At 46.2% G+C, this 143,298-nt stretch overlaps 2 protein-coding genes across 2 annotated transcripts; both read left to right on the top strand.

Moving 5' to 3' along the window:
• The first annotated feature begins 68,643 nt into the window (after positions 1–68,643).
• On the top strand, positions 68,644–77,955 carry Arpin (actin related protein 2/3 complex inhibitor). The gene is made up of 6 exons (XM_036188851.1): positions 68,644–68,878; positions 71,333–71,408; positions 74,328–74,460; positions 75,539–75,745; positions 76,357–76,520; positions 77,339–77,955. The coding sequence occupies exons 1-6, from the start codon at positions 68,787–68,789 to the stop codon at positions 77,345–77,347; spliced, it is 681 nt and encodes a 226-aa protein (XP_036044744.1). The 5' UTR covers positions 68,644–68,786; the 3' UTR covers positions 77,348–77,955.
• Positions 77,956–84,352: 6,397 nt separating this feature from the next.
• LOC118584563 (AP-3 complex subunit sigma-2) lies at positions 84,353–131,979 on the top strand. Its single transcript, XM_036188858.1, has 6 exons — positions 84,353–84,513; positions 89,759–89,850; positions 90,509–90,620; positions 96,853–96,924; positions 129,312–129,419; positions 130,900–131,979. The coding sequence occupies exons 1-6, from the start codon at positions 84,445–84,447 to the stop codon at positions 131,026–131,028; spliced, it is 582 nt and encodes a 193-aa protein (XP_036044751.1). The 5' UTR covers positions 84,353–84,444; the 3' UTR covers positions 131,029–131,979.
• The last annotated feature ends 11,319 nt before the right edge of the window (positions 131,980–143,298 follow it).

Here is a 143,298-nt window from a genome sequence, read left to right as displayed (position 1 = left end):
TCGAATGCATATGTGTGGTTTGTGCACCTGTTCATGTGGGTGAGTTTGAGGTAAGGGCCTGGGCCTGTGAAGGCCAGATGTCAACATGAGTGTCTTCCTCAATTATCTTCCACATTATTTCTGGGGAGACAGAGTCTCTCACTGCACTTGGAGACTGCTAATTGGCTAGTCTGGCTGGACCACCAGTCCTAGGAATCCTCTGGCCTGCCTCCCTAGAGCTGAGATTGCAGGTGAAGGCTGCTGTGGCTGAGCTTTTCCCATGTTGTTGGCTCACGAAGGCCCTCCCCATGCTCCTGCAGCAAACACTTCCTAGTGGAGAGCCTTTGCCCAGCTTTTCCAGAGGGTTAACATTTGGGATCTGGAGAAGTTTTCGGGAAGCTGTTCTCTGTAAGTCTCCCTGAGATCCAGAGACTCCAGCATTTGAGAATGTGTGTGTGCTATGTAATCCCAGCTACATAGGAGGCTGACAAGTTCAAGATCTGCAGAGTGTGTTCTAGGCCATCCTAGGTGATACAGAGAGACTGTCTCAAATAGTATTGCTGTGTGGTGACTCACACATACAATCCCAGCACTTGGGAGGCAGAGGCAGGAGGATTTACCACAAGTTCTGGGGCAGCTAGGGAGGTACATCTAGACTCTGTCTCGATAAGAAACAAACAAATATCATAAACACAGAGTTGAGGAGCTGGAGATGGCTCAGTGGTTAAGAGCACTTACTTCTCCTGTAGAGAATCCAAGTTCAACTCCTCACGCCCACATCAGGCAGCTCACAGCCAAGTGTATCATATGGCCTCTTATAGTTTCTTCAGGCACCAGCACGGAGGTGGCACACCCCCCACATACATACACATGAATGAAAGTAACAAAATAAGGCTGGAGACACGCTCAGTGTCTCAAAGCATCCACTGCTCCTGCAGAGAGCCTGGGTTCAGTCCCCAGCACCCGTGTCAGGCAGCTCACAACAGCCTATTACTCCAACTCCAGTGTGGTGGTTTGTAAGAAAATAGCCCTCAAAGGGAGTGGCACTATTAGGAGATGTGAAATTGTTGGAGGAAGTATGTCACTGTGGGGGCAGGCTCTCTCTCTGTCTCTCTCTTTTGGTTTTTTGAGACAAGGTTTCTCTGGAATCTGTCCTGGCACTCCCTTTATAGACCAGGCTGGCCTCGAACCACCACCTGCCTTGCTTTGTGATCTCTTAAGCTTCACTCAGTGTGACAGTCAGGAAACTCCCTGCTACCTCTGAGTCAAGGTAGGGGTCTCAGTTCCAGCACTACACCTGCCTGCACGCCACCGCCATGCTCCCCATCCTGATGAAAATGGACTGAATCTCTGAAACAGTAAGTGAGTGGTCCCCGGCACCCTCGCCCCCCCACAATTAAATGTTTCTTTATAAGAGTTGGTCATGGTGTCTCTTCACAGCAATAAAAACCCTAACTAAGCCGGGCGGTGGTGGCGCACGCCTGTAATCCCAGCACTGGGGAGGCAGAGGCGGGTGGATCTCTGTGAGTTTGAGACCAGCCTGGTCTACAAAGCTAGTCCAGGACAGGCTCCAAAGCTACAGAGAAACCCTGTCTCAAAAAAACCAAAAAAAAAAAAAAAGGAGTGAAAAAAAAAAAAAAAACAACCACACAAAAAAACCTCTAACTAAGACACAGCTTTATCCCACGAGGCCCCTACATATTTATATTTTGGAGGGCCAGAGGCATGAACTTGGTTCCAGGTCTCATGAAACATTAAAATGGGTCTGCGTCCACACTGAAGCGACACCTAATAGCCATCCACAAAAGAGTCCTTGTGACATTGGCTGCTGGGCACAAGGCTTTCATTTGTTTTCTAGACAGGGTCTCGTGTAGCCTAGGGTGACCTCAAACTCACTTTGTAGCACAGGATGGCCTTGAATTTCTAATCCTCTTGCGTCTACCTCCCTAGTGCTGGGATTACTGACAGGGGCCACAAGCCCAGTTTATGAGACGCTGAGAACCGAACCCAGGACTTCATGCTTGCTAGGCAAGCGCTCAACCCATTTAACTGCACCCCAAGTCCCATCTGTTGTAGTTGTTTTGAGACAAGGCTTAGGGTGGCCTTGAATTCACTATGCAGGCCATGCTGGTCTGTCATGACCGCCTCGACCAGCAAGGAAGACGCAACACCGAGCTCTTCTTTCTGCAGTTTACTCAGGAACCTTGAACAATCTTCTGACGCTGGGGGAAGGCCCGCCCATGACCTAAATAGCCCCTGGGTGGCCAACCCCAGCCTGCCTCGTGGGCACTGCGGATAGGTCCAGGTTCACGGAAGCAAGCCAGATCCTAGGACCAAGCCAAATATGGAGTTGTTTACTCCCGAGAGCACTCACCATCGGGAAGGAAGGGGCGGAAGCAGGTGCCATCTTATGGGTGCGGCTGTGCACAGCTCTCTACACTGGTCTGGAACAACACATGTTATATTATGCAAATAGTAGACTATATATTAGTTGTGATTAAATCATTTTAATAAAAATATTTTTGGAGTCAATCTTTTGCTTTTTGGCTTTTTTTTGGGGGGGGGGGGGGGGGGATGGTTTCAGTCTGTAGCCCAGACTGTCTTCAAACCTTGTGACCTTCCTGCCTCCTCCACCTCCCAAGTTCTAGGTCTAGAGGAATACAGATTATGTACTACTGTGCCCTTCTTGGAGTCAATCTTCTTGTTGGGGCTTGAACTGGGGGCCTGCACAGGCCTGAGTATGCTAGGTGAATGATCTACTGATAAAGTACATCCTCAGCCCTCTTCTTTTTTCTTTTTCTTTTTTTAAGATTTGTTTTTCCATGTATTTTATGTTCATGAGTGCTCTGTCTTCAAGCATACCAGAAGGAATCTGATTCCATTACAGATGGTTGTGAGCCACCATGTGGGTACTGGGAATTGAACTTAGTACCTCTGGAAGAGCAGTCAGGTGCTCTTAACCGCTGAGCCATCTCTCCAGCCCCCTCAGCCCTCTTCTTACTAGTTATTTTGAGACAGGGTCTCACTAAGTTGCCCAGGCTAGACTTACACTCATTCGGTAACCCAATCAGATCTTGAACTTGCAAACCTCCTGCCTCTGCTTCCTATGGAGTCAATCTATTTTGGTTCCTGATGCCTATTTATTTTTCTAATTTTAATATAATTTTATTTTATGTGCATTGGTGTTTTGCCTGCATGCATATCTGTGTGAGGATGTCAGGTCCCCTGGAACTGGAGTTATGGACAGTTGTGAGCTGCCATGTGGGTGCTGGGAATTGAACCCAAGTCATCTGGAAGAGCAGCCAATGCTCTTAACCTCTGAGCCATCTCTCCAGCCCCCTGTTGTCTATTTTTTAGGTTGCCAGTATTTTGCATGGCACGGCACTGTGGCACAGTGCCTGGTGGGTGAAGCAGCTTGAGGCGTGCCAGGGGCATTGGGTGACAGTTCTAGGAGCCTCTGACTCAGCAGGCAGCTTTCTGAGGTCATCATTGTCTCCATCTAAGAGCTTCCTGCTTCTGGGAGCATCATATTTCAGGCTAGCTACCATCTATGGAGCACCTCATCCCTGCCAGGTATCATTCATCATCAGGAACACTGCAAGAGCAGCTGGAAAGATGACTCCATGCTTAAGAGCACTGCTATTGTTCCAGATCATCAAGTTCAATTCCCAGCGCCTGTACCAGGTGGCTCACAACCGACTGATGGGCACAGTAGTATATGGCCTGAACTCTTCTAGTTCTAGTACCTGGGTGGTAGAGGAGGCAGGAGGATCACAACTTTGGACACCACCCCCCCAATAGAAATAAATTTTTAAAAAGGTCCTCCGCGAGGATATACTATCCTTAACAGGAACTAGGAGGACATGCTTCCAGGTAATTTGATGATTTTACTGACAGTGAAATTGTCTAGCATCGTCTAGCAGCTGCCACTCAAAGTGTGATTCCTGGACCAGGAGCAGCTGGGAGGGGATGCTAGTTAGAAAGTCTGGTCTTGCGTCTCACTAGACCTACTGGATTGGAATCTACATTTCCTAAGATTGCCAACAGTCATGTGCACGTGACCATTTGAGAAACACAACCCTCGTCCCCAAATACCATGATGATCTAACTGGTACTGGGCTGAAAGCCGGTATACGCATCAGGGCTTATTTTTAATTAAAATATTTTCCACATTTATTTACTTATATGTGGGCATGTGCCATGCAGTGGTCAAAGGACAGCCTCTGGGAGCTGGTTCTCTTATGTAGGTTCTGTGTAGGTCCCAGGGATCCAACTCTGGCCAGCAGGCTTGGCAGCAAGTGTCTGCACTGGCTAAGTCATCTTGCCGCCTCTATTTGTCACTTAAGGGTGAACATCCTCTTGGGCCTCAAATAGCACAGTAGTCTCATTGGATGCTCCTTAGTCTGGGGATGTGCTGGGGGCACACTGTCAGGCATAGGATGCCCCCTGTTTCCCACAGACTCTCTGGCCTCCCGCACAAGCCTTCCTGGTTGTCATGGGACCATCAGGTGGCAGCTTGCGACAGTAGAGAGTTTGTCTTCACGGAAGGGCAGAGCGGCTGGCTTGGGAGCACCAGCACAGCTGGAATTCCGAGTTTCTGTGCCACAGCTGTGGTCAAGGAGCCGTTTGCCGTCACTTCCCTGGGCGACTGGCTGACTCCTTTGTGCCAGGCATTTTGAGAACGTGTGATTAGTTTGTGCAATGGTAGCTCTACTCAGTGAGGTGGAAGCTAAGGCTTGGTGGTGAGCGCCCCCCCCCCCCCTGCCTCCCAGGGGTCTGGACTGAAGGTCTGAACTGAGAATGCCCCGGTTACAGATCTGATAAGGGCTTCAGCCTGTGACAGCCCACCTCTGGACTCTTGAAGGATGCCCTGGTCCTCAGTCAGGGTCGCTCTCCTGTAAGCCCTGGGTAAGGGCTCACCGTGTGTCTGCTTCCTCTGGGGTTTTTCGAGTGCTTTAGTCACTCTGACAAAATACCAGGCAAGAGCAGCTTGAGGAAGGAAGGGTTTCATTCGGCTCCCGGTGGGAGGGTTTGGCTCATCATGGGAGGGGAGGCATGGTGGCAGAAGCTTAAAGTGAAGGTCACATGACATCCACAGTCAGGAAGCAGCTCACTTTCTTGTCTTTATTGAGGCAGCCCAGAGTGTAGGGAATGGGCTGGAAATGATGCCACCCACATTTAGGGTGGTCTTCCAACCTCACAGAACCCAGTCTAGAAAATCCTGCGCAGACAGGTCCAGAGGCGTGTCTCCTAGGTGACTCCGTCAAGCTGACAAGCCATATTAACACAGACTGTTGACTTTTAGTGCCTGAGTTTGTATTTTTGTAGTAGAGTGTATCATTCTAATTCACATCTTTTCAGCGTTTCCTTTCTAAATGGCTTCATTTTTATCCCTCATTTATCCTTTCAAACCGTCTAAGCCTTCTGATTTTCATTCATTCTTTTCTCTTTGGATCCAGGACCCCCAGCCATGGAGTAGTGTTACCCACATTTAGGGTGGGGATTCTCACCTCAGTTAACCCAATTTAGAAACTCCCTCATTGACATGTCCAGGGGTTTGTTTCCATGGTGATTCTTGATCCTGTCAAGCTGACAGTCAGTGTTACCCATCACACGGGATCTCACCATGTAGCCTGGCTAGCTTCATAGTTGTGATCTCCTCAGGCAGCCTCCTGGGGGCTGGACTCATAGGAATATGCCACCAAGTCTAGCTTCACTCAGGCTTTTGATGATAATTATATCAGACCCACTTTTGTGTGTGTGTGTGTGTGTGTGTGTGTGTGTGTGTGTGTGTGTGTGTTTCAAGACAGGGTTTCTCTGTGTAGCTTTGCGCCTTTACTGGATCTCACTCTGTAGACCAGGCTGGTCTCGACCTCACAAAGATCCGCCTGCCTCTGCCTCCCAAGTGCTGGGATTACAGTCATGCGCCACCACCGCCTGGCAATATCAGACCCATTTCTGTGTTTTGTTTTTCTGCTTAACACCACATGATAAGCATCTTCTAGCACCCGCCCTCAGCATGGCTTCCTTCCAAGCCCAACTACCTTAAAATTGACCCCTAGGACCTACATGGTGAAAAGAGAGAACCAACCATCTCCAAAAAGCTTTCCTCTGACCTCCATGTGCATGCCATAGCAGACTCCCTCCCCCCCATCTCTAAATACATAAATGTAAAAATAGAACAAAATCCTCTTGACTGCTAGGCTGTACCAATTTCCTATCAATTTTATTTTATGTACTTTATAGAGGCGAGGTCTTTCAACATAGCCCTGACTTGTCTATTACACGCGGTGTAGCCCAGGCTGACTAAAACTTACAGCAATTCTTTTGCCTCCAACCCCTCATCCCCCTGGGAGCTGGTGTAACAGGCATGACCCACCAGGCCTGGCTTCTAGTTTCTGATCACATATCACCACAGCTGTGCACAACTTCTGGTTTCGATGTCCGTATCATCAAAACCGAGAGCATCTCCAGGCACAGGACCATTCATGTCTCCATATTGCTGGCATATCTTCTGTAGTTGAATGACAAGTTAAATGATCCCCTGTGCAGTGACACTATAGCCATGTGAGCCGCAGCCTGCTGCATGGCTGGGGTAAGGATGGTGTGACCCTGCCAGTCTGCCACTGTCTCAGTCAGGATGCTGGGATGGAGACTGGGGGAGGGTGGCAGTGCCAGGAGTCTGGCCAGCCCTAGGGAAGGGACCTGGCAGCTGGTCAGCAGATCCAGGTGGGATAGCAAAGGTGATGGCCTCCCTTGTCGGATAGCAGCCTGTAATCTTCTAGAACCAAGGCTTACAGGGAGGGGAGAGGCAAGGAAGATGAAATAATTCTTGCACAGTGTGTGTCCAACACCGAGTTCCCAGCTCAATGGAGCACAAACTTCCACTCCCAGAGTGAGTCTGGGAGACAAGGGCTTAGACCCTGCCTGTAGGCAGGAATGTGGGTTTTGCTAGCAGATGCTCCCAAACCAGGAAGATTAATCTACTCCAGTAGTTCTCAACCTGTGGGTTGCAACCTCTTGGGGAGTGTCAAATGACCCTTTCATAGGGGTTTCATATCAGATATCCTGCATATCAGATATTTACATTACAGTCCATAATAGTAGCAAAATTACAGTTATGAAGTAGCAATGAAAATAACTTTATGGTTGGGGGTCAGCACAACATGAGGAACTGTATTAAAGGGTGGCAGTGTTAGGAAGGGTGAGAACCACTGCTCTGCTCATTAACATTTAGGGCTTTGGGGTCTAGGCAGATAGTTCAGCGATTAAGAGCTCTTATTGCTTTTTCTGGGAACCTGAGTTCAATTCCCAGAACCTATATCGGGCAGAACCCATATTGGGCAGCTCACAAAGCCTGTAACTCCAGTTCCAAAGGAACTGGCCTCCGTTGGCACCTGCAACATATACCATACACAAACTCATGCAGGCACACACACATACACATAAATCAAGATAAAGATTTTAAGAAAAAGTCTTAAAACACGTACCCTTCCGTCTCTTTGTGTTTATCATTAAGAAAAAAATCCGAAGTATTAGGTGTTAGCATTTTTTTCTTTTTCTTTTTTCTTTTCTTTCTTTCTTTTTTTTGATTTTTATTGAGACAGGGTTTCTCTGTGGAGTTTTGTGCCTTTCCCGAAATTTACTTTGTAGACCAGGCTGGCCTCTAACTCACAGAGATCCGCTTGGCTCTGCCTCCCAAGTGCTGGGATTAAAGGCGTGCGCCACCACTGCCCGACAGGTGTTAGCATTTTGAAACGGCCCTTGGGGCCTCCACATGGACATGTGTCTGCATGGTGTGAGTAACTTTCCACGGCTCCACACAGCAGCCTGCCATACCGCGTCTGCATAGCCTGTCTCCCTCACCCACTGGGCCCCTTGGCCCAATCCACCAATGCCTCCGCACACCATTTCATAACATTAGGGATGGGACTCAGGACCTTAGATATGGAAGACAACAGCTCTACTACTAAGCAATGTCCTTAGCACACTTTTATTTTGAGCAGGGTCTCAATAAGTTACCTAGGCAGGCCTTGAACTTATGACCCTCCTTTCCCAGCCTCCTGGGTGTTGAAATTACAAGGGTTGGCTTTGTTTTATTTTGTTGAGGCTGAGTCTCTCTCTCTATATATCCCAGGCTAGCCTTGAACTTGCTGTGTAGCCAAGGCTGGCCTTAAACTCCTGATCCTCCTGCCTCCACTTTCCACATGCTGCGATTACAGAGGGGAACCACCACACTTACCTGCGTTCCATTTTTTTTTTTTGACAAGATGGGACCTTGGCCGGCCTAGAACTCACTATTAGACCAGGCTGGCCTGGGACTTGCACCAGCCCTCCTTCTGGGATTACAGACTTTCACCACCTTACTCAGTCGCTCTTTTAAATCTAAACAAAGCTGCAGCGAGCATGTCCCATCGCCCCCACCTAATGCATCACCTCAGACCTCCTTCCTGTTCTCCGGTGATGTTTTAGGGTTTCCTCTAGCACGTAGGCTTTCTGCGGCTCCTATGTAACGTGTCCCTTCATAGTATTGTGAACCTCTCTGTTTACATACGGACTCAAGTCCGGGGGCACGGCACGTTTACACTGTTCTATCTGCAGGGCTGTCGACCTTTCCCTTCGTCGTCGTTGCCATTTTGGAATAGGCTTCTCAAGGACTCTGCTCCAAGATTGTGGAACTATTTACTCCTATTTTCTCCTAAAATGTTTGTACTTTAAAAAGTAAGCTGTAATTTTTTGTGTGTGTTTATTTAGCATCTGGGATGAGGAAGGGCTCAACTTCGTCTTCTGGTTTCGTTAGCGGCAGAGCCAACGAAATGCATCGAACTGCCCATCTTTTCCCCATTGATTCAAAATCCCACCTTTATCACACATCAAATTCTTATACCTATTGAATCTCTTTCTCAGCTTTCTATTCTGTTTTATCGATCTGTTGGTTTATTCCCTGGTCAATACCACAAAATGACTTTATTTCTTATTAGAAAAGCAATAAAGACTTATTACAGAAAGATCAGAAAATACACAGACACACACAAAACCAAGCACAAACCACTTGTGATTGCATCCCAGAGATAACTACCGTTTCATTGTGGTGTATATCACTCCAGACCCTCTACCTTATATCAAAGTGCATAGATAAGTATGTATTCATAAAGCAAAATCAAAACCACACAACATGTATACTTTGGCAAACTTTTTCCATTTCATGATACTTCAAGCACACATCTCCTTGTCAATCAATAGTTTTCTTTTTTTGTTATATTGTCTTTGTTTTTACTGTTATTTTTGCAGGGCTGGAAGTGGAGTTCGGGGCATTATGTATGCTAGGCAAGTGCTCCTTCCCTGAACTATAGGTCCTTTTTGAGGCTTTTAAGTGACAAAATACAAGATATATTCTTAAATCTATATTTATCTATATAGAGAAAGACACAAAGCAGCACATTTGCTTCCACATTTGTTAGAAGTGATTCCTGTGTAGTGGATAATTCACTTTTGACCCCCACCTTGTCATAGGTTCACACTGACTCGCTACCTCCTCCCTCACAGAGGTAAATTCTTGTTTTTCTTTCAGAGTTTTACTACCTAAGCTTTTGTTTTTATTTTTATTTATTTTTTATTAAGAAAAATTTTATTCATTCTACATACCAACCACAGATTCCTCCATTTATCTATCTATCTATCTATCTATCTATCTATCTATCTATCTATTTAGTTTTTCCAAGTCAGAGTTTCTTTGTGTAGCCCTGGACGTCCCAGAACTCGTTCTGTAGATTAGACTGGCCTGGAACTCAGAGATCTGCCTGCCTGTGCCTCATAAGTACTGGGATTAAAGGCATGCACTACCACCTCCTGGCCAAGCTTTTTTTTTTTTTTTTAAATTAATTAATTAATTTGTTTTACACCCCTATCCCAGTCTTCCCTCCCTCCTTTCTTCCTATTCCCTCCCCCCAAGCTTTTATTTTTAAACAATAGCTTGGTCTCTCTTTGTTTGTTAGTTTGCTTTTAATTCTTTTAAAACATTTTTATATATGTGGGTGTTTTTTCTGTATATATCCCTGTGCTCCACTTGTGTGCACCACTTGTGTGCTCGGAGCCCACAGAGGCAGAGAACTGGAGTTATACGTGGTTGTGGGCAGCTGTTTGCCGCTGGCGGTAAGAGAGGCAGGTGCTCTTAACTGCTGAGCCATCTCTCAGGACCATTTCTTCCAGACAAAGTTTCATATAGCCGAGGAGGTTCCATCTTGCAAGTACTGTGATTGTAGGCACAGTATTTTCTCTCCATTTCCTTTCTTTCCCCCGCCCCCTGTTTTTCTTTTAAATTCGGTTGTTTTTTTTTTGTTGTTGTTGTTGTTGTTTTTTTTTTTTTTTTTTTTTTTTGTTTTTTGTTTTTTGTTTTTTGTTTTGGCCAGAGCTGAGGATGGAACCCAGGGCCTTGCGCTGGCTAGGCAAGCGCTCTACCACTGACCTAAATCCCCAACCTCATGTTTTTAGGGCTGGAGAGATGGCTCAGAGGTTAAGAGCACTGACTGCTCTTCCAGAGGTCCTGAGTTCAATTCCCAGTCAATCACATGGTGGTTCACAACCATCTGTAATGAGATCTGGTGCCTTCTTCTGAAATAAATAAATCTTTTTTTTTTAAAGGTCTTTAAAACATTGTTATCAGATGCCACAGGTGGTGGCACACACCTTTTATCTCAGCACTGGGGAGGGAGGCAGAGGCAAGCAAATTTCTGAGTTCTAGGCCACCCTGGTCTACCGAGGTGCTCAGGAGGGAACCCAGGGTTTCACGCATGATAAGTAAACAGTCTGCCATCTTGGCTCCATTTCAGCCCTAACCTGTACTTTCTGTTGACATGTGGCTTGTGTTCAGCGGGGAGCCGACATGGGTTTGGCCTCTTCTCCTGTAAGTGTATATGTTTGCTGTTTCTGCATCATCCAAAGAGATGGATGCACCTTCTGAAGGAACACCTTCAGAAACAGCTTAAGGGAGAATGTGTGGTAGGTTTTTGTTGTTGTTGTTGTTGTTGTTGTTGTTATTTTGTTTTGTTTTGTTTCTTCTGTTTTCAAGACAGGGTTTCTCTGTGTAGCTTTGCGCCTGTCCTGGATCTTGCTCTGTAGACCAGGCTGGCCTCGAACTCACAGAGATCCTCCTGGCTCTGCCTCTCAAGTGCTGGGATTAAAGGCATGCGCTACCACCACCAGGCTCATTTTACATTCTTTTAAAAAATTGTTTCTTTTTATTTAGTGTGCATTGATGTTTTGCCTCCCTGTGTGTCTGTGTGACGGTGTCAGATCCCCTGGAACTGGAGTTAGAGACAGTTGTGAGCTGCCATGTGGGTGCTGGGAATTGAACCCTGAGTCCACTGGAAGAGCAGCCAGTGCTGTTAACCTCTGAGTCATCTCTCCAGCGCTAGTTTCATCTTGACTCAGAGATTCAGAGAGATTTCTGTCTGTCATAGTAGGACACACAAGGTGGTGTAAATAGCTTTCTCTTCGGCAGTGGAGAGTTCCCGTCATGGGGGACCAGGTAGCTTGAAAGACAGACTCCAATCTAGGTGTGCCTATGACCTTGAAGAGCCCACCCCTGATGACCCACTTCCATCAGCCAGATCCCACCACTTGAAGGTACCACTTAGAGGCTCTGCTGCCCCACAAACCAGCACACCAGGAGGAACAAGTCCTTCATCCATCCGTGAACCTGTGGGAGATGTTTCAGATTCAAACTGAAATCCTCTTGGAAGGTGTGGACAAAGACCAGGGGTTCATAGGCATCCTCAACATCACAGTGAATTTTGAGGCCGGCTTAGTCTACAAGAGACACTGGTTCAAAAGAGGCAAAATAAAAAATAAAACAATTTACCCATTGTGCTGTAGTCCTTGATACAGCCCCTGCTACTCACAGCAAGGAAGGAAGACTCTCATAAATAAAAGTCCGAGGGAAAGAAGCCTGACACGAAAGAATTCATAAATCAAATATTCCACCTGTCCAGTATTAAAAAGTTAGGCAGTAGCCGGACGGTGGTGGCGCACACCTTTAATCCCAGCACTCAGGAGGCAGAGCCAGGTGGATTTCTGTGAGTTCGAGGCCAGCCTGGTCTACCAAGTGAGTTCCAGGACAGGCGCAAAGCTACACAGAGAAACCCTGTCTCAAAAAACTAAAAAAAAAAAAAAAAGAGAGAGAGAGAGAGAGAGAGAGAGAGAGAAAGAAGGAAAGAAAAGTTAGGCAGTATTAGTGCGGTGACACATGCCTGCAATCTTAGAGCACTCAGAAAGGCTGAGGCAAGAGAAAGATGGAGAGTTTGAGGCCAACCGGGGTTACTGGCAACAATGGCTTTTATTTCGTTTTGCTTTATTGTTATTGTTTTGTTGTTATTGTTGTTATTTGAGACAAGGTTTCTCGCAGCCCTGGCTGTCCTGCAATTCACTCCTCCTCCAGGCAGGAGGATGCGAGACTCTATCTCAAATTCTCACAAAGGACAAGTTACACAGTTCAGTGTAATGGGCCACGCACACAAAAGGAGGTGGAGGCATGAACACCAGGAGTTCAACACCATTTTCATCTACATGGGAAGTCTGATGCTGGCTTCAGCTATATATCACACAAAAAGCAAAAACTAAAACCCCAACAGTAACAACCCACATTCAAACCATAACAGTGTACACTGGTGTGTATTTTTATGGGTCACGTGCCCAGGAGAGGAAGAGACATGTAGGTTTTGCATGTGTGCAGCTACCATGGATACCAAAATAGCTTCCCAAAATGATTGTAACATCCCACCGGCGATGTATGAATTCTAGGTATGTCAAACTTTATATACAGTCTGCATATGGAGGCTGGAGAGATGGCTCAGCCATCAGCAGCACTGACTGCTCCTACAGAGGATCCACACAGTGGCTTACAACAGTCGATAACTCCAGTTCTTCCTGCCTCTGTGGACACCAGGCACACAGGTGGCACCCAGGCACTCATGGATTTTTTTTCACTATTTTTATTTGTGTGTGGATAGCTCACCTACATGTACATTTTTCCAACACCTGCGTGTCTGGTGCCTTTGGAAACCAGAATAAGACATTAGAACCCCTGGAACTCACTCTATAGACCCCCGAACTCACTCTATAGACCCTGGGACTCATTATATAGTACCAGGCTGGCCTTGAACTCATAGTGAGTGAACTGCCTGTTTCTGCCTTCCAGCTGCAGGGATTAAAGGTAGGTGTCATGGACCCTTATTTTCACAGATTCCCTGGTCAGTAGTGTTCAGTTAGAGAAACAGCCTGAGACAGCAGTGGCATCTGACTGTGGTTTTAGACACGTTTGCTCCATATCAACAGATGTTCAGCATTTTTCATATCTTACAGATCATTCAGGTGCTTTTCTATTTTCAAGTCTTTGCTTTTTGTCTCCTATTGTGTTGTCTTTATTTCTTATTGACTTTTGATGTTCTTTGTGTTTTCTGAATATGAGTTCTATTTTGATTATAGGTGTCATAAATATCTTCTACCATGTGGTTTGCCTTTGTACATTTAAGAAAAACTGGTTTTATAGCTTCACGCCAAATAGCTTACCCATTTAGAAGTGTGCAATTCAGTGGCTTTTAGTATATCTGTAGTCCTGTACTCAACACTACCTCAATTTTAGAACATTTTTATCACTCAAAAAAAATGACCCCCATCTCCATTAGCTGTCATTCCTCAGTTCACCCATTATTCCTAGTCCTAGGCAACCGCTGGTTGACTTCCTGTTTCTATAGATTTGCCTGTTCTAGACATCGTGTATAGAGAGCATCTTAGTTTGGGTTTTTATTGCCATGACCACAGCAACTCTTATTAAGGAAACATTAAATTTTTTATTAAATTGGCTCACTCAGTTTCAGAGGTTCAGTCTATTATCATCATGGTGGGGAGTATGGGGACATGCAGGCAGACACAGTGCTGGAGTCGAGAGTCCTACCTCTTAACTCAGGCAACAGGAAGCTGACTGACTGTCACACTGGGGGAAGCTTGAGAAAAAGAGACCTCAAAGCCCGCCCCCACAGTGACATACTTCCTCTAACAAGGCCACACCTCCTAATAGTGTCACTCCCTTTGGGGGTCATTTTCTTTCAAACCACCACAGAGAGGGGAATGGATAACATAGTCCTGTGTGACTGACTGCTTTCATTTAGCAAGATCTCCCAGTGTAAATTTTCTTTATATTGCCAAATATCATTGCATCTTATGCATATGCCACGTTTGTCTATCCACGTGTCATAAGATGGACAGGAAACTGGTCTAATTTTTGGCTATTAAGAATAATGCTGCTAGGGGTTGGAGAGATGGCTCAGCAGTTAGGTGCATTGGCTGCTCTTCTAGAGGTCCAGGGTTCAATCCCCAGCACCCACTCAATTGCTCACAACTGTAACTCCAGTCTCAGGGGATTCACTGCCCTCTTCTGGCCTCTGAAGGCACAGCACACACATGGTACACAGACACACATGCAGACAAACACACCCATACACATAAAGTAAGACAATAATGCTGCTATAAACACTTACATACAATTTTGCATGTAGGGATACATTTCCATGTCTCTCAGGTATATACCTGGGAGTGGAATTTCTGTTTCTCTTTCTTTCTTTCTTTCTTTCTTTCTTTCTTTCTTTCTTTCTTTCTTTTTTTTTCTGAGATAGGGTTTTGGTGCCTGTCTTGGATCTCGAGCTGTAGACCAGGCTGGCCTTGAACTCACAGAGATCTGCCTGCCTCTTCCTCCCAAGGGCTGGGACTAAAGGCATGTGCCACCACCACCCAGCTGGGAGTGGAATTTCTAAGTAATTGTAACTAAAATGTTTAAGCATTAGAGGAACTGACAGCTTCCCAATGTGGCTGCACTATCTTATATTCCGGGTACCTCCAGATTATTAAAAATTTTTTATTATTACTTATTTATTTGGTCAAGAAGAGTGCATGTGAGTCACTGTGCATATGGTGTGTATGTGTGCAGTATATGTGCATGTGTGTGTGTGTGTGTGTGTGTGTGTGTGTGTGTATGTGTGCATATGTGGTGTGTGTGTGTGTGTGTGTGTGTGTGTGTGTGTGTAGACAATTTGCAGGAGTCAGTGCTCTCTTATGACCATGTGGGTTCTGAGGATTAAGTCACATCATCAGGTTTGGTGCCTTTATGTGCTGAGCGCTCTCTACTTTCTTTCTTTTTCTTTTTCCTTCCTTTCTTCTTTCCTTCCTTCCTTCCTTCCTTCCTTCCTTCCTTCCTTCCTTCCTTCCTTCCTTCCTTCCTTCCTTCTTTCTTTCTTTCTTTCTTTCTTTCTTTCTTTCTTTCTTTCTTTCTTTTTCCCCGAGTTTCTCTGTGTAGTTTTGGTGCCTGTCCTGGATCTCGATCTGTAGACCAGGCTGGCCTTGGACTCACAGAGATCCTCCTGGCTCTGCCTCCCAAGTACTGGGATTAAAGGCATGTCCCACCACTGCCCTGCTCTCTCTCCTTTCAATACAGGGTCTCACTATGTAGCTCTGGAACTGGCCATCCTGGAACTCACTATGTACTTGAGGCTCATCTTGAGTTCACAGAGATCTGCCTGTCTCTAAGTGCTGGGGTCAAAGGTATGTGCCTATGCACAGCTAAATGCAATTAAAATTTTTGTTTTGGGTGTTTTCTTTTCTTTCTTTTCCTTCCTTCCTTCTTTCCTTCCTTCCTTTCTTTCTTTCTCTTTTCTTTCTTTCTTTCTTTCTTTCTTTCTTTCTTTCTTTCTTTCTTTCTTTCTTTCTTTCTTTCTTTTTTTTTTTTTGGGACAGGGTTTCTCTATGTAGCCCTGGCTGTCCTGGAACTCACTCTATAGACCAGGTTGGCCTGGAACACAGAGATCCACCTAGCTCTGTCCCAGAGTGCTAGGATTAAAGGCAAGTGCCACCATGACTAGCCTCCATCTCAAGATCCTTGCCAATATATTTTTTTTAAGATTTATTTATTTATTATGCATACAGTGTTCTGCCTGCATGTGTCCTTGCAGGCCAGAAGAGGGCACCAGATCTCATTATAGATGGTTGAGAGCCACCATGTAGTTGCTGGGAATTGAACTCAGGACCTCTGGAAGAACAGCCAGGGCTCTTAACTGCTGAGCCATCTCTCCAGCCCCCCCCCCCCCCCCCCGCCAATATTTTTGTTGTTTGTCTTTTGATATAGCTGTGCATGTTGGTTGTATCTTGTCCTAGCTAATGGTATTCAGCATCTTTCCATGGGCTTGCTGGCTGTGTGTTTGAATGAGAATGGCCCCCATAGGCGCATGTATTTGATTGCTTGGTCCTGGTTGGTGGACCATTTAGGAAGGATTAGGAGGCCTGGCCTTGTTGGAGGAAGTGTGTTACTGAGGGTGGGATTTGAGGTTTCAAAAGCACACACCATTCCCAGGTAGCTCTCTCTCTGCTCTGTGCCTGCTCTTAGCTGCTGCTCGAGCCATGCCTGCCTGCTGCTGCCGTGCTCCCCACCATGATGGTTATGGACTCTAACCCTCTGAAACTGTGAGCCTAATAAACTCTCCCTTCTGTAACTTGCTTTGGTCATTGTGTCTTAGCACAGCAATAGAAAAGTAATTAAGGCCAGGTGGCGGTACACCTTTGATCCCAGCACTCGAGAGACAGAGGCAGACAGATCTCTGTGAGTTCAAGGCCAGTTTAATCTATGGATTGTGTTACTGGACTGCTAGGGCTACACAAAGAAAACCCTGTCTTAAAAAAAACAAAAACAAACAAAAAAAGAAACAAAACAAAAAGGAATTAAGACACCAGGTTTCTCTATAACCCTGGCTGGTTTAGAACTCCTTATATAGAGCTGGAACTTACGGCTGTTCACTTGCTTCTGCTTGGGTTCTGGGGCACTGAATTACTTGTCTTTTTTAGACAGGGTCCCACTGCACATCCTTAACTGTGGTGGAACTTCCTGTGTAGACCAGGCTGTAGTTAGAGTTTTCCTGCCTGGCCCAGTCAGGACAAATCTCTCTTACCCTCCAGTCCCACAGTCGCTCAGACCCAAACAAGTAAACACACAGAAACTTATATTGCTTACAAACTGTATGGCCGTGGCAGGCTGCTTGTTATCTACTTCTTCTATCTTAAATTAACCCATTTCTGTTAGTCTATACTTTGCCACATGGCTTGTGGCTTACCAGTATCTTACATCTTGTCACGGCGGCGGCTGGCCGTGTCTTTTTCCACCCAGCCTTCCACCTCCCAGAATTCTCTTCTCTCTTGTCCCGCCTATACTTCCTGCCTGGCCACTGGCCAATCAGAACTTTATTTACACAGAGCGATATCCACAGCACCAGGCTGACCTAGAACTCAGAGTTCCACTTACCTCTGCCTCTCAAGTACCGGGATTAAAGGCGAGTGCTCCTTACCCTGGCCACTCGTCTATCATTATTGTACTGGTTCTTAATGTGCTGGGGGAACCGGGATAGCGTACTTATACTGGAATCTGAACCCTACCTGGTGACCCTTGACAACACCACGTGGAAATAGAATCGTGGCCTCTGCTCAAGTTCCTGATCCGCAGGGAGGCGACAGTCCAAGGGCTTTGTGTTTGTTTGAGGCAGGGTCTTGGGGCTGTGTAGCTCAGACTGGCCTCGAACTCTTGACCCTCTTGCTTTAGTCTCTAAAGTACTGGGATCACAGGTGTGCGGCACAGTACACCCGGAGTACTATTTTCCTCCAGGAGCTGGGATTGACGCCTCTGTTTTAAAAGCTACTAAGTGTTAGGTTGGCTTTTCAAGGAAACACTAGCCAATGGGAAGGAGATTATTATGTACCCAGCACTCTCGTTGTATTCATTTGCCTGCCTGTTGGTTTTACCTTGGGTGCACAAGATTGAGACTTACCTCCTCAGTTGGTACGTGAAGTGTATTTCATTTATTTATTGTTTGGGGGCTGGGATCTAAGCCAGGGCCCTGTTCTCCACCGAAAAATAACCCTGGGCCCTGAGCTGTCTTGCCTGTTTTATTCTTCTGTGCTTGTTTATGTGGGGACCTCCTCTAGTGTATGGAATACAGCCCTGCTTCTGATCCACCTCTGTGTTTTTGTTAATATATATTAATTCTTAAAAATTTATGAACTTCTATTTTTGGTGTATACTTTTAAAATTATGGAATAGATGCTGTAGTGAGAATCACTGGGCAACTCTGAATGTCTGAACACTCTTAAAACCCACATTGAGTTGGGCAGTGGTGGTGCACGCCTTTAATCCCAGCACTCGGGAGGCAGAGGCAGGCGGATCTCTGTGAGTTCGAGGCCAACCTGGGCTAGAGAGAGAGATCCAAGACAGGCACCAAAACTACACAGAGAAACCCTGTCTCGGAAAAACAAACAAACAAACAAACAAACAAACAAGCAACCCCCCCAAAGAAAACCCCACAGTGAAATTAATTTATTTATTCACTTACTGTTTTTATTGAAGAAGGGGCTCATGTAGCCCAGGCTAGCCTTGGATTCCTGAGCCTCTGCTTCCCCTCCCAAGTGCCTGAACTACCAGATTTGTTGTTGTTGTTTCCATATTTGTTTGCAGATGCATTTATTTATTTATTTACTTCATGTGTGTATGTTTGGCCTGCACGCATGGATGTACTCCAGTGCATGCTTGGTAACCATGGAGGCCAGAAGAGGGAACTGGATACTGCAGAACTAGAGTTACAGGGGTTTGTGAGCCCTTGGACATGGGTGCTGTGAACTGAGCCTGGATCCTCTGGAAGAGTAACCAGTGCTCTTGACTGGTGAGCCGCCTCTCCATCCCCAGCGCTCAGCCTTGTTTGTTTCCTTGAGACAAGGCGTCGCTCTGCGTCCCTGGGTGGCAGGGTTGTTGGATTTTTTTGCTTTGTTAACTGTTTATTTTTATTTTACTGTTGAGTCAGGGCTTTGTCTAGTCCAGGCTGACTAGAGTGTGGTGGAGCATACCTGTAAACCCGACTCTGGAGAAGAGGAAGCAAGGGATGCAGAAGTTCAAGGTCATCCTCTACTATGGAGCAGGTTTGAGGACGGCGTGGTTTACCTGAGACCAGGCTCAGAAAAAAGGATGGGGTGGGCCGGGTCCTGGTTTTGCTTGGTCGAGGCAGACGGTCTCCAGTGTTCTAGCTCTGTCTATTTCTAGCTTTGCACACATGTTCCCAGCTGTCACTTCTCCGCTCACATTGCCACTCACTTTGTCAAAGGTGGTAAGCTATGGAACTGAATTTGTTTTGGTTTTTTGAGACAGGGTTTCTCTGTGTAGGTTTCTTTGCGCCTTTCCTGGAACTCACTTTGTAGACCAGGCTGGCCTCGAACTAACAGAGATCCACCTACCTCTGCCTCCCAAGCGCCGGGATTAAAGGTGTGCACCAGCACTGCTGGGCTGAACTGAAATCTTTAAATGGTCAACTCCGTTGGGTTTTTGGTTTTGATCCTATCCTGCTCACTCCAAGGGAAGGAGGCTCCATGTTCTCCAACTGTCCCTGAAGCTTCTGTGTCTCCTGGAATCAGGTGCAGCAGTGTGTTCTCTGCCTTGTCTGGGGTGGAGCTGGAGTGCACACATAGGCAAGTCCACTCTTCTGAGCTAGACTTCAGTCTCAGATTTCAGAGACAAGGTCTCATTGTGTATGCCAGGCTGGCCTCCAACTTGTGACCCTTACATCTGCCTCTTCTGAGTGCTGGGTGATCAGTGTCACTGCCCCTGGCCATCTTCACACCTTTGCTCTGGGAGATGCTCAGCCTTCCCTGGGAATGCTGCTTTTGCATAGTAACTGTCCTGTCACAGTGACAAATGGGCTTAAGCTGGGTCTGGTGGCTCATGCTTGTCGTCCAGTACTTAGGAGGCTGAGACAAGAGGATTGGTTTGAATTTTAGGCCAGCTTAGGCAACAGAATAAGGTCCTACATTAAAAAATCAGGCCTCTGGGCAGTGGTGGTGCATGCCTTTAATCCCAGCACTTGGGAGGCAGTGGCAGAAGGATCTCTGTGAGTTCAAGGCCAGCCTGGTCTGTAGAGCGAGATCCAGGACAGGCACCAAAACTACACAGAGAAACCCTGTCTGGGAAAACAAAACAAAGCAAACAAACAAACAAAAAAATCAGGCCTCTCCCTCTCCCTGCAAAGAGGAATATTTGTGTTAGCTCACAGCTACAGAGGGTTCAATCCGTAGTCACGTGACCACATTGTCTGAGGGCCACAGTGAGGTAGTTCCTCACTAAAGTGTGTGATAGAGGAAGTGCTTACCTCACACTCACCAAGCAATGACAGAGGAAGAACAGAGGTGGGCCTCAGTATCCCTTCGAGGACCTGCCTCCAGATCTCACTTCCTTCCATGAAGACACATCTCCTAAAGGTTCCAGCACCTCCAAGCGACATCACAGGCTCGCTCCCAGCCTTCTACACAGAGCCTTTAGGGAACACTAAACCACAAGATTGCCTTTTCTGTCAATCTCTTGAATCCATGACTACCAAAGAAACTGTATGAATCTCCTGAGGTGAATGAGAGAAAGGTGTCTTGTGTAACAGAGGTGGTGAGGACTGCTGGCCAGGACTGCTGGCCAGGACTGCTGGGCAGGATTCTGCCTCCTCCTGGCTCTCTCTGAGCACTTGTGCAGGGCGCTGGGCTGGGGTGCAGGCAATGGTGGGCCACTTGCTGGGCATGGGCGGGGCACTGGGCTCTATCTTCTGCACTGAAGAAAAAAATAGAATTAATTCTCCAGCATTGTATTCCTTAACTACCTTATTTTAAGAATAGTGTATGTGTTCATTCATTCTTTTATTTTTATCTTGTGCATGGATGCATGCAGGCATGCACTTGCCACGGCACACGTGGAGGTCAGAGGACAATCTGCAGGATTTGTTTTCAGTGTCTTCCCCTCCTGAGCCACCTGCTGGCTCCCCACTCTTACTCATTGTTGCTACTGTTGGGGTTTGTTTTTGGTTTTTGCCTTGTTTTAGATTTTTTTAAATTTATTTTTTCACGTGTGTAAGTGTTTTGTCCTCATGTCTGTATGTGTACACACGCAAGCTTGATGCCCAGGAAGGCCAGAAGATGGGGCAGATCTCCGGAGTTACAGGTGATTGTGAGCCACCGTGTGACTCAGAGTCCTCTGAAAGAACAAGTGCTCTTACCCACCGAACTGTTTCTCCAGCCTCTGGTTTTGTTTTTGAAACACACTCTCACTGTTCTGTAGCCCAGGCCACCCTGGAACACACTACGCAGATCAAGCTGGCCTTACAGCCTTGGCAATCTTTCTGTCTCATCCTTCTGAGGTAGGGGTGTGAGCCACCATGCCCCTTTTCCTGCTTTTTAGAGATAAGGTCTCAGTGTATAGCCTAGACACCTTGGTGATTTCCTGCCTCCTGAGTGCTGGGACACTCACTCAACTCCCCTCCTTTTTTTGTTGTTGCCAGAGCTGAGGACCGAACCCAGGGCCTTGTGCTTGCTAGGCAAGCGCTCTACCACTGAGCTACATCCCCAGCCCCACCCCCTCCTTCTTTATGTATAGCTCACTGCTGCTGTCCCATCAGTGTTTGTTCTCAGTTGGACTTTATATCACCATGACAATTAACCAAGGTGCTGAACATCAACGATCACTCCAACTCTTCTTGCTTTTAATTCAGGACCAAACATCACCAAGTCTTTATTGACCATTCCTTCTGTTTTCCTACCTGATGTCAGATGACTCACTCCATTATTTACTTTAGGTCCCTGCTCTAATCACCGCTCTAGAAATTCTTTCCTCAGTCACTCTGTGAAACTCTGCTCCCTATAGGACCCCCACCCCCGTTACTTTCCTGTAGAGTGCATCACCTCCCCTAATATGATGTATTGTTATGTGTCTGACCGCTCACTTGAGTGCAAGTTCAGTAGCTTCCATTCCGTTATATTCAGTCCCTCAAACTGTCATGTCACACAAGAAGCAGACCTGGTCTTGCTACAGAGCCTCAACTACTCACGAATTCTTGCTTGCTTTCTTAGAGATTAATTTTGCAAGTGTGCATGTGTATATACATATGTCTGTGTGTGGGGTGCATGCGTGTATGTGTTTGTGGGTGCTCATGCCTGTGTGCTCTTGGAATATCCCCTTAGATCACTCCTGGCCTCATTCCTTTCAGGCAGGGTCTCTCCCTGAATCCGGAACTTGTGTTTTTCAGCTAGGCTCATAGCCAGTGAGTCCTAGTGATCTTCCTGTCTCCATTCTCCTAAGTGTTGGTGTTACAGGTGTGTGCAGGTTCATCCCCAGATTATTACGTGTGCTGAGAGCTGAACTCAAGGCCTCATGCTTTTGTGTAGCCAGTACATTTATCCATTGAGCCAACCCCATCAACTCTTGATCCTTCTGCTGGGCTTTCTGAGCAGTGGGGAAATGTTGTGTACATAGACAGTGGAGCACCACTCAGCCACAAAGAATGCAATCACATCTAGGAAATGGATGGAACTGGGGATAATCATGCCACAAGATAAGCCAGACTCAAACAAACAAGGAGGACAAGTCTCCTCTCATATGTGGACTCTGAAATCCCACCTTCTACACTGTGCGTTGTTATACCCATTTGGCCTGAGTTTCCACCAGTGAAAATGGAAGCCGTAACGCCTGATTGGAGGGGCAGAACCTATCCTGAGATGACCTTTACCAACTCCTTGTGTGTCCATGCTCTTCTGAGACCTGGCAGGTCCCATGACTGTGGAAGAGGACACTGGGACTCCTCGGCAAAGATGGGGTCAGAGAAGGCAGCACTCCAGGATGATGTCAATTGTTAAATGTTCATTTTGTTTTGAAATGGAATCTCATTCTGAGGCCCCTGGAATGCATACCAAGCCTCCTGCCTCAGCCTCCCAAGTTCTGAGACTGTAGGAGTGAACTCCAGTTTGATGTCACCAATTTGTGACACACATCTTTAATCCCAGCACCATAGGGATAAAGGAAAATATATCTTTGGCCAGCCAGGGCTACACAGTGAGACCCTGTTTCAAAACCACCACCACCACCACCACCACCACCACCACCACCACCACCACCACCACCACCAAAGGGGAAGGGGAGTGAGGGAGCTGTGAATCACCAGGCCCTGCCAAAATGTATTTTTAAAATGGCTGAAGAGTCTCTGGAGAGATGGCTCAGCAGGTAAGAGCACTGGATGCTCTTCCAGAGGTCACGGGTTCAATTCCCAGCATGCACATGGCTGCTCACAGCTGTGTGCAATTCCAGTTCCAAGCCATCTAATGCCCTCTTCTGGCCTCTGAGGGCACCAGGTGCACAAGTGGTGCACAGACATACATACAGGCAAAGCACCTATAATAAAATAAAATAAAAATAAAAATTTAAAACTGTAGAAAAAGCAATATTAGCTGGGTGTGGTGGTATACACCCATTATTCCTGCATTTCAGCTGTGGAGGCAGATAGATGGAGCCCAGACTGGGCTATGTGAAATATTATCTCTAAAAACTAAGGGGAAAATGAAGCAAAACATAAAAACAAACAATTATAATAAAAAAACAAAACAATTCACTGCCTGACATATTTGAAGTATCTAGGCAGCTTGGGAGTTGGGTGTTAGTGATGAGGGCATAGAAACTGAGTGAATTTAAAAATAAAGCAAGAATTCATTTGAAGAACAAAAGCCATTCCCAGAAAATCAACCAAATTATGGAACTCTGCGTGAACTGTAAGCTTTAAGGAAAGACCTCCCCAGAGAGAGTGAGCCTGACTGTGTGACTGTTGAGGGTGGGGAGAGGCAGCGGCAGGGATGCCCCCAACTGCTTTGCAGCTACTCTCATTGCTTACAGTGGCAAGTCATCTGGTCAGGTCCTAAGCTGAGAAATCAGACAGTTGCCCATGTTTGCTCTTAGAAGCAAAGGCAAGATCAGGAGGGAAAATTAAAGATGTTAAGATGGTCGATGCTTAGCAGTAAGACTGTGATATAGAAAAGTATGATATAGAAATGATAGGATAAAGGGGTAGATTATTGAATCTACTCTGAAAAGAAAAAAGGAAAATATGGATATGATAAGATAAAAAGGTAGATTATTGAATCTACTTTTAAAAAGTAACTACTAGTTCTAAATTGGATTGGATTTTTGTATATTGTATACAAATTTTGTATATTGATAAAAAGTTGAGGTTAATTTTGTTAGAAAATACTGTATGGGGCTGGAGAAATGTCTCAGAGGTTAAGAGCACTGGCTGCTCTTCCAAAGGTCCTGAGTTCAATTCCCAGAACCCACATGGTGGCTCACAACCATCTGTAATGAGATCTGGCGCCCTCTTCTGGTGTGCAGGAATATGTGCAAGCAGAACACTGTAAACATAATAAATAAACAACATAATAAATAAATATTTAAAAAATATTGTACATACACTTCTAATTGTGTTCAAGGTATTGTACCTATACAGTTCATTTAACAATGTAATGCAAATTGCTAGTCCCTGAAAGTTATTATTACTAACTAATTAGGATACAAACAAATGAAAGATAGTAGTTAGTTATTATAATCGAACTTGTAGTCATATTAGGTATGTTTTCAAGGTCAAATAGATATATTTTAGATAGACAGGTCATCTTCAAACACTTCAGAGATCTATAAAATGTGGCATTTAAGATGTTTTAATAACATAGATTAATTAATTTATTTATTTTTAATGACAATGAGACATGTCTGCTCCTGGCAGCACCAATCTACTTCAGAGAAGATGATAGACACTGAAGAAACTCCATATGGAGTTTACTTTCTTTGTGGCAAAAGTTAGCCACTAGACAAGAAAGTGCCCTTACCTTGACTGCTGACAATATGCTGTCCAAATGGGACAAGCAGGGCACAAAAGAAAGGACTGCAGAACCTTGCCAAGACAAGGTAGGAAGGCCCTTTAGAAAATCCTGTTTCAGGCTGGAGAGATTGCTCAGTGGTTAAGTGCACCAGCTGCTCATCCAGAGGTCCTGAGTTCAATTCCCAGCAACCACATGGTGGCTCACAACCACTCGTAATGAGATCTGGCGCCTTCTTCTGCTCTGCAGGAACACATGCAGGCAGAATACTGTATACATAATAAATAAAAAAAAATCTTAAAAAAAAAAAAAAAGGAAATCCTGTTTCACAGATAAGTCTGTCAGATATGCTAGACCTATAGGCTGAAGATGGATACCCCAGCATTGCAGAGGAACCTTGGGTGACTATCTATCTAGGCAGCCAGGTGTTTTTGTCATTTCTCATATTTTTTTGGAAGTCACTTATTTGTACTTCCTGCTTACTCAGTAAATATTATTTCCTTCTCAGGTGTCTGAGGGAGTTGTAGATTAGATAGTTATAGTTATAGTTTCCATTGTTAACAAATTCAGAAAAGAGTCTCCCTAAAGAGGTGTAAAGTATGTAAGTTTGAAAGACATCAAAAGATAGTTTTTAGTTGGTAATAAAAGTTAGGATAGGCTGGGCGGTGGTGGCGCATGCCTTTAATCCCAGCACTTGGGAGACAGGGGCAGGCAGATCTTTGTGAGTTTAAGGCCAGTCTGGTCTACAGAGTAAGATCCAGGAAAGGCACAAAGCTACACAGAGAAACCCTGTCTCCAAAAACAAAACAAAACAAAACAAAAGTTAGGATAGAAGGTGAATTAGCTACAACATTTTGGACTCACAAAAATAGGATAAATAATAGAGTATTTTTTCTGAATCTGTCAAATGATTATGGACTGGGCATTGTTATTGTAATCCCCCCCCCCCCCAGAGACAGGGTTTCTCTGTGTAGCTTTGCGCCTTTCCTAGAACTCGCTCTGTAGACCAGGCTGGCCTTGAATTCACAGAGATCTGCCTGTCTCTGCCTCCCAAGTGCTGGGATCAAATGCTACAACTGCCCAACTTTTTTTTTTTTTTTTTTTTTAAGAGATTTATTTATTTATTATGTATACAGAAGAGGGCGCCAGATCTCATTACAGATGGTTGTGAGCCACCATGTGGTTGCTGGGAATTGAACTCAGGACCTCTGGAAGAGGAGTCAGTGCTCTTAACCTCTGAGCCATCTCTCCAGCCTGTTATTGTAATTCTTTTTTTTTTTGGAGTTGAGGATTGAACCCAGGGCCTTGCGCTTGCTAGGCAATTGCTCTACCACTGAGCTAAATCCCCAACCCCTCCATTATTGTAATTCTTGACTGTACATATTGTATATATTTATTGTATATAGTTTTTCTTATTTAGTTATAACTTTCTTTTATTATTTTAGACAAAAAAAAGGGGGGAAATGTGGTGATCTATTGTGATCTATTGTGTACGCTAATAGACTTTGTTTGAAGATCAGAGGACAGAACAAGCCACTAGATTAAACCTAGATGCCAGGCTGTGGTGGCACACACCTTTAATCCTAGCACTCGGGAGGCAGAGATCTGTCTGGATCTCTGAGTTCAAGCCACCCTGGACTATATGAGATTGACACAGTCTAGGAGAGAAGCAAGAGCCAGGGAGTGATGGCACACACCTTTAATCCTAGCACTCGGGAGTCACCCACCTTTAATCCCAGCACTAAGAAGGAAGTGATATGCTGGGCAGAGAAAGGTTTGTAAGGCATGAGGAGACGGGAACTAAAGCCTTTTCAGGCTGAGGAGTCCTAGAGCTAAGATGTGGCAGTGGCTGGTTCTGTTCTCTGATCTTCAGGGACATTTTATTAGGGTACACAATACATCACCACAGGACTGAGTGGCAGGGAGGGAATGTGAACCTATTTACTTTAAAAAATTATTGTTTTCCCAGCTGCTGGTGGTACATGCCTTTGATCCCAGCACTCAGGAAGCAGAGACAGGAAGATCTCTGTGAGTTCAAGGCCAGCCTGGTCTACAGAAAGAGGTCCAGGACAGCCAGGGCTACACAGAGAAACCTTGTCTCAGAAAATAAAATGGAACACCCACCCGGAAATATATATAGTTTTTTTTTTTTTTTTATTAAGAATCTTAACTAGAAAAGGAGGTAAGGAGATAGAGAGATGGCTCAGTGGGTCAGAGTGTTTGTCTTGCAAAGGACCTGGCTTTGGTTCCCAGCACCCATACCTGGTAACTCCAATACTAAAGAACCCAATATTCCATTGGTACCTGTACACATGTGGTGCACAGACAGACAGATAAACACATTTACATTTGTGAAAGTGTATGTACATAGGTGTGGAGGGCAGAGATTGATGTAGGCACCAATCACAGGCACGCAATGTTCAAATATTTAAAAAAAGATTGATTTATGTGTATATGTGTGAGCCAGCATCAATATATTCATACCATGTGCCTGGAGGAGAATGAGGAGGTCAGAAGAGGGTGTTAGGTCCTCAGGGACTGGAGTTACATGCAGTTGCGAGCTACCATGTGAGTGCCTGGAACTGAACCCAGTAGTCACCTTTAACCCCTGAGCCCTGTCATATTCAAATCTTAAGTAGCTCTGAAAATATCAATCATTTCCTTTTTGATAAAGCCGTTCAAAATCTTTTCTTTTAGTTGGGCCTGGTAGTATAGGACTATAACCTCAGCTACTCTGGAGGCTGAGGCAGGAGCATTACAAGCCTGTACCTGGGCTGTTGTAGGACTTCCAGGATAGCCTGGGTGACTTACCCACATTCTGTCTCAATCAATGGATCAGTGAATCAATGGATGAATGAATCGGTCAATCAATTGGTCAGGTCTGCAAACACCCTAGCTTCCAAGCCCAGAACTGCAAAAAAGAGTCCTTCCCTTAGCTTTTTGGAGTCCTCAGTACATTATCACTGTTATCTGTGATCACTGCACCATGCAGCAGACCCCACAGCTTCTGGCTTTTGTCAGCAGCAGCTCAGGACTTTGGGAAATTCTCAAATTCTCAAATTCTCAAATATAGATACTTCTAACCAGGGAGAGTCTGGTCCATGCTCTTACAAGCTACTATTGCCCAGGATAATCCATGTTTCCTGTTTCCCATCAATCTCATGAAGTAAATGTGTAAAGGAGTATTGGTGAAATTATTAAGGCCACTCCATGTAGTTAAAAGGGAGGTTTATTTTGTGGGGTAACTTACAAATGAAGGGATAGGTTGCAGGGTCTGGGAAAGGGATGGCACAGTTCCGGCGATGTTCTCTGGAGAACTCTGCTCGGTCTACCTCCAGCGTCCAGGGTCCAGGAACCAAGAGAGACCTCTCCTCTAGATTCTGGGTCTTCTGCTTCCTCTCTCAGCCCCGCCATGTGGGCGTGACCATGACCGAAGCCTCAATGGGGGTTGGAACTTCCAGGCCAAGGTTGGGATGGCTACCCACTACAAAGGAGATTGCTTCAAATGTTTTCTTTCTTTTCTTTTTCATATTTAAAGTTATTTATGGCAATGATAATGTGTGTGTGTGTGTGTGTGTGTGTGTGCGCGTGTGTGCAAGCTCGCACGTGTGCTAGTTCATGTGGAGGTCAGAGGACAGCTTGTACAGTTCTCTCCTTCCTTTATTTTTTTTTTTTCTTCCCAGACAGGGTTTCTCTGTGTAGCCCAGGCTGGCCTGGAACTGAAAGATCCTGCCTCTGCCTCCCGAGTGCTGGGATTAAAGGCGTGCGCCACCATGACCGGCTTCTCCTTCCACTTTTATGTGGGTTGGGGGGTTGAACACAGATCATCAGGCTTGCATGGTGAGAGCTTTTACCCACTGAGTCATTGTGCTGGCCCTAGGAGATTTCTTCTCACATAAATAAACACATTTTAAAAAACAAGGCCTAGTGGCTGCAATCCTCTGTCAAATATAAGTTATTTGTAGAGCACTATTACCTTCAAATTGAAAAGAAATCCAAGCAACTGGATCAAGCCAGGCAAGTGTTTACACAACCACAGCAGAATCAGGAATCATTACAAATGCCTGTCACTAGATACAGAAGTCACCACATGACAGCTGGAGGCAACAATGGCATCAACTTAATTAAATGTTCTTTTTAATTTTTAAACAATGACTGTCTTATTTTTATTTTATATGCACTGATGTTTTCCCTGCCTGTGTATCTGTGTGAGGGTGTTGGATCCCCTGGAACTACAGACAGTTGTGAACTGCCATGTGGGTGCTGGGAACTGAACTTGGGTCCTCTGGAAGTGCTCTTAACCACTGAGCCATCTCCCCAGCCCTAGTTAAATGTGTTTACCTGTGTTGTAGTGGTTTGAATGAGCCCCCACGCACCCAGCAGGCTCATGTTTGCACGCTTAATCCCCTGCTGTGGAACTGTTCAGGAAGGATTAGGAGGCGTGGCCTTGTTGGAGTGGGTGTGGCCTTGTTGGAGTGGGTGTGGCCTTGTTGGCATTGGTATGTCCCCGGGAGTGGGCTTTAAGGTTTCAAAAGTCCATACCAGGCAGGGCACTGATAGTACACACCTTCAATCTTGGCACTCAGGAGGCAGAGGCAGGCGGATCTCTGAGTTCAAGACTAGCCTGGTCTACATGGCAAGACAGCCTGGGCCACACAGAGAAACCCTGTCTCGAAAAACAAACAAAAAACAACAAGTCCACTCAGGCCCAGTTGCTCTGCCTGCTGCCTCTGGGTCAGGATATAAAGTTCTGAGCTCTGTGCTGTGGCTCCAGTACCATGCCTGTCTGCCACCATGATGCTGGAGCCACCAGCCCAACATAGTGATGAAGGACTAACCCTGTGAGACTGTAAGCAAGCCCCCAGTTAAGTGCTTTCTTTTATGAGTTGCCATGCCCAGCACTTGGGAGGCAGAGGCAGGCGGATCTCTGTGAGTTCAAGGCCAGCCTGGTCTACAGAGTGAGTTCCAGGACAGCCAGGGCTACACAGAGAAACCCTGTCTTGAAAAACCAAAAAGAAGAATTGCCATGTCATGGTATCTCTTCACAACAACAGAACAGTCGTGAAGACACCATTCCAGCTGTTACACTTTGTGAAGATAAAACAAATGACTATATTATATTTATTTGTGATGTTGGGGATTGAACCCGGGGCTTTGAGCATATGAAGAATATGCTCTACCAGAGAGCTCCACTCCCAGTCTGTAACCATAGGTTTTTGTTTTGTTTTGTATTGTTTGTCTTTTTTTTTTTTTTTTTCAGAGCGAGGACCGAACCCAGGGCCTTGAGCTTGCTAGGCAAGCTCGCTACCACTGAGCTAAATCCCCAACCCCTGTAACCATAGTTTTAATGAAGATTTTTCTAGTAAACAATTTAATGTAGATATTTGCTCTTTTTTTTTTTTTAAAGATTTATTTATTATTATGTATACAGCATTCTGTCTGCGTGTATATCTGCAGGCCAGAAGAGGGCACCAGATCTCATTACAGATGGTTGTGAGTCACCATGTGGTTACTGGGATCAAACTCAGGACCTCTGGAAGAGCAGTCAGTGCTCTTAACCTCTGAGCCATCTCTCCAGCCCCCAGATATTCGCTCTTACCTGGAGCCTTCCCTCCTGGAGGAAGGAGAGGCCCTGTAGACTCAGGGAGCTGATGGAACTCACAGACATAGAGTGTATTGCTGTGGAGCAATCTTTGTATACTGTAAATACGTATTACTCTCATTGGTTAATACAGAACTGACTAGCCGATAACTGGGCAGGGAGAGACTAGGCAGAGGAGCAGACTGGGAGAACACAGGGAAGAAGAAGGGTGGAGTCTGAGAAGTGGAGAGCCAGACACAGGAAGCAGAACATGTAGAAAACGAGGGAACAAGCCATGAGCCATGTGGTATTACAATCAATCCATGTGAGCCTATTAAATGGTAACAGAATTTATTAAAATATAAATTGAGGAAATACACTCACGATTACAGAACGGAGTAGACAGCAGTTGTCCTCTGATATGATCTGGAGCAAATCCATCTCGCAGGCAGGCGCAGGGAGAAGGGCATGTGATCCTTAGAAGTCATATACAACGGCAGGAAGCACCGCCTCCTTTGGGTCATGTAGGCCAGGGTCATGGGTGGAGCAAATACCACTACAGTGTGGTAGAACTTAGATGAGAAATATGGGTTGAGTTGAAAGAGCTAGTTAGTAACAAGCCTAAGTTATAATTTATAATTAATATTAAGTCTCTGTGTGGTTATTTGGGAGCTGGCCAGTGGTGCTTACAGTGTGTGTGTGTGTGTGTGTGTGTGTGTGTGTGCGCATGTGTGTACATGTGTATGTGTGTGTGTGTATATGTGTACATGTGTATGTGTGTGCATGTGTGTGCGCGTGTGTGCACATGTGTGTGCATGTGTGTACATGTGTATGTGTGTGCATGTGTGTATGTGTGTGTGCATGTGTGTGCACGTGTGTGAGTGTGTGTGTGTGCACGTGTGTGTGTGTGTGTGTGTGTGTGTGTGTGTGTGTGTGCGCGCATGCTGGGAAGGGGAGACTCTGGTGGAGCAAATGCAAGTTGGGCAGAGAGCTCTGGGGATGCTGCTGTCATTGTTATCACCTGTGTTGGGGGCTGGTCAGTAACGGGGTTGATTTGTCTATCTCCTATAAGTGACCTCAGTGAACACCTTGGTTCCCCAAGCTGGTAGCATTGTTTTCTCTGATCTGTTGTCTGCTTTTCTGTTGTCTGGGGGTACCACCCCAGGAAAAGCTGTAGAATGCTTCCTAAATCCAAGGGGGTCACAGAAGTAGACAAGAGTTCGTCATCGGTGAAGATGCATCTGTCCTTTGGTCACAAGAGACGCTGGCCACATGACAAATGGAGTCTCCATCAAGCAGATCTTTGGGATCTAAAACAAGATACTGAGAAATAGACTGGGCAGCTAATTTGGATGGCCCATTTTGCAGAGTCAGGGCCCTTTAGGAATTCTTTGTGATATTTATTGATCATGACTGCATTCCCTGATCTATTGAGCACACACTGGCATCTATTTTTGAACCAGAGTAAGAAGTTTGTATTTGAATATATTGATTATATTTAAGGGTATCACAGAAATCCCAGTGTGTGTGGGCTTTTTGTTTTTGTTTCTGAGGCCAGGTCTAATGGTGTAGCTCAGGCTGGCCCACAGCTCTTGGCAAGCTGATTGTATGGGCCTGTATAAGCTTTTGCCAAGTGCTGACAGTACAGGCCTGTTTCACCAAGACCCACAACTATATCACAAAAATCTTAAGCCTTTCCCAACAGTCCTGTGTGAGAGATGTATCAGCCCTTAAAACAACTGTGCAAATACACTCCCTACTCACTCATTTGTTTAAAAATATTATTATTAAATGTGTGCATGTGTGCTTGTGTGTGTGTGCACGTCTTTGTATGTGCGCCCCTGCGATCTGGGGGTCATGCAGGTGGAGGCCAGAGGACAACCTTGCAGTCATTTCTCTGCTTCCACCTTTATTTGGGCTCCAAGGATTGAACTCAGGTCACCAGAGTGTGTGGCGAGAGCGTTTATCCACTGAGCCCTCTCATCAGCCCCATTTATGCACATTCTCGTGCTAACAGTGGAAGGAGAAAGCACAAACAGCCAAATAAAAACACAGGAGATGGGGGGGGGGGCGCTGGGGTAGGCGCTAGGCTTTTTGAGACAGCTGGTTTTTGTAGCTTTAACTCTGGAATCACGTGAGTGTTCAGCCTATGAGGAAAGCTAACTCCAATCAACACGTATCAATAATTTGCGGCTTCCTTTTGCTTCTCTTGATCAGTCTATCTAGAGGTTTATCAATGCCATTGATTTTGCCAGAGAAGCAGCTTTCAGGTACATTGATTTTCCCCTAATGCATGTCTGTTTTCTATCCCATCGATTTTTCCTCTTATTTCCTTTACTTACTTGGAGTTTAATTTGCTCTTTTTCCTCTAATGACTTAGAAAGTTGATTTTCAAACTTTCTTCATTTTTAAGGCAATAATCCTTCATATGTGTGTGTGAAGACTTTATTTTTTGCTTAGCCTGGTCTTTTTTTTTTTTGTTGTTGTTGTTCTTGAGACAGGGTTTCTCTCTGTAGCCCTGGCAGTCCTGGCACTCGCTCTGTAGACCAGGCTGGCCTCGAACTCACAGAGATCTGCCTGCCTCTGCCTCCCGAGTGCTGGGGTCAGAGGCGTGCAGCACCTCTGTTTGGTGTTTAGGCTACTCTTAAACGCACTATGTAGCCTAGACTGGCCTCATATGTACCACAAGGCTTCTTCCTCCATCTCCCAAGTGGCTAGGATCATGTGGTTGAAAATTTTCTTTGAAGCTGGGTGTGGTGGCTCACGCCTTTAATCCCAGCTCCCACGAGGCAGAAAAAGGCAGATTCCTGAGTCTGGGGCCAGCCTGTGAGTCCCAGAACAGGCAGGGCTCCACAGAGAAAACCTGTTTCGAAAACAAAACCATTTTTTTTTCTTTTGAGATAGTGTCCGGTGTTGAAGGATAACACTGAACTTCTAGTTCCTCTATCCCCATTTCCCTGAGGTCACAGGCTAGAGCCACTGTTAGTGCTGGGGACAGGACTAAGCGCTTTGCTTGTACTGCCAACTAAGTTACAGCCGCAGGTTTGTTCTGAATACACATTCAGTTTCGTTCAAAGAAACACAGATCCTCAGACTGCCTGTTTCATGCTTTTTATTTTTATTTATGGCTTTTTGAGACAGGGTTTCTCCAGGCAACAGCCATGGCTGTCCTGGAACTCCCTCCGTAGACCAGGTTGGCCCTGAACTCAGAGATCCACCTGCCTCTGCCTCCCAAGCATTGTATGCACAGGAATGAGCCATGACACCCAGCCCCATTCTTTCTGCAACAAGTTCTCACTATGTGGTACTAATTGGCCTGGAGCTCACTGTGTAGACAAGGCTAGCCTCAGACTCACACAGTTCCTCCTGCCTCAGTCTTTCAAATGCTGGGATTAAAGGTGTGCGCTACTGTGTTCTCTCCATTAAGGACTTCTTTAATCTATGTGTTGATTAGTTTCTTGTCGACTTGAACAAGCTAAAGTCATCTGAGAAGAAGCCTCAATTAAGAAAATGTCAGTGTTGTTTGCTTTTGGGCTCCTTTGGGGGGCCTGCCACCCAGCTCCCAAATAAATCGCACACGGAGGCTTACTCTTTTTTTCTTTTTTAAATGTTTAGTCATATTCTATAGTACCATTCCAACTGTTCTGTATTTTTTCTTTTTTTTTTTTTATATTTTATATAAGAGGTTTTCTAGTCGTGTTACATATCAGCCAGATTCCCCCATCCTCCCTCCTCCCACCTCCCAGCCTTCCCCTCCAATCCAACCCCCATTCCCACCTCCTCCAAGTCAAGGTCTCTCCTGGGGAGTCAGCAGAGCCTAGTACATTCAGTTGAGGCAGGTCCAATCCCCGCCTCCCTGCACCAAGGCTGAGCAAAGTGTCTCAGCATAGGTCCTAGGCTCCAAAAAGCTGGCTCACCCACCAAGGACAGTTCCCGGTCCCACTGCCTGGAGGCCCCGTAAACAGTTCAAACTAAACAACTGTCTCACTTATCCAGAGGGCCTGGTCCAGCTCCATGGGGGCTCCTTATTGGTGAAATTATTAAGGCCACTCCACGTAGTTAAAAGGGAGGTTTATTTTGTGGGGTAACTTACAAATGAAGGGATAGGTTGCAGGGTCTGGGAAAGGTATGGCGAGAACTCTGCTCGGTCTACCTCCAGCATCCAGGGTCCCCGGAACCAAGAGAGACCTCTCCTCTCGATCCTGGGTCTTTCGCTTCCTCCCTCAGCCCCGCCTTGTGGGCGTGACCATTACCGAAGCCTCAATGGGGGCTGGAACTTCCAGGCCAAGGCTGGGATGCCTATCCACTACAGCTCCTCAGCTATTGGTTCACAGTCCATGTGTTGGAGGCATAAGCCCCGTCTTAGCTTGGCTTAGTTTCTAGCCAGCTTTCCTTAATTTAAATTATCCAATCTTCCTTGCCTCTGGGCTTTTCCCGTTCTCTTACTTCTGTAAATCTTACTCTTACTCTGCGGCTTGCTGTGTAGCCGTGTGCTGGCCTCTGGAGTCCTCCTTCTCTGGCTCCTTCCTCTCTCCTCCCAGATCTCTCCTTCTATATATCCTCTCTGCCTGTCAGCCCCGCCTATCCTTTCTCCTGCTGTGCTATTGGCCAGTTCTTTATTAGACCATCAGGTGTTTACCCAGGCACAGTAACACAGCTTCACAGAGTTAAACAAATGCCACATAAACCAAAGTAGCACACCTTGAAATAACATTCTCCACCATGTCAGACTGGTTTGAAGACAAACCTGTGGGGCATTTTCTTGATTGATGACAAAGGACCCAGCCCAGTGTTGGACAGTGCCATCCCTAGGCTGGTGGTTCTGGACGTATAAGAAAGTAAACAGAGGAAGCCAGAAGCAAGTCAGTAAGCCACACACCTCCATAGTCTCTGCTTCAGTTCCTGCCTTGGCTGCCTTTCATGATGGACTGGAAACTGTGGGTGAGATAAACCCTTTTCTCCCCAGGTTCCTTTTGCTCATGGTGTTCATCCTGGCATTAGAATGAGAACTAAGAGGGATTTAAGTTAAAAAAAGGGGGGGGGGCTGGAGAGATGGCTCAGCGGTTAAGAGCACCGACTGCTCTTCCAGAGGTTCTGAGTTCAATTCCCAGCAACCACAAGGTGGCTCACAGCCATCTGTAGTGAGATGTGGCGCCCTCTTCTGGCCTGCAGACATATGTGCAGGCAGAACACTACATGATAAATAAATAAACCTTAAAAAAAAAAAAAAAAAAAGATAGCCCCTGAGTTGTTTTAAGTTGTTTTACAGACTGTTATAGATAGAGTTTTCTCAGATGTAGATATTCGAACCTTTGGTTTTGGTGACCATATATTAATTGCACACATTAATAGGGTTTGTTGTGATATTTCAGTACATGTTAGCATGAACCAGTCAAGTCCAGCTTCCCTTATACCCACTCCTCCACTCCTTCCCAACCTCTAGAAATCACATTTGGGATGGATTTTAAATTTCTACTTTTTTAAATTAACTTTTAACTTTACTGTGCCTTGTTCAGACAGAGTGACTGATTTAATTCCTGTGCACTGAAAATGGGTTGTGGCCTGGGCTGTGGTGGCGCACGCCTTTAACCCCAGCACTCGGGAGGCAGAGCCAGGCGGGTCTCTGTGAGTTCGAGGCCAGCCTGGGCTACAGAGCGAGATTCAGGAAAGGCACAAAGCTACACAGAGAAACCCTGTCTCGAAAAACCAAAAACAAACAAACAAAAAAAAAAAAAAAAAAAAAGAAAGAAAAAGAAAAAAGAAAAGAAAGAAAGACAATGGGCTGTGGTTTCCTTCATTTTTGTTAGTGTTTTGTGTGTGAACGAGAGAAAACAATTGTTCCTCCCACTGTTGACCAGAGCTCTCTCTCTTTCTCTTCATTAGGCCGAACTTGCTAATGCTGTTGTCCAGATCTGTTTCGCAGTTTTTCTGCCGTTCGGCTCACTTAAGAGCAATTCGATGAAATCTCCCACTCTGAGTGAGATACATTAGGCATTGCTCCTCGTGGCTCTATCAATTTTTTGCTTCATATACTTTATTAGGTGCACACAAGTTTAAAATTGCTACCACTTCTTGGAGAATGATGTCATTCATCATAATAGAGTGAGTTTGCTCATTTGTAACAATGTTCTGTGGCTAAAAGACCATTGTATCTAATATGAATATGATTATTATGATTATATACCTTTACATCTCTTTGTTTGGTGTTTGAGTTTATGAAGTCTGGACTACCCTCTAACTTGCTATGTAGCCAAAGGTGTCCTTGAACTCCAGATCCTTCTGCCTCTACCTCCCTGGTGCTGGGATTACAGGCATGTGCTACCATGTTTATACTTGCTTGACAAGACTTTTTCCATGTTTGTCTGTCTCTGTCAACCAAGCATTGGGAATAAAAGCACGTGACGTAATGCCTGGCTCCATTATTTTTTTTTTACTCTTATTTTTAAAATTCTTTTTATCTGTAAAGTCACATGCATGCAGTGTCCATAGAGGCCAGAAGAGGGCGACAGATTCCCCTTGAATAGAAGCAGCTGATGGTAGGGCAGCTTTCTCCGTGCTGGGAATCCGACATGGAGCCTCTGGAAGAGCAGCCAGTGCTCTTAACCACCAAGCCATCTCTCCAGCCCTGACTCCATCCTTTTTATTCCAACAGCCAAGTATCCTTATAATTTAGGTAGATTGTATATAAAAAGCGCATTGCTGGGAATTTTGGAAATCCAATAGGCACTTGATTGTCTTTGTGTGTGTGTTAGGGACTGAATGGGAGCCTCACACACACTAAGTGATATTCCACTATGGAGCGCCCTCCAAGCCCAACTCACTGTCTCACCGGGTCTACAGCTAGTGCTACCTTACCAGGCCTAACTCGCTGTCATTTGGGGTTTTGCTTTAACTGTGTGTGTGTGTGTGTGTGTGTGTGTGTGTGTGTGTGTGCACATGCAGAGTCCACAGGAGGACACTAGGCATCCTGTTATTCTTCATCTCAATCCCTTGAGACAGGGACTCTCGTGGGGACCCAAAGCTTTATGTTGTGGCTAGGATGGCTGGCCAGTGAGCTCCCAGAATCCACCTGTCTGTGTCCAGAAACCCTGGGTTACAATCATCCGCAGCCATGCTCAGCTTTCTGTGTGGGTGCTGGGAATTTGAATTCAGGTCCTCATGCTCTGACCCACTGACTCTCTTTCTTTTGAAGGACTTTGGAGCTTTTAAATTCATTTATGTTATTAATATAATTGGAAGGTTTATTTATTTATTTGTTTGTTTGTTTATTTGTTTGTTTGTTTATGAAAGGTTTTTACTTGTTGCCAAGGCCTTCTAAATAGCTGGGACTATAGGTGTACACTTAGTACCTGGCAGTTCCTTCTTTACTTAAATCTTTTTCTTTTCTGTTTTTGTTTTTGCTTTTTGAGACAGGGTTTCTCTGTGTAGCCTTGGCTGTCCTGGAACTCACTCTGTAGACCAGGAACTCACAGGGATCCGCCTGCCTCTGCCTCCTGAGTGCTGGGATTAAAAGCATGCACCACCACCAACTGTTTCTTTTTTGTTTGTTTTGTTTTTTAAGAATTGAGATCTTGAGGCCAGTGAGATGGCTTAGCTGGTAAAGGTGACTCTGCCAAGTCTGGTAATCTGAGCTCCATCCCCAAGTTCCACACACTAGAAGGAGAGAAACGGTTTTTGAAAGTTGTTCACTGATCTCCACATGCCCCTATGACATGCATGCACCACCCCCGTGCAAATAAATAAAATCAATAAATCTAAAACAGTAAGACATTTCCAGATGTACAAGCTTGCAGTCCCTGCACTTGGAAGGAGGCAGGAGGGTTGCTGCAAGTTCCAGGTCAGCCCTGTGTATGTGGCAAGTTTGAGGCCAGCCAGGGCTAAGTTGCAAGACTATGTGTTTCAAAACAAAATCATAAACAAAACCCTGTGTGTATTTTTTTTTTTTTTTTTTTGGTGTTTTGAGACAGGGTTTCTCTGTGTAGCTTTGCGCCTTTCCTTTCCTGGAACCCACTTTGTAGCCCAGGCTGGCCTCGAGCTCACAGAGATCTGCCTGGCTCTGCCTCCTGAGTGCTGGGATTAAAGGTATGCACCATCCCTGCCTGGCACCCTGTGTGTATCTTTCCTTTAAGAAGAATGTAACTTGCCTGTTGGTGGACCTCTGTAGTCCGACTTTTATGTCAGCATCATTTGCTCCCCATAATGACATGGAGACTTATTATTAATTACAAAAGATCAGCCAATAGCTTAGGCTTGTTTCTAACTAGCTCCTATAACTAATCCATTTCTATTTAATTTACTTTCTGCCCCATGGCTTTATTACCTCATCTCCATAATACCTATCCTGCTTGCTCTACATCTCCTGGCATTTCTGCTCTCCTCTTCCCAGCATCCTCTCTGCCAAGAAGTCCTGCCTAGGTATTGGCCATTCAGATTTTTGTTAAATGAATCAGAGTGATACATCTTCACAGTATACAAAAAGATTATTTCACAACAGAGTTCGAGGCCAGCCTGGTCTACAGAGTGAGTTCCAGGACAGCCAGGACTACACAGAGAAACCCTGTCTGGAAAAAAATAAAATAAAATAAAAAGAAGCAACAGGGCTGGAGAGTTGTGGGGCGACGGCTCAGGGGTTGAGTGCTTGCTGTTCATTCACGAGGACTGTAGTTCACCTTCCTGAGCCCATGACCCCACAGTGCCTGCAATCACAGCTCTGAGGGACCTGTTGCCCTTTTCAGGCCTCTGCAAACTCATAGATTTGGGCACTGGAACAGACAGACAGTTAGACAGACAGACACATAAATAGAATAAACCTTTAAAACAAGGAATGATATTTAAAACATCATATTGATATGAGAATGTTTATCCTTAATAACTTTCTTTTAGTGTGTGAGTCTGTGTGTGTGTGTGTGTGTGTGTGTGTGTGTGTGTGTGTGTGTGTGTGGTGCTGGGGGTCAAACCCAGGACCCCTCTTGCTATGGATTTGTTCTATCATTGACCTACAATCCCAGCCCCCACCTTAGACTTTTAAAAAGACAAAAGTGAGCCCGGTGGTGGTGGTGGTACAGGCCTTTAATCCCAGCACTCAGGAGGCAGAGTCAGGCAGATCTCTGTGAGTTCCAGGCCAGGAAAAAGGCGCAAAGCTACACAGAGAAACCCTGTCTCGCAAAAGCCAAAAGAAAAAAAAAAAAAGACAGAAGTGGTCATTTTAACTTGCTTTATTCTTCTTGAGTTGACCACATTTCTCTCTCCTATTTAGTCAAAACTAGGTCAGTGTGAGTCTCTGTGTGGCAGGCCTTTGCAGGCTCTCTATGCAGGATGGGATTTTTTTAAGTCATGGTCTCACAGTTGAATGAAAGTTCAACTGGATGTAAAATTCTAGGTTTTAAAAGTCTTTCTTGTTGGGCTAGAGAGCCAGCTCAGTGGTTAAGAGCACTGGCTGCTCTTTCAGAGGTCTTGAGTTCAATTCCCAGCACCCACATGGTGGCTCCCAACCAAAATCTGGTGTCCTCTTCTGGCATGCAGGCAGAACACTATATACATAATAAATGAATCTTTTTTTTTTTTTTTGAGCTGTGGATCGAACCCAGGGCCTTGCACTTACTAGGCACTGAGCTAAATCTCCAACCCCTCCATTGTCTTTCTAATCTCCATTACTACAATTGAAGAATTGACAGAAATACAATCTTTGTTCCTCCGTTCACTCTGTTCTTTATTTGTAGGGCTGATGACTGACAATCTATTGTTTTATTTTGGTTGTGTGTGTGTATGTATTTGTGCACGTGTGTAAATATGTGCATGCACCTAAGCATGTATACGTGGAAGCTGTCATCTTTGGCTTCTTTGTTTTTTGAGACAGGGTCTCTCAGTGAACATAAAGATCGCCATTTCAGCTCCCCTGTCTGGCCAGTGAGCTCCAGGGATCCATCTGTCTCCAATCCCTCAGCACATGGATGTTCGGGATCTCAACTGAGCTCTTCATGTTTACACAGAAAATAAATACTTCACCCCTGAGCCATCTCCCGAGCCATCTCCCAAGCCCAAATCTTTTTGTTGTTTGTTTTTTTTGAGACAGGGTTTCCTTGTGTAGCTCTGGCTGTCCTGGAACTACTCTGAGACCAGGCTGGCCTCAAACTCACAGAGATCCACCTGCCTCTGCCTCTCCAGTGCTGGGATTAAAGGCGTGCACCACTGCCTGATGCTGATGTTCTTGTTTTGTTTGTTTGTTTGTTTGTTTGTTTTTAAATAAGTGTAGGGAGCTGGAAAGATGGTTCAAGTGTTAAGAGCACTGGCTGCTCTTCCACATGACCTGGGTTCAATTCCCAGCACCCACATGGCACCTCACAACTGTCTGTAACTCCAGTTTCAGGGGACCTGAAACTTCCCATGGCAAAATACTAATGTACATTTTTTAAAAATGTATTTATGTGTTACCAGGCGTGGCACCTTTAATCCCAGCACTTGGGAGGCAGAGGCAGGTGGATCTCTGTGAGTTTGAGGCCAGCCTGGGCTACAGAGTGAGTTCCAGAATAGCCAGGGCTATGTAGAGAGACCGTTTCAAAAAAATGTATTTATGTGTATGTGTTTGTCTGCATGTGCACTATGTGTGTGCAGGTACCCAAGCAGGCCAGGAGATGGCACTAGAGGCCCTGAAACTGGAGTTACAGGCAGTTACGGGCTATGAGATGTGAGTGCTCAGAGGCAAATCCAGGTCCTCTGTAACGGTGACAAGTGTTCTCAGCCACTGAGGCATTTCTCCAGCTCCTGCTACTGATATTCTTAAATTGCACTGTTATTTGTAGGCAAGGTGACGGTGCCTACAATCCTAGCTCCTCGGGAAGCTGAGGCAGGGGGATCACTTGGGGCTAGAGGTTCAAAACCACCGTTGGCAATACAATGAATCAGTTTCAGCCATGGCAGTCTCTCTGTATCTCTTTCTGTCTTTCTCTGTCTCTGACTCTGTCTCCCTCTCTGTTTTTGTCTGTTTGCTTTTTATGGACAAGGTCTTATATATCCTAGACTGGCCTCAACCCTCAAACTCAAATGTCGCAGAGGATGAGCTTGAGCTGACCTTCCTGTCTCCACTTCCCAAGTGCTGGGATTACAGGCATGTGCCTTCATGCCTGATTAAACCCGTCTCTTTAAAAAAAAAAAAAATCCCCACTGTTATTTCTCTAAGTGACAGTTTTCTTCGGCTTCTGTGGCCCATGTCCATCTGAAATCTGCCATCTCTATTCAATTTTGGTAAATTTATCTCAGATTGTTTTTTCACTCACCCCCAACCCCAATTTCAGGAGCTCCAAAGGTTACTTTTTCCCTTTGGCTATGTTTTCTAATAGTAATTTAAAAACAAACAAACAAACAAACAAACCAGAAGCTATAAGGATATCCGCCCGAAGACCCACATCCTGTGCTGGGTCCTGTGAATACTATATTTTACATGCAAAGAGGAATTCAGGTTCTGGTCAGCTGACCCTACAGAAGAGGATCCAGAATTCTGCTGGAAACAATTCAGTAGTGAGACCTTTAAATGTTTAAGAGGAAGTAGGTACCCACAGGGTGGTATTCACCTCTGATCCCAGTCAGGAGTTCAAGGTCATCCTTGGCTACAAAGAAAGTGTGAAGCCACTTTGGGTTACAAGAGACCCTGTCTCAAAATAAACACACAGGGGACAAGAGAGATGCCCCAGAGGTTGGGAGCACTTGTCTTGCAGAGAGGCCTCAACCTCAATTCCTAGCATCTGCATGGTGGTTCACAGCCCTCTGTTACTCCAGATCCAGGGCATCCGATGGCCCCTGTGACCTCTGAGGACACCAAACATGAGTGTGGGGCACACACATGCATGCAGGCCAAACACTCACACATAAAGTAAAATTAATAAATTGTATTTAAAAAATGCAGACAAAGGGCAGGCAAGACGGCTCAGCAGGTAAAGACATCTGCCACCAAAGGTAACAACCGGAGTTCAACTCCCTGGACCGGCGTGATGGCAGGAGAGAACTGACTCTCACCCATCCTCTGACCTCCACCTTCCCACTAGGCACAACAGAGGCCCGCATGCACAGCTGCATGTAATAAATAAGTAAATACACGTAATTTTGAAACAAAACAGAAAGAAAGAGTGAATGAACAAAAGAAAGAAAGAAGGGAAGGAAGTGGGGGAGGCACAGGAGCTGGGATGGTGGGTGTGATAGCTTGTGCTAACCTGTGCCAACAAAAATAGTTGAAGAAATAAAGGTTCTGGTTTTTCCAATTATTTTTTTCTTGTAATCTGTGTTTTCTTTTGCTTTCTGTCATGTGCTGACTAGACCGTGTTTTCTTTGTCCCATCTGCCTTCCTTCACTAATGGTTTACAAGCCACAAGCGCCTGTGTCTGCCGCTTTCACCTCTCCTCAATGATCACCTGCACCTGGGACAGGAGTGGACCTCTCTGCAGGAGTCTCCTTGGCGTGACAGCAGTCTCTGCTGACTCCCACCACTTCCTGGAAACCACATCCACCCTTGATTCTTCTCATGTTTACACATCTACCTCTAGATCTGTATGGATGCTACTTGTTAATTTCTGGGTTTTTGTTTTTTGTTTTTGTTTTTTGTTTTTTTTTGTTTTGTTTTGTTTTGTTTTTTTGTTTTGTTTTTTTTTTTTTGTTTTGTTTTTGACAGGGGTTCTCTGTGTAATGGTCCTAGCTATTCTGGAACTCTCTTTGTGGACCAGGCTGGCCTCAAACTCACAGAGATCCACCTGCCTCTGCCTCCCGAGTGCTGGGATTAAAGGCGTGTGCCACCACTGCCCAGCTGGATGCTACTTCTTAAAGTTTTCATCTGTAATGCATCATCTGTTGGTTTCCACTGTAGAAGACAAAGATTGAGCTCTTCCTCTCTCTCTCTCTCTCTCTCTCTCTCTCTCTCTCTCTCACACACACACACACACACACACACACACACACACACACTCACACACACACACACTCACACACACACACTCACACACACACACTCACACACACACACTCACACACACACACTCACACACACACACACACACACCACACACACACACACACACACACACACACACACACACACACACACACGGCTTCCCAGTTCTCCCAAGCTGTTAGAATAAACGGGAAAGTTGGCATGTTTGCATGCTGGGATGTTATGAAGCTTTGACGAGGCATCGAGAACCAAACATCGACAGCCAGGACAATAATGGGAACGAAAAGAGAACATTGGACATGGACACGGCTTGATTTTGTCAGTTTGACAGAATTAGGATTAAAGGAGGAAGAGAGGGTGCGGGGATGCGCTCAGTCAGTAGAGTGCTTGCCTAGCATGCACGAGGTCCTGGGTTTGAGCCCCATTACCCCATAAACTGAGCATGGTGGTGTTATCTTGGCACTGTGGAGGGGAAGGCAGGATGGAGCGGGGGGCGGGGGGTTTCAGAAATTCAAGGCCCACTTCAGTGACATAGAAGCTTGGAAGGGAGGGAAGGAGGGAGGGGAAGAGGAAAGAAAAGAAAAATAGAATCACCTCAGGTTACAAACCTCTGGGCATGTCCGTGAGGATGTCTCCAAGCTCAAGTGAGGCTGGAAAGGCCACCTGGATGTGAACAGCACCACCCATGGCTGGGGTCTGGAACTGAAGAAAAAGGTGGAGGGATCCAGCAAGCTGCATTCAGCACCCCTGCTGGGGGCCTTTGCAGCCAATCCTAAGCTGCTTTTTGTCAGGAATTTCACCCCCACATCAAGAAAAGGAACCTTATACAAAGTACTCTTTTTTGTAAGATTCTAAACCAAGGAGAAGAAAAGAACATACTGTCCAGGCACTCACTCATAAACATGTTAAAACTCTTCCTCCTCCTCCTCCTCCTCCTCCTCCTCCTCCTCCTCCTCCTCCTCCTCCTCCCCTTCTTCTTCTTCTTCTTCTTCTTCTTCTTCTTCTTCTTCTTCTTCTTCTTCTTCTTCTTCTTCTTCTTCTTTTCAAAGTAAAGGAATGATAAATACAAAACCGAGGCTGGTTGGTTACCTTTAGTTGGGGGAATCCCAAAGAGAGAGAGAGAGGCAGTCAGGTCCTAGATATCTGACAACCATAACCATGCTGTGGCATGCATGTGCGTGCACGCACAAGTGGGTGTGCATGCCAAGAAGTTTGGCCTCCTTTGGGTCCTTGCCTTGTGGGTCTCTTCATGGCCCGCTTACAGCCTATCAACTGGCTTCTTCTACACACACAGGAGAAAATCCTCTAGGAAAGTGGAAGCCAGGAGTCTTGCTAGAATTCCAGTGCTGGCAGCAAATCACAGGTCCGACTTATACTCACGGGCGAGCGTCCAAGGGAGTGAGCACCGGAGACAGGGTCTGCTGTAGTATCTACCTCAGATTCCTATTTTTCCCCATTACAATCCAATAACTTTCATATGGCTCTTGAATGGTGTCTTGGTTACTTTTTCAGTTGTAATAAACTACTCTGACAAAAATCACGTAAGGCAGCAAAGTCTTATCTTGGCTCACAGTTTGAAGGCACAGTCCGTCGATGTGAAGTCAAATTGACAGGAGATTGAAGTGGCTGGCCACACTGCATCCTCAGGAGAAGGCAGAGAATCATGACCACGTGTGCTCACTTCTCTTTCTCCTTCTTCTACAGTCCAGGATTCCCAGCCCAGGGAATGGTGCCACCCACAGTGGGCAGATCTTCCCATCTCAACGAACCTAATTCAGGTAATCCCCGACAGGCCTACCCAGAGGCCCATCTCCCAGATGGTCATAGCTCTCATCAGGTTGTAATGGAGAGTAACCATCGCAGGTGGTAAGACAGTTTAGTGCCCAAAGGTCTGAAAGTGACTTGTTTTGCCCTCCCAGGTGACATTGCAGATGGGGATAAAATTCTGGGCTTATGAAGTTCTTTCTTCTACCTCAGAATTTCACCATTACCATCTAGTATCCCATGTTGAAAAAAAAAAAAAAAAAAAAAGCTGGCAATGTAGTTCAGTGATGGTGTGCTGCCCAGCACACATAAGATCCCCAGAATGACACCCAGTACCAGAGGAGGTGGTCAAAGCTGGTGTTAGCAGCTGAGTGTGATGATGCACGCCTGTAATCCCAGCACTCTGGGAGTAAGGCAGAAAGATAAGGAGTACAAGATCATCCTGAGGTACATAGGGGTACTTGAGACCTTGTTTCAGCAACCAAACCAAAACCAAATCAAACCAAACCAAATCAAACCAAACCAAACCAAACCAATCAACAAAAGAACAAAAGGCTAAATTCAATGAGGTCAATCTAATACTTGTCCCTTTATAGGCATTCTGTCCTTCCTTTTTTTGGGGTGTGGGTGTCAGGGTTTCTGTGTAGCTCTGGCTGTCCTAGACTCACTATGTAGAGCAGGCTGGCCTCGAACTCACAGAGATCCACCTGCCTCTGCCTCCCAAGTGCTGGGATTAAAGGCGTGCACTACCATCACCTGGCTGTTTTTCCTTTTTAAAAGACTTCTTGCGTGCGCACACACAGGCATACTATCGCATGTTTATGGTGTTCAGATTTCTAAGAACTGCTTGCTTCTCCCTCCCTGGGATTCCCCAACTGAAGATTATTACCATCCTCAGTTTTGTGTTTAACACACACACACACACACACACACACACACACACACACATGGTGGCACCTTGGCACATGTATAGAGGTCAGAGAACAACATTAGGGGCCAATTCTCTGCTTCCATCTAGGTGGGTGGGTCCGGGGACCAGACTCATGTTTTCAGGCTTAGTAGCAGGTCCCTTCAACCACTGAGCCATTTCCATGATCCAGATTTCTATTTTGGGTATGAAATATCACCACACAGTAATTAAATGTAGACTGTTTGTTTTTCTTCTTTCGGTTCATAATTGACAAGTAAAAGTTGTACATATTTATGGTGATCAACCTGATTTTTAGACATATGTTTGTATCTCTGAGTGGCTGAATCAAGCTAATTAGCGGGTTTGTGAGCATACTAGAACCCACCCTCAGCCGTTTGCAAGCGCACAGCACCCAGTTATGGACATAGTCACCATGTTGCTCTCTCCACTTCTTGAATTCCTTCCTCCATCTCTCTGATATTTTGTATCTTGTGGCCACTATCTCCCGAGTCCATCCCACCCCTCGCCATTCCAGCCCCTGGTTACCGCCATTTTACTCTGTGTTTCTTTGAGTTAGACACTTTTACTATGCATAAGTGAGCTCATGCAACATTGTCTTACTACGACTGGCTCATTTCACTTAAGGCAATGTCCTCCAAGTTCACCCAGGTTCCTGCAAGGGTAGAATCTCTTTCTCTTCCCCTTTTTTCTTTTCTTTTCTTTTCTTTTTTTTTTAAACAAGGGTTTCACATTGCCCAGCCTGGCCTCAAACTTCCCAAGTAACGAATGATGACCGAAAATTTCTGATCCTTCTGCCTCTCTTCATAAGTACGAGGGATCCCACCTAGAGGTCTGTGCATATGAAGCAAGCATAGTCCTAAATGAGCTAAATACCCATCCCTAGTTGGTTTTATTTGTTTAATTTTGGTATTTTGAGACAGAGTTTCTCTGTGTAGCCCTGGCTGTCCTGGAACAAGACCTGTAGACCAGGCTGACCTCAAACTCAGAGATCTGCTTGCCTTTGCCTCCTGAATACTGAGATTAAAAGTGTGAGCCTCCATGCCTGGCTTCCTAGTTGTGTTGTTTTGTTTGTTTGTTTGTTTTTGGTTTTTGGTTTTTCCGAGACAGGGTTTCTCTGTAGCTTTGGAGTCTGTCCTGGACTAGCTCTGTAGACCAGGCTGGCCTCGAACTCACAGAGATCCACCTGCCTCTGCCTCCCGAGTGCTGGGATTACAGGTGTGCGCCACCACTGCCCGGCTTTGTTTTTTTATTAGTTGATTTAAAAAAATGTGTTTGGTCGGGCGATGGTGGTACACGCCTATAATCCCAGCACTCGGGAGGCAGAGGCAGGTGGATCTCTGTGAGTTCCAGGCCAGCCTGGTCTACATACAGAGCTAGTCCAGGACAGGCTCCAAAGCTACAGAGAAACCCTGTCTTGGAAAAACCAAAAAAAAAAAAAAAAAAAAAAAAGTATTTGTATACCTGTTGGGGAATATTATTTTAAGGTGTGTTGCTTTTGTTTATGTTGCATTTGTTTAACTCTGTGAAGCTGTTGTTACTGTGCCTGTCTAAAACATTCAATGGTTTAATAAAGAACCGAACAGCCAAAAGCAAGGCAGGAAAGAGAAATAGGCAGGGCTGGCAGGCAGAGAGAATAAATAGAAGGAGAAATCTGGGAGGAGAAAAGAGAGGGAGGAGCACTCCAGGGGCCAGCCATGCAGCCACCAGCTACACAGCAAGCCCTGGAGTGAGAGTAAGATTTAAAGAAGGAAGAGAATGGGAAAAGCCCGAGGCAAAGGATAGATAAGATAAGTTAAGAAAAGCTGGCAGGAAACAAGCCAAGCTAAGGTCAGGTTTTCATAATTAAGAAAAAGCCTCTGTGATTTATTTGGGAGCTGGGTGTCGGCCCCCACAAAAGAGTAAAAACCTCCAAGAACAACATATAATTTCATGGGTATACGTGAATGTGTGTAGGCAAGAGGTTGCTGTGGGGCATTCTCTTCCATTGATCTTTTTTTTCTTCTTTTTTTTAAAGTGTGTGTTTGTGTTTGTGAGTGTGTGTGTGTGTGTGTGTGTGTGTGTGTGTGTGTATGCTTATGTGCCATGACACACCTGAAGAAGTCAGAGGACAACTTACAGAGGTCAGCTCTCTCCTTCGATCATATGGATCCTAGGTACTGAACTCTGGTCACTGGGTTTGCTCCAAGCACCTTTACCAGCAGAGCCATCTTGTGGGCCCCTCCATCTTATATTTTGAGACCAAACTTTTTTTATGTGTGTTCTGAGGATCTGAACTCAGGTCCTCATGCTTGTGAGGCAAGCATTTCACCAACCGTCTCCCCAGACCTCCTAGTATTCATTTCTGAACATAATCTTTTGTTTATCTTGGGGTATCAGATGGAATCAATCTAATAACATCTTGCTTCCTTTGCAAGGAGAGTTTGGTATCATTGTTTCCAGGTGGTTCTTTTCCTCAAACATGTTTTGGTTTCTGGATGTGACTGTCTTCGAAGCTGAGTGTTCTGGCAAGCTTTCATACAAGACTCTGACAGCAGGCTAATGATACACCCCCCATCCCCAGCTGTTCTGGAACTCCCTCTGTAGACCAAGCTGGCCTCAAGCTCACAGAGATCCACATGCCTGTCTCCCTCATTATTTCTCATTTCTTTTTTCCTAACAGAACCCACAAGAGAGCCAAGGTTGTAGATCAGGGATGGAGTGTCTGCCCAGTGTGCATGAAGCCCTACTTTCTGTCCTCAGTACTGTGGCGGGGGTGGGGGTGGGGTGGGGGTGTGGGGGTGTGTGTATCAAAACAAAAAAACCCGCCCAGCCAAATGAGGTAATAATCCACGAGGCAGCTCTAGCTTCAGGATAGCAGAGAGGAAAGGCAGGAAACCTGCCTTCTGAATATCCCCAACAAAACCCAGAGGCCACCTACCCCTAGACATCTTTTGAAATGATCCAGCTCGATGTCTTTTCTATTTGAGCCGCTCTTGGTCCAATGTATTACTTGCTGAACTTGTTAACATGCCCAGTGTGTGAATCCTGCTAACTCTTCCCTGTGCCTGTTACCATGGAGGAAGGACACGGTACCCGGGCAAGTGAAAGCCACACCTTCCTGTCTTCAGCTCCTCTTTGCTCCTGCCTGTTGGTGGTCTTCTACGGAAACACCCCACCTTCTGAGCTCTGGTATCTTCACTACCCTCCTGGCAGCAGGCAAGGCAGGGTAGGAAAGCAGAGGGTAAGTCTCCCGCTCCCTCCACACCATCTCCACTGTACCTTCCAACTTCCTCAAATTCTCCTGCCTCCAAGCTCAGAGACCCAGAGGAGCATTTGGCCACAAGGGCAGTGTGCTCTTGCCTTTGGTCCACTCCGGTGTTTCTGCCTTCCATCTAGCCTCTGCTCCTGACTCAAAGGGGCGTTTGGTCGTGTTTTGTGGGTTTTTATTTAAAGACTCCCCCCCCCCGCCCCGTCTTTCAGCATATGTGTGTGCGTGCACATGAGCGCACATGCGCACCTACCTCATATCCACTTCAATAACTATAATTTGTGTCCACAAAAAGCATAGTCAGCCTCAGTTTTAAGTATCTAAGCCTTCTTTAAGGATTTTCTCTAGAGAAATGGCAGAATTGCAGCCAAAGTTTTATGTTTAAAGGTTCCTTTTCAGCCAGATAGAGTGGTGCTAGGTGTAATCCCAGCACTTGGGAGGCTGTGGCCGGAGAACAAGGCAGACCTATGTTGTGTAGTGAGACCCTATCAAAAACAAGCAAACTCAAGGATTGGGGTCAAGGATGGAGCTCAGTTGGTGGGATCCTGGCCTAGCTTGCATGAAGCCCTGGGTTTAATCCACAGCACCTTGGAAAACCAGATTTTGTGGTGCCCACTTATAATCCTAGCATTCCGAGGAGTAAGGAGGGTCAGAAGTTCGAGGTCATCGCCAGTGAGTACTAAACCAGCCTGGGAAACTTGAGACTCTGGTGGGTTTTTGTTTTGTTTGTTTTGCTTTTTGTTTTGTTTTGTGTTGTTGTTGGTTTGTTTTGTTTTGTTTTTTGTTTTTTTAGATTGGTATTATTAGTTGGACCTTGTAGCATTTCTCTGCCATGATCATGGCCCCAAGTCCCACCTTCCAGCACTTAAGAAAAGCAAACAAACAGACAAAACCAAAAATGTTCTAGGTGGCTTAGGGTTCCTATTACCATGAATAGACACCATGATCATGGCAACTCGTACAAAGGAAAGCATTTAATCTGGGCTGGCTTACAGTTTAGAGGTTTAGTCCATTGGCATCATGGTGGGAAGCATGGTGGTACGCAGGTAGACATGGTGCTAGAGAGGAAGCCAAAAGCTTTACATTCATATCTAGATTGGCAGGCAGCAGGAAGAGAGAGTGACATTGGGCTTAGCTTGAGCATCTGAAATCTCAAAGCCTGCACCCAGTGACATACTTCCTCCAACAAGGCCACACCTCCTAATAACGCCACTCCCTATGAGCCTATTGGTGGCCATTTACATCCAGACCACCACACCAGGGGCTAGAGAGATGGCTCCTTTGCTAAGAACGCTGCCTGCTCTTCTGAGGACTTAAGTTTGGTTACCAGCTCCCATGTCCAGTGGTTCACAGCTGCCAATGAGTCCAGTTTCATGAGATTCAACATTTTTTTCTGGTCTCTGTGTGTATCTACACACTTGAGGTGTACAATTACACAGACACATAAAAATGAAAATAAATTAAGAAATTTACAAAAATAAATCTTTTTAGCTATAGTAATGTAGTAAGATTTATATATCAGAAAGTATCAGAGTCTCTCTAAACACATGACCTCTCAAGGTAACTTGAAGTACCACCTGCCCAGAGGCAGCTGTGGAGGTGTGTGAAGGAGAAATCTTAATATTCACTCATATCCATCATTTCCAAGCTGTACATTTCTTTGGAATTGGCATGTATCCTACAGTCAATACTGCTGACTCTAACTGTTGGTTCGACAGCTGCTGTGATAGGTAGCTACTGTCTGCACATAGGCAAACTGGGTCTGGACACATTCTATCAATGCCTTCCATTAGATTAAAAAAAAATCATGGATTGGTGAGGTCAGTGAGATGGCTCCTCGTGTAAATGGTTCTTATGCAAGCCTGATGCCCTAAGTTCAATCCCCAGAGCTCAGAGCTCTCTGTGGAAAGTGAGAACTGATTCCTGAAAGTTGTTCTCTGACCTTCACACACACGTGGTGTGTGTGAGCCACAGCCCTGGCCCCTCTGTCTCACACACAAATATACACAGATAGTGGCAATAAACTAAATACAATCTTCTAAGGTTATGAGGTATTCAGTATAATAGCTTACAGAGTGCGCATCGACGGCCTGCAAGAAACTTCCGGCAGCAGTGGCGGAGCACTGGGTTGACTTCCTGTGTCAACAACGCTTGGAAGGCACAGGCACTCACAATGTCGAGGAAGAGCGGTCATGACCAACTCTGAGTTGAAAAGGAATCCAGAAATAAATCAGCCCCCGCACCAGACCGTTCTATAAGGAAGTTTTAGTAATAGCTGCCAATTGACTTCCCTTTTTACCTATGCACAAGAATGATGGATGATAAAAATACGTGCTTAAGTAAGTCTAAAAAAGAGCCTTTCAGGAAATTTTAACCACAACCCTAAATAAGAACTCATTGTTCCTGGCTTCACTGGCAGCTTGGTTTTCGTCCTTAGGAGGACTTAAAATAGGGGCTCAGCACACAGATGATGGAAGCGGCTTGGGTGAAGTGGGAGGAGAGAAACCTGGCGTCAACATCCAAAACAGAGTTATGAAGCAGGACACGAGCCTTGCAAAAGGTCTGCTGGTCCTGAGAGATCTATCTCCCCACTGCAGCAGTCCAACCATCCGCTCGCGGGTGGGGGCTGGTTCAGGGGTCATCCCTTGGGTGGAGAAGGTCCGTGGGGTAGAGCCGGGAGAAGTGGGAGATGGAAGCCAGAGAGTGAGTCAGGAGGAAATGCCACTGTGGAGAGGAGGTTGGGTTTCTTCCTACTTGCATCCCCTGGAGGAGGCTGCCTCCAAGAACTCCTTGTCTCAATCTGGGGTGCTCTCTCTCAGGCTGACTTTAGGCAGATGAAGGAAGGCCTTACCTGTGGAAACTCCTGAAACTCTGTGGTGCTGGTGGAGATGGAGCAGATGCTGACGTTGTGGGCTGTGACGTTTCCTTGGATCCGCGAGTAAACTCACCTCCCTGCCCCTGGAATTCCAGAAGCTACATGCCGCTGGGATGATAGCAAATGTTCTTCACTGCTGATCTCTCGAGCCACAATTAATTATATTATAATTGTAGTTTTTGAAACATAGTCCCAGGTAGCCTAGGCTGGTTGTCCAGCCAGGGATGAATTCCTGATTGATCTGTCTCTACCTTCCAAATGCTGGGGTGATAGACATGCACCATCACTCACAGTTATTTTTGATTTTAAAATAAGGGAATCCCACCCCACAACAACAAAAGAAACCTGAAATAGAGCTGGCAAAGGCTCAGCGAATAGAACACTCAGAGCCATGCCTGGTAACCTGAGTTCAATTCTCAGAGTCCACGTGGTCCAGAGAGAGAATTGATTTTCTGCAAGCTGTCCTCTGACCTGCATGTGTACACACACACACACACACACACACACACACACACACACTCATAAATAATAAATAATAAAATTAAAAATGAAAATAATTTAAAATCAATTAAAATTTTAAAGTAAAATAAAATTTATTTATTTTTGGTTTTGGTTTTTCGAGACAAGGCTTCTCTGTGTAGCTTTGTGCCTTTGCTGGATCTCTCTCTGTAGACCAGGCTGGCCTCGAACTCACAGAGATCCACCTGCCTCTGCCTCCTGAGTGCTTGGATTAAAGGCATGTGCCACCACCACCCAACTATAGAATGAACTTTAGAATAAAAAATATTTAAATTTAGAATTGCATTTTAATTGTACAATAAGTAGAAATAAATATGGTTGCACTAGATGGTTCCATTTATATATTAAAAACAGATTCTAGAAAATTCATCAAATATAAACAACCATTATTTTGAATGGAATATGTGCACGGAAACTTTTCATTCTTTTAAAATTTGTTTTATTTATTTATTTTTTTTGGCAGTGGTGGCACACGCCTTTAATCCCAGCACTCAGGAGGTAGAGCTAGGTGGACCTCTATGAGTTTGAGGCCAGCCTGGTCTACAGAGCAAATTATAGGACAGGCACCAAACTACACAGAGAACCCTGTCTCGAAAAACCAAAATAAACAAACAAACAAACAAATAAATAAATTGTGGGTTTTTTTGTATGTGTTTTTTCTCCTGCTTCCCAATATCTATCTAGTCCATGTATGGACCCTGGTAGGGCATCCTCACCAGGCTAACCCTCTAGCAGTGGTCTTCAAAGCAGAAGCAGGACAATGATTTTACAGGGCAGCTAAGCAGGCCCTGTTGCTTTATGAACATGTCAGTGAGGAATTCTCCACTGAGATCAGCATCCATGCTGGCAGCTCCGAGAAAACCTGCTCCTGACATTCTAACCCTCAGGGGTCATCTGCTTCTCCATGGGGTATACACGACAAAGAGATCCATGTGTGACCAGCAGACAATAGCTACCCCAGGGCAGAGCAGGGAAACCGCTTGGGGGGCTCCTGAGCTAAGCCCAGGATTCACACTGGTCACACACTGCTCTACCACTGCTCTGTGGAAGGGGTTCCCCCACAGGAAGACACACTATGAGGACAATTGGGCTCTACACTCAGCACCTAGCAGGCATCTTCAGGGATCTCTGCTTGAGGAGTTAGGTGTCTCAGGCACCCCTGGAAGGAACCCAGTTGCCCTTGACTGAACTGCACCAAGCAGGCAGGCAGGCTTCTGTTTCAAGAAGAAAGAAGTTTAAGCCTTTTCTGGAAGTAGAGATTCTTTTTTTGGGTCTCTGGGGAAATTGTGTACATGGGGCGAGCAGCAGGAATCACCGAGGGAAGGGGCACTGCTAAATATAACACGGAAAGGGGACCCGACAACTGTGGGACACCGTTAGGGATGCCTTGCTAAAATGGCTAACAAGCTACTGTCCCTTCCTCTCTGCCCCCAGCAGTGGGGAACCGGCATATGATGTCCTAGGTCCCAAAGGTCCCAGTTGTCAATCCAAGGGCTCTGACTAGGCCAGAACAGATGCCCTTGGAAAAGCCAGTGCAGGGAGAGACCTCAGGACCAAACGGACAAGTACAGGGAACTTATGCTGTCGGTTACTGGAATATTACTGAGCAACGAAAATGAAGAGTGTGGTGCTGCTGCTTTAGACAGTGGGTCAGAATGAAAACTTAGGAATGAACTGTGGAGATGGAAGAAAGACACTTGCCACCGAGGCTGGTGGTCCGAGTCTACGGTTTCTCCTTTGGGGAAATTCAGAGGCATGTAGTGATTGAAGCAAGGAGATGAAAGAAAAGTCTTTGATATCAAAACGGGCAAATGATCTTTCAGCAAGCGTTACCACTGCTCATTACCATGAATTAAATATGCAGGGTGTGGAGGAGTGCACCCCCCCCCCCATCTTCATCAACGACGAGATTTATGAGTTTTTAAATCCTTCCAAAAAACCTGTTTCTCTGATGTTTTAATTTCCATTTCTCTGATTATAACCAAGATGGTATATTAAAATGTTTTCAGAGTTTAAAAAATTAACTAGTTTTTAATTGAAAAAGCAATTCATACACGTGGCAAAAAAAATCAAACAGCATAAAAAAGTCTGTTCTATGAAACACAAGTCTTCTTCCTGCCCTGGAGCCCAAGGTCCCCCTGGGGCATCCACCGTCTACAGTATCTTGCTTCTGCTTCCAGAACCATTATGTATACAACAATCACACACCAAGGAAATGCATGCATGTTTGTGTGTGTCCACAGGTGCACATGTGTGCATGTGTGTGGAGGCCAAAGGCCGACTTCAAGCGTCATTCTCAGGAACACTGCCCACTGCCAAATGGACGGACTTCAGTGCTATGGAATATTTGTTTAGCTATGCAAAGATGTGTTGCATTTGTTTATGTTGTGGAATATTTGTTTAACTATGTAAATATGTATTGCATTTGTTTAATTATGTTAAAATGTGTTGCTGTTTTACCTTGCCTGCCTAAGGCACCCGATTGGTCTAATGAAAGGCTAAAAGGCCAATAGCAAGGGAGGAGGTGTAGGTGGAACTTCTAGGCAGGGAGAGTAAATAGGAGGAGGAATTTGGGCTGGAGGGAGAAAGAAAAAGAGAGGATAGGGAGACACCAGGGACCAGACAGACAGACATGGAGGAAGCAGGACAGTAGGACATACAGAAGGAAAGAAAGGTGAAAAGCCCTGAGTTAAAACATGGATGAATAGAAACAGGTTAAATAAAGTTAAAAGAGCTAGTGGGACAAGCCTGAGCTAAGGCTGAGCATTAGTAATTAATAATAAGTCTCAGTGTCTTTATTTGGGAGCTGGTTGGTGACCCAAAGAAAATTCCAACTCCACTTCAGGCTCAGAAAGAGACTCTCAGAAAGGTGGAAAGTGAGGAAAAACACCCAGCATCAACCTCTGGCTTTGGGTTTGTTTGTTTTGTTTTTTCCTTGATCACACTATGTAGACCAGGCTGGCCTTGAATTGACAGAGATGTGCTTGCTTCTGTCTCCCGAGTGCTGGGATTAAAGATGTTCTCCATTCATCTTGGTTTAACCTCTGGCTTCTGCACACATGTACACACCCACACTGACAACCATACAGGATACACACACCCAACACACCCCCCCACACATCAATTTTATTTAAAGATATCTCTCTCTCTCTCTCTCTCTCTCTCTCTCTGTGTGTGTGTGTGTGTGTGTGTGTGTGTGTGTGTGTGTGTGACAATTGTGAGTGCAAGTGCCCAAGGTGGTTAAAAGAGAGTATCACTTCCCTGGAGCTGGAGTTACAGGCAGTTGTGAGCTGCTTGACACGGGAAATGGAAACCAAACAAGTTCTCTGCAAGAGCCAACAGACTCTAAATCTCTGAACCATCTCTCCAGCCCTGCCCACCTGCCCCAGTTTTTGAAGAGCGTTCTGTGCCTGCCTCTTGCCCATATCTGATCTGCCTTCCTCACCAGCCCCCACTTCTCCACTGTACCTCTTCCAGTCCAAGAAGGAGTTTGTGGGACCCTGAACTCTGATGTCACTTTCTGGGGAAGTCTTTCCTTTTCTCTTGAAATAAAGCATCCCACCTTACCCCACCCATCATCGTGGGGTCTCAGTCCTTGCTTGAGTTTCCTCTGTAACACTTACTGCTGCCTGAAAAGAGCTCATTGCCCATTTCCTGTGCTGGGGGAATGTCTTTCTGTGCACTGTGAATGTATGTTGTTCCCATTGGTTAATAAATAAGCTGCTTTGGCCTATGGCAAGGCAGCTTAGAGGCAGGTGGGAAATCCAAGGAGAGAGACAGGAAGGAGAAAGGCAGAGTCTAGAGAGATGCCAGCTGCCACCAGGAGAAGCAAGATGTGAAAGTACTGGTAAGCCATGGCCATGTGGCAATGCATAGATTAATAGAAATGGGCCGAGTTAAGTTGTGAGAGCTAGCTAGCAAGAAGCCTGCCATAGGCCATATAGTTTGTAAATAATATAAGCCTCTGTATGTTTACTTGGGTCTGAGTGGCTGCAGGACCATGGGTGAGAGAGATTTGTCTAGACTGCCGGGAGCCGGGTGGACCCGAGACCATCCCCCTCCTGCTACACTCCTGTACCTGGCTGTCAGTTTTTTGGTTTTTAAAGATTTATTTATTTATTATGTATACAGCATGTATGCCTGTAGGCCAGAAGGGGGCACCAGGTCTCATTACAGATAGTTGTGAGCCACCATGTGGTTGCTGGGAATGGAACTCAGGACCTCTGGAAGAGCAGTCAGTGCTCTTAACCTCTGAGCCATCTCTCTAGCCCATGGCTGTCAGTTTTATGACTGCATGGGTATAACCCGTTTGGGTCACCTCTATACCCCCAGCACCCAGGACAGTTCCCAACAGAGCTGATGGGCCCCCCATACCAATAACTGAATGAATGAGTGAACCCTGGGTCCACTGTCTTGTTTTTTTTTTTTTTTTTCTGTTTTCATTTAACACATGAAATACTTTACTAGTGTGAATACATTTATCACATTTGTACCTGTGTCTTTTTTTTTTTTTTTTTTTTTTGTGGTTTTTCGAGACAGGGTTTCTCTGTAGCTTTGGAGGCTGTCCTGGAACTCGCTTTGTAGACCAGGCTGGCCTTGAACTCACAGAGATCCACCTGCCTCTGCCTCCCGAGTGCTGGGATTACAGGCGTGCACCACCACCGCCCGGCTCTGAGTCATTCTTTTAAGTGGATCTGTGAGTATTTCTCCTCTCCCATCTTATTTCCTTCTCTTTCCTCTCTCCTCTTTTCTTTTCTTTCATTTTTTGACACAGGATAATTTTTGTTTTTGTTTTTTGAGACAGGGTTTCTCTGTGTAGCTTTGGAGCCTGTCCTGGAACTCATTCTGTAGCCCAGGCTGACCTTGAACTCACAGAGATCTGCCTGGCTCTGGCTCCCAGGTGCCGGGGTTAAAGGCGTGTGCCACCAACCACCTGGCCAACACAGGATATTTTTTATTGTTATTTTATTTTATGTGTATGGGTGTTTTCCCAGAATGTATGCCCACAGAGGGCAGAAGAGGGCATTGGATCCCCCAGAACAGGACTTTGAGATGGTTGTGAGCTGCCATGTGGATGATGTGAATTGAACCTAGGTTCCTCTGGGAGAATCGTCACTGTTCTTAATTACTGGGCCATCTCTCCAGCCTCTTGACACTGAATCATGATATGCAGCTCAGTATGGACTGAAACTCACTTTGTAGCCCAGGTTGACTTTGAACATGTGATCTTCTTGCCTCAGCCTCCCAATTGCTAGGATTACAGGCATGCACCACCAGGCCCAGGTATCTCTATGTAGCCTGGGCTTCCCTGGCACTCACTATGTGGACCGAGCTGGCATTGAACTCACAGTCATCTTTTTTTCCCAGCTGAGATTACAGGCATATGTCACGAGGCCTGGCTCTACAGGATTTCTTTTAATTGTTATTTTGTAATATGGTTAGCCAGTCTCTGGTGGACGGGCACCAAGATTTTTTTTTTTTTTTAGCATTTTGCTATTTCACATGATGCTCACATACATATCATCTCCTACACAACTGTTTCTGTCCCTGGAAATGAAAGAGTTGCTGAGTCAAATGGCATATGTGTTTACATTTTGGCAAACATTACTGAGTATCCCTTCAAAAATTCAGACCAATTTAAACGTGCATTTTCACCTAGAAAGGTCCAGGAGTGACTGTTTATTTTTGCTGTAACCAAATCTGTATTAGGACAGGGTTTCTCTGTAGCTTTGGAGCCTGTCCTGGAACTTGCTCTGTAGACCAGGCTGGCCTCGAACTCAGAGAGATCCACCTGCCTCTGCCTCCCGAGTGCTGGGATTACAGGCGTGCGCCACCACCGCCCGGCAAGTCATTTGACTTTTACCAAACTGGGAGAGAAATTAGTGAAAGCTAAAATCTGAGTTCACATTGAAGAGCAAATATAAATGGTTTACAAAACATGTTAAGAGATGCTCAGTCCAACTGGGTGTGGTGCTCACCTGCTATCCTAGTATCCAGAGGGCTGAAAAAGAAGGATACTGAGTTCAAGGGCAATTTGGATTTCATAAAAGCAAATGACTGGGGGCTGGAGAGATGGCTCAGTGGTGAAGAGCACTGGCTGCTCTTCCAGAGGACTTGGGTTCAATTCCCACCACCCACATGATAGCTCAGAACTATCTGTAACTCCAGTTCCCAGGGGATCTGACTCCTTCACACCAGTGCACATAAAATAAATAATTAAAGAAATTATTAAAAAAAAAAAAAGACTGGGGGCTGGAGAGATGCTCAATGCACACACACACATACACACACACACATAATTAAAATATTTTTGAAAGAATTGTTTTATTTATGTGTATGTGTCTGTGAGTGAGTGTGGGTGAAGGCTGTATGTGTGCAGGCACCATCAGAGGCCAGAATTAGGTATCAGATCCTTTGGAGCAAGAGTTACAGACAGCTGTGAGCCGCCCCACATGGGTGCTGAGAACTAAGCTCTGGTCCTCTAGAATAAGCTGTCTGCCAGCCCCATGACTTCTTTTTTTTTTTTTTTTTTTTTTTTGGTTTTTCGAGACAGGGTTTCTCTGTGTAGTTTTGGTGCCTGTCCTGGATCTCACTCACTCTGTAGACCAGGCTAGCTTCGAACTCACAGAGATCTGCCTGGCTCTGCCTCCTGAGTGCTGGCATTAAAGGCATGTGCCACCACTGCCCAGAATGACTTCTTGTTTTAGCGACGTCAGCCTTTTTCCCCCCTCCTTATTTATTTATTTATTTATTTATTTACTCATTCATTCATTTATTTATTCATTTATTTATTTAAAATTACACTCATGATATTAATTACACTTGTGGTATTCATTGATTACATTCCCAGTATTCATTCAATAACTATATTTATGATGTTCATTAATTACATTAATTGTACTGATTTATTGCATTCATGATATTATGTCCTGAAACTACTGTCCGTTTGTGGGGCTTTTCCATCTCATAAAACAGAGATTCTGTACTTGGGAAATCATTGCTCTATATTCCTTTCTTCTCCATCTTGAGATAACGTCTAATCTTTCTGTCTCTATGAATTTGTGTATTCTATATATTTCATGTAATACAATTCTATAGTATTTGTCCTTTTTTGAATGTAAAAACATTTTATGTACAACTGCAGGAGAAATAATACATAGATAGCTTGGACATAAAAACAGGTTATAATTTAAAAGTCCAGGGTTATTTGAAAGAGGAAAATATTTTCTTTGTAGAAAATAGTAGAAATGATAACATTTCCCAATAGCAGCATCGGTCTTTTACTCCCTTGGCTATAAAGATTTTGGTTGTTTTGATTTTTTTTTTTTTTTTTTTGATGTGTAGTATCTCATGTATCCCAGGCAGGCTTTGAACTCACTATGTAGCCGAGGATGACTTTTAACACTTGATCCTCTTGCCTTTGCTTCCCAAGTGCTGGGATCATAGGAGTTCACTACCTTGCATGGCTCTGTTTAAAACAAAAATAAAAACAAAAAAACAGGGTCTCACTGTGTGGCCCTGGCTGGCCTGGAACTGGCTATGTAGACCAGGCTGGCCTCAAACTCATAGAGATCTACCTGCCTCTGCCTCCCAAGGGCTGAGATTTAAAGTGTGTGTGTGTGTGTGTGTGTGTGTGTGTGTGCGCGCGCGCGCGCACAAGGAACAATTTTGGACACTTTTACCCCACCCTTCCACTTTGTGGGTTCCAGGGATTGAACTCAGGTGGTCAGGCTTAGTGGCAAGAACTTTTACCCAATGAGCCATCTTGCTAGCCCTTTTGGCTTTTTTGAAAGAGAGTCTCACTCTGTAGCCTAGTAGGCTAACATTAAACTGCCTAAGTAGTAAGAGCTGGTCTTGAACTCCCCATCTTTCTGCTTCACCTCCTGAGTGCTGAGATTGCAAACGTATACCACCATGTTCCACAGTAGATTTAAACACACACACACACACACACACACACACACACACACACACACATACACACACCCAAATCCAACCTCACTCTCCTGGAATTCCACCCATCTTCCCTCTGCTATAAGCATAAAGCTTGCCAATGTACTTAACTGCTTCTATCCTTACAGCCACTATCAGCAATTCCATCTACCTAGCCTAGCAAATAAAGGCCCAACAGGGCTTGGCATCCTGGTCCAGATACCTTATTCCAGGACAGCAAATACTCTCATCAGTCTCAAAGGGTATCTCATAGATATTGGACCTATCTATGGCCTCTGGACCGTCCTGAACAAGGCAGGTAGGGTAGACACCTCAGCTCTGATGGAGTAAATCCACTGTAGCATCCCTCTGCTGGGGCCTCCTAGCCCCTTCCTCAAGACGGCATAGAGAGGCTTTGAAAGTTCACACTGCAGTCTTCATGTGCAAGGATTTGGGGCTTGGCCACCCAATGCCCCCAGCCCAGGGCTCACCCTTCACCACACTCTCAAGTGTGACCCAGCAAGGCCTGCTCCTTCAGCAGTTTTGTGGCCCTTCCGACCGGATGCTGACCTGACGCTCATCATGGCTACCAGACTCCCAGCATTGGCTGTTAGTTATCCTGAGAAAGACATTTTCTTCTCCCCGCTCCCAAGGTTCAGTGTTGGTAATAGATGTTATTTACATCTCATGAGCTGTAGATGTAACTCAGGTGATTGAGTGTGTGTAGAGCATGTACCAAGCCCTGGGTTTCATCCTCAGCATCACGTAATTCAGGAGTTCAGGCCTAAATCCCAGAACTAGTGGGTGGAAGCTTCAAAAGTTCATGGTCATCCTCAGCTTCACTTAGTTTGAAACCAGCATGGGCTACTCGAGAGACCCCGAATCAGAAAACTAAACAGAACAGAAAGCTGGCTTCCTCTGTCATTTCCTCCCAATGATCACTGTCTCATGCCAATCAAATGGCATGGTACCTGTTTCCCAGCCCGATTTTACCTTCCACTTGAGCCTTGCACCAATGAATAGGTGAAAACCTTGACACGTTTTCATTTTATTTTTTGTTTTAAGATGTATCCCTGGCTGCCGTGGTACTTGTCATTATTGAAGGCTGATCTTGAACTCAGGGCCATCATTCTGCCTCAGTCTCCTAAGTGCTAGGATTATGGGAGGGGGTGGGGGAGTGGAGTAGCACACTTGACCTTTAGTTGTTATTATTTTAGAGACAGTATTGTGAAGCTATTTCCTCTGAGTTTAAACATTCCCCCTGGAGTAAGGCTTCTAACATTCAAGAAGCTAATGAAATTGATAAGGTTCGGGAAGCCGGGAACGTTACAGGTTTCCCAAGGCTTCTTTGCAAGCTTCTATCAGCAGTACAGCAGTTGTTAAGGGAGAGGAGACTCTCTGGTGAGGCTGACTGCAGACTGGGCAGGGCACCCCAGGGGGGTATCATTACTCATACTGGAGTGGGCTTTTCAGAGCTGTAACTATTTTGAGTCATCCGTGCTCCTACAAGTAACCCCTCACCCACCCTCCTGTACGTAATTCCAATAAACCCACTGATTCACCAAGCCAGTGGAATTGGTCTGACCTTGGTGTCTCGGCAGGAAAGTCACACAGTACAGGGTCTCAGCATGTTGCCCAGATTCACGTTAAGCTCCTGGGCTCAACAAATCCTTCTGCCTGTCCTAGTCAAGGTTCCATGGCTGTGAAGAGACACCATGACCATGGCACTCTTACAAAAGAAAGCTTTTGTCGGGGGCTGGCTTACAGTTCAGAAGTTTAGTCCATTGTCAACACGGTGGGGAGCATGGTGGCACACAGGTAGACATGGTAGCTCAGGGGTCTATATCTGGAGCTGCAGGCAGCAGGAAGAAAGTGAGGCACTGGGCGTGGCTTGAGCTTCTGAAACCTCAAAGCCCACCCCCAGGGACACACTTCCCCCAATAAGGCCACACCTACACCAACAAGGCCACGTGTCCTCATCCATTCGAATAATGCTCCTTTCTGTGAATTAGTGGGGGCCATTTTCATTCAGATTGTCACACTGCCTAAGCCCTCCCGAGCAGCTGGGGTGCACACCTTCGTGGCCAGCTAAATGATGCTACTCCATGCTGAGGGCTATCACCGCCCACTCAGCACTAGGAATAGTGTCCCCGATACCATCAGAACAAGAAGGAATCCAGTTTTACAATCCTCTTCTGAGAGTTTTCTTTCCAGGGACTCTCTTGGAACAACTCTCTCAAGGGAAAAGCGGGGTGCAACGGCCATACATTGAGATGGATGGTGTTGTTTCTTTATGAAGTCAGTCGGTCATTGAGGAGAGTAGGAAGGGCCTGGAGGAGGGTGAGGCTGAGAGACATCGAGGTGACACGAGGCGATGCCTGATGCAAAGGCGTGTCATAGATTTTCTTTCCAAAGCAGGCTTCCTCCATTTGCATTTATCGATGGGCGGTTGATGGATGGGTCTGGCCCTCCTCCTGGCATCCCATTTCATGCTATGGACGCTTCCTCTCTGGAGCCCTTCCTTTGTTTTCTCCCTTCTGCTCCGTGGTGTGCATGTGTGTTCTCTCCGGGCTCGTTCCCTGCATCGGGGGCAATGTGGCGTGCTCTTTCTTCTGGAACCACCAGACTTCCATCAGTACAGGATGTATCAGATATGCTAAGTTGTGATTTCATGCATGAATGCACTCCTGTGTGTTTTACTGTTTGGCTCCAAACAGGGATCTTGACGAAGTCTGTTTTCTTCAGGGGATGGGGGAGAGATTGGTGTGTTTGTAATTACATGCATTCCTTTAGAAAAGACATCCCTGAAAAAATTTCGATTTTTGACTAGGGTTAATGATAAACAAATCTTTCATTTACAATTTTATCTGCCTACTGACTGGAAGAAATTTCTGCACACTAGCCTCTGGGTCCTTTTTTTTTTTTTAACTTAAAAAAAAAAAAGATTTCCTTCCTTCCTTCCTTCCTTTCTTTTCTTCCTTCCTTCCTTCCTTCCTTCCTTCCTTCCTTCCTTCCTTTCTTTCTTTCTTTCTTTCTTTCTTTCTTTCTTTCTTTCTTCAGTTTTTTGAGACAGGGTTTCTTTGTATAACAGCCCCGACTGTCTTGGAACTTACTCTGTAGACCAGATTGGCTGGAACTCACAGAGATCTACCTGCCTCTGCCTCCCAATTGCTGGGATTAAAGGTGTGTGCCACCACCGCTCAGCCAGAAAAAGATTTATTTATTTATTTATTTGTATGTGTATGAGTATTTGCTTACATGTCTGTCTGTGCCATGTGCATGCCTGGTACCCACAGAGACCAGAAGAGGGTGTCAGATCCCCTGAAATTGAAATTAGAGACAGTTGTGAGCTTCCACATGGGTGCTGGGAACAAAACCTGGGTGCTCTGGATGAACAGCCAGTGCTCTTAATCACGAAGCCATCTCCTCGGTTCCTGTTGTTGTTTCTTAAAATAGGTTCTCATACTGTAGCCCAGGCTATCCAGAAACTCATGTAGTCCAGGCTGCCTTTGAAACTGTAGTAACACACACGCCTGTCTCAGCCTCTTAAGTCTGGATCAGGCATGGGTCACCACACCCTGCTCACCTCTGGCTTCTTGTTTCTTACATTGTTCTTTGTCAGTTACCCACAGGGTCTCAGTCCCAGCGCTGGAGGACATTTCTCTACTGTGATCTTTCTCTGCTCCTGTGACCTCTCCTTTGCTCCTTGGTGGCATTTGCTTTGTGTCCTGCACCAGGTAGATGGGCGCACAGTGCAGGAGGGTATCCCTGTCCAAGATGGCCAATGACAACTCTATTAGAAGAAGAAGAAGAAGAAGAGACAGACCACGTGAGTCAGTCCCACTAACCCTCACATCATTTTGTCTCATCTGCTTTCACTCTCTCATCATCTGACAGGACCAAAGGAGAGTCCCTGGTTAAAAAAAATAGTGGTCTTCACTGATTGAAGCAAAATTGCCTCATTTATGACAGTTTTTACTAAACCATATGCCAAGGCTAGGTCTGTAGCTCATTTGGTAGATGGCTTGCCTAGCATGCTCAAAGCATCACACACTACACACATGTAGCACACACCTGTAACCCTACCATTCAGGAGGCAGTAGCAGAAGACCCAAAGTTCCAGGTCATCCTTGGCTATACAGGAAGTTCAAGGTTAGTTTAGAATATGTGAGAGCCTTTTGTTTTGTTTTGTTTTGTTTTTCAAGACAGGATTTCTCTGTGTAGCTTTGGTGCCTGTCCTGGATCTCGCTCTGTAGACAAGGCTGGCCTCGAACTCACAGAGATCCACCTGGCTCTGCCTTCCCAGTGCTGGGATTAAAGGTGTGCACCATCGCTGCCTGGCAAGAGCCTATCTTAAAACCAAAAGCCTATCTTAAGACAATAATAACAACAGAAGCAAAAGAGCAGACCAACCCCCCCACACACACACACACACATACAAAAGGTTCTTCTGCCTCTGTGGTTGGTGGTCTGCAGGTTATGCTGAAGGCTCGAAGTTGTAGAGTCTGGAGATGTGGGATTAGAGCATTTACCTCCAATGTGAGTTCCTAGGGTCCATACCCAATCCAGGGGAAATGAAAGCGCTACTGTATGCATGCGTTCTGAAGTGGTAGGCTCTACCCACAACCAGCCGTTGCACGAGGTACCTAGGAAAGCACTTGCTGCACACCCCTGACCCCCTGAGTTAAGCCCTGAAGCCTGTGTGAAGGTGTAGGATGAGAACTGAGTGCACAGAGCGGTCCTCTGACCCCACTCTTGTTCTTCTGTGGCACACACAGACTCCACCCCCTTATTATATACACACATTGGTAATTCTTTTCTTTATGATTCATTTTTATTCTTTTTTTAAAAAAAATGGTTTATTATTTCTTTTTATTTTGTGTGCATTGGTGTTTTGCCTGCATGTATGTCTGTGTGAGGGTGTCAGGACCCCTGGAACTGGAGTTACAGACAGTTGCTTGTGGCTGGAGTTTTCCTGTGTCCATCTGGCTCCTGCAGCTGCTCAGACCTAAGTAAACACACAGAGACTTATAGTACTCATAAACTGTATGGTCGTGGCAGGCTTCTTGCCGTCTAGTTCTTATATCTTAAATTAACCCATTTCTATTAATCTATAAGTTGCCACGTGGCTTGTGGCATACTAGTACTTTTACATCTCTCTTCTTCTGTGTCTGGCTGGTGACTCCTGACTCAGCCTTCCTGTTCCCAGAATTCTCCTCTCTCTTTGTCCCGCCTACTTCCTGCCTGGCTACTGGCCAATCAGCACTTTATTTATTAACCAATCAGAACAACACATTCACAGCATCCAGAGCAATATCCACAGCACTTGTGAGCTGTCATGTGGGTGCTGGGAATCAAACTTAAGAGCTCCAGAAAAGCAGTGAACATGGTCTTAACTGATCTTTCCAGTCACAATAATAGTTAAAAAAAATTTTTTTTAAAAATGTGACTAACTGCCTGGCATAGTGGCACACATCTTTAATCCCAGCACTCAGGAGATAGAGGCAGGAGGATCTCTGTGAGTTACAGGATGAGGCTACATAGTGAGACCCTGTCTTAAAACAAAAACAAAAAAGAAAAAAACAAAAACAAAAATAAAACAGAAACCACCACCAACAAAAACGAACAAACATCCCTCCCCCAAATATATGACTAGTGGCCAAGGAAGTGAATTTAAGTGTGCAGACTTAGTTTTTAAATTTCTTCTTATTATTTTGGGGGTTTTGAGACAGTGCCTCATAGTGTAGTCCTGCTAGCCTGGTACCCACAGTGTGCCCAAGGCTGGCCTAAGCAAGTCCCTCTGTCTCCCAGGGATTGGGATCACAGGTATAAACCACTATGCTTAGCAAAGGTGATGCCACTTAGATTTTAATAATTATGATTTAGGCTGGTGTGTGGCTCAGTGGTTGAACACTTATCCAGCATGCACAAATACCCTGGGTTCTATTTCCAGCACTGTTGAAATAAAATTTAAATAGCTACATGTAGTAGCTGCCACAGAGGGCAGTGCCAATTTAGAACTACTGTGAAGGGCCAATGACCCAGGAGGGGGAAGATAGAGGAGGCAGGCCCATCTGGTGCCTATGAGCTGCCCAGAACTTTTGAGGGGAAACAGAAGGTCAGTTCTGCCCAGAGGATCTTTGTCTTTCTTTTTGGGAAATACTTGGAGTTGCCTGACAGGCTAGACATGGGCTGGGGCTGCCCGATCACAGGCACTATGCCTAGGGCCCATTATATTTTTAGTGATCCTCAAAACTCTGGAGCTGGGGATGTAGCTTAGTTGGGAAGACTGCCTAATGTGCATGAAGTCCCAGATCTTTCAGTACCAAATAATCCTGGTGTTCTGATGGTTCACACCTGTAACCCTAGCAATTGGGAGGTAGTGTAGGGAGAAAAGAGTCTGAAGTCATCCTAGGCTACATCAAAAGTTTGAGGCCAGCCTGGAATATATAAAACAGTGTCTTCTTAAAAAAAAAAAAAAAAAAAAAAAAAAAAAAAAAAACTGATTTATATTTTGTTAAAGAGAAACAGCCCTGAAAAACCAAGTGGCTGGTTTTTTCCTGCTCCAAGCTGGAGCCTCCCTGGCTGTATATAATAGATAACTGAGGCCTCCACTATTCAGCAAGGAAACTTCTCTTTGCAACAGATGGAGACCACTACAGAAAACCACAGCCAATCAAAATAGAGAGTTGTGGAGCCCAGTCCCAGTGGATAAATCTACAAAACTCTCCTGCATCTGAGGCTCAGGGAACACAGGGAGAAGGAGCAGAAAAATGGTAAGATCCCTACCGGATCAGGGAGTTTGGTGTAAAACTGTGTCTCCTAGTAATGTCAGAAGCTATGCCCGTTAGTTCTCACTAACAGGCTGCATAAACATGAGCTGAACATGGACCACACCAGCAGACAAGCCAGAGTGGATGACACCTCAGCCCTATACAAGGAACTACAGGAAACTGAGGCATGCTGGGAATGGGAGAAACAGTCTTCCCCAGGGAAGAGCACACCAACTGGTTATCCAATACCAACTGGTCAGCCCTGAAAACATACATAAGAGTAACATTATACATATTGAGCGGGTTATATTTGGGAATATATATGTATATACACTTATATGCATACAGTAATAGTTAATTTAAAAATAGGTCATGAATTTGAAAGAGCAAGGAAGGGTATTTAGGAGCGTTTGAAGGGAAGGAAAGGAAGGGAGAAATGTAATTATAATCTCAAAAAAGTAAAACTTCTTTTCTTTTTAAGAATCACTTTTTCTAATAAAATGTGTTGAACACACACACACACACACACACACACACACACACACACACACACACACTGGCTGAGATCACTGTATGGTCATTCATATAGTATGGGAGAGAGAGCTTCTTCCAACACCGATATCTCGCCCTGGACTCTAGGGTATCAGCCAGGCCACTTCTCCATTGTTCCCCCGGCAGGGGCACACCTGGCATCCCAGAGTGCGGCCTCCTGCGCCAGGGTTTGGCACAAATGAGCCAATGAAACAAGCCGACTTCCCAGTGATTTCCAGGTCAGAGAAGACTCCTGGGTGCGAGTGTTGAATAAAAGACTTGCAGACACCGGTGAGCGGAGGGCACTGTGGGGCTAGAGAAGCGATTGATCAGAATCTGTGAGGCGTGGGAGGTAAAGTCGAGGAGAGGGCGAGTTCCAGCGGACTCAGAAAGGTTGAGGAACTTGCCGCGCTCACCCGGCAGAGATTCAGGTTTCCTTTGCAGCAGCTCTGACACCCACCCCTACTCCTTCACGCATCCCTGGAACTCCCATAGGTCGCTGCAGGACCACGGGAAGGGCAGAAAGGGCAGCGTCTGTGCAGACCTCTCTGTGGTTCCTCATGGCTGTTCCCTTCTCTCCCTTCCTTCTCCCTGGGAAAATATCCTCTAGAACCTATCCTAAGAAAGATCCGCAATTCCTGAGCCTCAACTGTCGCTTTGTATATTGATGGATTTTGAGACAGGGTCCCTGTATAGTACAAATGGGTCTCGAACCCTCGATCTTTCTTAGATTACAAGGACACGAAGGACAGTAGTTATTCGGAAAGCCCGGCGCCTCTGCACGCTGCCTGGCGGTCAGGAATGTGGCTCTGCCCCTTTAAGTGCAGCCTGGGAACGCCCCGGGCAGGCAGCGCGGTTCCGGGATCTGCGGGCTGGAAAAGCCTTTGCTGCAGCGACCTCCCGGCTCCTGTCCCCGAGGTGCCCCGCCCCGCGCGCCCGCTGCTTCCTGGAGCTGCTGGGCCTCGGCGTGGGAAAGATGAGCCGCATCTACCACGACAGCGTCCTCCGCAACAAGGCGGTGCAGAGCGCGCGAGTGCGCGGGGCCTGGGACCCCGCCGCCCACCAGGGGTAGGCTGTGTTTCATCCACCCGGCTGCTGGCCAGGGTTGGGGTAGTGCTGTGTCCACCCAGCTGCTGGCCAGGGCTGGGTTGCACTTTCTTCTGCTGCTGATCAGGGATGGGCTGTGCTTCCCCTCACTGCTAGCCACGGGTGGACTGGGCATGGGAACTGTGGGCATGGGAACTGCCGGGTATGTCGGGTCCCTGGGGCCCTGGTCCCTGCTGTTGGCTAATGAGTGGCCGGGCAGCATCCCTGGCGCCTAGGCGCCAGGTCTCAGAAGAACTCAGAATTTGAGTCCTGCTCAGAGATTGATCCGGGGAGGAGGGGGCGTTGGAGGTGAGAGAGAAAAACTGGCATAGTCAAAGCCACCTCTCCACCTGGAAGGCAGATATTCTTGAAATTCCCGCCTACAGGCAGATCCACCCGAGGGACACTAGACTCCCAAGTGGAACTCCCTGAGGCCGTGCTTCCGTTCCCACCGACCTCGGTCCTTTCCCCAACCCCAGGGCTCTGAACTTTAGTAATTTGTCATGATGCACCACCGGTGACCAGCGCGTGGTGTGGCCAAAACAACAGAGGGAGGTACAGGCCTTGTCTCGGGAAATAAGCAGGGTGGACAATCCATTTACAGCCAGAAACACCAAAGAATTCTGATATGTTAAAGAAGCCAGTCCCAGAAAGTCAAATACCATGTCGTCTAGGGGGTGGACTCTAAGTCTAACTCCTAAGGCTGTCAGTGAAGCAGTTTTGGTTCAAAGGAGGAGTAGGTTCTGAGGATCTAGGGTGTACATAAATCTGATTGTGTGAATCATTACACGATGTGTATATATATGCCTTTAGTATATACTGTCTTGGTAAGTTAAATATTTTTAGAAAGAATTTGAGAGGCCTCTTCCATTATCTTTTTGTTTGTTTGCTTCTCTGTGTGGCCTTGCGCCTTTCCTGGAACTCACTCTGTAGACCAGGCTGGCCTCGAACTCACAGAGATTCTCCTGGCTCTGCCTCTCGAGTGCTGGGATTAAAGGCGTGTGCCACCACCGCCTGGCCCATTATCCTTTCCCAATGTTGATGGTTCCTAAGAAAGCCCCCAGGTCTTAGGTTCTGCTTTTGGGAAAGCCAGCATCTGGAAGTGGTAAAGGGGTGGCTCTGGCTCCTCTCTGTGTGGTACCCGGTGATCTTGGGCTAATCCCCCAAACTTCTGAGTCTCTAATTTTCTTTTCTTTTTTCTTTTTCTTTTTCTTTTTGTTTTGTTTTTTTGTTTTTTGAGACAGGGTTTCTCTGTGCAGCTTTGCACCTTTCCTGGAACTCGCTTTGTAGCCCAGGCTGGCCTCGAACTCACAGAGATCCACCTGGCTCTTCCTCTCAGTGCTGGGATTAAAGGCGTGCGCCACCACCGCCCAGCTGAGTCTCTAATTTTCTAGCTGTATGGTGACAGTAACCATTTCTCTGGGCTGATGATCTTGTAGGAATGAATGGGAACAGGAACCTGAAAGTTCATTGAAATAGGGGAAATGTCTCATCAGTGAAGAGTTCCTGCTGCTCCTCAGCCCCCCCCCCCCCCAGTTCACTTCCCGGCACCCACATCAGGGGGCTCAAAACTGCCTGTAAGTCCTGCTCTGGGGATTTGACTCCTTCTTTTGAACACCACAGGCATTAGTACACACATGCTTACATTCACACAGACACACATGCTTACACATAAAAAAACTCACTCCCACCACCAACAAAATGCCCAGGCATGGTGGCTCACAACCTTAATCCCAGGAAGGCAGAGGCAAGTTGATCTATATGAGTTCAAAGCAGCTTGGTTTACATAGTAAGTTCCAAGATGGCTAGAGATACATGGGAAAAACCTTGCCATATATAAAGAAAAAAAAAGAAAGAAAGAAAAAAAAAGATGAAAGAGTAAATGGTTTATAGACACTTGTTCCCAAATTTGCTTAAATAAAATATCTATTTATTTATAGCATTTTGCTATGTATTCAAGGCTTGGCTTGAACTCACAGTGTAGCCCAGGCTGGGCTTGAACTCACAGTGTAGCCCAGGCTGGGCTTGAACTCACAGCAATCCTCCTTCCCAAGCTCAGGGATTCCAGCTTTGTACCATCAAGCCCAGCCCAGGTTTGTGCCATCAAGCCCAGCTCTAAAAAAATGCTTTACATTTAGTAAGTAATCACCTTTGCGTTCATGTTCTTAGGCCAGCAGCAGAGGACACAGGGAGGCAACTGTTTTCTCCTCATTTGTGGATAAGAATCTTGAGGGTCTGCTCCCAGTAATTTGCAGGGACAGAGAGTCTGATGGGGGTAAACAGAGTGGTTGCTTCACACCAGGCTCCCTCAGAGACAGGGGAATAGAGTCTGGGGTGAGATTTGTTTTCTTCTGTCTCAGTGCAGATTCTCACCCAGGCCACTAAACCCTGGTGTGGCTTTCCCAAGGACTGACAGAACCTTCCTTCTCACCCCAGGGGAAATGGTGTCTTGCTGGAGGGAGAGCTGGTGGATGTATCTCGTCACAGCATCTTGGATGCCCATGGCAGGAAGGTGAGGCTGTGTCCTGGGGGGCTACTCACAGGGTTTCCTCCCTCACCCCCATAACATCTCCTTGTGCTGGGCTAAGACACGGGATCAGGCTGATTCCTGAGGGGCTCACAGAACAGACTGCCACAGCCAAACAGGACCAGTGGAAAGGGACCGTTTAGAGCAGCCAGGTGGGACTACATGGTTCCTGCAGAAAAACCCCTTCTACAACTGAAAGAACAGACCAGGCCCCAGACCCAGTCTAGCCTGGACACACACAGTCTCCACGCTGACATCTGGGCCTGCAGCTCTTGTATGGATGACCTCCTGTCTTTGCTTCACAGCCTCTTCAGATGATGCTCACGACTCACACATCCCAGGTCTCCATGACCACTCATAGTGTCATCCTGCCCCATGTCTCCTTTCCGAGCACTAGTTCTGGTTCTGCCCTCCTTTCAGAGAGCCCCTCTGGATGTGCTGAGCACACTGTGTCCTTGGTCCTTGGTCTCTAAGCCTCAGCTTAGCATCAGCATCTGGCTTTCTCAAAGTAGGACGAGGCCTGGTTCTACACTCAGTCTATGCGTTTTGGTTTCTTTTTCTTTTCTTTTCCTTCCTTCCTTCCTTCCTTCCTTCCTTCCTTCCTTCCTTCCTTCTTTCTTTCTTTCTTTCTTTCTTTCTTTCTTTCTTTTTGGTTTTTTGAGACAGGGTTTCTCTGTAGCTGTCCTGGATCTCGCTCTGTAGACCAGGCTGGCCTCGAACTCACAGAGATCCACCTGGCTCTGCCTCCCCAGTGCTGGGATTACAGGCATGTGCCACCACCGCCCGGCTTTTTTTTTTTTTTTTTTTTTTCTTTTGAGACAGTGTTACTCTGTGGCCCTGAGAATTTGATCTGTAGACAAGGCTAACTTTGAACTTAGAGATCCACCTGCCTCCGCTGGGCTTAAAGGTGTGTACCCACCAAGCTAGGCTTCAGTCTATGCTTTTGTATGACATACACTCCATGAGAGCCGTCTCTGCTGCTGGCTCACCATTTTCATGCCCAGAGATCTTGCCACACTCTCTGCTCCTTCTTAGCTTGCAGGTCAGTAGGTGGGCACACCAATCTGGAACCCCCACCCAGCCTGCCCCGGACAACTGCACCAATGTGGAGCTGGCTCAGCATGGGCAGGTGTTCACCCAGACCCTTTCCAAACGTGTCTCTTCTGTCTTTACTCTTGATGGCACATAGGGCAGTAGCCCTGTCAGCCACTAGCCTTCAAACCCCTAGCTCCTCCTCCTCTTCCTCTTCCTCCCTCCCCTCCCTCCTCTTCCCCCTCCCCCTCCTCCCTCTTCCTCCTCCCCCTCCTCCTCTTCCTCCTCCTCCCCCCCCCCCTCCTCCTCAGGTAAGCAGTGCCCATGCTGCCTAGTGCCATCCAACCATTCCTTTCCTCTCTCTCATCCTCTTCCTCTTTCCGTGGTCACCCTCCACAGGGCCCTTGGCCATTCCTCTGAAATCTTTGTGCCTGATTTCCTACCTTCTGGTGACCCCCAGTTTGGCCCCTTGCTAACTCGTTACCAGGAAGACATCTCTGGGGCATTGTTGCTGCCCCCAAGCCTTTCAGGATCCCTTTCTATTCATCAGAGAAGATCCAAATTTCCAATGGCAATTCGAGGCCCCGCTAAAGCCCATCTCAGCTGCTGTCCAGCCTGGGCTGCCAAGGGGCCTCTCAACGGTCTGCGTTGCTCAGATGTGCATGGCCTCCTGGGTGGCTCAGGCTTTTTTTTTTTTTTTCTTGCGGGGGGGGGGGGGGGGGTTGGGGGAGATAGGGTCTTATCGGAAAAAATAGTCCAGGCTGGTCTTGAACTCACTGTATAGCATAGGCTGACCTTGAACTTCTGATCTTCCTGCCTCTTCCCCCACAGTGCTGGGATCACAGGCATGTGCCACCATACCGGGTTTATGCAGGAGTGGAGTTCAAACCCAGGCCTTGGTGTATGCCAGACAAGCATTTGACATTCTCAGGCCTGTCTCGGGCTTTTAGTGTTCTCCCTACACCTTGGCCCACACCTGCAGGTTGCTCTCTGCATTTTGAGAATCCCCCTTTGGTGGTGGTCCCAAAAGTGCTATCCTCTTCTTCCGTCTCTGGGCAATAACTTTTCAGGGCACATCTTGCTTTGAAAGGTGCCTCCTCCTCCACTGTGTCACTGGCTCCCTGTAATGTCCCTGAAGAAAACATCATGCTGTTCCCACGTGTTGGGGGACACTGAGGCATGGGAGGCTTAGGGTGACTTGCCCCAGGCCTGTATCTGAGAACAGCAGAGTGGCTGCCCTCCCTTAGGTCCTCATGGTCCTTTCTGTGGCATGCTTTAACATCCATCCTGCCAGACCCTGGTGCCTGGGTTCTAGTTTTTAGTCACTGGTTGTGTGGAAACCCTGGAGGTTACCCTCTGTGGCTTGTGTGGCCCGTTATGTGGACAGGAACTCTAGAAAGAATAGGAGTGAATGAATATTTAAATCAGGCATCTGCTCAGTCTACACGTTAGTGTAGGATCATGAGATTCTGAGGCAGAGGGTGGGGTGGGCAGAGGATACAGGGAGAGCCTGGGATGAGTATGTGTGAGTGTGTGTGTGTGTGTGTGTGTGTGTGTGTGTGTGTGAGTGTGTGTGTGTGTGTGTGAGTGTGTGTGAGTGTGTCTGTGTGAGTGTGTCTGAGTGAGTCTGTGTGTGTGAGAGTGTCTGTGTGTGTGAGAGTGTGTGAGAGCGTGTGTGTGTCTGTGTGTGTGTGTCTGTGTGAGTCTGTGTGTGTGTGTGAGTGTGTGTGTGAGAGAGTGTGTGTGAGTGTGTGTGTGTGTGTGTGTGTGTGTGTGTGTGTGTGTGTGTGTGTGTGTGTGTGTGTGTGTGTGCTGGAACTGGGATGGGGAATGAATGAGGTAATCCCCTCACTCCTTCTTTGCCTCACCCAGGAGCGCTACTATGTGCTGTATATCCGGCCCAGTTGTATCCACCGACGGAAGTTTGACCCCAAGGGAAATGAAATCGAGCCCAACTTCAGTGCCACCAGGAAGGTGAACACAGGCTTCCTAATGTCATCTTACAGTAGGTATCCTGGGCTCTCCCTCCCAAGAGGCTGTTAGACTGTGCCCTGCTTTGTCTCACGAGACCTTGGACCCTCCCTCCCTCCTCCCCCCAAGCAGCTTCTCAGCACAGGAGGCTTTGATGCTATTTCTGGCTTGAGCATCCCCTGTTGGGTTCCCTCCTGTCCCCTACTCACTCACTGTCCCACCTTAGTCCCAGGAGCCAGGCTGGTATTCCCAGCTGCTTCCATTTCCTGGAGTCTGGCAGAATTTCCCACAGACTTGGCTTTGGGCTCTAACTATCACTGTGTGTGGAGAGCAGGTCCCAGCAGTTCCGGCTCGTCTTTCCAGATGTTTCAGTATGTGATTACTCTCTTGTCACCGTGACAAAATGCCTGGCAGAAGCCACCTCAAAGGAGAAAGGGTTCCTTTTGACTCACACAGTGGCTAAGTGCCAGCAGCAGAACTATTACCTAAGCCATGGGGCCTCTGTGCTGGGGGCTGGGGGTAACCACGCATGCCTTCCACACCTTACACACAGCTACTGGGTTAGGGCTTGGATTCCTCACTGAGACGCTGAGCTCTGCCAGGGCCGCCAGCCTGGAGTAGGCCAGTAGAGGGTGTAGGAACCACAGGCTGGCTGCTGGTTCTAGATCCCGAAGGAACCCTGACTGGTCACAGAGTCTTGGTTGGAAGGTGGAATTGTACTGTGAGTGTTTGAATACTGTCTTGGTTTTTCTCAGCTCTGAGATGGACATAACAGAACCAAAGACCTTTGCTGAGGGCTGCCTTTGTGCCAGACACTGTGCTAAATGCTCTACATGCTTTTTTTTTTTTTCCATCTGTACTGCATGTTGGTGTTGTCAGATTGGCACCATTTTTATCCCTCCAGGGACAAAGAGAAAGCTTACCTGCCCAAATTGTAGTAGAATCCAGATTTGCTCTAGGCAGCCTGGCTCCAGAGTCCAGGTCATAAAGCCTCTGCAGTGGAATCCTCTGATGAGCCCCGGCAGGAGGGCTGTCCTCAGCAGCTCCTGAAGGTACTCAGAGAACGTTTCCTCTCCTAGCACACTAACACTCCTGCACTATATGCTCTCCAGAGACAGAAGCCAAGGGAGACACTGACAGGCTCACACCGGAGGAGCTGAAGGGCCTGGTAAACAAGCCAGAGCTGCTGGAGCTGACAGAGAGCCTTGCCCCAGACCAGACAGTGGCGTTCTGGATGCCGGAATCAGAGATGGAGGTCATGGAGCTTGAGCTGGGAACTGGAGTACGGTTAAAAACTCGGGGTGATGGCCCCTTTATAGGTGAGCAGTGTGATTCACGTTGCCTGTTCCTATCTATCCCCTATAGGGCAGGGGTTCTCAACCTTCCTAATACCATGATCCTTTAATACAGCTCCTCATGCTGTGGTGACCCCCAACCATACAATTACTTCATTGCTGCTTCATAACTTTAATTTTGCTGTTATGAATTGTAAATATCTGATATGGAGGATTTCTGATATGTGAGTGACCCCCAAAGGGATCGACACCCATAGGTTAAGAACCAGTGATACAGAGGCTCCTGGTTTCCCTTCATAGGTTCTTCATCTCTCTTGCTTAGAGCTTTGGGAGAAGGCCAAGTCTGGTCTTCCGCAGGGACCTGATCTGTGACCTTGAGGTTTACTCCTAAGTCTGTGGCCAAGTGCCCTGGGGCCATTAGCCTGGACCAACATCATATCCCAGGATACCATCCAACCCCTTGCTTCCTATGGCTGGCCCTTGCTTTCCAGTGCTTTGGGAGTTCCATCAAGAGCCATAGTAGCCACACCAGAGTATAGAGCCAACCCAGACTTAGAGGACCCCACCAGAATGGATTGCCTTACCCTGGCTAGTCCACTACAAAAAGAAAGGCCAGTCAACTCTTCTTCTTTCAGATTCCTTAGCCAAACTGGAGCTGGGGACAGTGACCAAGTGTAATTTTGCTGGTGATGCAAAGACAGGGGCATCCTGGACAGATAACATCATGGCCCAGAAGTTTTCACAGAGGGACACAGTGGAGATCCGAGAGCAAGGAGATGGGGCAGAGGATGAGGAATGGGTAGGTCAAGGGGTCGGCTGTGGACTTGGACCTGGTATTGTGGTATCTCTGGTGGGAAGTTTTGTGATACAGGATACGGTTGAAGTAGAATGAATTGAAGGCAAGGTAAGTTCTGTGTAATTCCTGAGACTGTGTTAGCATCAGGGAAATTCCCTCATGGACTTATCAGAGGTTGATAACCTGAGACATTTCTTGCTGAAGGAACTGAACACAAAGCCCCAGAGATTTATAAAATCAAGGACGGGAAGGAAAGATTATAGAAAGAGCCAGGGACTGTCATTAAGTTTCAAAATGTTTCTCTTGAAGTGATACATTAGTCAGGGGGAGGTCTTTGAGTAGCCATTTTTTTTTTCCTCCTTAGTCTGGACTCCAAAGCCTGAATGCTAATCTTGTTCTAAGTTTCCTGTGCTGAAGATCAACAACGCCCTACTTTGTCCCCAGCTTATTTGCAATTGTTTATCTGAAGTGTATTTCACCTGAACTGGCACCCAAAGCCTCCTACTAGATCATTTAGAGCAAAAAATCACAGAAAGTTAGAAAAGACAAGGACGACTTTAGCCAAGGAAGGTCATGGAAGGGTGTGTGGAGGGTCTGGGCTCCCTTCTGGGTCAGTAAAGCTGACAAATGGTGGGTTCTAGAGTCAGCTCTAATGATGTGAGGCCAAGGCAGTGGCTGAGGATCCCATGGATCCCATAGGATGAGACCTGGTTAAGGATCCCATGGATCCCACAGGATTAGACCCATCTGAAGACTGCCAGGAGACTTTTATAAAATATGCTCTACTCACATCCCTTGACTTGACTGTTTCGTGTCTCCAGGATGACTGAGGTGACTCCTTCATCTACCAGCATCTGAGATGGTGTCATTGAGAGGTGGCCAGATCCGACTTCCACCCTGGAGAGAGCAGTGTTGTCAAGCTGAATACCATTTAACACGTTCTGCTGGGATCAAATCTAAGACCTCGAGACTCCCAGAGGGTCTCCAGGCTATGGCTTTTGTATGTGTGTGTTTCTCTTTGGACACAAGGCTAGCTTTCCTAGACCTCTTCCCAGCATTCCTTTCCCTAGGTGGTAGACATGTACTAGATGAGCCCTCCAAGGCACAGTCCTGATGCACAGTTAAGGAATGTCCCTGTCTGAGACAGAGGGGCTCTGGGGTGTGTGTGTGTGTGTGTGAGCAGGCTCCTCCCATTCTTGCTGTTTTCTCCTTTCTTTCCTTTCTGTGCTGTGCCAGCCTTCTTGTTGTGCATCTCTGTTCTCCTGATCCACTCCTCCTCGGTCTGTTCTTCCCCACCTCACACCTAAGGTACTACTTCTTTATTTCTGTTCTGCTCCGTGTCTCTATGGGGTTTCCTGCCTTACATCTCTGTCTTAGGGTTCTTACTGCTCTGATGAAACACCGTGACCAAAAGCAACTTGGGGAGAAAAGGGCTTATTTCACTCACAGTTCCTTATAACAGTTCATAATCAAAAGCAGTGAGGGCAGGAACTCAAGCAGGGCATGAACCTGGAGGCAGGAGCAGAGGTCGTGGAGGGGTGCTTCTTACTGGCTTGCTCCCCATGGCTTGCTCAGCCTGCTTTCTTATAGAACCCAGGACCACCAGCCAAGGGATGGCACCACCTACATGGGCTGGGCCCTCCCCCATCAATCATTAATTAAGAAAAAGTGTTACAGCCAGATTTTTTTAAAGACATTTTCTCAATGAAGGTTCCTTCCTTTCAGAGGACTCTAGCTTGTGTCAAATTGACATCAAACCAGCCAGCACAGACCCACCTGCTGCTCTTCTGGAAGGTGCTGTTCTTGGGAAGGCCAGCAGTCTTTCCAGCTGTGTCTGGCTGGCCCACAGGTCTTGACTAATTCCACTAGGCTAATTTTTAAATTTTTATCTACTTTTAATTTTTTTAATGGTGCTAGTAATCAAACCTAGGGCTTCATGCTTGCTAGGCGAGTGATCTGCCACAGTCTATACCCACAGTCTTGGACCACATTTTTAGAACCACTATATCTGTTGTTTTTTACTTGGAGAACTTTTTATGAATGAGTGAATTGTCAGGAAAGAATTCTTCCACACTACTAGGTTCTTGTCAGGTGTTAATGGTCTTCCAGCTGAGCCACCATCCTACAAGAGAGCCTCAATCTGGTCATGGACATTGCTGTTCTCAAAAATTATTTTAAGGTGTGTTACTTTTGTTTATGCTCTGGAACATTTGTTTAATGATGGAAAGATGTGTTTGATTAAATAAAATTCACCTGCGGTCAGGAGGCGGAGTCAGCAACTAGCTGACAGGAAGTGGTAGGGAGGAGCCAGGTGGAGAAAGGTTGATAAGGAGGGTCGGAGGGTGGAGGAGAAGCATGAGGGCTTTTTGGAGGATGTGAGCAAGGAGAGGAGGTGAGCTACTTGCTATTCAGCCTCTCTGAGGAGCAGAATTTCAACTTAACCTTTGAATCTTGTGTTTTTTAGAGGAACATAGATTTAGTTAAGTTCCCTTTGTAGCTTTGAGAGAGTCGGTGCCTGAGGGAACAGAATTCCCTCAGGCTGCAGCTCTTGAGGCCTAACCCTGCTGGTAGCAGCGGCAGCGGAGTTGCAGTTGCTGATTCAGACAGCAGTGGCTTCAAAGGCAGCAACAATTAAAAAAAAAGAACAACAATTGGTGCCCCCCATTGGGTGCCAAAATGTTGTTTGTTTGTTCTCTTTTGCTCTTTGGGGGAACCACCACCCAGCTCCCATATAAATCACACATGGAGGCTTATTCTTAATTATAAAAGTCTGGCCTTAGCTTGGCTTAGTTTCTTGCCAGATTTCCTTAACTTATCCCATATAACTTTTGCCTCTGGGCTTTTCCTGTTCTCTTACTTCTGTTAAATCTTACTCTGTGGCTTGCTGTGTAGCTGGGTGGATGGCCCCTAGAGTCCTTTTGGCTACTTCTTCTTTTTTTTTTCCTCCCAGATTTCTCCTATTTATCCTCTCTGCCTGCCAGCCCCACCTATTTTTCTCTCCTGCCTTGCTATTGGCCATTTGGTTCTTTATTAAACCATCAGGTGTTTTAGACAGGCACAGTAACACAGCTTCACAGAGTTAAACAAGGCAACATAAGCAAAATTAACACACCTTAAAATAATATTCTACAACACATTGCCTCACTGAGTAGTGTGCCCCTGCTCAGATCTGTGACAGAATCTGGAGTGGAAGTCTACATGTCCTGAGTTTAATTCTATATAGCCATGGCAGGTGTATGTATCCTGCTTGATCCTGGGAAGAAGGAATGGAGGAAGATAGGAATTGCTGAGTCTCATTAATATGTCAAATGCAATGCCAGAAGCTTTCTACAATCATGACCAGCACTGACAATACTGAGTTCTTCCTGATGTTAAGTACTTGGAGTATTCTGTCACAACACTCCTATGATGTACATATGATTAATGTCCCCCCCCCTTTTTTTTGGTACATAGACTGAAGCTTTGAGACTCTATGAATATTGCCAGAGAAAGGAATTTAAACCCAGGCAGTCAGTTTCAAAGCCTACATTTCTTTGGTTTTTTTGGGAGGGGGAAGAAGATCTCATACATTTCAGGCTGGCCTTGAACTTGCTATGTAGCTAAGGATGCCCTTGACCTTCTGATCCTACTGCCTTTACCTTCCCATGCCTGTATGCTGGAGCTCACACTCAGGGCTTTGTGCATACTAGGTGAGCACTCTACCAACTGTGCTACATGCCCAGTCCTAAAGTCCACATTCCCCTACACACTATTTTCGTTGTTGTTGTTGTTTTGTTTTTATGACAAGGTTTCATTATGTAGTCCCAGCTGACCTCAAACTCACTCTGTAGACAACCAGGCTGGCCTTGAACTCACAGAGATCTGCCTGCCTCTGCCTTCTGAATGCTGAGATCAAAGTCCACATTTTTGATTACTGGACTCTTCTGCTTCCACATGCAAACTACAGAGAAGGAAGAGGGGTTCAGAGAGGTCAGACAAGTCTTCCAGTTCCTAAATGGAAGGTCCAGGATTTGAGTCCAGAGCTTCCAAAGGCAAAGCTCTTGTCTCTTCCATTGCCCCTGGTTCCTTGGCCACAAAAAGTTTTTGAATATGAGGGCAAGAGTCTGTAGAATCATGTCACTGGTGTCCTGTACCTGGGGTGGTTTACAGACAGGTTGTGATGGGGCCTTATCTTTGAGGGTGGTTACTCATAGGGTATCTGGGGACATTGGGACATCTTACTGCCCAAAGCTCTGTGGCAACCTCTAGAACAGGCCAGCCTGTTAATGTCCTGAGGCAAAGGGCTCTGGCTCTTGGATTTTAAGGAAGGAAAGGTCATTGTGGCTGGAGGTCAGAGGGTAGCATAGCATGGGAGGTGTGTTTGAGATGAGGCTAGACGTTGGGCATGGCAATTTCATGCTCACTAAAGCTTTGAGGACTTTATCCTTAATGTCCTAGAAGCTAGTGATCCTGTGGAGGGGTGAGGAGGTCTGATTCATCTATTTTGAAGCTCAGTTGGCCGAGAAGAAATGGGAGCAGTGAGCTTCTGCTGGTGTCCGCTATAATAGTTGGGTGAGAGGCTGGCATGGTTTGCTCTGTGGCAGACAGAGTGAGAAAAGGGCTCATGCCCAGGGGTATTTAGGGAGCAGAATCAAGAGGCCCCAGGAGAGAGGAAGGAGTCAAGAAAGATGCTCAGCCTCTGGTGAGTGGAAGTGTTGGGGTGAATAAAGTTGTTTAGCAGGAGCCCAGCCTGAGGCTAGGCTAAAATTAGACTCCTGGAGAAGGGAAACCAAATGATCTGTAGATAAGAACAGGCTTTCAAAGACAGGCACAGTGGCTCTTGCCTATAATCCCAATGCTTGGGAGGCAGAAATATAGAAAGGTTCCCACCAGTTTGAAGCTAGCCTGGTCTACAGATGGAGGCCCTGCTTCATAAAATCAAAACCAAAGACCATACAAGCAAACAAACAACAAATAAGGGCCAGTAAGATGGCTCAGTGGGTAAAAGTGATTTGCCACCAAGCCTGAAGCCCAGTTTGAGTCCCAGAACTTACATGGTGGAAGAGAGAACCAATTCCAGCAGTTGTTTGCTGGTTTCCACACTCACAAGAGCTTCAGCACAAAGGTGCCTACCTCTCCACATAACAACAACAAAACAAATTTCAGGCTTAGGGGTTGGAAAAACTGTGTTACAACCCTCTTCCCAGGATAGAAAAGTACTTGATTCAGAGCTGGGTGGGGACCTGGGGGCTCATCCAGGTACCCTGAATAAGTGGGGAAGACCCACAGTTTCACTGTCCTGTTAATAATTGTTATTCTCTTGGTTCCTTAATATGTCTGCATGTAAAATTGGACTTTACTTTTCCCATTATTACTATATAATCACTGTCAATGCACAGTCATATTTTTTGAGACTATTTAGACTGATGACAAATTCAGTGAGATCTGCCTGCTTCTGCTTCCACAGTGCTGAGATTAAAGGTGCTCATCTCTACAGCTGGCTCTTCGTTGTAGTTTGGATTATTTAGGAACAGGTGTCCAGAGTCAGGTCACTGAGAATCTAGGCATCTTCTGTAAAATTTTTGCTATATTGCCAAGTTGCTTCCCAAAAGGGTTATTCTAGACTGTAATCTCAGTACCAATGTGGGAGAGAACTGATTTCATTCTACTTTTCCCAGAACTGGGGATGAAGATTTTGAACAAATATTTGATAAGGTGAATAATTCTGAAATACATTTTAATTTGCCTTTTTTCCTATTTAGAGTGAGATTAAGTGTTTTTCATTTCTTGGGTCCTCCTCCTCCTCCTCCTCCTCCTCCTCTGTTTGTGTTTTGAAACAGGGTTTCTCTGTGTATCCCTAGTTGTCCTGGAACTCACTCTGTAGCCCAGGCTGGCCTTAAACTCACAGAGATCCGCCTGCCACTGCCTCCTGAGTGTTGGGATTAAAGACGTGCGCCACCACCATCTGGTCTGAATCTACTTCTTAAAAAAAATGTATTTTTGGTTGCATTTATCTTCGTGTGTGTGTGTGTGTGCGCGCGCGCGCGCAACAAATGGAGGTCAGAGGGCAACTTGCTGAAATTTGTTCTTCCATCATGTGGGTTCTGGAAATCCAAATCAGGTCATCAGGATTGGCAGCAAGCACCTTTACCTGCTGAGACATCTTATTGGCCCCCGCATCTATGTCTTTTGTTACTCCCTTTGAAGGCTGATGACTTTCAACTTCTGACTCTCCCTCCTGTCTTGACCATCATCCCAAGTACTACGGGCATGGACCATCATCCCAAGTACTATGGGCATGGACCATCATCCCAAGTACTACAGGCATGGACCATCACACCAGCGTTTATGTAGTGCTGGAGACGGAATCCAGGTTTGGTTATGTAAGCATTCTAGCACCTGTGTTACATCCTTAGCTTTATCATTATCATACTTTTTTTTTTTTTTTTTGGTTATTATTGTGCTTGTGTGAGCATAGGTGCACATGTGCTGCAGCAAATATGTAGGGGTTAGAGACAACTTTTGGACTGGAGTTGCTCCACAGCCAAACTATGATGCCCCCTCCCCCACATCACTTATTAAAATTATTTTATGCCAAGGGCTGGAAAGATGGTTAAGACTACTTCTCTTCCAAAGGACTGGAGTTGCTCCCAGCACTCCCAATCAGGTGGCTTATAGCTGCCTGTAACTCCAGCTCCAAGGTGCCCTCTTCTGGTCTCTGAGGGCACCTGAACGCATGTGCTCACACTGACACACAGACACACATGCATACACATGATTAAAATTAAATCCTTAAAATTATTTGACTACAGATTGTTGTGTTATAATTCAACATGTCTCCCTTTAATTCTTTAATTATGATTTAGAGCTCATGATGTGGCTCACTCAGCAGGTAAAGGCACCATCAAGCCTGAAGACCTACAGATGACCTACATTAGATCCCTGGGACTCACACATATGAGAGAACTGACTCCCAAAGTTGTCCTCGGACTTCCACCCATGCACCATGACAGGTGCACATGTTTTCTCCCCCATAAATATAGAAATTAACATACTTCAAACCATCCTAGTTAGTTTGGTTGGTAAAGCTAGTTCCTTCTTGTCACTCTGTTTAGAACTGTCTTTGATATTCCTGCCCAACATCTGAATCATTTTGTCACACTTCAGGGCAATAGCCATTTGAATTTTTATTTACAGTGCTCCCTGCCCCCCCCCCCCCCCCCCCGCATCCCCACAACACACTATACACACCAGGATGTATGTAGTGGTGCAAACCTTTAATCCCAGCATTTAGGGGGCAGGAGCACGCGGATCTCTGAGTTCGAGGCCAGCCAGGGCTACGCAGTGAGACCCTGCTTCAAAAAACAACATATAAATAAAGACAACACCAAAAGGTGTTACCAGTTTGAGACCAACCACACCTTTTAAATGGGATTGCATGAAAAATCCCTTGTGATTTCAACTTTTACCATCTAAAGGAGAGACTGACCATCTGCACGAGGAGACCTTTGCCTAATTCACCACAATATCGTAATACTGAAAAATAAAAGCCCCGTTTTTGCTGGCCCAAGAAGCTGCAAGTTCCCACCTGGTCCCTCAAACTGGCGCAGCTGCTGGTAGGAGTTGCCGCCCTGGATCCGCGATGGAATCAGAGCGAGGGGCCCAGTCTGGGATTCGCGTCCTAGCCAGGATCGGGTTGATAACCAGGCTGGCCAAGGCGACCACGCTCCCGGGCTTAAACACCCCCTCCTCGTGTTCCCCCAGCGAGCCGGCCGGCCTCTCCAGGACGCCAGAGCGGCCGGACCCTTAGGTGCTCGGACCCCGGGGCACTACGGTTAAGTTTCCGGGAGCCGTTTTCAGCAGGGCACCAACCGGAAGTGGCCGTGTTGTGGCGGAAGGAGGAGCTTTCTTGGAGCAGCTGGTGCCGAGAGAAGCGGGACCGGCAAAGATGATTCAGGCGATTCTGGTTTTCAACAACCATGGGAAGCCGCGGCTGGTCCGCTTCTACCAGCGTTTTGTGAGTGCGGCCCGGCCCGCCACGCACCCGCGCCCATTCCCCTTCCCTCGGCCCGGCCCGCAGCAGAGCTCGCCAGTACCTCGGGTTCTGGCACCGCGCATGACCCACCGCCCCTGTTCCTCTCCCACCCTCCCTAGATCCTGGCTTTTCTGTGCTTTGTGACACTTTCCCTTGGGTCTTAGGGCAGGCACGGTACACAGTGTGCTTCGTTGAAATCTTGGACGACAGAAACCACTGTCTTTAATTTTTTTTTTTTTTTAATCGATGAGCGTAGTTTTGTGATGGTCGGGTCGTTGGATTCTTTTAAGTTTTTGTTTTCTCAAGGTGGGGAGAAGTTCTTTCTTGGAATTACTTGCTCCAGCGTTGACTGAGACTTATCAGGGTCGGGCTACCCTTTACCCTGTAAGGTTACAGAAAGTCTCTTAAAATCGGGGGTAAATGAGTTATATTACAAGCTGTCAGATGTAGTGGTGCACACCTGTAAGCTCAGAGCTCAGGAGATGGAGGTGTGAGGATGAGTATTTCAAAGTTATCCTCAGTTCAAAGTCAGCTTGAGCTACTCCAGGCCACATCTCAAGAAACCAATAACTAAACACATGCTGTCACGAGATGGCCCAGCAACCGTTCGTTTTCTAGAATCATTTCCTTTGGGAAAACGCAAACGCCATTATTTGTCTCCTGTACCCAACATTTTATTCGTGGCTAGGTTTCAAAATACATAACTGAGAGACTGGTTAAACCCGAGAGAGAATAGAATCAGAAAACATTCAGGCTCCAGTCTTACCTTTCTTGTGTAGGTTGGCAAGTTGAGAAATGTCTCTTGGATTTATTCATTTTTCATCATAAATGAAAAAATAATTTGCTTTTTTAAGTAGGACTTTCAACGTTCATTTTTCAAAAAGTTCTTAATATGACTTCGACTTATGTGTGCATTATTTCTCCTTAGTTATTGAGTATAAATGACTATACAGCTAACTTACTATATCACAATTTGAAAACCTTTTTATTGATACTCTTAAAGAAACTCCTCCCTGTTAACAGTCAAATCCCCTGGCCCTAAGCAAGCACTACTTTCTCTTTAAGTTTTTGGACATCTTATCTAAATGGAATCATAATGTATAGTCTTTTTAATATTTTTTGTTTGTTTGTTTTTCGAGACAGGGTTTCTCAGTAGCTTTGGAGCCTGTCCTGGAACTCGCTCTGTAGACTAGGCTGGCCTTGAACTCACAGAGATCTGCCTGCCTCTGCCTCCCAGAGTGCTGGGATTATAGGTGTGCACCACCACCACCACCACCACCACCACCACCACCACCACCACCACCACCCGGCTCAAGTCTTTTTAATCTTTTACTTAAAACAATGACATCCACAAGTTTCGTCTGTATTGTAACATGTATATATGTGTTCTTTATTTATTTTGAAGCAAGATCTCAATATGTAGCTCAGGTTGACCTGGAAATGGAAATCCTTCTGCTCAGCTGGACTTGGTGGCACAGGTCTATAATCGCAGTACTTGGGAAACTGAGGCAGGAGGATTGTGAGTTCAAGGCCAGCCTTGGGTACATAGTAAAGACATAAGCAACAAAAACAAAATCCAAAAAACCAGCCACCAAAAGAGAAGAAAAGATCCTTTCTACCACAGCCTTCCACCTCCCAAAGTTACAGGCATGCCACTGTGATCTGTTCATTCCGTAGTTTTATTTCCCATTATTTGCTGTACCTGGCTTTTATAAATAGTGCTGCTGTGACCATTCATGTGTTGAGTTTTAGCGTGGACATAGCTTTTCATTTTTCTTTACTTTAGTAGTAGAATCAATCATTAGGTCACATAATAACTCAATGCTAAACATTTTTTTTTTTTTTTTTTAGCTGAGGACCGAACCCAGGGCCTTGTGCTTGCTAGGCAAGCGCTCTACCACTGAGCTAAATCCCCAACCTGCTAAACATTTTTTAAAAGTAGTTTATTTATTTTTATTTTATGTACATCAGTGTTTTGCCTGCATGTATGTCTGTGTGAGGGTATTGGGTCCCCTAGAACTGAAGTTACAGACAGGTGTGAGCTGCCATGTGGTTGCTGAGAATTGAACTCAGGACCTCTGGAAGAGCAGTCAGTGCTCTTAAAGGCTGAGCCATCTCTCCAGCCCAATGGTGAACATTTTAAGAAACTGCCACAATGTCAATACTATCAACAATGTGTAAGTATTCTAGTTTCTTATCTCCTCCAGTGTGTATCTTTTTTTTTTTTTTTTTTTCTGAACTAGGGAGTGAATTCAGGGTCTCCCTCATTCTAGGCAATTTTTTACCTCTGAGCTATATAATCCTAGCCATGTTGTATTTAATTAAAGGCATTTTAGTGGATGAAACTGAATCTCCTTTTAAAAGGTTTTGCTATCTGTTTCTATAGTGACTAAAGATGCTGAGCACCTATCTTTTCTTATGCTTATTGGCGATTTGTGTATCTTTGAAGATCATAGAATTGTTTGAGAACCCCTTGAGTGAAAGCTCCTTGAAAATCGCTGCATTCTGAAAGCTAGGAAGGGTTGTTAAAGTTACTGGGCACATAAGCAATGGTGGTCTGCCTTTCTGATGAACAGGAATCAGTTGTACTCATTGTTTCATACCCCTCACCCCCACCCCCCATTTTTACCACCTCTACCTATGGCTGGATAAAGAGCTTCAGTGGAACAGATGTTTTTGTCAGTTTTAAAAAGTGCTGATGCTTAGTGTGTTTGGGCTTCTGAGCACACAGAGTTAATCTTTGACAACATCCTGGCAGATGTAAGCTTGGAGTGTTCACATGGAAACCAGGAAGATAGTGATTGATTAGTTCCAGTTTGTGGGCCAGCAATTGGCAGGTTTGCATCCATCATGCATTCTGTGGGTACTGAGAGCCCACACTGAGCCAGCCATTTTCTCAGTGATTAGTTCCCAGTTTTTGTGTTGTGTCTCCCCCCAACCCCCAATAGCTTTTAAATAACTGGCCATGTCAAAGCTAAGTGCAGTGGTGTAGAAAGAAGGGTTAATTTTGGGGGTTGGGGTTAGCTCAGTGGTAGAGTGCTTGCCTAGCAAGCGCAAGACCCTGGGTTTGATCCTCAGCTCAAAAAAACAAAACAAAACAAAACAAAAAAAAGGGTTAGTTTTTTAAAATGTGTTTTCCTGACTTAAGGGAGAACCAGGCTGAGCATTTACTTATGTTCTGCCCCTCAGAAGTATAGTCCCCCAGACCCAGAGCACTGGTGTCCTGCGGGAGCTTGTTAGAACTACAGTCTCAGGCCCCAGCCCAGGCCTTTAAACACCATCGCTGGCTGGTTCATCCCACATTACAATATGAGACAGTCTTCTCACATCTAGAGAGTTTAATTTTTATTTATCTATTTAATGTGTGAGTGTTTTGCCTGTAGGTATGCCTGTCACCACATGTGTACCTGGTGCCCTTGGAGGTCATAAGAGGGCTCTGGATCCCTTTGAACTGAATTTACTGATGGTTCTCAGCCATCCTGTAGCTACTGGGAATTGAACTGGATCCTCTATAAGAGCAACAAATGGTCTTAATGGCAGATCAAATTCTCCAGCTCCTGATCTAGAGTTTTGTTGTTGTGGTGGTTTTTTTGTTTGTTTGTTTGTTTGGTTGTTTTTGGTTTTTCAAGACAGGGTTTCTTTGTGTAGCCTTGGCTATCTTGGAACTTGCTCTAGACCAGGCTGGCCTCAAACTCACTGAGATCTGCCTGCTTCTGCCTCCCAAGTGCTGGGATTAAAAGCCTGTGCCACCACTGCTGGTCTCCCTTCTAGAGTTTCTAACTTCCTAGTTTCTGCCTGGTTTCTTGCTTATCCTTTTTGTTTGTTCAGAGACAGGGTCTCCCTGGCTGACCTGGAACTTACTATGTAGACCAGGCTGGCCTCGAACTCACAGAGATCTGCCTCCTCTTGCTGATATTAAAGCACTACCCCCACCCACACCCGATACCCCACTGCCCCTTTATACAAGGTCTCATGTTCCTCCTGCTTTCACCTACAAATGCTGAGATTCCAGACATGCTGTACCACCACGGGCTTCCTTTCTCCTCTCCACCCTCCCCACTCTTCTTCTCTCTGTTTTGTTTGTTGAGTTGGAGAGCTACAGTACATAAAGTTCAGGCTGCCTGAAATCCACCATTTAGTCCAGACTGGACTCCAACCCAGTGACAGTCCTGCCTTGGCCTCCAGCATGCTGGGTTTGCAGAAGTGAGCCACCATGCATGACTTAAAAAAATATTCTACCATACCTATTATAAAACCGTACATATAAATCAAGTGGAAATCAATGTGATTTATCAAGTGATTCATTTACAGTTGAAGTTTCTCAAGATTACAAGTGACTATTAAGTGAAAAAAGTTTATTTGTAGTTTGTTTAGTTGACCAAAATTCAGATCTGTAAATACAGCATTTTCTGTTTTTCCCAATAATCCTTTGTTGGTGAGCAAGACAGCATCTTGTATGTAGTACTGGTATTATAGTAAAAAAATGATAAATTTATCCTTGAGACATGTACATGATTACATATTGACCTTCACACAGTGCTGCACTTTGAGATTTGTTAATTACACAGTATTCATGTTCTTTTCAGGGGGAAAAAAAAGCTGGGCAGTGGTGGCGCACACCTTTCAGTCCAACACTCGGGAGGCAGAGGCGGGCGGATCTCTGTGAGTTCGAGGCCAGCCTGGTCTATGGAGCTAGTTACAGGACAGCCAGGGCTACACAGAGAAACCCTGTCTCAAAAACCAAACCAAAACCCTTGAGGAACTTTGTGAATTTATGGAGTCTGACTCCTTGTTTGAATCCCAGCTTGTCTATAAGATAGGAACGGTTTGTGACTGAGGTACTGAGGTAAATAAGTGCACCGGAATCCCTGTAGCCTGTCTTTCCCAAGTCATTCTCTGCCTTCCATGTGCTTACACATGATCTTTTCCAATGTTCCCAGTGAGGAGACCCCCCCCCCCACCCCCCACCCCCGCCTTTTTGTTGTTTTGTTTTTCGAGACAGGGTTTCTCTGTGTAGCTTTTTGTGCCTTTCCTGGAACTCACTTGGTAGCCCAGGCTGGCTTCGAACTCACAGAGGTCCTCCTGCCTCTGCCTCCTGGGTGCTGGGATTAAAGGCGTGCGCCACCCCTGCCCAGCTAAGGAGCCCCTTTTTACGTAGTTGCCCTTACTGGTGGGCACACTTTTTCTCACTTGCCCCCTGACCTGGCTTTTTGCTCTTGTTCCATAGCCTGAAGAGATTCAACAGCAGATTGTTCGAGAGACTTTCCATCTGGTCCTCAAGCGAGATGACAACATCTGTAACTTTTTAGAAGGTGGAAGGTAAAGATGAGCTTCAGGTCGCCAGCCCCTTAGTTTCCAAGGTCCACTTTGGGTGTCTGTCTCTGCTCTTGTTTCTTCTGGTACACTCGGGCCAGTGACTCCCTGATGCAGCATAACCTGTTCTTTTTCTGATTGTGTGTGTGTGTGTGTGGGGGGGGCAAGGCTGGGTTCCTCTGTATAGCCCAGGCTGGCCCTGAACTCAGAGTCCGCCTGCCTCTGCCTCCTGAGTGCTGGCATTAAAGGTGTGCGCCACTGCACCAGACTCATGTAACCTGCTCTTAACTTGAGCTGCTGTTTGTTTTATTGTATGTACATTGGTGTTTTGTCATGTTCATCTGTGTGAGGTTGTCAAGACCTCTGGATCAGGAGTTACAGACTATTGTGAGCTGCCATGTGGGTGCTCTGGAAGAGCAGCTGGTGCTCTTAACTGCTGAGCCATGGCTGCACCCCAAGCTGTGTTTGGATCACTGGCGGGGTAGGTAAAGGGGGAAGTCAAGTGGCTTTATGTCCTCTTCCAAACTTAGTCGCCATTCGTGTGGAAAGTGCCTGCTCGGGGTGCTCACCTTCCTCTTTGTTAGGCCATTTCCATTCTTGGTGCAGGGGTCCTCTGCTGTGTGTACTGGGATTGAGTTCTCAGCTGCTGACTACTGTCTTCCAGTCTGATTGGTGGCGCTGACTGCAAGCTGATTTACCGGCACTACGCTACCCTCTACTTCGTATTTTGTGTGGATTCCTCTGAGAGTGAACTTGGGATCTTGGACCTCATCCAGGTATGTGTGGTCATCCAATAATGGAAGTCACATTAGAGTTCACACGGGGATTTTGAGTGACCAGCCGTGGTGAGGATCCTTTTTCTGTCTCCTCATCAATGTTGGGAAGAGTTGCCTGATGTCCACCAGGTGGTGCTCTGGGAAAGCGCCTGAGCAACCTTCCAGGACTTAGCTGTCCATAGTGCTTGCTACCCAGCCCTTAGTTTTTAATGTTTTGAATTTTCTTTCATCTTTGAAACTAAACTACATTAAGTATTTATACTTTCTGTGTCCAAGACACATGCACCTGTATTTGTGTAGATGCTGTGGAGGCAGAGGTTGGCATCTCGTGTTCCTCAATGGTTTTCCACCTTATTTTTGAGATAGAGTATTATCTGGAGCCAAAGCTTCAGCTAAGGCAGGCTTGCCAGCAGGCCCCAGACATCATCTTCTCTGTCCCCTGGAGTACTAGAGTTTGCTGCTCTGTCCTTTTTGTTTGGCTCTGGGAGATCAAGCTTAGCTCCTTCTGTTTATGCAGCAAGAGCTTTACCGATGGAATCATCGTCTCCCCGACCCCAAGTGTCTATACATTTCACTCTTACTTGTAGCGGTAGCCTGGAGCAGAGCATGGTACGCACAGAGTAGCTTCTCCCCAGTTACTTTCATAGCTAATTTTCGTTGCAAAACCAAGAGCCAGTGTTATCTTAAGGAAGAGGGCTAAGGGCCCATGTGAGAATAAAAGTGTCTCTTACAGAAGGAAATGAAAGAAGTTGAAAGCTGAGCACGGAGGGGCTGGAGTCCCAGCTACTCAGGAGGCCAAGACAGGAACACTACAAGCTGCCTTTTGTGGGCCTAGTCCTAAGGATGAAAGAATTTTTAAATAGTCTAAGAATGAAACTACATGGGACAATTTTATTGGAATTTGAAAGAAAAAAACAACAGGACTGACATGCATCAGCTAGTCTGGCATAGAAAGGGTGAACAACTAGAGACGTCATCTCAAACAAGGTGGAAAGTGATGACCAACACCTGAGGTACCCTCTTGACCTCCAAATGAAAATCATACTTCCTAAGTTTGAGGTCAGGAAAGCATTGAATTTCCTATTTCTACACAATCAGCTGGACAATGCATAGTTAAAGAAAATATTACATGGTGATTAAGGTTAGTGTTTGCAAATTAACTCATTATGGAATGCCTGATACTGATTCCAATAAAAGTACAGAATTGATCCAGCTGAGGTAGTGCATTCTGAAATCCCAGCACTCTGAGAAACACAGGCAGGAGGATCACTGCCAAGTTCAGGCCCCATCTGGTCTACATAGTGAGTTCCAGCCAGCCAACGCTACTTAGTGCGACTCTGTCTAAAAACAAAACAATACCAACAAACAAAAGTTGCAAATTCATGAAAGAAAAACATGAAGTCATGTTCAGAGTAAATACAGCTTTCCCTTATTGGGAGGCGAGACAAAGAGTCCAGCAGCCTCAAAGGTGGAGTCAGGAGGTCAGTTCTGCCAAGAAGCCTTCAAGAACCAGGAAGGGAAAACTCGGGGAAGTTAGGACTCAGTGAACGGTGTGTCAACACTACTGTCCACTAAGTGAGTAAAGCCAGCAACAGCTCAGCTCTCCGCCAGCTTAAAATACTATTGTTTCATTATAAATGGGAATGTTTTAATTAAGTGTGTATGTGGGGGATTTAGCTCAGTGGTAGAGCGCTGGCCTAGCAAGCGCAAGGCCCCGGGGTTTGATCCTCAGCTCAAAAAAAAAAAAAAAATGTAAGTGCCGTGGTGCAGGTTTAGAGGTTTGTCTTATTAGGGTTTCTGTGGCTGTGATAAAACACTGACCAAAAGCAGCTTAGGGAATGGGTTATTTCAGCTAACAATTCCATACCACAGTCCATTACTGAGGGAAGTCAGGGCAGAAACTCAAGTTGGGCAGGAACCTGGAGACAGGAGCTGATGTGCCTTGCTTTCCATGGCTTGCTTGGCCTGCTTTTTTATATAACCCAAGATCACTAGCCCAGGAGTGGTACCACACACAGGGAGTGAGCTGGCCTCTCCTGTCAGGAAAATGCCCAACAGGCTTGCCCATAGGCCAGTGTGGTACTAGCTTGTGTCAAGTTGGCATAAAACTAGCTAGCACAAGGTCAGAACTGTCAGCAAGCACCTTACCACGAGTCAGCCGTCTTGCTAACTAGTCCAAGGCTTTTGTTCCTTTGTTTGTTTTGTTTTTGGTTTTTTTGAGACAGGGTTTCTCTGTGTAGTTTTGGTACCTGTCCTGGATCTTGCTCTTTAGACCAGGCTGGCCTCAAACTCACAGAGATCCGCCTGGCTCTGTCTCTCAAGTGCTGGGATTAAAGGCATGCGCCACCACTGCCTGGCTGCTTTTGTTCTTTAGTATTAGAGTACTTCAATTCTTGAGGTTTTATAACATCTGATACATAATAAGAAAAATCAGTTCCTGTTATCACCATTTTCTCAGAGTAGTCTTTCATATTTTCCAGAAAATTGATTTGTAATATGTAAGTGCAGAACTTTCCAGTTTGGTAAAAATTTCCAGTATTTTTTTTTTTTTTCCTTTAAGACAGGCCTTCTCTGTATTGCCCTGGCTGTCCTAGAACTGCCTTTATAGCCCAGGCTGGCCTCGAACTCATAGGTTGGCCTGGCTCTCCCTCCCGAGTGCTGGGATTCAAGGTGTGCTCCACCACCACTCTGGCTTTAACTGCTATTTTTTTTAATTTAAATTTTTTTAGAATATTTATTTCTTTTTTATGTGTATCAGTGTTTTGCCTACATGTATGTGTGTGTATCACGTGCATGCCTGGTGCCTCCTGAGGTCAGAAGAGGGCATTAGATCCCTGGAATTGTAGTTATGGATTGTTGGGAGCCACCGTGAGGGTGCTGGGAATTGAACCCAGGTCCTCTGCAAGAGCAACAAGTGACATATCTGAAAAAACAACCACTGAGCCATCTTCCCAGCCCGTAACTGTTATTCTTAAACTATTGTTAAAGTGTAGAGTTATAAATAGTGCCACTGTGAAATGACTGCGTTTGGTTTGGAGTTACACGTGCATATGCACCTGAGGAATACAGTCACTGGGTCCTAGAGTATTAATACTTAATGGCCAGTCATTTTCCAGTGTTCGGTTTCTAGTAGAAACCATGGACCAGTTATCAGTCTTAGGTCAGGATGTCAAACACTTCTGCCCATTGCGTCTTGATAGCATCATCCAGGAAAACAGTAGTCAGGCTCAGGATGGAATAACACTTTGCTAACTAAGGCAGAAATTGGTACCAGTTGTGGGATATTGCTGTGACAGACTCGACCATGTGTTTTTGGGAGGATTGTGCTGGCATTTGAACTTGGGACTGGAGAAGCCATCGAGAGCTCAGTGGCTTGTTCTGTTGGAGCTTAGAGGATAATGCTGAGAGCAATGATAGAGACCTGGCTTGTGACGTTTCAGAGGGAAGTAAAGACTATCAGGGCCATTTATATGATATTTTGAATTAAGACTCTGGTTCCGGTCAGCTGGGGATGAAGAATCAGCCACAATTAGCAAGAGACCAGCACCACTGTAGTGAAACCTTTGCTTTGCTAGGGCAATTGTTGGTGGTCAGCTAGAGCTGAGAAATTAGCAATAGTTAAGAAGAGACCAGCATCATGGAGGTGAAATCTTTTGAGAAGTGTTTCCTCGGGGTCAGCATACAGTAGCTGTGATCCAGAGGGGCTGAGGCTGCATCTCACGTTAGGAGCCTTGGTGATGAATAAGAGTCATCTAGGCGGTACTGGTTTTGAAGGCATGAAGGGTTATGGAGAGCATTTGAGGCTTGGCACCGGAGGAGGGTAGAAGAGGCCATTGGAGAAAGTGCAGCTTCGTTTGCAGTTAGTGTCTCAAGGTTGAAGGGGTCATGGAGAGAAGCTGAGACTTGGCACCATGTAGCAGGGTCACAGTATCCTGAAGGTACAGCACAGCTGCAAAGACTCCAGCATTTTGGAGATGTCAGCACCATGGGATGGCCACCAAAGAACACACCACAGCAGCCGTGAAGGGGAGCTATCTTGAGCCTAGGAAACAGCTGTGTATGCTGCAGAGGGCAGAGCAGGAGAAGTGGCCCGGGTTCTTTGGAGCCCAGAGGATCATGGGCAAGTCCTAGACATCAAACACTGAACTTTGCACAATGTTGAATTTTGGTTTTGCTTTAGTCTGATTGTGACTGTACCCTGGCTCTTCCTATTTGAAATAAGAAGAATGTAACTTCTTTTTTATTTTATAGGAACCCACAGTTAAGAGACTGAAATTTTAGAGAGACTTTGGAATTTCAGAGAGGCTTTGGATGTTTTAGAAAAACTTTGAACTTTGAAGAAGACTGATTTTTTTTTGTTTGTTTGTTTGTTTTTGTTTTTCGAGACGGGTTTCTCTGTGCAACAACATTCCTGACTGTCCTGGAACTTGCTTTGTAGACCAGGCTGGCCTTGAACTTACTCTCTGCCTCCCAAGTGTTGGGTGGGATTAAAGGTGTGCTCCACCACTGCCCAGCAAAATTATTTATTTATTTGTATTTTATGTACATTGGTGTTTTGCCAGAATGTATGCTTGTGTGAGGTTGTTGGATCCCCTGGAACAGGAGTTACATACAGTTGTGAGCTGCCCACTGAGTCCTGGGAATTGAATCTAGGTTCTCTGAAAGAGCAGCCAGTGTTCTTAACCACTGAGCAATCTCTCTAGCCCCTAAGACTGAATGCTTTAAAGAGACTGAACTTTTAAAGTGAATTTTTAAGACTGTGGGATTTTAGGGGATGGAGAGATGGCCCAGTGGCTAAGAGCACATGCTGTTCTTCCAAAGGACCTGGATTCAATTCCCAGCACTCATGTAGTAGTTCACACAGTCTGTTACTCCAAGATCTGACACCCTCACACAGACATATATGCAGGCAAAACACCAATGCACATAAAATAAAAATAAATAAATTAAAAAGACTGTGGGACTTTCAAAAGTTAAAACAGGCTGGAGAAAAGGCTCAGTGGTTAAGAACACATACTGTTCTTGCAGAGGACCCAAGTTTGATTCCCAGTACTCACATCAGGCAGTTCACAACTGCCTGGATCTCTAGCTTCTGGGAAACGACACCTTTCTGGTCTCCTCAGGCACATATACAACAGGCACACTTACATACACATAAATAAGTTTTCTTAAAAGTTTGAAAATTTTGCCAGGCAGTGGTGGCACACACCTTTGATCCCATCACTTGGGAGGCAGAGGCAGGTGGATCTCTGTGAGTTCGAGGCCAGGCTGGTCTACAGAGTGAGATCCAGGACAGGCTCTAAAGCTACACAGAAAAACCCTGTCTCGGGGAAAAAAGTTTGAAAATTTTATATTGTGCTATTAATATTAATATGAGATCTCAGGATGGACAGATAAGAAAGGAACAGTTGCTGGGTGGTGGTGGTGGCGGCGGCGGCGGCGGCGGCACACGCCTTTAATCCCAATGCTCTGATGGCAGAAGCAAGTGGATCTCTGAATTCCAGGCCAGCCTGGTCTACAGAGCAAATTCCAGAAGAGCCCTGTCTCGAAAAACCACAAACAAACAAACAAACAAATAAGTACATGCATACAAAATTTTATTAATACTGTAAGGAAGTTTTTTAATATCTGTGTACTTCAGGTTGGGAAAGGACATAATAGTATTGCAAGTAGTTGGTGGTTTATCCTTTTGTGTAAATCAGTATCTTATAAAGGAGAAGAGAAAGCCTTAATGTGATGGCTGGTTGAACTGCTGAACTGTAAACAAGGCTCTCCTGTCTGGATGATCAGTCCCCGGGAGTTGGTGAAAGAGTAGGTATCAGTTAATGTTGGAGACAGGGCTTGCTTTTGGAGACCCTTTGTGAGGTGAAAAGAGTGTCATGGCTGCCTGCCCCTTTTACTTTATTTTTCATTCATTTATTTTTCACTTTCATAAAATTTTAAGGTAGCATTGCCCCAAGTGGCCCAAGAAGTCCTTAAATGTTCAGTCCTCTTGCCTGAATAGTTGGAAATAAAGGCCCGCAGCTCTAGTCTCAGCCTTTTTAATGACTTCACGGTCTCACTTGTGGAGCCCGGGCTGGTCTCAACCCCTGGTGTCGAGCGGTCTTCCTACCTGGCTTCTGGGACAGTGGGACTAAGGTGCATTCCAGGCTGGCCTCTTTAATTCCTGTGTCACATCCGTAAAACAGCGAGTAATGGTTTTCTCTTTTATCTGTTTCTTCTTATTTCTTAGGTTTTTGTGGAGACTCTGGATAAGTGTTTTGAAAATGTGTGTGAGTTGGATTTGATCTTCCATATGGATAAGGTATGTCCTCTCCCAGAACAAGGCTCCTGGAAAACTGAGTTGAGGATGTGTCTCCCGCCTGTGTACCTCCCTGTTCCGTCTCTTGTTCTTTGGCTCTAACCTAGTTCTAGAGTCTGTTTTAATTAATTAGTCAATTAATTTTGCAGTACTGGAGGTTGAATCCAGAGCCTCCCACATGCTAACCAGGTATTCTACCAACAAGCCATACATCAAGCCTGAACCTGTTTTATTTAGTGAGTTTTATAGTTCTGAGGGCCAGGGAGATGGCTCAGTGGGCAAAGGTACTTGCCAGCTTTGATGGCCTGAGTGGTTGGATCCTGAGAATCCCCGTGGTAAAAGCTGACTACTGCAGACTGTCCCCGATCTCCACATGTGCTCCATGGCATGTGTGCCCCCCCCCCAAATAGATTAAACAAGCATGTTTTTATCCATCCACTTCTTTGTTTGCTTTGTTTTGTTTTATTTTGAGACAAGATTTCTCTGTGTATCCCTGGCTGTCCTGGAATTCAATCCATAGACCTAGCTGATCTTGAACTCAGAGATCTACCTGCCTCTGCTTGGATTAAAGATGTGCCACCATGCTTGGCTTCTAACAAACATATTTTTAAAAAATATGTCAAATAGTTTTGAGGGTTGTTGTTGTTGTTTTTTTTGTTTTTGTTTTTGTTTTTGTTTTTGCTAATGTATATGGGTATTTGTCTACATGTATGTTTGTGCAATAAGTATGTACCTGGTACCCCCCAGAGACAATCATATGACATTGGATCCTATGGGACTACAGTTACAGAGGATTGTAAGCTACCATGTGGGTGCTGGGTGCTCTTAACTGCTGACCTGTCTCTCCAGCTGTGGCAAGAGCCCACAGAGGTGTGTGTGTGTGTGTGTGTGTGTGTGTGTGTGTGTGTGTGTGTGTGTGTAAATGTATTAAGGGTGCAATGACCCCCTCTCTCTCCTCTTAAGAGGTCGTGTATGCAGACAAGAAGCCACGCCCCAAGGGTTGTACTCTGAAGCTGTTGGTGGAAGGAATTCCCACAGCATCCAGCCCCAGTATATTTTGGGTTCTGTTGCTGTTTGCTAAGATCTGTTAGTAGTTTTAGCACATAGAGATTACCACTGGGCCTGTTTCCTGGCACTTTTGTTCACAGGTGACTTCTTGGTGTATAGCAGTTATGACACCAGAGTAAGTGGCTATATCTACAAAACTGAAGTTTTTATGTTGGTTATGAAATGAGTTTCCTAGACATAGGCTAGTGACAGTGAAGCTTTAGAATGATGAGAATTCAGAAACTCTGATGTAGTAAACTTTGTATCTTAGGAGGCTACAGGGCTTGGAGGTTAAGAATGCATAGTGTTCTTGCAGAAGATCCAGGCTTGGTTCCCAGTACCTGCATGGTAGCTCATAACCAGTTGTCCGTAACTCCAGTCAGAAGATCTCATGCCCTCTTCTGGGTTCTGCAGGCATGCATATGGTACATAGATATAGCCAAGCACTCATACACGTAAAATAAAAATCTTTAAAAAGAAAACAAAACTAAAACTTTGCTGAGAGCAACATAATACCTAATACATCTGTAACATCATTTGAGAGCAGATCCAAGATGCTCTTAGGAAAGCACACTCGGAGAGGATTGAAATGGACCCAAGTGGTGTTCTCAGATTTGTTTTGTTAGCATAACTATGATGAGGCCTGTGTTCTCATGTGCCAAGTTAAACAGGAGACAACTCACAGGGGGACATGGACATTATTTCGTCCAGCTGGCACATACTGTCCTCAGTGATGTTCACTGGCAAATCAGCCAACAACTTCCAGTGATCCATGACTTTGGGACGGAGTTGTGATTAAAAAAATATTAATTTATTATTACTTATTTTATGTGTATGGGTATTTTGTCTGCATGTTTGTTTGTGTGCCACCTGTGCAGTGCCCATGGAGGTCAGAAAAGGGTGTTGGAGCTCTTGGAACTGGAGTTACAAGATGGTTATGACCCATCATGTGGGTGCTAGGAATCAAACCTGGGTCCTCTGGAAGAGCAGTCAGTGCTCTTAACTCCTGAGCCATCTCTCCAGCCCTCATTTTGATAAAACTGCCCATTGTAATGGCATAATTGTGATTACTTTATTATCATTATCATGGCAGCAAGAGCTTTTAGACTTGCTGCTAGCATTACCATGCAGAACACTTCCTGCCCATTCCAGGGGCTTCTCTTTTTCTTCTCTGTTGACTATACCAGGGTTTAAATAGAGTTTAAATAGGAGAATGCCTCAGGGGCAATAGGTAGACAGAGTTAAGCAATCCTGGTCAAGGTCTGGTCTGGTTTATCTTGTCCCAGTATGGTTCTGTGTGATCAAAAGAAGTCCTAATTGCTTTAGGGGAGCAGTCTGGTTCCTATAAAGTTGCTCTCAGTCAGTGCATCCTTGTTCGGATGTTAGACAGGAGCGTTGTTTCCCTTGGCCTGTCTCTGACTCTGTCAAAGCCCTAGTGCAGGAGGATCATGGGACCTACTCTTTCCTTGGAGACAACTTGAGACTTCATAGCTTCACAAGGCATCCAAGACTCAATGATGCTCTTGTAATGGTCAACCTCCTTTGTCATTTGAAAGGCTCTGCTAAATGTCAGATGTCTCTTTGCATGTGCTTGGTGTTTGTTGTTTACCAGTTGTTGAGGATGTTGCTATCTTGTGATTTACAATCAAGGAGAATGCTTCCTGTAAGCACTGTTGGGGGACAAAAGGTTAACTTGAGACTATGATTGAATTGGTTTTTCTTTTGTTTTGTTCTGTGTTTTTTGAGACAGGGTTTCTCTGTGTAGCCCTGGATGTCCTAGAACTCACTCTGTAGATCAGGCTGTCCTGGAATTCTGAGATCTACCTGCCTCTGCCTTCCGAGTGCGCCACTGCCACACAGCTGAGTTATTTTTATAGGCCTTACTATTATTATTTTTAAAGGGTTGGGTTTTCTTGTTGTTTTGCTTTTGTTCTTTGAGACTGAGTATGACTCTGTAGCCACAGCATGTGTGTAGAGGTCAGAGGACAAACTTGTGGGAATCAGTTACTTTTCTACCATATGGGGCTAGGTCATTAGCCATGGCTGCAAGTGCCTCTACCCACTGAACTATCTTGACACTCCCTCATTTTGTTGTTGTTGTTGTTTTAAAAAACTAGGTGTTACTTGGAGTTAGCATGTGATATACAGAGTGGGTTCCTTTGCAGGTGCTACCTGTTGTTTGCAAATGCAGGCGTGGCATTTTCAATATTTCAGCATAGATTAAAGGATTTGTCCTTCTGGGGAAAGGACTTTCCTAATTGACAGAAAAGAAGACAGAGATATCTGTGTCTTATCTTCTGCTCTCTCCATGGAGAGGTGGATTTATGGGTAGTCTGCTGAAATGACCGTCCTTCCTCCCACAGCAAGCTCTCTTTATAAGGCAGCTATTAAGTGCAGCAGTATCAGTGACAAGCAACGGAGTGGGCACTGGGCAGTCGATACCTGAGTGCCAGATGTTCATAGGCATTACTTGGGAAGACTATCTGCCTAGTCCCTGATCCCTTGGGAACCTGTGGAGTAGGGCTTTTGGAAGAGCCAGCTGGTCTAGTGAAAGGTAGAGCATGGGAGAAGGGGGTCCCCTGTTCAAGCTACTTCATCTAAGCTGTCTTCTAAGGTAGTGTTCAGAACCACAGCATGCCTGATTCTGTTGGGTTATAAATTTTCTGTTTTTCTGTGAGTAGCACACTCTGCACAGCTCTTCATACAGGGTATCTTGATCACGGTTCTGTAGATGTAACCGTCTTGTAAAATAAGAAACACAGAGCCAAATGCAGAGTTAAAAGCCCAAGAGGTCAGAGCAGTAGCTAAGAGCTGATTCTAAAATCCTTTCTTATCCTTCACTGCCACTGCTATCCTTCCCCTCAGCAAGAGACCTGCTTCCTGTATGTCTGTCTTTTTATTGACTGTTCTGCCTTCTCATTGGTTATAAACCCAACCATATGACCTCCTCATCACTGCCTGTCTATACAGACCTCTAGGTCTCTATGGTTGGTATTGAGATTAAGGGCATGTGTCTCTATGCTGGCTGTATCCTTGAACACACAGAGATCTACCTGTCATGTGATCGGGATTAAAGGTGTGCCACCACCGCCTGGCTTCTGCTATGGCTTTTGCTATTAGCTCTGATCCCCAGGCAACTTTATTTATTAACATACAAATAAAATTACATTTCAGTACAAATAAAATATCACCATATGGTTCCCCCTCCCTTATCTACTCCAAGATCATCCCCATCTCCCCACCCTTCCAACACCACCCTTTCTTTCTCTCTCAGATCCTTAGGAAACAAACAGGCAAAATAAATGAATGAATGAATGAATGAATGAATGAAAAAAAGAAAGAAAGAAAGAAAAAGGAAAAAGAAAAGAAAAACCACACCCATAAAAACACAAAATCAGAAATCATAACGTATAAGCAGAAGACCAGTAAGGTAAAAAAAAAAAAAGCCCAAGTAAAACATTATTAGACAAAATAAGCTCCCCAAATACCACTGAGTTCATTTTTTAGGCCATCTACTGCTGGGGATGAGGCTTGCCCTTAAGTGTGGTTTGTATAATTTGAATTTTTAAAAAAAGATTTTAACTTGAATTGTGTCAAATTCATTAAATATTTGAAGGTAATTTATATTTTTACAATAAAACTGCATCTATAATGTATCTTTTCACTTCTTTGGGGGAAAGTGTTGGTGATAGGCTGTCTGTGAACTTCTCATAGCCTATTATGTAGGTAGCTTCAAACCCATGGTGATCCTCTTACCTCAGCCTTTTGAGTCTAGGATTGCAGACATGAGCTCCCACACCCAGCTCTTGCATTTCCATTTCTTTAGCTATATCAGTTAAAGCCAGGTAGTGGTGTCTCTCACCTTAATCTTAGTACTCAGGAGGCAGGGGCAGGCAAATCTTTCTGAGTTCCAGGCCAGCCTGGACTGTAGAGTGAGTTCTAGGATAGCCAAGGCTACACAGAGAAACTCTTAAAAAGAAGAAAGAAAAAGAAGAAGGAGGAGGAGAGAGGGAGAAGGAGGAAGAGGAGGAGAAAGAGCAGGAGAGGAGGAGGAGGAGGAGGAGAAGTGTTGTGTTGGCTAGAAATGGGTGAATGGTGTCAGGTCTTGGTTGTTGGTTTCGGGAACACCCTTCATCCTGTAGCTGTGGAGTGCAGCACTTGCTGTGGGTCTTTGTAAACACTCTTTATCAGGTTAAGGCCGTTTCTTCCCTGTTCTTCCTAGTGGCTGGGGGTTTCTGATCGTGAAAGGATGGCAAGATTAATCAGAGCTGTTTTCTCCATCTCCTGGGTGACCTTTTGCCTCATTCTAATGCTGTTTTAGACATCTGTGAGGATTTCTGCTCAGTCAGTGAAGTGATTCCAGCTCTGTTTTATTGGGCATGGCTTTTAGAAGGAAGTAAGTGGCCATAAAAGTACTGCCTATCTCCTATGTCTTATCTTTCTGTAAGTTCCATAAAGCATCTTGCTGCTGCAGCAGATTTCTTTCACTGTTGATACAACTGTTTATTTTTAGCTGACCGCTCTTCTCTATTGGAGCTGTTGAAATCAGTGATGGAAGGAGTCAGATTCCTGTCTTAGTCACTCTTAGAACAGCTGAAGGTGTTTTCTAGCAAGTGACTTCCCTTTCATTACATTTCTGGCTAATATCCACCTTCACGGAACATCTGCCCTCTCAGGTATACCGTAATAGTTCTGTTTTGTTTAATTTAGATAGACAAAACACCTGTCACAAAATGGCAAGGTTGTCTCTGAATTGCATCCTTCTTAACTGAAGACATCCCACCTAGGCCTGAAGCTCGTGATCATAGACTTTGCAGGTCTGTATGAGCTGGTCCTGGTGGCTTCTGTCACATTACACTCCTGGCATGGGCTTAGAGCAATAGGCCTGTGGAGACTACATACGACTGCGTTTCTAATACTTTGTGTTTCTTTTGTTTGCTTTGAGAATGACTAGGCTGGCCCTGAACTTATTGTGTAGCTGAGGCTGAATTTGCATTATACCCATCTTTCATTTTTATTTTATCTGTTCCCTTTCTAGAGCCCCATAAGCTGGTTTTCACAGAGATCCCCCACTCCATTCTCAGGTGATTTCCTGATCTCCAGATCCTGTAACCATTTCTTGGCCATCACCACCTGCTTCTCCTTCTCCTTCTTTTAAAGATTTATTTATTTTCATGTGCATTGGTGTTTTGCCTGCATGTTTGTCTGTGTGAGGGTGCCAGATTCCCTGGGACTGGACTTACAGACAGTTGTGAGCTGCCATGTGGATGCTTGAACCCAGGTCCTCTTAACTACTGACCTCTGTCTCCAGCCCCGACCATCACCTTCTTAATGCCTCTGTAGAACCTAGTGCTGTGAGCTCTTTAGCCAGACAGTTACAATCTTCTGTGGTTACCTCAGAACCTTGCTTATTTTTTTACCTGTTCTCCCCTCTTTCATAGATTCAGCTGTAGTTCTTACTTATTTCATACTTAAACTACCTTTTTTTTTTTTTTTTTTGAGACAAAGTCTCACTATATAACCCTGGCTGGCCTGGAACAGCTGTGTAGACCAGGCTGGCCTCCAACTCACTCCCCCTGCCTCCCCAGTGCTAGGATTAAAGGCATGTGCCACCATGCTATCAAACACCACTTTTGAAGGTAATTCTCAAATCTGTCTTGATGGTCTTGTTTTGATGTCCTACTGTTTGTTGGTGACAGGATCTCACATAGCACATACTGACCTCAAATTTTCTACCTAACTGAATAGGGTCCAGTTCTGTGGTCTGTGAGGAAGCCGTCCACTCTTTAGACACACGAAGATCATATCTTTCCAGAGGTCATTGGTTCCTCAGTACGTTCTGCAATCCCTAAACATAGCTCAGTGTCCTAAGTGTTGGCAGTATGGTAATTGAGTTTGTTTTGTCGAAACTGAGTGGGTGGCTTTGCATTCTCATCTGCAGCATCTCAACAGCAAAGATGGTTGGAATCCAATTGGGTCTTCAAGATTGAGTCATGAGACTCAGTTCAGTGGTTTCATCAAGGGGCTAGATGGTCGTGTCTGTCCTCTCTCAGTAGGGTTGGCTGGCGAGCTGCTGGGTGAGGCTGAGCCCAGGAAAACTGCCAAGTGGATAGCTCAAGTGGGAAAATGCTGAGTTTCGTGGTTGAACTTCTGAAGTCCAAGATAACAGGCTCATAAACTGTGATGATGGATTATGTTCATCAAATGGCCCTTCTGGGAACAGTTCAAACTACAGCAGGGCTCATACAGCCCCTTCCACATCTTAGTGACTTTGAAGCAGGTGGTCTGCCTTGCTTGCTGGGTTCTTGAAACAAAAGGAAGAGTAAGGGATACCTATTTCTGTGTAAGTTTACTGAAGAAGGGGCTTTAGACATAAAGTTTGAGCTTAAGTTTTTATAATAGGAGCTAATTGGCACACTTGACTGTCTTTGGCCATCTTTTTTTTTTTTTTGGTTTTTCGAGGCAGGGTTTCTCTGTGTAGCTTTGTGACTTTCCTGGAACTCACTTGGTAGCCCAGGCTGGCCTCGAACTCAGAGATCCACCTGGCTGTGCCTCCCGAGTGCTGGGATTAAAGACGTGCGCCACCACCGCCTGGCAAATTCTTTTTTTTTTTTTTTTTTTCAAGAGCTGAGGATTGAACCCAGGGCCTTGTGCTTGCTAGGCAAGTGCTCTACCACTGAGCTAAATCCCCACTTCCCCCATCTTTTCTTATCTGAATGTACCTGAGGGAAGAGGGAAGTCAAGGCCGGCCTGATGTCTCATTGCATCCCTGGCCCTTTTCTGCTGGTGTGTTGAGAGTGGGGATTTTTGCTTAAAGAATGAGGAAATGCATTTATTATCTCATTTCCAGAAGCCAGCTGTGGGCCAAGGCTAAAGAGCAGTAAGACAACAGTTTGATGCTATTGTCAAAGACCCACATACTGTCTGTCCATCTGTCGACCCCATTCCTCAGTGTGGGCTTCTTTGCTTTAGAGGCCATTATCTCATTCCATCAGGACAGCCGACAGATAAGCAAAATGGATTTCCTAAAATTCCAAAATCTGTATATTACATTTAAAAAGAAGGGGTGGGAGGAGGCAAGATCTGTCCAAATTACCCCTGGTATCTAGCCCTCAGTGTTTCTCTTTTGTGCACCTGGTACTGCTGAGAGCCCATGCTCATTGGCTGCCAGCTATTCGGATCACACACAGCCTCTGTGGTTTGTTTAGTTATTCCTTATTAGAAGCTAGGGGCAACAAGGCAGCTAATGCTGTACACAGAACAGCAAGGTGTTTGTTTGTTTGGTTGGTTTTGGTGTTTTGAGACAAGGTTTCTCTGTGTAGTCCTGGCTATCCTGGAACTCGCTTTATAGACCAGGCTGCTCTCAAACTCACTAAGACCCACCTGCCTCTGCCTCCTCAGTGCTGGGATTAAAAGTGTGTGCCACCACTGCCCAGCCCAGAACAGCAACATTTGATGTTTTAGAGCAATCTTTTTGGAATACAGTCCTTTCAAGAAAATTCAGAAAACAGCAAAACAAAACAACAACAAAACCAAAAAAAACCAAGTGGTAGTGGCACATTTCTTTAACCTCAGCACTCAGGAGGCAGAGGCAGGCAAATCTCTGAGTTCAAGGCCAGCCCTGGTCTACGGAGTGAGTTCCAGGACAGCCAGGGCTACACGGAGAAACTCTTTCTTGAAAAAACAAAAACAAAGCAAAAGAAAATCCAGTGTTTGGTAAGGTTGTGAAGGGAGCTGGGTGTTGTGGCACACCTGTAATCCCAGCACTTGGGCAGCTAAGCAGGAAGAACCAAGATAGCCAAGGCAGGAACTCTGTGAGTTCAAAGCCAGCCTGACCTATAGAGGTGAAACTCCATCCTAGAAACCAGCCAGATCATAACTAAGAGCAAAGTTAATTGCCAGTGCTCTCTCTTACATAAGTAGCAGATGAAACAAATCATGTATCATCCACATCTTGGTGGTTGCTGATTTGTATCACCCTTAAATGCTAGAACTGAGGTGCATTTCTATATTACGACAGCATGTGAGCCACCTCTGAAACAAGCAGGACTTTCTTAATCATTAGCTAAGAACCCTTTGCTATACTTGCCGTCATGTAACTCAGCAGAAGCTTGGTAATATATCATCCCCAAAATCTCCATCACTTATAATAGGTTTCTTTCTTGACTGTACTGTGGTCACTGGGCTGTTGCTGTACTGTCGTCATTTGGAGGTCTGGCTGATGGAAGTCCATCTGGGTGCTTGTGTGCTGATTCTTAGAGTGACATGCCTACCACTAATCATTTCATTTGTCAGCGTGAGTTCCATGTTATGCTAAGGGGCTAGGGGAATGCAGTCCTACCTAGTCCCAGGAGAGGGCAGGACCTGAGTTGTTTTTAGTATCACTAGTGACTATGGCTGATTTGGTTTGATTTTTTATTTATTTTTTGAAGCAAGGTCTCACGTGCCCTAGGTGCTGGCCTCCAGCTCATTATCTAGTTTGGAGTGGCTTTGAACTCTAGACCCTCCTGCCTCTACTCACAATGCTGGGATTACAGTGAGTCACACAACACATAGCTCCCTTCCTGAGTCTTGACAAACACAGAATTTCATTTTGTTTTATTTCCATCATATCCAGCAGACCACTACTGTCTTTCCTTTGTTATTTGTGTGTATGTGTGTATATACATATCGTGAGGGTGCCTATGTATTTATGTACATGGAAGACAGAAATTGATTTGGGGTGTCTTCCTCAATCATTCTTCATAGTACTGTTTTTAAAATAGTGTTTCATTAATTCTTTAAGAATTTTGGGTTTTTTTTTTCCTTTTTCTTTTTTTTTCCTTTTGAGCAGAGTTGATGTGCAGAAGTTGCAGTTTCTTTTCTTTTTTAATTAATTTATTAATTTTTCTATTATCAGCTTGATACAGTATAAATTCTTATCTTAATAGTGAAATGTTTCATTGAGGCTTGCTCAGTAATTGAGTAAAACCAAAACTTATTATAAGCCACAGTCATCCTAGGGTCCCCCAGGCTATGTAGCCTCCCTGGTTCTGTGGGTTGCAGTCTGATTGTTCTTTGCTTTATATCTAGAATCCACTTATGAGTGAGTACATACCATGTTTGTCCTTCTGGGTTTGGGTTACCTCTCACTCAGGATGATATTTTCTAGTTCCATCCATTTGCCTGCAAATTTCATGCTGTCATTGTTTTTCTCTGCTGAATAGTACTCCATTGTGTAGATGTACCACATTTTCTTAATCCATTCTTCAGTTGATGGGCATCTAGGTTGTTTCCAGGCTCTGGCTATTACAAATAATGCTGCTATGAACATAGTTGAGCATGTATCTTTGTGGTATGGTTGAGCATTCCTTGGGTATATGCCCAAGAGTGGTATGGCTGGATCTTGAGGAAGTTCGATTCCCAATTTTCTGAGAAACTGCCATACTGACTTTTACAGTGGTTGTACAAGTTTGCATTCCCACCAACAGTGGAGGAGTGTTGCCTTTGCTCCGCATCCTCTCCAACATTGACTGTCATTAGTGTTTTTGATCATAGCCATTCTGACAGGTGTAAGGTGGTATTGCAGAGTCGTTTTGATTTGCATTTCTCTGATGATTAAGGATGTTGAGCATTTCTTTAAATGTCTTTCAGCCATTTGTGATTCTTCTTTTGTGAATTCTTCGTTTAGCTCTTTAGCCCATTTTTTAATTGGATTGTTCAGTATTTTGATTGTCTAGTTTCTTGAGTTCTTTATATACTTTGGAGATCAATCCTCCTTTGTTCTTTTAGGGATAAAGATGACATTTAATTCACTAACACTTTTTATTGCGTATTCCAAAACTAGAGAAATGTTTTTGTAGGAAGGAAACATGGTTGACTCTTAGGAAGAGGCATCTTATACAGTAGCTTTCCTGACGTGCTAACAGTATATTTGATATTTACATCTTACATGCTTCCTACATGAATTTAAGGTTACTTTAGAAATGAAAATTCAGTAACAGATTCTGAGAAGCAGATGTCTCTTCCTTAGGCTTTGTGTAAATGACCTCTCTTTCCCGGGACTTCTGACCTTGAGGAAGTACTGATGCCTGCAGAAAGCATTTGTAGGTTTTTGTTTTTCACTTTCCTTCCTTCCTTCCTTCCTTCCTTCCTTCCTTCCTTCCTTCCTCCCTCCCTCCCTCCCTCCCTCCCTCCCTCCCTCCTTCTTCCTTCCTTCCTCCCTCCCTCCTTCCCTCTCTCCCTTCCTTCCTTCCTTCCTTCCTTCCTTCCTTCCTTCCTTCCTTCCTTCCTTCCTTCCTTCTCTTTTCCTTTTTCTCCTGATTATCAGACAAAAGTGGTTTATTAAGCATTTACTAAAAGAGTTGCTAAATATAGAGACATGGGATATGAAAATAAAGACAAATTTGTCGTTTCCACTTGTCTCTACCCTCAAAAGCCTGTGGCCCAGCTGGAAGGATGGTCATTGCTTGGTCTCAGATTAGGCCACCCCTTTGAAACTTGCTGGCACTCTCAGTGGACTTGGCGCTGGTGATGTGAGGGAGCCCCACTGTGCACTGCTTTTAGTACAGCAGCACTGATTTCATCAGATACATGTGCAGACCAGCCTATGGATTTCACACAAGCAAAAGGCAGGCACATGGTTTGTGCAGAATAATCCAGTACCAGTGGTAAGCTCTTAGCAATATTGACCAGAAGTAGAGACAGAATGAGATGTTGCAGGTACACCTGTTTCTGAGGCTGAATTCTGAGACGCTATGGGCAGGATAGATGGTGGCCTACCTTCAGCTTTTAGCTGTAAGTCAGGGCTTCTACATAGGGAAGCAGAGCAGACAGCCCCCTGCCTGAGTATAGTGGCCCTGGGAGTGACTTGTCTTGAGTCAAAAGGCTGGCAAGAAGAGTCCGCGGTGTGACGTGGAGGATGAGCATCAAGTGAGGCTATGTGAACTCCCACCAGAGAGTCCCTGAGCAAGAGGGAGTCAGAAACTGTGTTGATGGGCAGCTGCCTGGTGCCAGGGTTATGCCGTGACTTCACCCCTCGTTATCTTCCGTAGGTCTGGTGGTGGTCTGCAATAGCAGATGAGGAAGCTGAGGCTTAGGTTAAAAGAACCTGAAACTTCAGCATTTGTTCTTCCTAGACAGAATGGGAGAACTTTAAAATATGGCTGTTATATGTGTGAAAACGAGTATTCCTCTCAGGTTCTCTTCCCAAACTAGAAAAAGAGAAAGTAGGCACAAGTGTGCTCGTACATACCTGTGGTCCCAGTATACAAAGGACAGGCAGGAGGGTTGCAAGTTGGAAGCCAGCTCAGGATCTGGTGGTGGTGGGGAGGACAGACACGTTGGGAAGGAGTGGGGAGGAGACTGGGAACTTTGCATACACTTGGCTGAACCAAGTGCAGAGCTGGAGACATTTGAGACTATCATTTAGTCACTAGTCTAGTGTCCTTGACCCTCTTTGCTAATACCCTAGTACCCTGGGCCACTTTACAAGGGCTTTCAGGTGGAGGGTGGCAGTACTTCCTAGCCTGAGGACAGGGGTGCTAGCTGGAGACGAGGCGGGTTGAGGTGAGGGGTGTGCTCAGGCTGTCGGAGGGTTTGGAGATAGGACAGTGATGAGACCGTGAAGCCTGGCCTATGCGCCTTGAAGCGGTCTTGCTCTGAGCTTCCGAGACACACGGACCTGGAATAGTCCTGCCACTCTGGCCGTTTGCTCTAGCTTCCTAGGCCTTTTGCCTTTTTATTGTTACTTGGTTTTTGAGATAAGGTGTATATGTAGGCCAAGCTGGTCGCCTATCTCTGCTTCCTGGGTGCTGGGATTAAAAGCCACCATGCTTGGCTGGCTCTTTACCTTTTAAATGAGCCCTCTTTCTTTTCTGTCAGATACATTCAGGAAATCTTGAGTCCCATAATTTACTTAGCTATCTGTGGGTGACTCCTCAGTTACCACTCCAGCTCACTGCACTGCATACTTGCCAGGTCAAATCAGCTTCCAGCACCGTGCAGCTCCACACGGACTGTGCTGACTCTTTTCAAGGAAGCTGGTCTTCACAAAGCCTCTGCTGGGCCCCCCTTACAGACTGAAGCAGGCTGCCTGTTTGCTTTCCCCAGCATCCTCGGCTGCTTTTGCAGCTGCCAGCAGTCATGGTGTGTTTCTGCTTGCTGCCACGGTTAGGCACACAGACTCAGGGCTGCATGGCTGGGCTTGAATCCTAGCTCTGTCACTTAGGGACTCTGTGGCTTTTGCCATAGTCCTTGATGGTTGCGTGAGAATTTCATATATATAAAGTGCGTAGAACATGGCAACTACTTACTTATTCAGCTCGTTTCCCCCACTGGATAGTATTGTGAAAGTAGTGATCAGACGGTCTTGGTCACATATTTCCAGTTATACATTGGCACATACTGACTGTGCAGTTACTGTGAAATTCATTTATCCACTGTTCCAGGGCTAGAGAAAGAATTAGTCAGGCATTTCTGTCAATGACGCAAGGGGAGATGAACTGCAGTGTATGTTAACTAGTGATGGCTGTAGAGAGAGGGCACAGTGCAGGAAGGTGAGGATTAGGTGGGCGTGGCCTGGTATCTTATAGGGGTAGTTGAAGAAAGTGTCTGATAAGATAGCATTTGCGGCCGGGCGGTGGCGGCACACGCCTTTAATCCCAGCACTTGGGAGGCAGAGCCAGGCGGATCTCTGTGAGTTCGAGGCCAGCCTGGTCTCCAAAGCGAGTTCCAGGAAAAGGGCAAAGCTACACAGAGAAACCCTGTCTTGAAAAACAAAAACAAAAAAACAAAAAACAAACAAAAAAGATAGCATTTGAACAGAAAGAAGAGAAGAAGGAGATACATGATTCTGGAGCAGAACATTCCAGGCCCATGGAACAACATGTAAAAGGACCTTGATGCCAGAAATCTGCAGACAAATAAATTTAGGGCTGGATGACAGCGAGCAAGTAGGAAGGAGTAAGAGATGAGGATGGGAGATGCAGGAAGAGGAGGGGCGATCACTGTTACCTCATGGTTCCAGAAGAAACTGGTGAGGGTTGTGGCCTCTGCAAAGAGAAGCTGGGCAAATGCAGAGACTTACTTTTCAGGACTTGCTGTGTGTACATAATGCCTGGTGTGTGTGTGTGTGTGTGTGTGTGTGTGTGTGTGTGTGTGTGTGTGTGTGTGTCTGTCTGTCTGTCTGCCTGTCTGTCTGTCTCCTTCCATTTTTCACTCTCTCCCTTTCCCTTCCCTCTCTCCCTCTATTCTATGCCTGCCACAGTAAACACTTAAGCCACACACCGCTGCTGTAAGGCAAAGTCTGAATTTGAGGCCAGGTAAAATGATAACTCGTCTGCAGATTATCCCTTCCCTACCCTAGAAGTTGTGATTGACTTCACAGCCTCTGAGAGCCAAGCCATTGTGTGCCCAGTAAAGGGAATCGTCGGCCCAGTGCAGACTGCAGGGTACATGTTGAGTCTGAAAGTAGGTCCATGCCAGTTGAAAACAGCACAGTCCATGTACATTGCTCACCACCGTTCAGCGTTTGTGACTTTGTCTGCCTGTGACTTCAAGAGTTAGTTCTGGAACTTGTCTCTGTTACTAGAGAAATGCCCTGTTGTCCTCCCTTGACTTAACTATTGAAGAAGAATTCACTCAATTACTTATAGTAATTAATCAATTCCTACAAGAAGTGCTCCAAAAAGCCCAGAGTGCCAAGTTCATGGATTCTGCAGTTTCCGACGTAACTATCCTGTTTGATTTTTCAAGACACATACACCTGAATTACGCTGTTGATGCTGTGTTGCATGTATGTTACTTACACAGAGCCAGGGAAGGAGCGACGGTTCCCTGCTCACCAGCCCCACCTCTTGGGCCTTTCTACCTGTAGGACAAGTGAGAACACAGGTGTCCTCTCAGATTTGTTGCTGGCTAGCTCTTCTCTTCAGACGTTGATCCATAGTCACACAAATGGGTCACAGATCCATGTTACATCTGACCCAGGTGAGAGGCTGGTGCTCCAGGAGTGTGCATACTTCTCCCATGACCTACCACACTTCACATTCACTGTACCCCAAACTGCTCTGGGCTTTCCCATGGCTCTTCACCCACCTACCCACCACCTGTCCCCCATAACTGTACTAGCACTTTCTTCAAGGCATGGGGTCTCCTGGCCTACTTCACCTCCTCTTCCATGCAGTGACCGAACGCGCCAATCACGTCCCAGTAGCTTGCTCAGCTTCACCCTTTTTCTTTTCTTCCCATTATGTGACCCCTCAGATCTAGGTGACTACAGCAGCTGTATCCAGACACCCTTCACTCTTATCCACCTCACCCAGTCTGATCTCTATCTTCCCCTCAGTCTCTGTTCTTCCCCCTGCCCAGGTCACCAGATTTGCCTTCTGCACCTTCCCTATGCACACGGATGGTCTCTCCTCTCTGCCTCTGCCCATGCTGTTTCCACATTGAAGGGCCTGTCTCCTTACCATGCTTTTCACCCTGGTCAAGTTCAGACTCTGGTATTGTGCTTCCCTAAGTCGTTTATCTACTTGCTCATAATCCTACATTGTATAAACCTTGGATAAACCTACAAGGAAAGGACATACTCAGAACCCTTTATGCGACCCTTGTGGTTCCCAGTGTTACCTTACCAGGTTATAATTTCCTCCAAGGAATCTCGAGAGCCACCTCATTTGTCTTGTCAAAAAAGAGGCAGAAAATCGGTTTCTTGACAACTTCTTGAGGTTTAGCTTTGAGAGCCACCAAAATGGTATATACAACCAACGCTAAGACACTAAATTGTTTGCTGTCCCTCAAGGGGCCTGTGATCACACTTGGAAATATGTTCCTTTCTCAGCTCACACTCATTCTCAATGTGCTCCACGTCTTTCTCTGAACCCTCATGATTAAACCTGTGTTAAAATTTCTTTCTATGAGGACTGCTGAGACAGATTAGTGGATAACACTTGCCATCAAGCCTGAAGATGTAAGTCTGATTCTCAGAACCCACAGGAAGAACAGACTGACTTCCCCAAGTTGTCCTTTGACTCCCACGGACACACCATGGCACACACATATTCACATCCACAATATAAATAAATAGATGTTTTTAAAACTAACATTTAAAAAAATCTTCAAGTCTGCTTCACACACCAACTAGTCCTGAAATGGTTTTCAGGATTGAAGCCACAAATCCCGTTTTGAACTGAGTCCAGGTTCTTAAAAGATTAAGGGAATTCCTCTAGCTGTTGAGGTGGCATTATAGAACCTGTCTCTATCCCTTCACAGCTGACGCTGGAATAAGAGACATGAGCCACCACACCCACCTAGTGAACAGTTTTTAAAAACCAGGTTCTGGCCAGGCTATGGTGGCACACATCTTTTAGCCCAGCACTCAGGAGGCAGAGGCAGAAGGCTCTCTGTGAGTTCGAGGCCAGCCTGGTCTACAGATTGAGTTCTAGGACAGCCAGGACCACACAGAGAAATCCTGAGAGAGAGTAAGAGAGAGAACAAAAGTCCCCAGATTTGCCAGGAGGTCGTGGCGCACATCTTTAATCCCAGCACCCGGGAGGCAGAGCCAGGCGGATCTCTGTGAGTTCGGGGCCAGCCTGGGCTACAGAGCAAGATCCAGGACAAGCACCAAAGCTACACAGAGAAACCCTGTCTCGAAAAACAAAACAAAACAAATCCCCAGATTCTAATAAGACCCTGCCTTTCAGACCCGTGTGGCCTCACTAGCTTCAGGGTAGGACTCCTTGTTCTCAGAGATAACCAGGTGGGCTCAGGAGGACCCTGTGTTTCCTGTAGGAAGAGCCTTTGTGGGTTTTAGTTTCACCAGCTTCTTACTCTGCAGCTCAGGCAGCCGTCTTTTGTTTTGTTTGTTTGTTTGGTTTTGGTTCCCCCTTCTTTTTTTTTTTTGCCTGAGCTGAGGACTAAACCCTTGCTAGGCAAGCGCTCTACCCTTGAGCTAAATCCTAACCCCTCTTTCTTTCCTTCTTTCCCTTCTTTCTTTCTTTCTTTCTTTCTTTCTTTCTTTCTTTCTTTCTTTCTTTCTTTCTCTCTCTCTTTCCTTCTTTCCTTCCTTCCTTCCTTCCTTCCTTCCTTCCTTCCTTCTTTCTTTCTTTCTTTCTTTCTTTATTTATTTTTGTTTTTCTTTTGCTGGGGATGGAACGTAGGACCTTTCATCATGGGCTAGGCAAGTGCCTTGACAGGCCTCATCAATTTTGTAGTTCACTTCTTTGGGGAATAGTAATGATTTACCATCTCAAATCAGGATTTGTCTTATAATCAGAGGCATGTCATAGTTTAATCTGTAACTCTTCCCTCTTATAGTAACACATAAAGCCAGTGTGATTGTGGATCTGGTAAGTACAGTACCTCATACCTTTACTTATGGGGGATTGGAGTTAGTACTTACTCAGCTCAGTTAGTGCCCTTAACTCTGACTAAACTGCTCTTCCTAAGAAGTGTTTTCTGTCTGCCGCCATCTAAGTGACTGGGACCCTTGGGAAGGCAGACATACTGCGTTCTTTCCCTTCCCTCCATCTGCCTGGAAACCTTTCATGTTAAATGCCCCAAGTAGTTAAGAAGTGAGTTTTCCTGAGAGTAGAAAACACTTGGGGACTACTACCCAAAAGGTGACTCCGAAGCCCCTCACTGTCACCTGCAGTCACTGTGTTCGTCTCTCCCACCTTCCTGTCCAGCCTCACCTCTTGCCATTTCCTGCTGTCAGCCTTGTGCTCAGCGAGACTGAACTGTCTGTGTGGCTTGTCTTCGGGACGTTACTGCTTGGGATGTGTGTCCCCACATGGAAAAGGGTAACAGTAGAGTGACGCCCTGGGCATTTCTGGGGCAATGCTTTAGAAGGAACAGGAACTGTGGGAATGGGGGTCACTGTGAAGACAGCATTGTGGTCCAGCATTTGGGATCTTTGTGACGTGATCAAAGTGCTTCATTACCTGACTGTACTGTCCTTATCTGATGGGAGGGTGCTGGAATCCAAGGGTAGAGGACACCATTGCCATTGCTCCAAAGGACACTGGTAAAGATGGAAATCAGTTGATGCATAATGTAGCTCATGCAGTGGAGAAGTTTTTGATGGTTACTTTTGTTTGACAGTGGATAGTTCTTTGCTTATGGTTAGTTTCTGGTAGTTATTTCTGCTAGACGGCTTGGGGGTGTATTGAGCACCTCTTTTCTCTGAGCTGAAGGAGATAAAAACTGGATTCTGTAGGGAGGAGTTAAACAAGATGCCTTTGAGGACAGCCACCAAAGAGCCAGCCTCCACCAGGTATTTGCTGTGTCAGCCACCGAGTGACCAGGTGTGTCGTGTAAGTAGTGTTTTTCCCGAGTCATCTTCTTATCCTTAGACCTGGCTGGTCTAAGGATAAGATTCTGGGTCTTCCCATTTATAGGTGAAGAAATGGACTTGGAAGTATGGCCTCTCTAAGGTCTCACAAGTGATAAATAGCAGAGTCAATATCTGCAGCCTGGTGTGTGCGTCTGAGACTACACTTCTACACCATGTCGTACTGCCTGTAGTGTAGAATTAGGGTGCTCTTCTCACTTCTCTACCCTAAACACGAGAGAAGATGGACTGGCACCGTGTTCTGTTAGCCCACACTTATTTAGGGCAAGGGTAAAAATAAAGAAGACAAGGTCTGGGGCTGGAGGGATGGCTCAGCGGTTCAGAGCTTGGCTGCTCTTCCAGAGGACCTAGATTCAATTCCCTGCACCCACATGGCAGCTCACAGCTGTCTGTATCTCCAGTTCCAGGGAACCCGACATCCTCACACAGACATTCATGAAGGCACATCACCAATACACATAAAATAAAAATAAACTTATTTTGTTTTATTCATTCATTCATTCATTCATTTATTTATTTATTTATTTTGGAGCTGAGGATCGAACCCCGGGCCTGTGCTTGCTAGGCAAGCGCTCTACCACTGAGCTAAATCCCCAACCCCAAAAATAAATTATTAAAAAAAGAAAAAGAAAACAAGGTCTGGATTGTCTTCTATGCTCAATACCACGTGAAATTTGAGATCAGTAATGCAAACAGATAGATGAAGGGAAATGAAATGATAGACTAGAAAGAAAAGGTCCTGTTGGAACTTTTGTTTTTCTTTTTTCCCCATGCTGGCCTTGAACTTGCATCAGTCTTTGTACCCCAGCCTCCCAAGTACTGGGATTACAGGTGTGCCCCACTACACCTAATTTAAGCGCACTTGATTCTCTCTTCCTCCCTCCCGCTCTTCCTTTCCTTCCTCACCTCCTGTGTTTGTTTCTGTCACAAGAATTGAATTCAAGAGCTCACACACACTAGGCAAGCACTCTGCTCTTGAGCTCCAGCTTCAGCTTTAATACATTAAAAAATAAAACATTATTTATTTATGTGTGTGTGTGTCCACATTCAGTGTATGCATTGAGTGTGTGTGTGTGTGTGTGTGTCTGTCTGTCTGTCTGTCTGTTTGTGTATTATGTGTCCCTTGTTTGTCGTGTCAGTACAGGGGTTTGGACTCCAGTAAGCACTCTTACCCACTAAGCCATCTTCCTCGCCCTACAAGACATTTTTAGAGATAAATTATAGGTGAGGCTCAGAAGTGGAGCATTACCGTCACACACAAGATCCTTCATCGGATGTCCTAAACTAAAAAAAACAAGACAAAAATTTAGAGACCCCTCGCTCGGAATTGGTTTCTTTGAAAAAGGAAGAAATAAGAGCAGGGAACCTGGCTCGGTGAGTCAAGGGTAAGTACTCAAAGAGCATAGATCCTGAACCAGTGAGTGGTGATTCTTCCGTGCTAGAAGTCCGTGAACATGGAGACAAGCCAGTTGCTAGGTGACTTACCACCCCGCCCCTTCTCGGCACGGGCACTTAGGGTCAGGCCCTCCCTGAGCTAACATAGCGTTCTGTACGGGTCATGGCACTTGTCGTAATCTTCTTTATTATAGTTAATTCTGTACAGGTTTATCTTTCCTGACTCCAAGTGCTTGAGGACATGGTCCACATCTTATCGCTCTTCCTCCCAGCACTTAACATGATGTGATGTTACATACATTTGAAAGATAGTTTGAAGCTGAGTGGATGCTTTGAACATAACACATTACCTAAGTATCTAAAGGCATTTCAGCATTATAGTGCAATGCATCGGTTGTTCTTGATTGGGACGAGGGTGGGGATGCTAAACATAACATGCTGTTTCAGAGTTGTGGGAGTATGTAATACACCTTCAGAAGTCCCATTAAAATAATATAATGGTGACTTAAGAATTAGCTCTGGGGCTAGAGAGATGGCTCAGAGGTTAAGAGCACTGGCTGCTCTTCTAAAGGGCCTGGGTTCAATTCCCAGCACTCACATGGCAGCTCAAAATTGCCTGTAACTCCAGTTCCAAGGGATCCAACGTGCTCGTAACAATGCACATAAAATAAAAATTAAAAAAAAAAAAAAGAATTAGCTTTCCTGCATTGTTTTATTTCCCTGGTTACTCAGTAGACCAAATATTTCTGGTTCTTCCCTGTGCCCTCCATGGTATGCACTGCAGATATTCCCATGTTGAGGGTGGAGACAAGCCCTTCTCAAGGACACAGGGTGCCAGGACCTTCATCCCTGGTTCACTTCTCAGTATGTCAGAAGTCTGCCTCCAACCCCATAGCAACAGTTACTACCACTAAAGCAAACTGTCTGGGAAGAAGCAGGGCGCAAGCCACCAATGGTGGTCAGATCTGATTATCACGCTTTCTTTTTGGCCCAGAGACATAAGGCGGTCCCCAGGGCACTAGAACAGCAGTGCTCTGCATGTCTTGAGATGCTGGTGAAGCACTGGGCAGGCAGAGTGAACAATCCACTCTCCAGGTCTCTGGGGCATGTGGCCGCCTTCTCTGCTTTCCATTCCCTCTAATATGGAAAATATGAGAACTAGAAACTGACCCTAAGCCAAAATGCTTTCTCTTCCAAAGTCTACTGAGTCCACTCCCCTGGTTCTCTCAGAGCACACTCCCTCTAGCAGACAGGAAAATGAGCCACCCCTTCCTTTCCCAAGACTCTCTTCCCTGCTTATTCTCTGAAGACCTTTCATAGACATTCCTGAAGCAATCTAAGCCAAGAGGGGATAGAAATGTTATCTATACTTGGCCTTTCCTGTAGTGAACTGTAGGCTTAGTTTGTAAGTGATTAGGAATTCCTTTTTAAAGCATGGGTATTGTGGCATTAACGCCTGGTTTTCTAACATAAGCAGTGACCATGTTCTTCTATATTTGGGTTAGCATTTTATTGAACTTATTGATTCTGTCTTATCAATAGTCAGGCAGGGGTATGTGTGCCCCTGTCTTTTGTAAGATTTTGTCCTATATGGAATTGGAATTACTTACAAACTAAGCCTACAGATCACTACAAGAAAGGCCAGAGGTTTCTGTGCTTGTCAGTAAGCTAAGAGTGTAGTGTGGTTAATAGTGTCCGATAATGTTCCAGAGACAGTACCTCCCCTCCCTGCCCAAGAGGCCACTTGGATGGGTCTTGCCATCTCTACTGAGAGATGCATTCTATTGAGTCAGTGCTACAGGGGTGTTCTGAGGTACATTTTGGGTGATACTAGGGACTGAAGCTGACTTCTTGAGCTTTATTTTCTGTATTTATTGGAGAAGGGATGAGACATTGGATACTTCAGCTTTGGAACATGTCAGGTTAGTTTGGAGACTGCTTCGCTAGAGGAGAAGCCAGGTTTCTGTGGAGTGCTTGCTCCCTTCCACTTCCCAGATGGTTTGCTTCCAATGGCAGTGACTGCTGATACACGTTAGAGGCAGATTGCTCTTTGACTCCAGTGAGAAACGAAACCAGGGATGGGACTCTTGGAGGTCCTGGCGCCCTGTGTCCTTGGGAAGGGTTATTGAAACTGCCCTGTCTCCACCCTCAACAATTCCACAGCCTGATTTCTGTATCTTTGAGGTGGCATTTGTGTCCTTCCTGTTGGACGCATGTCAATCTTCTTGTGAAGCTAGCAGGCTCGTTTTAATCTCTCTTATCAGAGGGCCAAGTTTGGAGGCCATGCCAGATCAACAAGTTGTGTCTTGAATTCCAGTTGTGGACTCTTTCTTTCATTATACCAGCAATTATGAGCTAATGCTTCATAAACATGGAGCTCTGGGCAACCACAGGAAATTCAACGTAGAACCTCAAAGGATCATGGTAGACAAGAAACATGAAAGAACCCCACAACTGACTTAAGTATCTCAGTAGACACCCATTCAGGTCACAGAGAAGACCTTGACTCTACCAGCAGAGGTCCTTAACTTCATTGACTTAGGTGCCCCAACTCTGGGAACTCAGAACCCCAAACCTGGAAGAATTTGTCTGATTTTTACAGAACTGCTTAGCAGGATGACCATGAAGAATGAGTTTAAGGCAGCGAGGTGTGGGAATTGGCAGATCGCAGCAGTGGACAGCATTACAAGCCCTGGCTCTCAATGGGAAAGTGCTCTTTCCTTTGGGAGCTCCAGCGGGTTGGACAGTCCTCTTTCTTTTGTGCTGAGGATCAGGTGCAGGTCCTTGAGCATACTGCAGCCCTCGAGTCATTTAACATCTCTGATGCCATCCTTGTGTCTTATTTTCCCTCTGTACACATCTATAGTGGAGCCGCTGGTCAAGTTTTATATGGCCATAGAACCTTTGAAGACCCAGCATCATCCCTAAGCACTGTTGGCACCCTCAGCATACACTGGATGATATTCCTGTTTCATCTACCGTTTACCGGGTACTAGCTACTACGTTCCTGTCCATGGGACATTTATTTCACCTCTAGAAGATGCTTCAAACATATAACTTGCATTTTTTTTTTTTTTTTTTTTTTTTTTTTTTTTTTTTTGAGGTTATCTTATTGTAATCCAGGCTGTCCCCTCATACTTATGATCCTCCCAAGTACTGGGTTATAAATCTACATCACCACACCCAGCTTCAAACAGGTAACTTCTATTGGCGGAAAATAGTAAAAGAAAATATTGGACTGGTTGGTGGTAGCACACACCTTTAATCCTAGTACTAGGGAGACAGAAGCAGGCAGATCTCTGCGTTCAAGGCCAGTCTTGTTCACAGAGAGAGTTCCAGGATAGCCATGTCTATACAGAGAAACCCTGTCTCCTCGAAAAAACAACAGCAAAAATAGAAAAAGAAAATATTGGATGTTCAATTGATCCAGATGTAGAGGTGGGTACAAGAGAAGGATGCAACACCTTTTTAGAGAAGGAAAACTGAAGGGATACAGATATCTGAGTGGGAGTTAAGACGGGGGACAGAACGTGATAAAACAGATCAGAGTATCTGTAGAATTGGCATTTAGCTGAAATCACTCCTACTTTTGGCTATTGGGGGATAGGAGTTTCAAGAGCAAAAATTTAAGTAGTATAGAAACACCAGTTTTCACTCATTGAAGTGTGGCCATAGATTTGTGCAAGTCAGTCTCAGGAAACCCCAGCTGCTCCCTCACATTCTGCAGTTTCTTAAGATTCCAGACACATCTCTCACCTACACTTTCTTTTTATGTCAGATTTGTTCTGTTGGAACCTTGGGGCTGTCTTAAACCTTTATTTCAGATAAACTCATCCTTTTCTTGTGCTTATTTCTAGGTCAGAGTATCATCATACTGGCCAAGAACTTAGAAATCCAACAGCCCTTCTTATTTAAAGGCCAGTAAGCGGTTCCTAGTCAACTTGCCAATGTTGTTAGGATAGGTGGTCACCGAGCTAACAGTATACTGTATTACACTGGGAGCTTGTGTGTGTTTGGCGCACACTGTTCGGCTAGGTGGCGGCCTCTTGACCCTGCTTTCTTCTAGACATACCTTTTACTGTTTTGTTTTTATTTTTGAGATTGTAATATAATGACAACATTTCTCCCTTCCCTTTCCTCTCTGTAAATCCTTCGATATACCCTTCCCCACTGTCCTTCAACTTCATGGGCTCTTCTTTTGTTGTTATTATGTGCATATATGTACTTGTGTATACATATGTGTAAATATAACCAGCTCAGTCTATTTGGTGTTGCTTGCGTTCATGTTTTCAGGGCCGACCATTTGGCACTGGACAATCAGTTGGTGCGTTCTTCCTGCACCCAGCTTTCCTCAACTGCCTACTGTAGGTCTTTGTTCGGGGTGAAGACCTTATGGGCTTTCCCTATCTAGTCTGCCAGCCCATTGGTATGGTTCTTGTTCAGTTTGTGTTTGGGCAGTCATGTTGGTGAGGCTTTATGGGTGTGGCCTCTGACACTCCTAAGACAGTCTCACAGCAGACTCCCAGCCTGACTTAGGGGTCAGCCTCTTTCCCTCAGCCTCCTTCCATGGGGCAGTGCTTGAATTCCCAGTGTTCTCCAGTGCTCACCTAGACTTTTGCCAGCATCCTCCAGGCCAGCTTATCAGCCACCTCCTGTCTCCTAACAGAATCCTTTGTCATCTGCCCCTGTCATTAGCGCCGCAGGTGCCCAGGTTCAGTTTCGTTTCTTGGCTGCATGCTTTACACTCCTATGTTTGGCAGCCTCCAGCTGTCTCAGCTCACTCTTTATCCACTCAGATAAGTTTGCTGCCTTTTATTCAGAATTTCTGACTGGCTTCTGGGATATCATGGGCTATTGTCTGTTCATCATCCTGTGGTTACTTACATCCATGGAGCCATGTGCCCAGTAAAGGGTGCTCATGATGTTTTCATGATTAAATTATGAAATTTAATCAGATATTCACAGGAAGCCAAGAATGTGTAAAAATTAAACTAAGCCTGGTGGTGGTGGCATACGCCTTTAATGCATTCAGGAGGCAGGGGCAGTCTGGTCTCTGAGTTCTAGGACAGCCAGGGCTACACAGAGAAACCCTGACTCGGAAAAACAAAACAAAACAAACTGAATGCTACAGAAAGATGTTGTGGCATTTGCTTTTTTATTTTTTTCCCCTCTCTGAAAGTGGCAAGACCTACCTTTTTTTTTTTCTGGTGTTTCGGCTAAATGTATGTCTGTGTGAGGGTGTCAGATCCCCTAGAACTAGAATTACAGACAGATGTGAGCTGTCGTGTGGGTGCTGGGAATTGAACCTATGTTCTCTGGAAGAGCAGTCAGTGCTCTTAACTGCTGAGCCATCCCTCCAGCCCCATGGCATATGCTTTTAATCCCAGTACTCTGAGAGGCAGGCAGATCTCTGTGAGTTCAAGGCTAGTCTGGTCTATATAGAGAGTTCTAGGACAACCAGATCTACATAAAGAGATTCTATTTCAAAAAACAAAACAAAACAAAAGACAAAAAAACGAAAGAAAGGAATTGAGAAGGATTGTCTACTTACTGCCACATCCTAGGTGTTGGCTTCCCCTTGGGGAGGTGTAAGGAGTGCTTTATTTGTTCCACTATTTCATACGTATTTGCAATATACTTTGATCATATCCACCTTTCATTACCCTCCCTACCCCCCCTCCTAATGAACACCATGTTCTTTCCAACAACCCTCCCCAAAACAGCACCGGAGTGAGTTTTGGCCTTTGAAGCAGGATCACACTCTGTACCTAGGCTGGGCTAGAACTTATGATCTTCCTGACTCCTACTCTGAGTGCCAGGATTATGGGCACCTACTTGGCAAGTTCTCTTTTAGAACAATGAAATAATAGGTGATGCCTGCTGGGTGAGTTTTATAAACAGGTGGCATGGAACTACTCATCTGAAAGAGATCTTCTTGGCCTCAGCTGGTGGTTCCCAGAGCTTTGTAGTAAAGGATAGCAGGTTTGGACTTTGTGGGGGGATCAGTAACGATCTTAATAGGCAAATCGGGAGTGTTAACGTGCGTCTGTGGACTGTCAGCTGCTGAAGGGCAGGTGGTCTTTTGGTCTCTCTTCCCCACTTTTCTTCCTGGTCATTGCTTGTTTCCGCTGTTGAGAGATGGACCCTGATGCTGACCTTTTGTCTTTCCACTCAGCTGATCTTTCCTTATGCCATAGTATTTCTGAGTCACCTCTTGGTTGTCACACATGGTCTAGATTCCTCAAGGAAAACTCAGGAGCGATCAACTGCACATAAAATCCGTGAGTTGCACTTGAGTCCATGAGAATATTACCCTTTCCTGCTAGCATTAAGCATTGGCTTTGGTTTGGAGACTGACTTTAAACTCCCTATATAGCTGAGGTTGACCTTGAACTTCTGATCTTCCTGCTTCTACCTCTCAAATGATGGGATTATAAGTGTGAACCATCACACCTGGTCTGTGCAGTGCTGGGCTGGGACCCAGGAACACCTGCATGCCAGGCGAGCACTCCCCCAGTTTACATCCCAAGCCCCTGGCTCCCTGTTATTCGTTCACTGTTCTCTTCTTCCTTCCTTTTGTTCTTTTTTTTATTGTTTTAGTTGTCTCTCTAGTTTTGTGTCTTCTGTGTTTACCGTCAGTCCTGTCATTTCTTCTCTACCTTGTCCCTGAACCCCACTGTGATACATTTCCTCATCTTCTTGTCTCCCTGCTCTGCCATAGTCTCTTGCTTCTCTGATTTGCGGTACTGGGATCAAATCTAGGGCCTTGTGCATGCCAGGCCAGTGGTGTACCCCAAGCTCTCTCAGCTGTCCTTGCTTTTCCTTTCCGAAATTTTTCAGAATGCTTTGTTGTAATTTTGCTCCCTAGCATCAATTTTCTAGTATTTTATTTTCCTTGGTTCCTAATTTTCTTTGTTATGTCTTTATTTAGCTCCTGGGTGGATGGCTCTTTATAATCATTTTTAAGTGGGTTTGCTTTTCAGGTGCCAGCTATTGTTAGGCATTTTGTTGGGGAGGTATTCCAAGCTGGGCTTTGTTGTTACTATGCTAGAGAGTTTAAGGTGAGTTCATTTACCCTCATTTCTAGGCAGCTAATAAAGGTAGGCATCCATGAACTTCCCCAGTGCAAAGATGTTCTTCTCTGCTGCCACGGGGACCTCATCCGTGAGGCATGTACAGTGGGCTTGTGTATTTTGTGACGTGATCCCAACCCTAGGTCCAAGGAGGTTTCTGCCCTCACAGCAAAGAATTTATTTGGTACCTGGGGGCATGTGCTTTGTCTCCAGGAAGTGAGGTCACTCAGCCTCATCCTCTTTGCCGCCTCTGTGAAGCAAAGGGAGCCTTGCCTGTGCTCTCCATATCTTCCCACTGTTTGGGAAGAATTCATGCTTTATCCTGGTTTTGTTGAAGGTGGGTTTGCAGGTCCATTTCTCCTTTCTGTATTTCGAACACACTTGAATGGCTTTTGGGAATTCCATCTTTCTGATGTTCAAATGAGAAGTTCTTAACTTTTTCCTATTTTCTGGTTCCTGTGGTGTTAGAAATTAGGCCTTTTGCCGAACCTTGTCCATAAAGGCTCCACAGCCACTCTTTCATCCGTCTTCTGAGTCCAAGGATAAGCTGCTCAGGGTGAGAAGGCCTTTTACCCATTCAGCCTGACGCTCTGCGTTGTCCATTGTTCTGGGCCCTGGGGTGAACCTCTGTGGAGTTCTCGCTGGAGCTGTCACACCAACAGCAAGCCTTGGGTGATGAGCACTGGGGTCCTGAGTGAATGTGGTGACCCGCACTCAGCACCTGCTTCTGGAACCGTGGCTCCTGGCGCTGCAGAACTCCATCGCCACTTCCTCAGATATGAAGTGAAGGAGCTAACCTAGTTTCATTTCTGTTACCGTGGTAAAACGTCCCGGCAGAGAACCGCCTAGGAGAGGAAAAGGTTTATTTGGCCTGTGATTTCAGTCCGCTCCATGGTGAAGTCACGGTGGCAGAGGCTCAGGCACCTGGGACGTCACATCCACAGTCAGGTGCCTGCTCTCTCTCCTCTCTCCTCTCCCTTCCTCCTGTCCCCGCATAGTTCAGGACCACTGCCTAGGCTATAGGTGGTGCATTTTAAAATGGCGGGAAGGAGCCACACCATACAACAGGCCCACGTAGGAGGCTTGTTGAGGGGGAGAGAGAAGGGGAGAGACCTGCCCCTGGGGACGAGGAAGGGAAAGAGAATGGAGACGGGAGGTGGCAAGGCCGCCTTTTATAAGGAAGCATAGTGAATGCACACGGGGGTGCTCTCAGTGGCTGAGCAGCTGAGGTACATCCTGTCAGGACCCTAAGGGCAGGCCAGTACAGATGCCTGAATGCTGACAATAGGTGCTGCCCACAGTGGGCTGGGCCAGCCTATATTAATTAACAATCTACACTCCACCACAGACATGCTCATAGACTAATCCAATAAAGACAGTTACTCAGTTCAGACTCTCTTCCCTGGCGGTTCTAACTTGTGGCAAGTTGACATTCAAAACTAACCATCTCAATTAGCAAATGCAGACAGATATTATGAAGTTAAAATAAGGTCTGTGAAGTACTTGGCACACAATAGTCAACAGAAGTATTGCTTTGTACCAGTGAAGAAGAGGAGGGTTAGCAAAACAGAATGAGCAGTAAGAGTGTCCGGATACAGGTCTCTCTCTTTTCAAGGTTTAAGGTTTACCAGCCTTACAACTGTTGATTTGCAGGTCAGTACCATTGAGTTCGTTTCACTGGTGTGCAGCCATTACCATAACCCCATCTGCAGACATCTTTGTCCACCTCTGTATACACTACAACTCAATACCCACCTGTTCTGCTCTCAGGCACCATTCTGCTTTCGGTTTCTATGTATTTGACAGCTTTAGGTACCTCGTACAATGAATCCTGCAGTATGTCTTTTTGTTGTTTTTGTTTGGCTGGTTTGTTTGCTTATTTGTTGTTGTTGCTGTTGTTTTATTTATTTGGTTTGGTTTTTTGAGGAAGGGTTCCTCTGTAGCCCTGGCTGTCCTGAAACTCACTCTGTAGCCCAGGCTGGCCTTGGACTCTGAGATCTGCCTGCCTCTGCCTCCTGAGTGCTGAGATTAAAGGCGTGCACCACCACACACATCTTATAGTATATTTTTGTGTATCTGATTTAGTTGCTTAGCATAGTGCCCTCAGGGTTTATCCATGTTGTATGGATATATGCATGTATCAAACCTTCCTCCCTTTTTAAGGCAGAATAATAGTCTATTTTATGGAGACCACATTTTGTTGTCCATTCATCCGAGAGTAGACACTTGGGTGCTTCCATGTTTTACCCATTGTGACTATTGCTGATATGATTATAGATGAATAAATGTTTCTTTGAGTCTTGGTTTTAGGTTTATTGGGTGTATACCCAGAAATTGAGTTGCCGAGTCATATAGTAGTTCTGTTTTTTCATTATGAGGAACTTCCATACAGTTAACACATTCATTTGATAGGGAAGTATAAGCAATGAAGTTCCCCCAAGGAATAATAAGAAAACCAGTCTTGCTTCTCATTTTATAAGTTGCCTAAATATAAAACTTTTCCTATCAAATTTTATGGTCATGTAGAAATATATTAATGTATAATACAGGCAATGTATATTGTATAGAATGTAGAAAAGAGGGGCAAGAGCAGAGAAGTGGTTAATAAGATTTAATAAATGGGTACATGTAAGGGGTTACTACTCCATTATGTGTTCCTTCCCCAAGGACAGAGGACAAAATCCCAGTTCCATGTGTTAATGCCTTCTTTCTGGAGGACACAGGATCTTCCAGTGTCAAATCCATGAAAGCATGCAGTACCAAACTGCTTCATACCAGAGTAAGTTGACACTTGACTTGAGACTGGAGGCAGTGCTCTCAACTCTGACTGCCCCATGGGAGGTTTAGGCAGTGTCTGAGGACACCTTGGGTCATCCTCGCTGGAGAGGATCTACTGCAGCTAGTGCTCAGAGACCAGAGACGTGCAGCAGTAACCAGGAAAGCTCAACGAAGAGTCGTCTCAGTGACTGGAGAGATGGTTCAGTGGGTAACAGCACTTACTGTGCAAGCATGAGGACATGAGTTCAGGTCCCGGCACCTGCACGGTCAGGCATGGTCACGTGGCCTGCAACCTCAGCACTAGAGAGTGGGGATGAGAGGGTTGCTCCAGTTTGCTGGCTGCCAGCCTCCCTCCAGGTTCAATAAGAGGACCTGTCTAGAGGGAGTAAGGCAGAGAATAAACAATAGAGCAGGATACTTGGTGCCCTCTTCTAGCCTCTGAATGTACACACAGGCAATCACAGCACACACAGACATACCATCCCAAGGCTAGGACCCCTTGCTTCAAACCCGAGCTACCCTTTCAGCCTTGTCTTTGGTCTCTCTCATAGAAAGCTGCTGTCCTAGTCAGGCCCAAGGACTCATAAACCCACCCATCTATAGCTGAATTGCTCTTTCCAGGGCCTTGTCTGGCCTCCTATGGGCTGGTCCAATAGTTTTATGCTTACTTGACAACAGAAGGTAGTACTTCCTATCTTCCTGGTTTGACAGAGAGTAATTACAAGTATTGCTGATATGATTTGGTTTGGAATTAAAAAGTGCCAGGTTGGACTGGTGGCACAGGCCTATAATTCTAGCCAGTTGTGAAGTGAGACAGGAGGCTTGTGAGTATAGGGCTGTCCCGAGCAGTTTAACAAGGATATTCCTCAAGAAGATGAGCCCTAGGGACGCTGGTCAGCTGTGCTTGTCTAGCACGCACATAGCCCTGGGTTGAATTCCGTGGCTATAACCAGTTATGGTGGCATGTGCCTGTAATCCCACTGCTTGGCTGGTAGAGACACAAAGATCAGAAGTTTAAGGTCAGTCTGAGATACATGAGTCCAAAATTAATTTTGAAGTTGAAAGGGGGACTGGGAAAAGTGCTTGCACAAGGCCCTAGGTTCAAGCCTCAGTACTGCAAAGGGGTGTGAGGTGCCACCCTGTAGGCCCCAGTGAGCACCTCTGCCTCTACCCAGCAGGACTTTCTGTGGCAGCTTTCGTGTCATCCTGTGGAGTGGTTGAACCACTCTGCTCAGTAGCAGAATTGTTAGGAGGGCTTATTAATAAAATCAGACCTTTGCTTAGTTCTTCATTTTATTATTCTTTCTGTTGCTTGTTTTAGTCTACTTCTTTTCTGTTCTGTTCTTCTACCCTGATATTCCCTTCTTGTTGTCTTATTTTTCCCTTACAGCTTATATACTCCAGCAGCATCTTTCAGCAATATACAAATTACAATGTGGTTACATTCTGTTTTTAAGTGAGTGATAACAGTGAATGCAAGTAAAAAGCAATGTGTTTCCCATATCCCTTACATGTTTGAACATTTTACATATTACAGGTGAAAACAAATTATTTCCAGTAGCCCACACTCAGTTAGCATTCACCTTTTAGACTTCCCATGGAGCAGGAGCCTTCCCGCCATAGTCACTTACACGGGCAGTAGCTTTATAGTCGCCAGGAAAATGGGTTATTTGTTTTACCTTTTATATTTTAGAATTCTGCCCCATTATTTAATCATTCAATTCTTTGTTTTCTAGTTACACAAAATCAATTGTTTAAAGCTTTGTTTTAGCTACTATGCACACTGAAACTCATGAATACATTTCCCATCATCAGAAAGAACTTGAGCTAACTCCTGGGACTCTATTTTTTTCCTTAATCATTAACCTAAGCCACAGTCTATACAAATCCTCAAGTAAAACTCTTTTTAATATATATATATATATATATATATATATATATATATATATTTATATTTATATTTATATTTATATTTATGTATATGTGTGCTCTGTTAACTTTATTCCAGAAGAGGGCATCAGATCCCACTAGAGATGGTTGTGAACCACCATGTGGTTGCTGAGAATTGAACTCAGGACCTCTGGAAGAGCAGCCAGTGCTCTTAACTGCTGAGCCATCTCTCCAGCCCCTCAAGTAAAACTCTTAAGTCCTAGCTGCTTGATACTCTGTTCTTATTTTCTATCCTCTGCAGCCCCTGCTTTATCGGGCAGGGGCAACACCATCTCCTACCTTTACCTATATTAGTTTTCCCACTAAACTAACCTCCATCATAATCCCTTACTACAATTGTTAAAAACCTTCAATCATCGATCTATTTAAACTAACACTATTATTGTATAAAATCATTACTTCAGTTAAACCATACAGCTTAAGAGGAAATCATCTTCATAATAATCCACAGATAAAAATGCCCAGTAGAATGGGATGTTTCCATGAGATAATCACACTACGTTAAAGGCAGTGGGGATTCCCCCACACCTGTTCACACCATGCCAAATACCAGAGAAAAATGGCAGCAGCAAACATGTAAGGACAAAGCAGTAGCAAGAGGTAACCTGGAGCCGAAGCCTTCAGGGCCTTTCCTGTCCGAGATTTGCCCACCTGTGCCTTTCATTCTAGTGTGCCCGACTCCTGAAGCACAATCGCCAGCTGCTCCTCTGACGTGGCCACTGGCAAGCATCAGAATGTGGCCTGTCGGGCCCTCTACTGCGCCACCAAAGGAAACCGCTGTGCTGTGCTGAGTCATCTTGTTGCCTCTCTTCTAGGTGCACTACATCCTTCAGGAGGTGGTGATGGGTGGGATGGTGTTGGAAACAAACATGAATGAAATTGTGGCTCAAATTGAAGCTCAGACCAGGCTGGAGAAGTCGGAGGTAAGGAAGTGGCTGTATCCATGCCCTGGCTGGGTAGAGAGCATTGGGGAGAGGGAGGAACATGTACTTGTGTAGCATGTGTGGTTTGTGTGTGCTGTGTGTGCTGGGTGGTTTGTGTGTGCTGTGTGGGTTTGTGTATGCTGTGTGTACTGTGTGGGCTTATGTGGGTTTGTGTGGCTTGTGTTTCTCTGGGTCCTTAGGAGGTGGTTCCTCCTCTGTCTTTCTTGATTTGTCTACACTAACTTGAAAGCTAGTATAAACATTAAACAGGTAGGGCAACTTGAGATGTCAGCCAAAAGGATAGGCAGATGGCAGAAAGAGCAACCAGCTTCTGGAATATGGTTACAGCCCACATTGGTGGTACTTATCTGTTCTCCCAGAAGCCAAGACCTCTGGTATCTTTTAGCCTTGAGAAATTCAAGATTCTGTGTTTTCAGTGAAGCCTCTACAAAACTACAAAAATGCTGATTTGAAAATACCATACCCAGCTGGGAGGTGGTGGTACACACCTTTAGTCCCATCACTGAGGAAACAGGCAGGCGGATCTCTGAGTTCAAGGCCAGCCTGGTCTGCCCAGCCAGGACTACACAGAGAAATCCTGTCTCAGAAAACAACAAAGAAAATACCATACCTACCCCATCCTCATGTGGCCCCAGACCTGATGGAGGAGCTCCTAGGAAAGCCAGGCCTGGCCCACTGTGCTCTCAGCTGCAGAGACAGAGTCTTCGAGGGTTTCTCCTATAAAACCAGTTCTTCCTGTGAGGACTGCTGGTCCTGTTGGGGAAGCTTTTCCAGCCACAGCTCTGGCTGCTGGAGTTTGCTGAGGAGTGCGGGCTGGGAAGTGAGTACTTCCAGGCTTAGTGGTGAGTCAGGCAGGGGTCTGGAGACCAGAGGGAAGGAGGAATTTCTGAAGTCTGCCTCACTTCTCCCTCTCCACTCCAGGGTGAGCCTGGGGGTGGGTTAGCCTCCTGTCTGCTGCAGCTTCCCAGTGCCTGTTAGCGCTTTCCAGCCTGCTGCCACATCCTTTTCCAGCACACACTAGTTGTCCTAAATCTGATGTTTTTTCCCTTTAAAGAATCTCTCCAACTTTGCACTCTTCTGTAAGGTGGACTCTTGAGGAAAGGTTTCATTTTGTTTTGCTTTGTAAGTGTCCTCAATACTTAAGATAAACCATATCAGAGTCCTTTAGCAAACGTTAATTGAGCATCTACCATGGGCCATGAGCACTGTTAAATGCCGCAGCTATCAAACTTCGTAAGACAGCTCTCTTTGCAGAACTTGTAGTGGGGGCGGGGGGACAAAGGCTGCATCTCCACACCGAGCTCCAGCTATCTAAATGGGTTTGTTGACCACCTTTGAGGAATAGTGAAGAGAAAGCGTCTGTGTGTGCCATTTGGAACTCTCTAGTTCTACATCATCCAGTTTAAGATTTCAGCACATGACCCTGGAAAGCAACTGACCCTCACCCCCTTTCTCCCAGGGCGGCCTGTCAGCAGCCCCCGCGAGAGCTGTGTCTGCTGTGAAGAACATCAACCTTCCTGAGATCCCGAGGAACATCAACATCGGTGATCTCAACATCAAAGTTCCCAACCTGTCCCAGTTCGTGTGAAGGTGGAGGACTGGGCTGAACTGGGGTCCTTAGGATGAGCAAAGCAGTCAAGTCCAGAACCAGAACCCTGCCAACCCTTCAGAGTCGCACCTGGGACACTGAGCCTTTCACAGTGGGAAGGGAGTTGGGTGCACACTGCTCAGCCATCCTGCTGCTCTCTGATATACATGGCCGTGGTAGACATCAGTGCACTAAGCCACTGCTCTTTTGCCTCCCACACACAGATGCCCTCGGGTTGGGGACTGTGGAATGGGCCATTTGCTTCCCAGGGCCCCACCACTGGGACTGAACACATCTGACTTCCTCTCTAGCACCTGGGGCTTCCGAGATCCTGTATCACTTCCTGGGCAAGAGACCAGGAAGAAGGGCCAGACTTTCAGATGTCAGCTGTGGCCAGTGGCAGGTGAAGGCAGGGGGTATGCTGACTCTGCTGGGGCCTCTCCTCCTAGAATCCCTTTGTAGAACCAACCCTTTGGGGTGCATTGCTGCAGAGCATTTTCTGCCCCGGCATATTCCCAGTGTGCTGGACACAATTGAAATCACACTTTGGGTGCATGTCACCACCCCTGCCATAGGGAGGGCACCCCTACACATACACACACTTTCTTTCTCTCTGTCTCTCTCTCTAACCCTCTTCTAGATGAGAGACTGGTGTCTGTAGAATATGAAAGCTGGATCCTCCCAGAGTTATGACTCATCTCGAGTTTAAAATACACTGTCCTGGAAACAGAGGGTGTTGTGAATGATGAACCATTTCCCCTTGCTCAGAAACCCACTGACCAGTCTCAGATTCTAGAGCTGGGAGCCTGGACTGGGTGCTGTGTGGGCTGAGCCTGCAGCCTGCTAACCTAAGTACTGTGTGTTCTCCAGTCTGCATCCTGAAGTCGGCACACTGGGCTCCTTTGGGCAACATTCTCCGATACTTTGGAAACATGTAAATGTTAACACGTGCTGAGTCGTCTTCTTGTGGCTAATTTGGAGCTGCTGCTGCTGCTGGGAGCAAGGCCTCTTCTCCATGCTGTCAGCTGGGTCTCAGGCGCGGTGGTGAGGAACTGATACACCTTCATGGGGAACTCTCCCAGCCCTGGCCCCTCCCTCCTGCTGGCCAGGCCCCTAGTCCATTTCCCATATCCTTGGGATGTTGCTGATGGTCCTGGGAGAACCCTATGTCAGGACCCAGAACTGATGGTCCTGGGAGAACCCTGTGTCAGGACCCAGCACTGATGGTCCTGGGAGAACCCTGTGTCAGGACCCAGCACTGATGGTCCTGGGAGAACCCTGTGTCAGGACCCAGCACTGATGGTCCTGGGAGAACCCTGTGTCAGGACCCAGCACTGATGGTCCTGGGAGAACCCTGTGTCAGGACCCAGCACTGATGGTCCTGGGAGAACCCTGAGTCAGGACCCAGCACTGATGGTCCTGGGAGAACCCTGTGTCAGGACCCAGCACTGATGGTCCTGGGAGAACCCTGTGTCAGGACCCAGCACTGATGGTCCTGGGAGAACCCTGAGTCAGGACCCAGCACTGATGGTCCTGGGAGAACCCTGTGTCAGGACCCAGCACTGATGGTCCTGGGAGAACCCTGTGTCAGGACCCAGCACTGATGGTCCTGGGAGAACCCTGAGTCAGGACCCAGCACTGATGGTCCTGGGAGAACCCTGTGTCAGGACCCAGCACTGATGGTCCTGGGAGAACCCTGAGTCAGGACCCAGCACTGATGGTCCTGGGAGAACCCTGTGTCAGGACCCAGCACTGATGGTCCTGGGAGAACCCTGAGTCAGGACCCAGCACTGATGGTCCTGGGAGAACCCTGTGTCAGGACCCAGCACTGATGGTCCTGGGAGAACCCTGTGTCAGGACCCAGCACTGATGGTCCTGGGAGAACCCTGAGTCAGGACCCAGCACTGATGGTCCTGGGAGAACCCTGAGTCAGGACCCAGCACTGATGGTCCTGGGAGAACCCTGTGTCAGGACCCAGCACTGATGGTCCTGGGAGAACCCTGAGTCAGGACCCAGCACTGATGGTCCTGGGAGAACCCTGAGTCAGGACCCAGCACTGATGGTCCTGGGAGAACCCTGTGTCAGGACCCAGCACTGATGGTCCTGGGAGAACCCTGTGTCAGGACCCAGCACTGATGGTCCTGGGAGAACCCTGAGTCAGGACCCAGCACTGATGGTCCTGGGAGAACCCTGAGTCAGGACCCAGCACTGATGGTCCTGGGAGAACCCTGTGTCAGGACCCAGCACTGATGGTCCTGGGAGAACCCTGAGTCAGGACCCAGCACTGATGGTCCTGGGAGAACCCTGTGTCAGGACCCAGCACTCATGGTCCTGGGAGAACCCTGTGTCAGGACCCAGCACTCATGGTCCTGGGAGAACCCTGTGTCAGGACCCAGCACTCATGGTCCTGGGAGAACCCTGTGTCAGGACCCAGCATCTCTCATTTTCCAGTGGGGCTTCTTGCACTCTGCCTATTGCTGCCCACAGCATCTTGTCCCATCCTTTCTGTCCTCTGTTGGAGCTGCCGTGATGGGCACTTTGCTATAGGATGAGATCTAAGACCAAATCCCTAATGCCATTCTCCTGAAGCACTTTATTTTACATTATTTTATTGCCACATTAGTACATTCCTGCCCCTCTTACAATGGCTGGATATGAGGTAGGAATGAGGAAAACCAGTGTTTTTCCAGGATAAAACAGTCCTTGCCACAACATTTTTTTTTTTTTTTAAAGATTTATTTTGACAGGCAGTGGTGGTGCACACCTTTAATCTCAGCACTCGGGAGGCAGAGGCAGGTGGATCTCTGTGAGTTCGAGGCCAGCCTGGTTTACAAAGCAAGTTCCAGGACAGCTGTTAACAGAGAAACCTTGTTTAAAAAAAAAGATTTGTGTCGTGCATTTGTGTATGCTCTGAGCCAGAGGAAGGTATAGAATTCCCTGGAGGGAGGTTGAGAAGCCACTCAAAATATGGGTGCTGGAATCTTACTCAGGTCTGCAAGAGCAGCAGTGCTCTGAACTGGAGCCATCTTTCCTGCCCAGCCACGGACATTCTTAAGCACGTTTTGTTGCCAAATAAAGCAGACTTGGGTCAGGTAAATTGCTTCTAGGTCACTCGGGGCTAGGGTTTGAAACATGCCTGCCTGGCTCCGAAGTCCTTTTTTTCTCCTTACTATTGAAGCTAGCTTCTCCCAGTTTCTCATCCCTCTTTTATAGATGACAGACAGGAGACTGTGTCTCAAATGGATTAAGCCACTCTCAAAAACTAATGAAAGAGGCTTGATTTTTTTTTTTTAAGGTAGCCAGCCTAAGAGCTGGAAGGTCCTCTGTCCCTCCAGTTAACTGCCCGAGATGAGGCCCTCCAGAGTGTGTCGGGTTGGGTCACGGTGTTGTAAAGTGTGCTTGCTGTTGGCTGAAGGCACCATTGAGTCAGAAGCACTGTGCTTTCTGGGTAGTTTAGAGTTGAGCTGTACACCTGCTAGAATCTCCTTTGTTCTCCAAAGCTGGGCTGGCCCTGTAGACTGCACCAGCAAGCCCCAGACAATGGCTTGTACCGTCCCCTTACAGTGTTGCCTTGGGCTGCCAAAACTCAGTTCCTCCAGTCAAGCTGAGGGATTAGTTAGTTAATTACTTGCTAATAACTTGCAGCTAGTTAGTCTGCTACCAACAAAGCCGTAGTCTGAGGTCTAGCTCTACCTCCCTCTCCCCTCTGTGTTTTGAGACAAGGGCTCACTTTGCAATGCAGCTTCTCAGTCCTCCTCACCTCCAAACTCCTGAGATCACAAGTGTGCACCTTTCTGTGGAGTAGTTAGAGGAAGAAGTCCTTGGTCTTTTTGGAGAGGCATGTCCGATTTGCTCTGAGACATCAGTTAGGCAACAGGGGCTGGGTTGGTATTTGCTTTGGGATCCTGGACCTGGAGAGTTTACACTGGGGCTTCCTGGGTTTTCTCTCGCTGCCACTAGTTAAAAACTGAAACCCTCTCACAGCCCATTTTCTGGGTAAGTGCCCAGTGAGGGTCAAGGGTCAAGCTTGGTCCTCAACTGAGAGAGAGGCTCTCTGAGCTTCCCTGACAGTGCTCACATGGTTGGAACATGAGAATCTGACTGGCAACCTGGAGCTGTGGAGGCCAGACTCTGCCTGCTGTGTGGAGGATGTAAAGGGCATTGTCCACCCCGACTCACCCTGCTGTGCACGGTGCCGGACAGATCACCTACTCCAAGCCTGCCCATGGCCCCATGCATGTTACACTGAGGATGTCTTGAGTCTCTCAGGCCCTGAGTATTCATGCTCCGCCACATACAGAGGCAGCCTTCCCTCATCACTAGAGAGGCAGTCTAGCAATTTTCCCTGAGAACTCAGTTTCAGAAAAGAAACTAGGAGAAATGGCTCAGTCTGTGGCTTGGCCTGTAGAAGGCTTTGTTTGGCACGACCATGTCTTTTCAAAGAGGACTCAAGCCCCAGAGCAGGGTCGTGCCCACCTTTACAACAACCCGGGTGGAGTGCTGAGACCCACCCGGAAGGGTGTAGGCTCTCTGCAGACATCCTGGATGTTCACTGCTCAGTGTGCTGACCACCCAGAATGAGCCAGCTTGCTGTGGGAGCTGCCACGATGGGCCCTCCTGGGCTCAAACTCAAGGTCGAAGTGTTTAGGTAAAAACACTTGGAAGCTCTGGAGTGCCTGTTACCTGCACCTGACACAAGTGGCCGCGGAGGAAAGAGCTTGATGCAAATGACTGATCCTTTCCAGGGTTCTTTCCTTTCAGTTTGTCCTTTCCAGATGGGAAATATATTCATGTAGTTCAGCATTCTTTTTATTATTTATTTATTTTTGTGGAGCTGAGGATCGAGCCCAGGGCCTTGCACTTGCTAGGCAAGCACTCTACCACTGAGCTAAATCCCCAACCCCATAGTTCAGCATTTTTATATGGGGAGGGAAGTTACCCCCAGAGACCAGGAGGCATTGTGTCTCTTGGAACTGGAGCTAAGTGGTTGTAAACTGCCTGACATGGGAGTGCTGGGAGCCAACCTTAGGTCCTCTAGAAGAGCAGCAAGTGCAGTAACTGCTGAGCCATCTGTCCAGCCCATGCAGGTCACATTTTAAGAGGAAAAAAAAGAAGTTTAGCAGAAGACAGTTTATTCCCCAGGGCTTGAGCACTGCCCTTCCTGACAGCAAGGATTTGCAGTTTAAAGGATCAGAAACAAGCGTCCTTTCTTTTCGCTTTCAACACTGAAGACACAGCTTCAGCTGACCTCAGCAGCCCAGCCCAGTCTTGCTATCCTCCAGAGGTGCAGAGTCCCCCCTGCACATGCACCTCCCCTACACACACACACACACCATGAAACAGCAGCTCCTGGCCTCTCTCAGCCTTACTATTCCCCAAGGCACTGTGACACCATGCCACCATGCTTTTAAGTTGTGTGCTTCCTCCTAGGATGGAAACCCTCGAGGGCAGGGGTCGGCCTCCTGCCCAGTGCCTCGTCCATACTGCTCAGTTAGGAATGGTGGGTGAGTGGTGGCTGAGGCTAGCAGAAGTCATTCTGACAGTCTATGGACCTGTGCTTCCTAGGACTGAGGTGTGGGAGTGGGGAGGGCCGTATTGAGAGGAGGACGGGATGCAGGCATGTTGAGTTGCAGTTGCCTGGGGGTCATGCCCACAGGTGAATGAGTGAGCAGGAGAAAGTGGGTCCATCCCTAAGATATATGTAGTTGTTTTTACTTGGGCCTGTGGGTCCAGTGAGAGTAGGGTCAATGTAAGGACCCCTACTTTCTTTGAGAAATAAGATCCAGAACAGTGACAGGGCAAGGGATGAGAGTGGAGGACATGGGCAGGGAAGAAGAATACCTGGACACTGGGATGACATCAAATCCAGGGAGAGCTGCTGATAGCAGTGAGGACGGGAAACACCCTGGTCAGACAGGGTGGGCCTCCAGAGCCACAACTCCAGGAATGCCCTGGAGGCCGGGGAAGCCAGAAGAGGCTCCGTCTCTTCCTGCCTGGACACTACATGAGGATGTGCCAGGAACTGCCGAAGCACCAGCTCACTCACGGGAGGGTCATCTGACCCTCCTCCTCCTCCCATGCTTGACCCCAGGCTTCACCATGACTCCTTTAACAAGCCCTGACCTCGCAGTTCTCGGCATCTCATTTCTTTCTTTTGTTTTTTTTTTGTTTTTGTTTTTCCGAGACAGGGTTTCTCTGTGTAGTTTTGGTGCCTGTCCTGGATCTCACTAGACCAGGCTGGCCTCGAACTCAAGAGATCCTCCTGGCTCTGCCTCCCAAGTGCTGGGATTAAAGGTGTGCGCCACCGCCGCCACCACCACCACCCAGCTCAGTATCTCATTTCTAGGGCCCACTCCTACTACACAGCTTAAGAATTGATGACGGTAATAAAACTCCCTAAAACTCACCCTCTGTGGCCCATGCATTTCATTCTTCAACTTGGCAAGGTGAGACCCAGAGAGCTACTGGCTCCAGTGACTTTTGTGGCTCTCAAGTTTTCCAGGACCCTAGCTTTCTATCCCCCGCCCCCAGCTAAGCTCACCAAGGAGCCAAGAAATGCTCTGCCACTCTCGGAGATACTCCTGTGTCTGTCAGTGTGGAAGTGACTGAGAAAAGATGTCTCCTACTTGGAGCTGCCCAGCCAAGCTCCCAGCTGGGCCAGCAAAGCCAGCCCTCTGATTCCACAGTTCCATCTTGGGGTGGACTGGGCTATGAGGAGTGTGTTTCTAGGACCTTCCAAAGATTGGCTGTCAGGAGACCTCACTGTCACATACCACCTGTGTAGGCCACAAAGCGACCCACAGACCGTGACTGCTGCCTGTGCTGGGGGAAACTTTGTGGTACTGGGCATGAGAGAGCCACCAGTATCTGGTGGTCATCTTGGTAGTGAGAAAAGCAGCAGCCAGGGGCCCCAGAAAGATAGAGAGCCCAGCCTAGCCCCTGGAAACCCCACACCATGTCCAGAGAAACTGTAGGGTAAAACAGAGCGGCGGTGGGGACCACGAAAGTGAAGCTTCCCTGGAGGTGAGGGCTTCAAGACAGGAATGACAGGACTGATGGGACCAGAGATGGGAGCAGAGGGAAGAGAGCTTGGACATCTTCCCCTGCAGTTGTAGGAAGTTGGATAACCTCAGCAGGTGCACTGGAAGGAACTGGCATTCTGTGCAGAACTGGAGCCAGGTGATGGGCTATGGCCAATAAGAGTGGGGGCATGTGAGGAGCCCACTTTCTTTGAGAAGTAAGACCTTTAGGCCCTTTTGAGAACATAGTTTGTATTTCGCCAGCGATGCCATCAGACTGGCATCCTGGGAGCACTTGGGAATGAATGAGGACCCTGTCTCCCAGGAGGGCAGGCTGGAGGTTGTCTTCTTGCATGACGGAAAACAGCTGAGTCCCCAAGTCCCTCAGACTGAGAGAATGCTCAAGGTCCAGATGCCCCCAATTTAGAACGGGTTTTGTCCCTATAAAGCCCTCCCCATTTGGAGATGCCCTCAGTTGGAAACAGAAGTGAATGGCCGGTGCTGGCTGGCTTTCTGTTGCACCACAGTCTAGTGGTCCACGTCGAGCTGTGGAATGGATGCGGTTGTGATTGCTGCCACTGCCCAGCCTCCTAGATGATTAATCGGAATATTACTAGACCTGGCAAGATCCCCCACTAAAGAACAGTTTCTGTGTGTAGTTTCCACACCATCTGACTTGCCAACAATCATGAATTACGTTCCTGTTCACAGTGGGGGTCTGATTTGGGGAGTAAGGGGCTATAGGTAGTAGACTGGCCTTGATGCCTCTTCAAGGTGACAGATGGGAGACACAGGTCACTGCATCTGGGGCTGCATCTCAGTTCTTTGCTGTCCTGGAAAAGAGAGAAAGGCCTATGGCTGCTCCTGTGGCTTCCTTGGTTAGCACACCTCTTACCTAATTGTATTGGTTAAGAGGGACAAGTGTCTTCCCACTTGCAATTGGGGTCATGAGATTGCTAGGGTGCCAGGGCATTTTCCCACCACAAGAGCAGGCACCGCCCTTCTCCAGCCTCAAGTGCAGGGCGCTGGGCATGTGACACCCTTTCACCTGGCTCTAGCTGCAGGCTGTCTGCGCCACACTCCCTGGCCAGAGATGGCTTCAGGCCAGAGACAACCACACTCAGCCTGTGGTGCAACCTGTTTCCTGCTACAGCAGCGATTTCCACACCGAAGCATGCTGTTTGAACCACCAACTTTGAAAGCAGCTCTTCTGGATCTTGCATTACAGGTTGAAGGTTTGGCTAGCCCCACCCCCACAGGTGCCCCCTGAGGTAGCTTCTGCTTCCGCCTTGTGTTTGATTCAGGTCTTTGGGGACACTTTCTGCAGTGTCCCCACTCATCCTGGCTCTATCTGTGTTTTTCTACCCCTGGGGCCTACCGTGCCCTGGGACCTACAACATGGCCCAGTAGCTGTTTAATGTACGTGATGAATGTTACAGAATTGAAAGGAAAGCCTAATAGTAATAATATAGAGACAGCACTTTATAAAGCCCTGAATAAAACATAAATGTGGGGCTGAAGAGATGGCTCAGCGGTTAAGAGCACTTAATACTTTTCCAGAGGACCCAAGTTCGGTTCCCAGCACCCAAAACAGGCACTCCACAACCATCTTTAACTCTAGCTCCAGGGGATCCAACACCCTCTTCTGGCCTCAGTGGGCACCCAAACACACATGATGTGCGGACACACACACACACACACACACACACACACACACACACACACACACACAGAATTGTTAAGTCTCAAGCCTGGGACAAATCGCTAGCTGATGTGCCTATTTAACATATCAAAGCGGACCTGCTGGCCAGGTTCTCCCAGCATCCTTCATTCCCTACCTGTTACATTCTGGCTGATATACCCCGCCCCCTACCCTAACCTCTTCAGCCCAGGGAGTGGGCTTCCTCTCCCCCAGTCTCTGGTCCCTGTGTAAGGCAGCCATTTGGGCTACACCGGTCCTTTTCCTGTTGGTGCCTTGGCCTCTGCCTCCTGTCCTCTCGGCTCCCAGCTCTCCCCTCCCCTTCTGTCCTCACAAGGCCCAGCTCAGTCTGCTGGTCATGTCCACCCTGGACTCTCCCAGATCGCTCTCATGTCTGCAATAGACCTCCTCCTCCACCGTACCTAGGAGCAGTCATGTCCTTTCCTTTCCTTTGCTTTTCCTTTTTTTCATTCAAGAACCATATTTTAAAAATCTTAAAAATGCCAGGTGGTGGTGCACGACTTTAATCCCAGCACTCCGGAGGCAGAGGCAGGAGGATCTCTGTGAGTTTGAGGCCAGCCTGGGCTACGAAGTGAGCTCCAGGACAGCCAGGATGGTTACAAAGAGAAACCCTATCTCCAAACAAGCAAACAAAATCTTCAAAACAAAACCAACAGAGATAGTCTGACTTAGACGTCCCTAACCGCTGTGCCTGTTCCCTCTGAGCAGTGGAAACAACCCAGCTCCCTTGCATGAGTCAGCTTCCTCAGCACAAACAGAAGACCCAATCCAAGAGCAGCATTCAAAACCAGTCATTTTTGTTTGGGGAATTGGGGGTTTTAATTTTGCTTTTGAGATAGGGTTTGTCTATGTAGCCCTGGCTGTTTTGGAACTCTCAGACTCAATGCTGGCATTGTCAACACTGGACTTGAGGGCCACAGACAGGGGCAGAATCTGAGCAGGCACCTTTGATTGGTGAGGGGCCAAGCCTGGTGGCCCGGAAGTGGAGGGAGGCTGGTCCTGAGCACATGTGGTGGGAAGTGTGCGCAGTGTGGAGGAACCAACATGGCTGCCACATGCCTGCAGATTGGGTTTGCCACGCTGAGTCAGAGTGCTCAGGCTCAGCCGATGGAGCCCACTGGAGTGTGTGTGTGCTGACGCCTCGATTCAGGGAGAGCAAACTGGTTCCTGGGTGTTCAGAAGATGTGGGCAAATGAGAAGAGCCCCCGGCATGCTCTTCAGAGCCTGGGACACAACATGGTGCTCTGGTTCCCTTTCGGTTGTGGTGACAGACACCTGGCCAAAAGCAACTCTGGAGCAAAAAGGATTTCTTTGACTTATGCTTTGAGGTCACAGAGCATTGCTGAGGGAGGTCAAGGCAGGAGCCCAAGGCAGGAGCCAGAAGCGGAAACCATGCAGGGCACTGCTTACTGGCTCACTCTCAGATGCCTAGCTAGCTTTCTCCCCACCCACCCTAAACAAGGTTTCTCTGTGTAGCCCTGGCTGTCCTGGAACTCAATCTGTAGACCAGGCTGGCCTTGAACTCAGAGATCTGCCTGCCTCTGCCTCCTGAGTGCTAGGATTAAAGGCATTAAATTAGCTTACCTTTCTTATACAGCCCAGGACCGACCACTTGCCTAGCAATGGTATCACCCACAGTGGACTGGGTCTTCCTTTTCCTGTTGCAATTAAGACACCCCCAACACACACACACACACACACGCACGCACGCACGCATGCACGCACGCACGCACACTCATCAAAAACAAAAACCATACTCACAGACCCAGGCAGTTCCTCAGCTGAGGCTCCCATCTCAGATGACTCCAGACTTTGTCGAGGAGACAGTTAAAGCTAACTGGACCACCACATTATCCATCCCCAATGGGGCAAGTCCCTGGACCTCTCTAAAGGCATGCTACCCAAGCCCAAAGGAGCAAGCCACAGCTAACCACAACACCTTGCTTCACAGAGCCCAGAAAGCAGGTGCTTCGGCACACAGACACTTGGGAGAGGCCGAAAGTTTCTTCTGTTCCAACCTTGAAGACAGGTAAGATGAATCTCTGGGACCAGAAGTCGGGGGAAGGGTGTCTCCTGGGGTGAGTCAGCCAGGCACAGTGGGGCTCCTCCGTGCCAGGGCTCTCTCTTCCTCTCTAGCCTGGTCACTTGTTCACTTGGGTTTGGAAGCTTCACTTGGTGATCCACTTAGAATCTGCCTTTTGCTATTGGGATGCTATACTTCAGGTGGGGTGGGGGAGGGGGAGTAATCAGGCGTGGTGGTGCACATCTGTATGGCCCTGCACTCGGAAGACTGGGGTAGGAGCATTGCTCCAAACGTGAGGCTAGCCTGGCCTACATGAGACCCTGACTCAAAATACACAGCTTTATGGGTGGAAAACTAGGAAGCATTTGGGTTAGTAACTGCCTAGCGTCCCTACCTCTCACAAGGCTGGAGGAGACACATGTGTTCTCCGTACCATGAATACAGAGGGCTCTGTGCTCCGGGGGGGGGGGGGGGGTGCAGGGTTCTCTTCTGGGAGAGGAGGAGAGACCACCTGGTGAAGCACATCTCTATGGCCCCCTGAGGGCTTTAACCAGTCCCTCCAGGGTGGGCCTTGGGCTGAGCTAGAAGCGAAGCACAGGCCCCGGAGCCAGAGGCAGGACAGAACTCATGGTCACCTCAGTCCCTTTGTGCATCTCTAGTGGAATATTAGACGGGGTCATTTATAAAGAACAGGAGTACGGAAGGCCATTAGTCTCCTTTCTTGGCTTTCTGGTCCACCAGGATGTGAGCAAGCAGCCGCCTGCTGCCTCTGACGGGGGCTGTCCCACAGACAGGTCCTTGGCCTCTTCCAAAATTCTCCACCATGAAGGAGTGTATGCCCTGAACCATGTGTTAAAATAAACTGCTCCTTATTTAATGCAAACAAACACACAAAATGTTTCTTTTTTTTTTTATTTTCTGGAGTCTGGGAAGTCCTTTGTGTTTCGTGATCATGACCCCATGGCAGTCAGACTTCAGAGTAAAGACTCTCCACAACCACATTAGTCCATTCCTGAGTGCACCATGCTCTCCCAACACTGCTCCTCAAGGGGGTAACGTTTTTGGTCTTTGCAGGCACTCAGCACAGACTGAGGTCCCCAAGGAGGGAGAGCAGGCCTGAGGCTGCCAGGGAGCTCTGGAGGGAAAAGAGAGCTGAACCTGGATGACACCCAGAGGGCCTTTGAACTCACCCTGCAGCCCCAGCTGGCCTCAAACTCAGGAATCCCCCTGCCTCCCAAATGCTGGGATTATAGGCATATGCCACCACATTCAATTCTGTTTTCATTCTTACGCTTGACTTATGTGGAGAGTGGATGAAAAGAGAGGAAGGAAATGTCTCAGAGCCCACAACTCCACAAGTAGGAGTGCCCTTGTGGTGGTCCAGGTCAGGTCTGAGTGGGACCATGGGGCAGACAGCAAGAAGCAGACTTGTAGCACAACGCAAGGCTGGAATTGGCGGGACTTGGAAAGTGTCACGGTGTGTGTGTCGATGAGGCAGAAGGAAAGAC

Source organism: Onychomys torridus, chromosome 1 (assembly GCF_903995425.1).
Source record: "Onychomys torridus chromosome 1, mOncTor1.1, whole genome shotgun sequence".
NCBI classification, from domain to species: Eukaryota; Metazoa; Chordata; class Mammalia; order Rodentia; family Cricetidae; genus Onychomys; species Onychomys torridus.
This window is presented reverse-complemented; position numbering and strand designations above follow the sequence as displayed.

What these genes read in the sequence shown, in the direction of transcription:
- Arpin (XM_036188851.1), top strand. Translation starts at nt 68,787, where the DNA reads ATGAGCCGCATCTACCACGACAGCGTCCTCCGCAACAAGGCGGTGCAG. An exon ending in GACCCCGCCGCCCACCAGGG is followed by an intron (nt 68,879 to 71,332) that starts GTAGGCTGTGTT and finishes TTCTCACCCCAG; the next exon opens with GGGAAATGGTGTCTTGCTGG. An exon ending in CTTCCTAATGTCATCTTACA is followed by an intron (nt 74,461 to 75,538) that starts GTAGGTATCCTG and finishes TATGCTCTCCAG; the next exon opens with AGACAGAAGCCAAGGGAGAC.
- LOC118584563 (XM_036188858.1), top strand. Translation starts at nt 84,445, where the DNA reads ATGATTCAGGCGATTCTGGTTTTCAACAACCATGGGAAGCCGCGGCTG. An exon ending in TCCGCTTCTACCAGCGTTTT is followed by an intron (nt 84,514 to 89,758) that starts GTGAGTGCGGCC and finishes CTTGTTCCATAG; the next exon opens with CCTGAAGAGATTCAACAGCA. An exon ending in TGATCTTCCATATGGATAAG is followed by an intron (nt 96,925 to 129,311) that starts GTATGTCCTCTC and finishes CCTCTCTTCTAG; the next exon opens with GTGCACTACATCCTTCAGGA.